Source organism: Chiloscyllium plagiosum, unplaced genomic scaffold, assembly GCF_037043375.1.
Source record: "Chiloscyllium plagiosum isolate Xiang-an unplaced genomic scaffold, Cpla_swu_hap1 HiC_scaffold_18, whole genome shotgun sequence".
NCBI lineage: Eukaryota > Metazoa > Chordata > Chondrichthyes > Orectolobiformes > Hemiscylliidae > Chiloscyllium > Chiloscyllium plagiosum.
The window spans coordinates 109,647,289-109,791,467 of record NW_028270156.1 but is presented as its reverse complement, the minus strand read 5'-3'; positions in this window follow the sequence as shown (position 1 = coordinate 109,791,467).

The window sequence follows — 144,179 nt, the reverse complement described above, 5'->3', positions numbered from 1 at the left end:
CCCGATCAGTTCCTCTCACGATGGTGTCCCCTATTACCACGGCTCTGTGCGATGTCCGACTCTTCCGCTCTGCCTTCAGAGGGACAGTAAAACGGGGCCAAGCTCAGATTAGTCTGGTTTGGTACAGAGATGAAAAGGATTTTCAGAGGCCTTTTGTTTATATGGAAATAAATGAGACTTCAGGCCAAAGTGGTCATGCTTTATAAGTGACCAGTAGAAAGAATGGAGAGTGGTGAACTATTTTAGTTGAACTAGCTGAGCTGAGCTGAGCAGTTTGCAGTTGAGTTTTGAACTGGGAAGTTCACCTGGGAGCTGTGTGGAAACTCTCTCTCTTTTCTGACCTTCAACTTCAACCTGGAAGTATGTGTTCCATTTGTACTGGTTTATATTGGGAGTTTGCTTATTGGGACAGTTGTGTATATTCGGAACAGCATAATTAAGTCGAGCTGAATCGGTTTAATTCTGTCGTGATCCTTTATTCTGTTCTTTGTGTTGCATTGTGTAATTTTATGAATAAAGTTTTTGTCTGTTTTAAAATCTAGTAGTCAACCTAGCTAAATTGCACCGGCTAATTTTCATTGTGCACTTACCGAAGCAAATTGTTAAGGTATGCTCTGGGCTGCCTGCTTAAAAATGTTTTGAGTAGTCTAGCCTAGTCCATAACATCTCGGAGATGGAAGATGCCTCCTTGGTACTTGACACAAACCAATCACTTTCCATCCTCATGGTCAGCAAACCATGTTAAAATAACACGTGTGTACCATTAGCAATGGAACCAGGAGGAACAACATGGAGCAGTCTGTCTGTGCAGTCTATGCCTCATTGATTTGTGGTGTTGCAGCAACAATGACATCCTCCTATTTCACTGTAACAGTTTGGAGGGGCTGAATGGCCTCTTCTGTTCATGTGTCAGTGTCTCGAGGGACTGAATGTCTTCCTCCTGGCCCGAGGGCAGACGTTCAAGGAATTCAGTGGGCAACCCGTGGTTCCTGCCTACCAGCACGTTGTGCTGACTAGACTCTATCTTCCTGAGTTATAAGAGAGAAACAGAAGGCTGGAAGAAAACAGCAAGCCAGGCAGCATCATGAGCTGGAAAAGTCAACATTTCAGTTATAACCGTTCTTCAGAACTGGGGTCGGGGAGGGGGGTAGGGAGAGCTGCAGATAAAGAGGGAACGGAGTATTTGGGCTGGGGAGATCAGGGAGATGGCGAGTTATGGATATGTGGATACAAGTGGTGGGTGCTACATGGTTGGGCGATGGGAGGGATGAAGTCGGTTGGAAGCTGAAAGGTAGGGTCGTTAGTTGGAATTGAAGACCTCCCAGTCAGTTCCTATTTCAATTCACTTTCCCAATCCCTTTCCAACATGGCCATCCTTGGCCTCCTCCATTGCCACAATGAACCAAACCATAATTTGGAGGAACAAGATCTCATCTGGCACCTGTGCAACCGACACCCCGGGGACTCAACATTGAATTCTCCCATTTCAAATAACCTCCCTTCCAATCCCCCCGACTCCCTTCGCAAGCCCTCCCCTTCCTTCCATTCCTCTGAGCAACCTTTTGTCCTGCTACCAACTGGATTCAGCCCTCCCATCACCAACCCGCTAATACCCTTTATCTGTGCTCACTTATCCCCACGTCGGCACTCTGCCTCCTCCTCTCCCACCCACCCCTTTTTATTTAGACCTCCTTATTCCCATCCACAGTCCTAACGAAGAGTTATATCCAAGTCATTCACTTCTCAAAGTCTTGATGCTGCCTTGCTTATTCTGGTCTTCCAGCTTCCTGCGTGTGTATTTTGGATTCCAACACCTGCTGTATTTTTTAAAATTGTATTCAGCAGGAGTGAGTGAACGCATTGTGTCTCTTGTTATCCAATAGATCTAGTGGGCTGAATGGCTTTCTTATATTACTGTGAAACCAGCTAGAGATGCTGTTGGGGTTTCTCTTTCTTTTAACCGTGGAAATGTTTAGTGCCCAGCCGTACTTTTGATTCATGTTACCTATACATTAACAGCACAAGCTTCAATGTTGTCCAGATTTGATACTTTAGTACCTTAGGAGGTGACTCAGTGTTCTGAACATTGTATAATCTTCACAGAACATCAATAATCTCTGATAGTTCCACACATACTTGTCCACATTGGTCTTCAAGGCGTCCTATTTTCTCCCCAGTTAGTGCTTTGTTTCTATTAATATATTTAAAGTACCTTTTTGGATTCATCCTAATTTTCTCAGCCAAGGCTCTTTCTTGCCCCCTTTTCACCCTACTGCTTTCCTTCTTCCATGACTCCTGTATCTCTTATATATCTCCAGGGATCCCCTTGATCCCAGCTGCCTGTACCTGAGTCACGCCCCAAGTTCGAACATGAACCTGAGGAACAGTTTTGTCCTTCTCTATAACTATTTGAAAATTAATAGAACTATGGTTACTAGTCCCAAAGTGCTCCCCCACTATTAACTCAGTCACCTGTCATGCCCTATTTACTAAGAAAATCTCGAATTTTGCCCCTTCCCGAGCAGGACACTCTATATACTGCTTGAGGAAACTTTCCTGACGCATTTAACAGATTCTACCTCATCAAATCAGTTAACACTGTTGCTGTTCCAGTCTGTGTTAGAAAAAAAAAACCTATTGTGATAACCCTATTGCTCCTACAGGTCGCCCCTCTCTCCCTGCATATTTTTTACTCTCATTCCTGCTGACTATTTGGGGGCATATATTACAACCCCAATCACCTCACCATTCTCTTCCTATTTCTAAACTCCACCCACAAAGCCTCACTGGGTGATCCATCAGTTATTTTCTCTCTGATTAATGCTGTGGTTCTCCCCTTAATCAGAAATGCAACTCTCCCTCCCCTCCTTCCACCATCTCTGTCTCGCCTAAAACACCTGCTCCCTAGCACATTAAGCTGTAAATCCTATCCATCACTTAGCCATATCTCTGTAATGGCTATAATATCCCAGACCCACCTACCTATCCACGTCCTGAGTTCATCGGCCTTACCTGTCAGCCCTCTTGCATTGAAACAGATGCAATTTAATCCAAAAGCATTACTTTCTCTCTGTTGTTTTCCAGCCTAACCTTACTATTTCTGATTACTGTATCTCCTTCCATTTTCCTCCCTGCTCTTGAGGATACCAGGACCTGCTAATCTAGTTTAAACCCTCCCTTGTAACCCTAGCAAAACTGGCCGGCAAGATATTGGTGTCCCCTCCAGTGCATGTCTGAGACGGTAATCTCCCTCTCAGGAGATAACCACTGTCAAGGTTTTCTTTAAAATGTTTCTCCTAGCTCTCTGTAATCACGCTGCAGAACCTCGTCCCTATTTCTACGGGTATCATTTGTGCCAACGTGCACAATGATTTCCGGTGCTCCCCTTCCCCCTTGAGAATGTTCTGCAGCCACTTGGAGACATCCTGGACCCTAGCACCCGGGAGGTAACGCACCATCCTGGATTCCCGTTTGTGACCACAGAATCTCTGATCTGTCCCACTAACAATCGACCCTCCTATCTTTAACGTCCTGTTGACCTTTACCCTTTCCCGCTGTGCCCCAGTGGTAGTAACACTAACCTGGCTCCTGCTGTTTTCCCCTGAACTGTCATCGCCCTCAACAATCCAAAATGGTCTACTTGTTTTCGAGGGGAATGGCCACATGGGATTCCTGCACTCCCTGCCTACTCCCTTTGCCATTCCTGGTGGTCGCCCATCTACTGTCTGCCTGGAACATGACAGGAAGCAAGGAACGCCTGTTGGATTAAATTATGTTTATTTAAATACAACAGGACTGACAAGTAAACTCAGGGCGATGAACGTTGGACTGGAATATTACAGTCATTATCTCGGTCAGTATCTCGGATTACCCTGAATGCATTCTAGATTAGTTTACCTACAGTGTGTAAACAGGCCCTTTGACCCAACAAGTCCGCACCAACCCACTGAAGAGGAGCCCACCCAGACCCACTCCCCTACACGCAAAACTGCAGGTAATTTAGCATGACCAATTCACCTAACCTGCACATCTTTGGACTGTGGATGGAAACTGCAGCACCCAGAGGAAACCCATGCAGACACGGCGAGAATGTGGAAACTCCATACAGAACCCTCGTCCCTGGTGCTGAGGCAGCAGTGCTAACTACTGAGCCACCATGCTGCCCAGCTTCATCTCCCTAACATGGTCTCCCAGGAGCTGAAGCTGGGCGCAGTGCCCACACGTGTAGCCATCAGGGCCGGTGGAAATCTCCCTGAGCTTCCACATCCCACAAGAGGAGCGTGCGACTGCCCTAAATGCCATCTCGAATGCTGTAACAATAAAGTTAAAAGAACTTTATTTGAGTTTCCCTGTACATTTTGCTGAACTGGAGCTGTCCGAAGCCTCTCGTGTAAAAGCCTGACTGCTTACTCTGCTACCAACGGCATGTCTCTCTATACCTCCACATTTAATTTTGGTCAGGAAAAGGAGAGAAGACAGTGATGTAGTGTTTAGGCCTTGAGCACTCCTTGATACCTGGCCCCTGACTACCTGCTCCCCAGCGCAGGTCGCTGCTTGGCCTTGGAGGGTGTCTTGCTGAGGTCTTCCTTCTGGTAGTGGTGACTGTGTCGATGCAAATCCTCACCCCAACAGGCAATCCATGTTATCACAGTCCTCTTGTACTTTATGTCGATTAGTATCGCATTTATGAATTCCTCGAATCCCTCGATTGCATTCCAAACCATGTCTCACTCCATAGTAAGTGAGGTTGATGTTCTTGTGAATACAGGGCTATTGGAAAAGAACACCATTAGACTTCGGGGCAACAAAATTTCTATCCGCTCACTGAGTCTGCTTTTCCTTCGATTAGGTTATATTGATTTTGTTAATCCCCCATTCCACTTTCCTGTGGTTTCCCCGTAACACTTGTATAAAAATCTGTCTGTCTCAGCCTTGAAGATATTTAATGATCCAGCCTCAACAGCCCTCCGAATTTTCTACAATTGTTTCCCTCTCACTGATGTGAGACTTGGCCTTTAATCTGGTGATTTGCCCACTCAATCTTACATAACATTCCAATTCTTCCTCAAATCCTGTATCAATTTGCTCATGGGTCTAACGGTCACTCTTCCTGAATCCAGGAACTGCTTCTCCAAACTGAAGACCGACTCGTAGGATGTGTTGAATATATACTGTGGCTCTGTGAACAGGCTGTCCCCTTAGTCCCTAATACTCCCATTCTTTCCTGCGATACCCTCTTCCCCTTAATAAACTAAAAAAAGACTATTGATTCTTGCTAATCTTACCCGCTAATGTTTTATCACCCCTCCTTCTGCTCTTCCACTGATATTTTAAGTTTAGCCCTATGCTTTCTATATTCTTTTATGACCTTCATTGACCTGCTCATTGGTACCAGATTTAAGCTTCACTTTCCTTTTTCATCCTGTTCGGAATTTGTGTCGACATCTGAAGTTCTCAGAGCTTGTTTTCCTAATATTTTCTGCGGTGTAACATGCTGGGCCGACACTGTCATCAATTCCATTTTAATCAAATGATCCCCCAACCCCCGCCCCACCTTGTTCTGCTACAGTTTCACCCAGAAGCAACTGCTTCTGTCATTTTTTCCCATAAAACCTGTCTCCCCAATGCAAAAAGCTCTTATTTTTCTAACATGTTTAGGGTCTTTTCCTTAGCAAAGTCAAAATGTGTGATATCACTGTCACTGGTCCTATAAAGCTCTCCCACTTCTGCCTGGAACAGCTGACTGGCTTCGTTCCCCACAGTGAGGCCCAGCACTGCACTGCCCTTTGTTGTATCTGCTCTATGTTTATATAAGAAGCTCTCGGAAATAAATGTCAAAACACCTGCCCCCTCTTAAAAAGTTATCACTGACCTACTGAATATTTGGAATAGACATGCCTGAATATAATGATCCTATTATTGTTTTTACACATCTCAGTAACTTGGTTATATACCTGCTCCCCTAATTTCCTTTGTCCGGGGGTCTATAATATATCCCTAGCAGTCTTTCTGTCATGGTTTTGTTCCTGAGCTCTAACCACCACGCCTCATTAGAAGATCCTTTCAAGATATCGTCCCTTCTTACGCCAGTAACTGACTCCATCATTAATAAGGCAACACCATCTCCTTTTTTACCCTCTCTCCTGTCCTGACTATTGTTCTGGTACCACAGAATATTGAGTTGTCAGCCCCGACATCCCTCAAACACATCTCTGTAATGGGAAAAATGTCACACTTCCACATGTCACCTCGTTTCCATATCATATCTGTCTGTCTGATAATATTACCAGCAACCTGGAATATATCACCTGGAATACTCTGTACCTCGGAATTCTTCAATCGTTCCTGTTCGTTATCAACCTGTCCAATTCATGAATCAAAATTGTAACACTGGGACTGAATGAATATTTTTTGAATTTGAATTTCGTTTTTAGTAAATGTATTCATCAAATGCAACTTTCCAGAATTAAACAGTCAGCTCCAGAAACAACGAGTTTCTGTTGATTAGTTCCCTGCTCAGTGTGTAGAAGGGGCAGCCCTCAGTAATGGAGAAAGTGAGGACTGCAGATCCTGGTGATCAGAGTCGAAAATTGTGGCGCTGGAAAAGCACAGCCAGTCAGGCTGCATCTGAGGAGTAGCAGAGTCAAAGCTTTGGGCATCTGCACTTCCCATGTTTTCCATTCCATAATACACAGGATATTGGGAACCATACTTGCTCAGGAAGGCAGCACTGTACAGAACCCTGAAATGGAAAGCAGTCAATCAGTTGGTTGGACAGGGAGTAAACAAGTTGAGGTGAAATACAGACTGATTGAAGTACAAACATAAGGATAGATAAATCCCACGGCCAGACGGGAAACACGTAGGTCACTACAGGAAGAGAGGCAAGAGATTTCTGTGCCTTTGGCGATTGTCTTTGCGTCTTCATTCACCATTGGAGTAGCGTCAGTTGATTGGAGGGTAGCAAATGTTACTCCCTTGGTCAGGCAAGGAAACAGGGATTGTCCTGAGAATGACAGACCAGTCAGTCTTACATCAGTATTGGGCAAAGTATTGGAGAGGATTATGAAAAATCATAGTTCGATTAGAAATAGTCAGCATGGCTTTGTGAGGGGCAGGTCATACCTCACAACTCTTATTGGACTCTTTGAGGATGGGATTAACACACTGAAGAAGGTAGAGCAGTGAATGCGGAGTGCATGGATTTTAACAAGGTGTTTGATTAGATTACATTACAGTGTGGAAACAGGCCCTTCGGCCCAACAAGTCCACATCGACCCGCAACCCACCCATACATTTACCCCTGACCTAACACTACGGTCTATTTAGCATGGCAATTCACCTGACCTGCGCATCTTTGGACTGTGGGAAGAAACCGGAGCAAACCCACGCAGACACGGGGAGAACGTGCAAACTCCACACAGTCATTACCCTGAGGCGGGAATTGAACTCGGTACTCTGGCGCTGTGAGAGAGCAGTACTAACCACTGTGCCACCGTGCCTCCCACAGTTTGATCAGCTTCCCCGTGGTAGTTTAATTCAGAAAGTAAGGAGGCATGACATACAGGGAGACCTATCTGTCTGGATACAGAATTGGCTAGCCCATAGATTATAGAGGGTGGTGGTAAATGGGAAGTATTCAGTGTGGAACTAGGTGAGGAGTGGTGTTCCATAAGGATCCATTCTGGGAACTCTGCTGTTTGTGATTTTGATAAATGACTTGGATGACGAAGTGGAAGGGTAGGTTGGTAAGTCTGATGATGATGTTGGTGGAATTGTGGATAATGTGGAGGGCTGTTGTAGTTTGCAACAGGACATTGACAAGATACAGGACTCAGCTGTTAAGTGGCAGATGGTGTTCAATATGGAAAAGTGGGATACGATTCATTTTAGAAGGTCGAAGTTGAATGCAGAATACAGGGTTAAAGGCAGGATTCTTACATTGTGGAGGAACGGGGGATCATATGGTCCATGGCATAGCTCCCACAAAGTTGCTACCCAGGTTTATAAGGTTGTTACGAAGGTGTTTGATGTGTTCATTAGCCGAGGGATCGAGTTTAACAGCTGCGAGGTTATGCTGCTACACTATGGATCCCTGGTGAGTCCACACTTAGAATATTGTGATCAGTTCTGGTTGCCTCGTTATAGGAAAGATGTGGAAGCTTTAGTGAGGGTGCAGAGGAGAATTATCAAGATGCTGCCTGGACTGTAGGGCATGTCTTACAAAGAAAATTCGAGGGAGCTCGGGTGTTTACCTCATTGGAACGAAGAAGAATGGAAAGTTACTTGCAGGGGTGTTCAAGGTAATAAGAGGCATAGATAGAGTGGATAGCCAGAGACTTTCTCCCAGGGTGGAAATGTCTCTCGAGGGGGAAAGATTTTAAGGTAATTGGAGGAAGATTGAGGGGAGATGTCAGAGGGAGCTTCTTTACACAAAGAGTGGTGGGTGTGTGCAATGAACAGCCAGCAGTTGTAGTAAAGTAAGCTATATTAGGGATATTTAATTGGATAGGCAAATGAATGTTAGTATAATGAAAGGTAAGTAGGTTAGTCTGATCTTAGAGTAGGATAGAAGGATGACAGAATGTCAAAGGCCGAAGGGCCTGTACAGTGCTGCACTGTTCTATGTTTCCAGTTTCACCCAGCTTGAGGATTCTCATTAATTGTTGAATGTGTGAGGGAGTGATGTGTGTGAGATCAGGAAGCTTTGGAGGGGTGTAAGGCAAAAACCTCCAGCTATGGTGTGCATTGTTACAGTCACTTGAAAGCCAGTATAATATGTGTGGTTACTTAAACCAGACAGAATCTGCCAAGTTCAGTTATTAATGTGATTTTTGGATTGCTGCTTGGTGCTGGTTACTTCACATAAATTCTACTGTGTGATCCATGTAGTAATCTCTGACCATTCACAAAGATGTACAATTTTATTTTGATACTGGAGAATGCGAAGGTGACATTTATTGGATATGGATTTACAGGTTTCTTTGTGAGACACAAGGCACCACAATAGATTGTCAACTTGTTAATGTCTACACCCGTGTCTGATCCGGGGTGCAGATGCATGGAGTCTGGGAGGCAGGTCAGGTTTCATCACCATAGGTAACTTGTATGGTGTGATTCTGGCTCTCCATGTCAACACGTCTGGTCTCTGGGCCAGGCTCTGACTGAAGATGAATTTTAAAATTTGGTTGATGGTCAGCCATTAATATCTAACCTGGACAACATTTGTACCTACACTGAGACCAGTGATAGTCTGTTGATGTGTTCTCCCCCTGCCCAAGGTGGATTCCAAATTATTTGTTTTGAAGTAATGTTTGACTGACTGACCTGAACCAGGTTAGAAGCTCTATGCACAGATTTTGGAACAGGCCACTGAGTCTCTCTGTATCACAGGCAGCTGTGAGGTCCAAGAACACTGTAAATGATGTCAGATAAATTGGAAGTAATTTTCAGCATAGCTCATTGCAAGGTGTTGACTTTACTGACCAGAACAATAATCGGATATATTTCATGAATTGGGCAAAACTAAGCTGTGAATGATAATCATTCAACTGAACTATAATCTCTTAAATCAATTATGCTGATTCTATATTTATGGAACTGAAATATAAACTCCTGTCAAGATTTTCTAATACAGAAATAAAGTATGTACATTTTATTTTATCGAAGAAAGAACATAACACTTGTGGTGATCAGAATTAGATATTCAATGTCAGGATTCAAAGCAATGATTTGCCACTCCAATATTTTTAAAGTGGTTGACTTCTGAATGATTACATGTTCAGAGTGAGCAAACGATTGAACATACAAATAGAATTAGCGTTCTTATACATTTTAAATAAATAATCAGTTTAATTTCTCACTGAAATGTGCGATCTTCAGCTATTTGCCAGCAATATAAAAATAGCAATAATTCAACATGGACTGTGAATATTAAACTAAATAAATTATTTGTGTTATTAAATTTTAGTGAATAATAATTTGAAAACTTCCAATTTTCAGAATGAATGATGTTTAATACGAAATGTGGAGAGTGAAAAATAATAACGAACATAATATAGTGACAGTGAAAAGTCAGACCTTTCCAAACGGTTTTGTGACAAACAATGATATATTTGTTTTAGTAATTGGAAAACAACATGTAAAATATTCATGTTCTGAATAATAATTAGACTTCATAATGAAGCTGACCTTGTAATACTTGCATTTTAAATGCTTATGCTGCACCAAATAATCAGATATTTGCGAGCATTTACAAAGTGAAATAATTGGATACTGACTTTTATTCACAGCTGGCATATAATAGAGTACAAAACTTCAAAGTACAGGAGGAGGCCATTGACCATTATGTATAAATCAGCTCCAAACATGTCTCCCAAGCACACCACATTTGCCAGCCCTCTCGCTGTTGCCCGTTACATGAATAATTTCCAAATATATATCCAGTTCTCTTTTGAATTTTCATCCACAACTTTCCCAGCCAGACAATTCCAATTCGTAACAACATTCTAAATAAAGATGTTTTTCCTTATTTCACTTCGAGCTGTTTTGCTGACAACATTGTAATTAGAATCCCTTGATGCTGTAATGCCAACTAATAGAGTATTCTTTTAGTACTCTGCAACTTTTTTCATACTTTTGAGCTCCACAATAAATTCTCATCTTTGTCTGTTTCTGCTCCAGGAACAATAAGCCTTGCAAAAACTGTAACATACACTACACGGAAAACAAGCAGAAAACTAGTCACCAGGATATATGAACATCAACTAGCTACAAAAGACATGATCCCAACACTAATTTCTTACGTACTGATGAGGAAGTACGCCACTTTGACTAGTTCTCCGTATACATCTTAGGACAGGCCAAACGGAGACAAGCACAAGAATTCCTAGAAACATGGAATTCCAACCGGAACTACATCAACATACACATTAATTTTGACTCCATCTACCATCCTCTGAGAAAAAGGGTCAGAAATGACATCATAGACACAGGAAATTACATCACCAACCCAAGGAAACTGAAACATTTAAATAAAAAGTGGGAGATAACACCAGCACTTCACTGGAGGCTCACTTACTGAGTACAGTCAATGGAACAAACTAGGAACTGCCATTAGCTATTGTTTCAGAATATATCTGCGTGTTCGTGGCTGCCACCGCATAGAATAATTGAATGAAAATGCGAGCCTGCACCACCAAGTGCATATCCAAAGGCTTTTTAAAAGTTTGTGAGATTACCTGATCAATCACCCGCCTAGGAAATGCATTCCAGACACATATCACCAGGGGCAGAATGGCAGCTTAGTGGTTAGCACTCCTGCCTTAGAGCGCTGGGGACCCAGGTTTGATTCCAGCCTCGGGTGACTGCCTATATGGATTTTGCACATTCTCCCCGTGTCCGCGTGGGTTTCCTCTAGGGACTCTGGTTTCCTCCCACCATCCAAAGATGTGCAGGTTAAGTGAATTGGCCATGCTAACTTGCCCAAAGTGTTCAGGGATGTGTAGGTTAGGTGCATTAGTCAGGGGTAAATATAGGAGAAACGTGTTTGGGTGGGTTACTCTTTGGAGGTTCATTGTGGACTTGTTGGGCCGAAGGGCCTATTTCAACACTGTAGGAACTTTATATTCTATGTCTGTGCCACCCTCTCAGTTCAATACAGATGCCACAAACCCTCTCTCAATCCCCTGCCTTTTACTTTAAGAATGTTTCCCTTTGTTTTTGACAATTCTAGTAAGGTAAACAGCTGTTGTATGTTCATCCTCTCCATACCCCTTATGTTCTTGTATTCCTGGAACAGGTTTCCTCCTCAACTTCCCTGCTGCAAAGAAAAAAGGAGCAAGTTTAGCCCTCGCCCTTCAAAGTTTGAGTGCTCGTCTTGTTAATTCAGATGTGCATCATCTTACATTTATCAGTGTTAAACTTCATCTGCCATTAATCTGGACATAGAAATCATCAGTTTATATCGTCCTGAGGCTAACCCTTTCCTCCTCACTGTGAAGAACCCAGCTAATCTTTGTGTCATCCCCAACATTAGTTATCATTCCACTGCCATCCATCTTCCACATTCTCACCATCATCATTTATGAATATCACAAACAAACCTTGATTTCCTTCCTATTCTCCACATGTTATTCACAAAGGAATAATTAAGAATTCCAGTCTCTTGTTGTTCTTATTTTGGGGGAATTTACAGAGTGACGTAGTTAACACCTATTATGAGTGTGCTGCAAATACCATTTTCGACACGAAGTTGAATTCACCTTTTACACTCTGTCCCTCAGCATGTCTTATTCATAAAGTTTGTAACTAATTTAGGATGAACTGCGGTTTGGTACCTTGCACTGGAACATTAGCCTTTTGTGTGGCACTGTCCTTTGTAACAATAGTCAGAACTGAAGAAATGTTTCATCTGCAGCATGTACACAGATTCATTGCTCGTATCAGTTAATGTGATGAGGATAAATATTCAATTAAATTCTATATTATGGACAAACTGAAGGAGATCAATCATATTCTCACGTCTACCTTGAATTGGAAGCAAATGCATCCTGTTAAAAAAAATTAAAATGTTGAGACACAACACCAGGGGAGAAAAAAAAAACACGTAACCTGCATTTGATGGAGATACAAAACTATAGAGTGAATGTACAATCTGATAAAGAATCAAGTGATAGAAAAAGAAGTACATCAAATCTTAATTTTCAATGGAATCAGAGCCCAATTTTCCTGAACAGTGGTGGTTTGCACCCAACCTCACTTTTCCAAAAACAAGCTTTACCCAGTCACTAAAACTTCATTCGCCATTCTTCCTCCCCTTCCTACTCTTTCTTTACACTCCTACTTCCCTTGAACTACCCCTTCTGCTGCCACACACTCTTCCACTGATGATATCTCTTCAGACCATTCTTCTGCCACTCCCACTGTAAGTTACACCAGTTCCCTAGTTAATCCCACTTCCACTGGCCATCCCTTACCCATTTTTGCTTTCCAACTGGGGTGATGAGAGCTCCTGGCTTCTGTGCTGCTATTGGTCATCAGTGAATGATGAGATTGAGATGATCAATGTCCAATGTCTAATAGTGTATGTCTGTCATTGTCCAATGCACCGTGAAAAGGGTGTTTTTGTTTCCCCCAAACAGCGTGGAACGTTTTTTTCTGTCTCTCTGTCACAGCGCTGAACCAAACAGCCTCATCCCAAAGACGAAACACCTCTCCTTAGAATCAGACGTCCATGCATCTGTTTGTCATTTAATGTTGCGAGGACAGTGACCACATTGTTCAATAAGCCGTGTTCTATCCTTTTTCTCTTTAGTATTTTAACTGATTTTCCAATGTCAGTTGAGGTGAGATCAGAGTAACTTCCCTTGCCATCAAAGTAGCATTTGACTCATGTAGCATCATTGATCCTCAGGAAACTGCGGTCAACGGGAATCGTAGGAAATTCTGCGCTGGTAATTTCCTCAATGACACCTTCCCCAGAACTGACAAATAAACTCTGCCTTTGCTCGTGCCATCCAAAACCATGGATGGATTTGTCTTATTAATAACATAAAGATACATTCAGGTTTCACAGTTTGGTCTAACGTCTCAGAAAAGTAAGACCCTGCTGGTTGAGTGTCACCCCAATGAAATCAGAGCATTACAATAAGATAACGATTCTGATTATTTTCAATCACTTACTTTCTGATCGTGCAACGTCAGTGCCACTGAGATCAATATTTTCTCTTCCCAACAGCATCACATCACATTTGCTCAAGGCTGCACTATTCCCCAATTTTACTTCATTCTCTAGCTCATAACTTAGAGATGCCTATGAGCCTCTGGAACCTGCCACCCCACCCATGCCCTCTAATCTGAGTCCATCCCCTCCCCCAAGCCCACCTCCTGTCGTGTATTCACCATCCCTCCTAACCTTCCACGCTCTAATGCTGAATGTTCTGTACTCAACAAAGGTCTCAGCTTTATCCTTCTGTGCCCCACTTTAATGAATTTCAGGAACGACATAATGTTGAACTCCTCTTCTAACATCTTCTGCCCGGTGTCCATTTCTTTGGGCAAGAGTCCACTCCCCATCCCATAGAACCTTCGCCCAGCTCCAACACTCTCCCTCCACCTGGATCCATTCCTCTGGCGTTTACTTGAACTCAATCTGTTCATTGAGAACGCTCTATGGGAGTTTGGTTGTCTTAAATTTTCTGTATCCCCCTCACCCTAATCAACCTTTCACCCTCTGAACAGACTGTAAGCTGTATGCTTCGATCCAACACTGACTATGTTATTCAGCCTGTGCCGATAAGGTTGGTGTTGCTGTAGTCTGGTGGACTCACCTTTACATTTCAGAGGCTGAGTGCCAGCTCTCAGATACCTCCACATATCACCTGCTGGTCCATAACCATACCATGGCACATCAGGCTATTTTATTAACTAATTCTGACCACATTTCATCTGGAGATTCCCACTCACTCGCCCATCCCCCATTCACCCCCACCTAACAGTCCCGAAGCTCATGGTCCTCTGCTAGCAGAGTTCGCTTTTATCTCCTCCTGAAAATCCACAAACAGAACTGCCTGGGCAGACCCATTGCTTCAGCCTGCTCCTGCCATTCAGATGGGTTGCATGGATATACACGTGGACCAAGTTATACCTGTTCCTTCATGGGGTACGAAGACCATTCCCTGTTCCAGTTCTATTCCAGCCCCCAACCACAACTCTTTCTCCGATACGTAGATGATATCATCACTGCTGCTCCTCTCTTTCTTGTCCAGAATTGGAAAAGTTCATCGTTTTCAATTTGCACCCCTCTCACATTTTCATCTGGTCTACCTCTGACTCCTCCCTTCCTTTCCTCGACATCTCTGCTTCTATTTCTGGGGATAGACCGGTCACTGATATCCAGTATAAACCCACCAACTCCCACAGCTACCTGGAGTATACATCCTCACATCCTGTTTCCTGCAAAGACTCCATTCGATTCTCCCAGTTCCTTCGTCTCCACCGCATTGCTTCTGATGATGTCAACTACAAAAATGTGGCCTCTGAAATGTCCACCTTCTTCCTCAACCGAGAATTCCCCAGCACTGTTATTGACAGGGCCCTCAACCAGTTCTGACCCACCTCCTGCACTTCTACCCTCACCCTCTCTCCTCCCTCCTGCAACATCGTTAGAGTTCTCCCTGTCATTACCTACCATCCCACCAGCATTCACATGCATAAGATCATCAGTCTGCATTTCCCCCACCTCCAGCGAGATGCCACCATCAGACACATAATTGCCTCCTCTCCCTTTTCCACCTTCTGAAGTGACCATTTCCTCCAGGACACCCTGGTCCGCTCGTTATTCACTGCCCACACCTCTCCCCTGCCACCATCTCCCCTACCCCCCCCATCACAGGTACATTTCATTTTCCCCTTCTGGAGGTGTTACACTTTCCCATTTACCTCCTCCCTCGTCACTAACCAAGGGCCCAAACATACCTTCCAGGTGAAGCAGCATCCTATCAACGTTTCTCACAATCCGATCTACTACAGTATCTGCTCACATTGTATTCTGCTCTGCATTGGCGAAACTAAAGGTAGACTGGGTGACCACTTCACAGAATATCAAAGCTTACCTATGGAAAAAACCCTGAGTTTTCAGTTGAATGCCAGTTTTCTGCCCCATCCTGTTCCTTGGCCAATATCCCTGTGTCAGGCTTGTTGCAGTGTTCCAGGACATTTCAACGCAAGCTGGAAGAACAACACCTCATTTTCCGCGGGCGGACTCTGCAGCCATTCAGACTCAAAATAATTTTCAAAGTTTTAGGGACTGAGATCCTTAATGCCCCTACCCATACATCAGGCCCAGTTCTCACGTGGTCTTCCATTACTCACCCCCTATTGTTAGCTACTAACAGTCTTCATTAACAGCTATTCAGTATATGCTGTATATTAATCAACGTTTTCAGGGCTACCATCTGTTGTGATGAAGGGCCACTGAACTAGAAACGTTATCTCTGATTTCTCTGCACAGATGCTGCAGACCTTTTGCAGCAAATTCGGTTTTTGTTTCAACAATGTCTCACATTGTCTTTATATCACACCGCAATACGTCATGGATATTTGGAGCTCTGTCAAATATAGGAACTTTGTAATTTCTCGTTTAATGTCCAGAAACAAATATTCGAGATTCGACTAAAATGGCAACTTTGCTTATATCGTTCAGATCAGTCAATTTGTCACAGTTCAGAAAGAAAAATAATTCGATAGAGGGAAACTCAGCAGGTCTGGCACCCTCCGAGCAGAGATACACAGAATTAACCTTTGATTTCAGTATGACTTTTTCAGAACAGTCTCACATCGTATTCGATATGTTAACTCTGTTTCTCTCTGCAGATACTTCCTCATCTGTTGCGCTTCTACCATCATTTTCTGTTTGTATTTCATGTTTCCGGATCACTAGATTTCATGTTTCTTGATAGGGTTACATGCTGAATTTGGTTACATACGGACAATGTAGTCCTTTCCTGTTCCTATTACAGGTGGTGTGTCTGTGACACCTGTGTTACGGCCGATATCTGTTTCTTCTTTAAGATGCAAAAGAGAAAAGAATATTTTTCTGATTATCCTGTAAATCTCAGGAACTCCACTTTGTTTGAAAATACATTTTAGAGGCAGCTGAAATTTCATAAGATAATAGGAATAGATTTTTGATGGTGGAGCACTCTGTATCCTACGTTGAACGAGCTTGTCTACCCGCTCTCCAAAGGCTTTGATTACATATCACAGAATTATTTACAGCAAAAGTGGGGGAAACTCAACCCATTGTCTCTTCCAGCTTGGAATGACTATATCTCTACTGTTAGTCTCCTGTATTGTCCCCATTGCCCTTCACATTTTTTTACGAGTGTCTGCTTTTAATTGTAAGTATCCTGCCAGATATGAACAATACGATAAATCTCAAACAAAAAGAAAAACAGAATGTAGAAGGCAGTATCTGTGAAGAGAAATCAAAGTTAATGTTTCAGGTCCGGTGAATTTACTCAATCTGTATTCCCAATGATTAAATGGTATGTATATAAAATATAGTTCACTTTATCACATGTAATATTATCCTTTTAGTTCACATTGTCATTCAGCATTGCATCTCCCAAATATTGATTGTTTCCTTGCTATGCATGAGGTTTAATTCTGTCTGTCAGAAAGAGGGATGATGACCGGGGAATATCATTACACTCCCTATGCAGCCTCCACAGCCACTGCTCCCATTCCGCCCTATCTCCCAGCCAATAACATGTTCATTCGCACCTGACTCATTAATTCATAAGTCGAAATGAATAAGTTCATTGTAAGTATCACTTTTAGTGTTGGACTAAGGCCAAAATGTGAAAACAAAATACGGTTTACAGCAAATGAAACTGCATTTAGAAGTCTGTAAATTTATATAAATAAATTACTGAAGCATATTCCCTTTGGAAGTTCCAAAGTTGCCTTATTAGAGCAGTGAGAGGAACATTCGGAGAAGTCCACACTTCCTGTCCATGTTCAGGGCGACTGTTCCCAATGACAGTCTGTTCGCTAGCGTTTGTTCCCGTGGAGGAGAGATCAGCACAGTAACGACATCCTGACTGTGATTCTTTTTTTTGGGGGTGGGGGGGAGGTGTGATGGAAGGATTTTTGGAGAGATGGTTACAGCATAGTAAATGGAAAACAGAGCAGAATCATATAGCCTACCAAATGAAAATATTCTTATTCTCCCTCACAACTGACTTCACTAGAGCGATTGGTGATGGGAGATGTGACCAATAGCCAGCAATGTCAACATTTCGTCCAGTCCAGATATATTGTGAACTGAATGTGCTATATTGAAAGCTGTATTGCTCTGACTATGGTTGATGTCAGTCTCCATGCAATGCAACTGTGTCACTGGAGGGTTTCACTCTCCTATTACTAAGAGGCTTCATTCAGTGCGCTATCCCACTGTAGTAACAGATGCATCAGCTCCAACAGTAACAGAGATCAACAGCTGCATAGATCTGAATCTGAGAATAGCGGACTGGAACATTACAACAATGGAGAGGAGGTTTTCCTTGAGTCATTTCAAGATTTCCCCCTCTTGGAGAGTTCTACCATATCGGATATCAGCAGTGCTGATGATTATTCTGGGCGGGTGGAGGGTGTGCTACTCATCTATTCTCGCTATTGTTGGTGTTCTCTACCTCTGTCCATTCATTAATCCCATAACCAAGTTTGAACTTCGTTGCACTTTCTGTTACCTATATTTGTCAGAGAAAGTAACTATTGTCTTCAGTTTCAATTGCAGTCTCCATTTATTACCCATGAATTGCAGACCACTCCCTTACAAACATCTGCAAACAAAACTGTGCACAACCTCGAGATCCCTTTTTGCCCTGAACTGATTTATGTCTCCTGTTCTCTCTGTCACCAAACCTGTCCACTCCTAGCTCCTAATATCCCCAATCTTCATCTCTGTGTCAGTATTGTTGCTGAACAAACCATTGGCTGCAAGTTGGTAAAATTCAGACATAATGTTTCAAGCTCTCTTCTGACCACTTTTCCGATTACAAATATTTCAATCATAAAATTGTTCTTGTCTCGGAAGTTACTTCATGATTAGGACAATTTATGAATGTAGGAATGTCGCTGGATGTAATTCAGAAGCTAAGCGTATTAAACGAAAGATATTGTTTCAAGTGATTTGTTTCAAGTCCACCACAGCTGATGACAGAACTTAAATAAAAATGATAAGAATTCGAATAAAAGTGAATTTCACGAAAAACAATATTAAAAGCAACATTTTGTCTGTAAACCTTCATCTTTCACTGATCACCTTCGGTAAAGAAATCTAATGTTATTACCCGGTCTGGGTTAATTGTGACTTGAGACCCATGACAATGTGCTTTGCTTTATATTGGCTTGTGGAATGGCCTCATAATCAAAGCAATTAGTGATGGTCACCAAAAGCTGTCCTTCTCACGAATGCCAACATCCCACGAATTAACAAAATTGAAGGCGAAATCAAATAAATGGAGTAGCTGAAAATCTGAAATTATAGAAAGAAATGCAAAGAAACGAACAGAAAGTGCTGAGGAACTTTCCTGAACTGAAAGCAGCTGGAAAGGAATGTGATTAATACCGTTGATGGGAAGTCTGCTTTGAAGGGGAGGAGGAATCAATAGAGAAAGAGGGATATAGAAGAAAAAGAGGAAACAAAGAGAATGATGATCAGCTGGGCTGGAAATAAAATGTGAGATTCACCTCATTTATTTTTCGCCTTTCCCATCTTCCTGAATATCATGCCCTTGAAATACAGGTATCCCCGCTTTTCAAAAGTTCGCTTTTCGCCACTTTCCTTTTCGAATGACTTACATTGGGACATTGTTTCGCTAACCAAAAGAAATCCGAACATGATTTTCACTTTTACGAAGAAAGCCGAAAATGTTCCCATATAAATCCGCTTGTGAACGGTTTGTAGGAAGACTCTACTTACAAATAGTGAGGGAAAACTGTATAAATCTATGATCATGTTTGAAGCGATTTGATTCCCTCTGTCTGTCCTCCCTGAGTGTGGTCATCTTCTTATATTCATTACTTAGATGTGGGTATCTCTGACTGGGGCAGCATCAGTTCATTTTTCCAGTTGCCCTTGAGCAGACCTTGAGCCACTGCAGTCCACGTGTTTGATCTGATTTGGTTTCGTTTATTTTAGTCATAGGTACAATGGAAAAGTGTTTTTATATTGTAGTGCAGGCACATGACCCTAAACAACAACAAAAAAACAGAGATCACGGGGTCCTTGGACAGAGTGAAGTATACAAGGTTACAGCTTCACAGGAGGTGTGCAAAGTAAGATCGACATTAGTAAGATTAATATTATTTGAAAAGTGAGAGATGTCAATTTGTCAGTCTAATAATGGTAGGGAAGGAAGTGTTCCTGAGCATGCTGGTCCATGTTTTCAAGTCTCTGTGTCTCCTCCCTGTTGGAAGAGGTTGTAGGAGATCATTACTGTTTTGGGAGAGATCTTTGATGTTGCCAGCCTTACTGCGACAATGACAAGTATAAATGGATGGAAGGTTGTCTTCTGTGATGGTCTGGACTGTGCACACAGCCGTCTGTAGTTTCTTATGGTCCTAAGCAGAGCAGTTACCATGTCAGGTCATTGTGCACCCAAATATAATGCATTGAGATGCCAGTGTACGGACCATTGGGAGATGGGCGGTTTCAAAATAGTTAGATGTAACAATTGGGTGTTAAATGGATACCCACGTTCTAGTTGCTGTTGCTGTTTTGACAACAATTGAAATTTAACTGATAATTTTAAATTATGTCCTCCATATCAAAACCTTGTTGAGTGTATTGTATTGCCAACAACGAACCAATGAGCCATCACATGCTTCAAACAAATAGAGAAGCCAACACCATCACAACGAAGGAGAAAGAGACAGAAACAAAGGGAAGGAGAGAGAGAACACAGCAAGGGAAACAGATGGACAGTCAGTCAAAGAGAGAATTGAAACAAAACAAGGAAACAAGCAGTCACATGTGCAGGGAGAAGGGAAGATAATAGGTTCAGGGAAAGAATCAGAATACAGGGAAAAGGAAAACACAGGGAAACATACAGTGTGAGAGAATCAGGGAGAGACAAAGGTCACAGGGAGCTGGGGATAGGGTCAAGGGGAGCTGGGGGAAAGGGAGGAGCTGGGGTGAGGACCAGAGAGACATGGGCGTGAGCACTGGAGAGAGGTGAGGATTTATTTTGTCCTAGGAAGATCATGGTAAGAATGGATATACTGAACGATGGTTGTAAAACATGTCTGAGAGGCATATAGGTTATGCTGCACAGGGCGTGCGCTAGGCGAGATCAATATGAACAAAATCAGCATTATCTGAGATTAGAGAGTCCATTCATCAGTCGAATAACAGCTAGGAATAAGCTGTACATGAACTTGCTGCTCTGTGTGTTCAAGCGTCTTTTTCATTTAGCCTGATGGAAGAGGTTGTGGGAGATCTTTACAGGCATATGATGGGTCTTTGGCAATGTTAGAACAAAGAACATTCCAGTACAGGAACAGGCCATTCGGTGGTCCAAGCCTGCGCCGATCCAAATCCTCTATCTCAACCTGTCTCCTATTTTCTAAAGGTATGTATCCCTATGCTCCCGGCCCATTCATGTATATTTCCGGAAACATCTTAAACGGACCACCACTGGTCACAGTTCTCCATTTTGAGAAACTCCCTTCCCCTGCTACGCTCTGTACCCTGTTGCCAAGCCAGTTCTTTATCCATGTAGCTAGCACACCCTGGACACCCGGTGACTTCACTTTCCCCATAACCCGACCATGGGAAATCTTTTCAAACGTCTTCCTGAAGTTCATGTACATGACATTTACAGTCCCTCTCTCATCAATCAACTTTGTCACTTTCTCAAATAATTCTATTAAATTGGTAAGACATGACCTTCCCTGCACAAACCATGTTGCCTCTCACTGATAATACCATTGTCATTCAAATGAGAATAGATCCGATCCCTCAGTATCTTCTCTCGCAGCTTCCCTACCCCAAACGTCAGGCTCAATGGTTTATAATTAACTGGGTTATTCATGCTACCCTTCTTAAACAAAGGGATTAGAAATTTTCCAGTCGTCTGGGACCTCAGTGGTGTTCAAGGATGGTACAAAGATATCTGTCAAGGCCCTAGCTATTTCTTCTCTCCCTTCTCTCAGTAATCTTGAATAGATGTTGGCAGCCTTTCTGTGGCAACGAGCCGTGTAAATAGAGTCAATGGTTGGGAGATTGGAGTCCGTCATTGTCTGGGCTGTGAACACAATCTTCTGTAGGTTCTGGGCAGAGTGTGACCGTATCAGGCCATTACGCACCCGGACAGTGCGTTCACAATAGTGCAACTGTAGAAATAGTACATGCTAAATATCCTGAGCCAAGTGAGGAAGGAGAGACGTTTTTGAACCATCTTGACTGTCACACCTATGTGAGAAGTCCAGGGTCGGTTGCCAGTTATCATCACTCCGAGGGACTTGACGCTCTGCACTGTCTCGACCGTTGATGTATATAGGGTCTTGTTCCCCTCCCTTCGTTCTAAAGTCAATGATCAGTTCTTTACTTTTGGCGAATTTGAGAGGGATGTTATTATCATTCCACCATGCCACCAAACCCACTATCTCCTTTCTGTGTTCAGGCTCATCGTTGTTTGATATCCCTCCTGCTTTGGTGATGTCATCAGCAAACTTACAGTTGGCATTGTTTGGAATTTGGCAACACAGCCACGTGTGTACCGGAGTACAGTAGGAGGCTGAGGACACAGCTGTGTGTGCACCAGAGTACAGTAGGGGGCTGAGGACACAGCCGTGTGTGTACAGGGAGTACAGTAGGGGCATGAGGACACAGCCATGTGTGTACCAGAGTACAGTAGGGGACTCAGGACACAGCCACGTGTGTACCGGGAGTGCAGTAGAGGGCTGAGGACACAGCTGTGTGTACGGGAGTACAGTAGGGGCTGAGGACACAGCCACGTGTGTACAGGGAGTACAGTAGGGGGCTGAGGGACACAGCCGTGTGTGTACAGGGAGTACAGTAGGGAGCTGAGGGCACATCCTCCAGGAGCTCCAGTGTTGAGTGTTATTGTGGCGGAGGTGCAGATACCTATCTTCACTAATTGTGGTCTGTGGGTCAGAAACCGGGGCATCCAGTTGCAGAGGGTGGAGCCGCGACTAAGGTCACGGAATTTTGAGATCAGTCTGGAGGGGATAATGATGTTTAAGGTGGAGCTGTCGTCAATGAGCAGGAGTCTGGTGTAGGTGTCTTTATTGTCCAGATGTCCGAGGGATGAGTGCAGGGCTTGCGATATGGCATCTGTTGTGGACCCTTTACAACAGTTGGCATATTATAGGGGATCAAGTCAGGCTGGGAGATTGGAGGTGATGTGGGCCATAACCAGCCTTTCAAATCACTCCAAGTTTATTAGGTTAGAGCCATTGGGCGGTAATCATTAAGTCATTAAAGCATGAGCTTTCTCACTTACAAGGTGGATGTTGGTCTTCCTGAAGCAGGTTGGGACTTCAGCTTATGGGAGGGAAAGGCTGAAATTGTATGTGAATACGTCTGTCAGTTGGTCCTCCCAGGGTCTGAGAGCTCAGCCGGGAACACTATCCAGGCCCAGCGCTTTCCTTGATTTGACCTGCAGTAAGACTGATCTTGCCTGCAGCGGTGACAGCGGGCACAAGTACATCCGAGGCTGTCGGGGCAGGTTTCAGCCTGGCAATCACACAGTTATTCATCATAGACATCCCCTTGCCGACCTCCCTCCAACGTCATCAATACACAGTGACTTGGGTGGTGTGAGCACCACTCAGTTAGTGTTGAGACGGAGTGACATCAATAGACTGGGGTTGTGCGCCATAATGAAGTAAACTCACAACAAAAGGGGGTAGGGTGTGCTTCTACTGAGAGTCAGTGGTGCAGGGAGTGAAGACTCTTCAGGTGTAATTCAAATCAAGCCACTGCTTCAACCTGAATGGAGTCAAGCACCTTAACTGTTGTGCCTTGTAGATGGTGGACGGTCCTTAGGGAGCCAGGAAATGTATTATATATGAATAAACTGAACAAAGGACTTGAGGGCAGTTTTGCTAAGTTTGCAGATGATATTGAGGACGTGGGGAAGCTGCAGAAAGGCTTTAACAGTTTAAGACTGTGGGAAAACACGTGGCTGATGGAACACAATATGGGAACGTGTGAGAATATACATTTTGGTAGGCGGAATAGAGGAGACACTATGTTCTAATAGGATCCATTAAATCTGAAGCCCAAAGGGATTATGAAGCACTCGTCCTCTCTTATGTTTAACGTGCATGTTCAGTTGGCAGTTAGGAAAGCAAAAGCAATGCTCGCATTCATTTCAAGACAGCAAGAATGCAAGACGGGAGACATACTGCTGAGAATGTAATTGGCTATGGACAGACAGCATTTGGCCAATTGTGAGCTGTTGAGGATACTATCTCTGGAGAAAGATCTGCTGGTGTTGGAGTGATCCATCCTGGGGATGACGACTTGTCATATGAGCGGCAGTGTGTGTACGCGATGGAATTTAGAAGACTTGTGGGGCGTGGGGGGGGCGGTCTGATTGAAACTAATGGATTACTGCAAAGATTGATACAGTCAGTGTGTAGAAGATATTTCCACTTTTAATAGCGACAATGACAAAATGGCACAGTATCAGAGTGAAAGAATGGGCTGAATGGCCTAAATCTATTGCTATACCTCATGCCGTTTAGGTCATAGGTTCTATTATTCAGTATAGACTTGTAAGTCTCTGACCTGCTCTTGTAACCCTTGTATTTGTATGTTGATTTGACTTCACGTTCTGTTCAATGGTATCCCCTGTGATATGGACGGTGGGAAGATTCAGTGTCAGCCAGTATTCCATCAATATTTCCGAAATGGATCATCCACTCAAAACTTCTGACTGAAGATTGCAACGAAGCTTCAGCCTTCTATTTTGCACTGATGTGCTGGGCTCTTCCATCATTGAGCTTGGGGATATTTGTGGAGACTCCTACTCCGGTGAGTTGTTTAATCGTCCGCCACCATTTACGATCGGATTAGCAGGACTGCAGAGCTTAATTCAGATGCATTGATTCTGTGATCGCTAAGCTCTGTTTGTCCCTTGCTGTTTATGCTATCTGGCACGCAAGTATTTCTGTTTGGAAGCTTCAGCAGATGAACATTTTATCTTTATATATTCCTGGTTTTGCTCCTGGCATGCCCTCCTGCATTCTCCATTGAACCAGGGTTAATCCTCTGGATTGATGGTAATGATTGAGTGGGGGACATGCTGGGCTGTGACGTTACAGATTGTGTTGGAGTATAGTTCTGCTGCTATTAATGGTCCACAGTGTCTTATGGACGGACAGTCTTGAGTTGCTAGATCTTCTAAAAGTCTGTGCCATTTAGATCGATGATAGTGCCACACAACACAATAGAGTTTATGGATACAATAGACGTCGTCTCCACAAGGACAGTGTTACCGATACTGTCATGGACATATACAACTGCAGTTGGTAGATTGGTAAGGATGAGGTCAGGTATGCTTTTTTACCCTCTCGTTCATTCCGTCACCACCTTCTGCTGACCCAATCTAGTAGCTATATCCTTAAGAGCCGACCAGCATGATCAGTAGTACTGCTGCCAAACCACTCTTGACAGTCGACTTTGAAATCCCCCAGCCAGAATACACTTTGTGCCCTTGCCACATTCAATGCTTTCTCCAAGTGTTGTTTAACATGGAGGAGGGCTGATTCAGCTGAGGAACGACGTTACATGGTAATCAGTAAGAGACTCCTTTGTCCATGTTTAATTTCTGTGATTTCTGTAAGTATGATTCCGTGAGTATGGCTATGTCAGGCTGTTGCTTGACGAGTCTGTAAGGCAGTTGTTCCAATGTTGGCACTAGACCTCAGATGTTAGTAAGGAAGACTTTGCAGGATTTACAGTGATGTTTCTAATGATGACTTTTCCGGTGCATATTTCGATGCCAGGTGGTCCATCCGGTTTCATTTGTTTGTAACTTTGTAGCGATTGGTACAACTGAATGACTCATTAGACGATTTCAGGGGGCGATTGAGAGTCAATGACATTTCTTTGGGTCTGGAGTTGCATGTCAGCCAGACCAGGTGAGATGGAAGATTCCTTCATTGCAGGATATTGGTGAAACAGATGGATTTTTCTGACAATCGACAATGATTTCATTCTCATCAGTAGATTCTTAATTCCAGGGATATTTTTTACATTATTGAATTGAATTTTCATTCTGCCGTGGCGGGATTCAACCTGGATCCACAGAACAGGAGCTGATGTTTCTGGATTGATAATCTATCGGTAATACCATGAGACCTACTTGGAACCACATGTTGTACTCAGCTGCCACTTCTTATGTTACCATGTTTTTCATTCATTGCTTATGTTATTCTGGAATCTCATCCTTCATTAAATCCTGATTGAAATACACAGTCAGGAACGCCTTCTCGACTGCTCGAATTTGATTCAGTCTGTTTTATTTGAACAGACATTTCAAGGCAGCTGTACCCCAGAGAAGAGCAGGAAAAGATAATGGGTGATTGTGCACTGTACCTGTCACCGGACCAGCATGTCTGTCCAGGAAGTATTTATTGTGGGTCAGAGAACCTCAATTATTATGGCAGGGATGGAGGCCATTCAGCCCATCATGGAGTCACAAGCTCTCCAACTGCACAATTGGAGATAGAGAGAGTGTGTGAAGAGAGATCGTGTGAGAGAGAAATAAACAGAGAGAAAGCAAGTGAAGGGAGATAAACTGAGAGTGAATTGAAAGGGTAGCGACCGACTGAGTGCGAGGGGAAGAGTTGTTAGATGAGGGTGAAGTCAGATAGATTCGAAGACTGCATTATGGTAGACAAATATGGACAGACAGAAGTTAGAAGCTTTATTTATAAATTCCTCTGGACGGCAAACCCTTTGTCTGGGCGCCATACACTGTGAGCACTGTGCTGATACTGGCTGTCATCCCAAATTATTTATTTCCAACAATATCACAGAGCTGGGTTACTGACAGCTAAACAGAACCCATTAGGCAAATAGACTGATTCCATGCAGAAAGCATAGTTTTTAAATAGACTGTGCCAAGAGCAGCAGGAAATGATAACCACCACCCCGCCTCCACGACCCCCACCCCTCCTGCCCACATCGATACTGTATGAGAGACTAGGCCATAGAATCTCAGTGAGGGGACTCACTGACAGAGGTGAAATCACGATCTTAGCTGTGGGTCAAATAATGATTGAAAAAGTTTGCGTACCATTTTTCTAGTTATGTAATTCACATTTCAATTTATATAGCTCAATATCAGTAGTGTATTTTAATAATCTTATCTATTTGTACTTTGCATATATTGGTGGGTGCAGAAAATCATTTTGTTTCTGCATTTTATATTGCATAAACGCATTTCATTAATATTGTCTCTGCTAATTCGTCATTGTAGATGTATTTTTGATTCTGTTCTTCATATGAGTTATAAAGAGTAACATTCAAATTCTGCTAAATAGGGAACATCACTGTCCCTCCACTCAGTCGAATCAGCCATGTCCCCCAGTCCTCTCCGTCTTCTGTCTTTTCCCCAATATCATAATCACAATGTAATTGAAGTCCATTAAATGTCACTTCATGACAGTTCCTTAACATCGATAACATCAACAGCATGACCCACAGCTGCCCTCTCTGATCCTGGAATAACAATCTGCACTGTGTTGGCCATGTGCCATTCTCTGCTAACGTATCCATGCCGTTTGTTTGTTGTAACCCACGTTTGTTTTGACACATTTTGCTATCACATCATGGATGATAGTTGTTTTCTCAATGTTTTACAGATATTGCAATGACTGATCAGTAGTTACGGGATTTATTTCTGTATTTATGAACAGAGAAGCATGTTTATTTTACGTTGAACTTCTGGCATTACTTTCATATCCAAGGCTGACTGAATGATTACACACAATCCATCTGCCATCTTCAACATTCCTTCCTTCAGTCACACTCGCATATCACACCCAGAATGCATAAATGTTCAACGTTATTTTGAATTTTAATAAAGTAGCATTGAATTCAAAGGAGTTAACTGGAGCTATATGATCAGCGATTGTAATTATGTCAGTCTCCATGGATCGTATGCGTCCCGAGAGGGTTTCTCTCTTCTATCAATAAGGGAATGCTTTCAGTGTTTTATCCCATAGTATGAGCGGGAGCATGTCCAACATTAATAAGAGGGACTAGCAGCTTCAGAGAGAAGGGCAGGAGAGAAGGAAATCTGGGAACATTAGACTGGAATGTTCCAACAATGGATAGGAGTTTATCCTATGGTCTTTACTGGCTTTCCTAACCTTGGATTTTATTAGCATCGCGGATTCAAGATTTGCTGATGGTTATTCAAGCTGGTTACTATCCTATCCTTGCTTTAGTTGGTGTTCCTGGCAAGTCACTCTGTCTGTTTAGTAAAATGGTCTGAACTGAATCGATGCTCATGATATGCAGATTTTGGAAAGTTGCATGCCAACGTTTTCAGCTCCAATCAAAGATTCCATTCCTTAAGAATTATAACTAGCGAACTATTATTTACAAATTACTCACCAATACGCGAGGGTAAAACACACTGTTCTCAATCTCTTTGATTCATTTTCTCCTGAAAAGTGTACATCCGCATATCCTCCCCACATACCAATCCTGTCCAGTACCACCATTAAGACGTCACAGTCTCCTCCTCAGCCTCAGTTCAATTCCTGAATAAACCATCGTTTGTGCCTTTGTTAATTACAGATACATCTGTTTCATGTCCCTTCTAACCACGTGTCCATTGCAAAATAATTGCACTTGAGATGTTTAACTTGTTCTCTGCACAAAATCTGAAAGATGGGCAGACAGTGTATGGTGGGTCACTTCATTAGCTCGTATTCTAGAGCCACAGATTAATAATCTGTTGATATCGGCTTGCCTTATGCCCATTAGAGAAGGCAGTGGGTCATCGTCCTCTGGTCAAGTCTCTGTTTAACTACAAACCCACAGCAATTTGTTTTACTATTTATTGTCCTATGGAACAGCTGAAACAGCCACCCATTTCAAGATCGGCATAACATGCTAGCCTGACCATGGCTGCACACATCCCGTGAGGGCAGAACAAAAGGAAAGGTAGCTCCCTTCTTCTGCCTGCATCCCATATTCCAACGGCTCACTTCCATTCAGGTAGGTAGCCGTTCACTGTTTTAGATGTATTCTTTGTGATTGAGTCTCTTCCAAGAGTGATGTCCATCTCCATGGTGCTGGCTTCATTGATGCTGACCTACAGATGTAAGGATGTTTTTAAATTCTACATCAGTGGCACTGCATTGTAAATGAATGGTTTCCTGTTTCACACGAAAGAAATGGAGTTGCTAAGCGAGGAAAAGGAATTATTGTGATCAAACCTGAGAGTGTTGTTGAGGCAGTATTTGGGGGATTGTGGACAGATTTTCTTTCCTTTATATGGAGTCATCTCCTTACCACAGACAGAGTGAAGAGGAGTTCCACCAGATTAATCCCTGGGATGATGGTACCATGAGGAGTGAGTGAAGGTTGATCTGCAGTGCTGTGAGAAAATAAGAGATGATTGTATTGAACCCTGAGAAGGATGGACAGTCACTCCTTATATTCTAAACAGACAATGTGATAAATTCCATGACTGCTATTTCACTCAGGATGCATGATTAAGGATAGTTGAAGTGCTTGGGCGGAAGTTATGCCCACCCACCGAAACCCCTACTCCCCATTGAGAGAGACGGAGCGGTCCAAGTTTTGAATAAACTCTCCCCACATTAATACAGTGCAGTTGGTGTGTGATCCTGCACTGAATGTCATATTATCCATCACCCCGACAGTAGCCGCAGTATCTTCATTCTAAAACAGTTAACTATTCCCAATAGCTTCTGATCTTCATGAAGAACATGAATCCGTTTTCTCAGAGATGCTAGGTGCCTCCTTAAGGTTTAGACGAGAAGATTATAAGACGTTGGAGCATAAATTAGGACAGTTAGCCCATCGGGTCTGCTCCGTCATTCAATCATCGCTGATTGGTTTCTTTAACCCATTCTCCGACCTTCTCACCGTAACCCTTCATCCCCTGGATAATCAAAAACTATCTATCTCCATCTCAAATATACTCAATGATCTGCCCCCACAGCCTTCTGTGGCAATAAATTTCAAAGATTCACCATTCTATGGTTCAATAACTTTCTTCTTCTCACTGTTCTAAACGTTGATCGCTTTCATCTCAGGCTGTGACCTCGGATCCTAGTCCAATGCAAACATCTTATCAACATCCACTCTCTCCAGGTCATTCAGTATTCTGTCTATTTCAATTACATTCTCTCTCATCCTTTCAAAATTCGTCAAGTACAGACCTAGAGTACTCAAACATTCCTCATGCAATGAGCTTTTTCATTCCTATGACCATTCTCGTGAAAATCTTCTGAAAACGCTCCAGGACCAGTATATCCTTCCTGAGTTATGGAACTCAGAAATGAGCACAATACTCCAAATGTGGTCTGACCAGAGTCGTATACACTCAGTTCTTATATTCAATTCTTCTCGTAGTAAATGCTCCCAATCATGATTGCAATTGCCCTCCTAACTACTGCCTCAACCTGAAAGCTGACCTTGAGAGAACCCTGTACTAGAACTCCCAAGTCCCTTTGCACTTCAGATTTCTGAATTTTCTCGCCATTTAGAAAATAGACCATGCCTCTATTCTTCGTGCCAACGTGCATGTCTTCACACTTTCCAACGTTGGAATGCATCTGACGATCTCTTTATCTATCCAAATCCTTGGTCAGCCTCTCTGCTTCATCAGTACGACCTGTCCATCTGCCTATCTTTGTATCGTCTGAAAACCTAGCCAGAATGCCCTCAATTCCCTCATCTAGATTGTTAATGTAACAAGTAAAAAGCTATGATTCCAACACTGAGCATTCTGGATCACCACTTGTCACCGGCTGCCATCCTGAGAAATATACTTTTATCCCCACTCTCTGCTTTCTGCCAGACAGACAAGCTTCTATTCATGTCACTACCTTGCCTCTAACACTGCGGACCCTTATTACCCTCAGTAATCTCCTCTATGATACCTTGCCAAAGGCCTTCTTGAATTCCAGGTGGATAACATCCAATGGCTGTGCTTGGTCGAGCCTGCTCATTTCCTCTTCAAAGAATTCCATTAGATTTGTCAGGCATTAACTTCCCTTGATGAAATCATGCTGACTTTTCCCTATTTTACCAAACACTTTCAAGTATTCAGAAATCTCATCCTTCGTAATGGATTCCAGGATCTTACCCACGACAAAGGTTAAACTATTCATGGTGGTTGTTTTTTTTTTTTGTCCTTTTCCTTACTCCCTTGTCAAAAAAGAGCTGTCACGTTACTGGGTTTCCTGTGCTCTGGGATGGTTCCTTACTCTAGTGATATCTGAAAGATCACCACGATCGTCTCCACTCCTTCTTCAGCTATCTCCCTTATAATACTGGGATGTAGTCCATCTGGTCAAGGTTATTTAACCACCTTCGGACCATTACATTTTTTTCTAGCATGTTCTCCATGGTGGCGGCCATATACTCAGCTCTGGCCCCTCAATCTCTTGAATGTTTAGGGTATTACTCGTGCCTTCTGCCATGAAAGTTGATGCAAAGTAATTATTCAGTTCCTTGACCATTTTCTCGTTCCCCACTACCATTTCTCCAGTATCATTTTCCAGCAGTCCAATGTTCACTTTTTCCGCTCTTTTGTTCTTTATATATCGAAAAAAACTGTTCCAGTCTTCCTTTATCTTACTGGCTAGCTTACCCCCATATTTAATAATCTCCATCCTTATTTTATTTTGTTTGCCCTCTGTTTTGTCTTTGTAAACTTTCCAATCCTCAGGTTTCCCACTGCACTTTGCCACATCATACCATTTCTCTTTTGCTTTTATGCGACACCTACCTGACTTCCCTAGTCAGCTATGGTTGTTCCATCCTCCCTATACAAGTCTCTTTTTCCGCAGGATAAATCTCTGCTGCATCCTGAATTACTCCAAACATCTCCTGCCATTGCTGTTGTACTGTCTTTCCTGCTGGGCCCGTCTCCCAGTCAATTCTACCGAGCTCCTCACTCATTCCTGTGCAATTGCCTTTATTCAGCGGTAATACCGTTACTTCTGATTCTAACGTCTCCATCTGAAATTGCAGAGTAAATTCAATTATATTATGACAACTGTCACCTTAAGCTCCCCTCATCTAGTCTGCCTGCACAAGCTGCTCCAAAAAGCCATCTCGTAGACATTCCACAAATTCCTTTTCCTGCCAACCACTATCAATCTGAAATCCCAGTCCATCTGTAAAATAAAATTCCACATGATCACTGTAACTTTGCCTTTCCTACAGATCTTTCTAGCTCCTGGTGTATCTTACACCCCAGCTCCCTGTATATAACTCCAACTGCATTTTTTCACCTTTTCGATTCCTCAATTCTCCCGACAAAGATTCTACACCATCTGACCTTATTTCATTTCTTATTATTGATTATTGATTCAATTCCATTCTTAATACTGAAACAACTGTATCTCTCGGCCCACCTGCCTATCCTTTCGACGGGATGAATATCTTTGAATATTCAGCTCCCAATCCTGATCCTCTTACAGCGATGTCACTGTAATGCCCACTATATCATACCTGCCAATTTATAGATGAGTCACAAGCGTATTTACCTTTTTCCTAATACTGCATGCATTCAGATATAATAGTTCAGTCCTGTATTACCCGTTGCTCTTCTCATTGTCATTTGTTTGTCCAGCTGTTGGTGGCTACACGGACCCTGACCACTGGATCATTCCCCTCCCGCTCCAAGTTCTGCAACCCAGATGATATATCCCAAAGCCGATCACCATGTAGGCAACACAACCTTGAGGACTCTTAATCCCGATCACGGAGAACAGTATCTATGCTTTTAACTATACTATCCCCAATTACCCATCTTTGGCAGCATGGTGAAACAGTAATGCTGCCTCACAGTGCTAGGGACTTGGGTTAATTTCCAATCTCTGGACCCTGTCTGTGTGGACTTTGTACATTCACCCGTGTCTGCATTGGGAGCATTAACTTATTTCTCTCTCCACAGTACGTCTCTGTGTTTGCTTCAGATTTTGTACCATCTACAGTATTTTTGCTTTTGTTCGATGGAGAAATGCAGCAAATGTGACAGGTTTTTGTAAAAGCAGCCGTGGTTCGCGGGTTCCTCTAGGTGTTTAGGCATCTTTCCCGGCCACTTGTCTGAGTGCAGTGTCCCTAGATGCCCATACCATCTCTCTCAGTTCCCTCAGTCCATCGTCACTACATGCAGCCTTTCCTTGTGCCACCCCTGGGACTCCCCACACCCCATTGCCTGGCACTGGATACTCCCTTCGCCACACTGTGCATACAACGACACTGGGAACTTTCTGACCCGCTGGGGATGCTGGGTAAAGACCCTTCCATTGAAAGGAACAGAATAACTAGAATCCAATTGAATAGCAAAGCTGAGTAAACAGGCTGAATTACATCCATCTGCTCTGATATTTTCTAATCTTTTGTTTATCCTCGTCCATCTGCAAATAGATGGTTCATATGTATGCCTTGTCAAATAGGTTTGGTGGCGGGGATAGATATCAGATCCGGTGGTCATTGGACTGATTCAGTGATCTCACTTTCCTGACGTCACATTTAAGTTTTTATTATCAAGTCTATCCAGTTTAAAGAAAAGGCCTTGCTGGAGTTGTGCTGAAAGAATATTTGAATTTTGGAGACATTAGAATATGTCACGTGCGAGTAAGGTGAGGAGTTGTAAGGTAGCACAGTTAAATACACGATCAAAGTGCTGGTCGGGCAGGCAGCACTTCCGATATGTGGATCATTGGGATTCCCGGGTCGGTAGGATATACACATAAAGGACGGTATGAACCTGAACTGGCAGCAACTTACGATATGTGGATTGTTGGGATTCACGGGTCAGTAGGATACACACAAGAAGGACGGGATGCACATGAACTGATAACAATCTCCGATATATGGATCATTGGGATTCCCGGGTTGGTAGGATATACACAAGATGGACGGGATGGACTTGAACTGGCAGCACTCTCCTGGCAGGCAGGTTTGCTATTGTCCTTAACGAGGGCTTAAACTAATGTGTGGCGACGGTGGGGGAGGGGTGTATGGAACCACAGCAGTAGGTCCACAGGTTCAGTGACTGAGGAGGAGTTGGAGACTAATCCCAGTACAGCTAAGACCAACAAAAAAAAACACAGAGGGCACTGAACACAGCGGCCTGCCAGTCTGAAGTGTGCCGATTTTAATATGAGGAATCTGTTTGTTTGAACAGATATTTCGATGTCGCTGCATGTCAGAAAATAGGAAGAGATAATGGTTAATTGTCCAGTGTGCCCTTCACTGGACCAGCTTGTCTCTCCAGGCACCAAAACTTGTTACTGTGGGTCAGAGAACTTCAGAATTAATACAATACAGAAGGAGGCCATTCAGCCCACCATGCGTCCATGAGCTCTCCAACTTGACAACGTGAAAATAGAGGGAATGATCGGAGCTAGACTGACGCGGAGAGGAATAAACAGAGAGAAAGACAGTGAAGTGAGATAAACAGAGTGAAAAAAAGAGCTACAGAGTGAGTAAGAGCAAGGGGTGTCAGATGAATGTGAAGTTAGGTCAGGAGACAGCATGAGGAGAAATACACAGAAACCTTTCTTAGAAACTCTCACAGACTCTAAGCCCTTTGTCTGGTGCCATACCCTGTGAGCACCATGCTGATACTGGCTGTCATCCCAGATCATTTATCGCCAATAACATCCCAGGACTGAGTTGCTGACTGCTAAACACAACCCAATAGACCAATAGATTGGTTCCAGGGAGAAGGTGGATTAATTTAAATATTCTGGGCCATCAGGAACTTGTAGCCCCTCTAGACACTGCATGAGAGGCAGGGTGGAGTCTCAGTGAAGGGAATCACTGGCAGAGGGGAAATCAGGATCTCATCTCTGGGTCAAATAATGATTGATAAAGTATGCACACCACTTCCATGGTTTTGTAATTCACATTACAATTTATATTGCTCCACATAGAAAGTGTATTTTAACTATATTGTCTTTCTGTAATTTTCATGTTTTGTTATGTACAGAAAAGCCTTTTTATCCTTGTATTTTGTGTTGAATAAACACATTTCATTACTGAGGAAGAAAGGAACTGTTCCGATGGGGCAGTCGTCATCTGAATCGCGCTGGGACCAGAATCCGAGTGAATTCTAACCAGGGCTGGAGACAGAGCTTTAAAATGTTCAGGTGTGTGTGTGTGTGTGTGTGTGTGTGTCTGTGTGTGAGAGTGTGCGTGTGTCTGTGTGTGTGTGTGTGTCTGTGTGTGTGTGTCTGTGTGTGTGTATGTGTGTGCGTTGTGTGTGTGTGTGTGAGTGTGTGTATATGTGTGTGTGCATGTCTGTGTTTGTGTATATGAGTGTATGTCTGAGTGTGTGTATGTGTGTGTGTGTCTGTGTGTGTGTCTGTCTGTGTGTGTGTATGTGTGTGTGTCTGTGTATGTGTGTGTGTGAGTGTGTGTATTTGTGTGTGTATGTCTGTGTGTGTGTCTGTGTGTGTGTATGTCTGTGTGTGTGTATGTGTGTGTGTATGTCTGTGTGTGTGTCTGTGTCTGTGTGTGTGTCTGTATGTATGTCTGTGTGTGTGTATGTGTGTGAGTCTGTGTGTGTGTGTCTGTGTGTGTGTGTGAGACTGTGTATGTGTGTGTGTATGTCTGTGTGTGTATGTGTGTGTATGTGTGAGTGTGTGGGTGTGTCTATGTGTGTGTGTCTGTGTGTGTGCCTGTGTGTGTGTTAGTGTGTGTGTATGTGTGTGTGTCTGTGTATGTGTGCGTGTGTCTGACTGTGTGTGGGTGTGTATGTGTGCGTGTGTATGTGTGTGTGTGTATGTGTGTTTGTGTGAGTGTCTATGTGTGTGTCTGTGTGTGTGTGTGTGTGCGTAGGTATGTGTGAGTGTATGTGTGTGTCTCTGTGTGTGGGTGTATGTCTGTGTGTGTATGTGTGTGTATGTGTGTGTCTGTTTATGTGTATGCGTGTGTGTGTATGACTGTGTATGTGTGTGTTTGTGTGTGTGTCTGTGTGTGTATGTGTGTGTGTCTATGTGTGTGTCTCTGTGTGCGTGTGAGTGTGTGTATGTGTGTGTGTGTGTCTGTGCGTGTGTGTGTGTGACTGTGTGTGTGTGTCTGCGTGTGCGTCTGTGTGTGTGTATGTGTGTGTATGTGTGTGAGTATGTCTGTATGTGTGTATGGCTGTGTGTGTATATGTGTGTGTGTCTCTCTGTGTGTGTGTATGTCTCTGTGTATGAGTGTGTGCGTGTGTGTGTCTGTGTGCGTGTATGTCTGTGTGTATGTGTGTGTGTGTCTGTGTGTGTGTGAGTGTGTGTATGTGTGTGTATGTCTGCGTGTGTGTGTGTCTGTGTGTGTGCGTGTGTGCCTGTGTTTGTATGTCTGTGTGTGTGTCTGTGAGTCTTTGTGTGTGAGTGTGTGTATGTGTGTGTATGTCTGTGTGTGTGTATGTGTGTGTGTGTCTGTGTGTGTGTGAGTGCGTGTATGTGTGTGTGTTTATGTCTGTGTGTGTGTATGTGTGTGTGTGTGTTTCTGTGTGTGTATCTATGGGTGTATGTCTGTGTGTGTATGTGTGTGTGTCTGTGTGTGGGTATATATGTGTGTGCGTGCCTGTGTGTGCGTGTGTGTCTGTGTGTGTGTGACTGTGTGTGTGTCTGTGTGTGTGAGTGTGTGTATGTGTGTGTATGTCTGTGTGTGTATGTGTGTTTCTGTGTGTGTGTGAGTGCGTGTATGTGTGTGTGTTTATGTCTGTGTGTATGTGTGTGTCTGTTTATGTGTATGCGTGTGTGTGTATGACTGTGTATGTGTGTGTTTGTGTGTGTGTCTGTGTGTGTATGTGTGTGTGTCTATGTGTGTGTCTCTGTGTGTGTGTGAGTGTGTGTATGTGTGTGTGTGTGTCTGTGCGTGTGTGTGTGTGACTGTGTGTGTGTGTCTGCGTGTGCGTCTGTGTGTGTGTATGTGTGTGTATGTGTGTATGTGTGTGAGTATGTCTGTATGTGTGTATGGCTGTGTGTGTATATGTGTGTGTGTCTCTGTGTGTGTGTGTATGTCTCTGTGTATGTGTGTGTGCGTGTGTGTGTCTGTGTGCGTGTATGTCTGTGTGTATGTGTGTGTGTGTCTGTGTGTGTGTGAGTGTGTGTATGTGTGTGTATGTCTGCGTGTGTGTGTGTCTGTGTGTGTGCGTGTGTGTCTGTGTGTGTATGTCTGTGTGTGTGTCTGTGAGTCTTTGTGTGTGAGTGTGTGTATGTGTGTGTATGTCTGTGTGTGTGTATGTGTGTGTGTGTCTGTGTGTGTGTGAGTGCGTGTATGTGTGTGTGTTTATGTCTGTGTGTGTGTATGTGTGTGTGTGTGTTTCTGTGTGTGTATCTGTGGGTGTATGTCTGTGTGTGTATGTGTGTGTGTCTGTGTGTGGGTATATATGTGTGTGCGTGTTTGTGTGTGCGTGTGTGTCTGTGTGTGTGAGTGTGTGTATGTGTGTGTATGTCTGTGTGTGTATGTGTGTTTCTGTGTGTGTGTGAGTGCGTGTATGTGTGTGTGTTTATGTCTGTGTGTGTATGTGTGTGTGTGTCTGTGGGTGTATGTCTGTGTGTGTATGTGTGTGTGTCTGTGTGTGTGGGTGAGTGTGTATGTGTGTGTGTGTCTCTGTGTGTGTATATGTCTTTTGTGTGTGTGTGTGTGTGTGTAGGTCTGTGTGTGTGTATGTGTGAGTGTGTGTGTGTGTGAGTGTGTGTCTGTGTGTGTGTCTGTGTGTGTGTATGTCTGTGTGTGTATGTGTGTGTGTGTCTGTGTGTGTGCGTGTGTCTGTGTGTGCGTGTGTCTGTGTGTGTATATCTGTGTGTGTATGTGTGTGTGTGAGTGTGTATGTGTGTGTGTATGTGTGAGTGTGTGTGTCTGTGTGTGTGTGTGTGTGTCTGCCTGTGTGTATGTATGTGTGCGTGTGTGTGTCTGTGTGGGTGTATGTCTGTGTGTGTGTATGTGTGTGTGTCTGTGTGTGCGTATATGTGTGTGTATGTGTGTATGTCTGTGTGTATGTGTGTGTGTCTGTGTGTGTGTATGTGTGTGTGTATGTCTGTGTGTGTATGTGTGTGTGTATGTCTGTGTGTGTGTATGTGTGTGTGTATGTGTGTATGTTTATGTCTGTGTGTGTGTCTGTGAGTCTTTGTGTGTGAGTGTGTGTATGTGTGTGTATGTCTGTGTGTGTGTATGTGTGTGTGTGTCTGTGTGTGTGTGAGTGCGTGTATGTGTGTGTGTTTATGTCTGTGTGTGTGTATGTGTGTGTGTGCGTGTTTCTGTGTGTGTATCTGTGGGTGTATGTCTGTGTGTGTATGTGTGTGTGTCTGTGTGTGGGTATATATGTGTGTGCGTGTCTGTGTGTGCGTGTGTGTCTGTGTGTGTGTGACTGTGTGTGTGTCTGTGTGTGTGAGTGTGTGTATGTGTGTGTATGTCTGTGTGTGTATGTGTGTTTCTGTGTGTGTGTGAGTGCGTGTATGTGTGTGTGTTTATGTCTGTGTGTGTATGTGTGTGTGTGTCTGTGGGTGTATGACTGTGTGTATGTGTGTGTGTCTGTGTGTGTGGGTGAGTGTGTATGTGTGTGTGTGTGTCTCTGTGTGTGTATATGTCTTTTGTGTGTGTGTGTGTGTGTGTAGGTCTGTGTGTGTGTATGTGTGAGTGTGTGTGTGTGTGAGTGTGTGTCTGTGTGTGTGTCTGTGTGTGTGTATGTCTGTGTGTGTATGTGTGTGTGTGTCTGTGTGTGCGTGTGTCTGTGTGTGCGTGTGTCTGTGTGTGTATGTCTGTGTGTGTATGTGTGTGTGTGAGTGTGTATGTGTGTGTGTATGTGTGAGTGTGTGTGTCTGTGTGTGTGTGTGTGTGTGTCTGCCTGTGTGTATGTATGTGTGCGTGTGTGTGTCTGTGTGGGTGTATGTCTGTGTGTGTGTATGTGTGTGTGTCTGTGTGTGCGTATGTGTGTGTGTATGTGTGTATGTGTGTGTGTCTGTGTGTGTGTATGTGTGTGTGTATGTCTGTGTGTGTATGTGTGTGTGTATGTCTGTGTGTGTGTATGTGTGTGTGTATGTGTGTATGTTTGTCTGCGTGTGTATGTGTGTGTGTGTCTGTGTGTATGTCTGTGTGTGTATGTGTGTGTGCGTGTGTGTATGTGTGTGTGTCTGTGTGCGTGTGTCTGTGTGTTTGTGTGTGTGCGTGTATGTCTGTGTGTGTATGTGTGTGTGTATGTGCGTGTGTGTGTGTGCGCGCGCGTGGTTGTCTGTATGTATTAGTGTATGTGTGTGTGTGTGAGTGTCTGAGTGTGTGTGTGTATGTGTGTATGTGTATGTGTGTGTGTGTGAGTGTGTGTGTGTATGTGTGTGTGTGAGTGTGTGTGTGTATGTGTGTGTGTGCGCGTGGGGTGTGTGTGTGTATGTGTGTATGTGTATATGTGAGTGAGTGTGTATGTATGTGTAAGTGTGTGTGTGTGTATGAGTGTATGTGTGTGCGTATGTGTGAGTGCGTGTGTGTGTGTATGTGTGTGTGTGTGAGTGTGTGTGTGTATAAGTGTATGTGTGTGTGTATGTGTGAGTGTGTGTGTATGTGTGTGTGTTTGTGTGTCTGTGTGTGAGTGTGTGTGTATGTGTGAGTGTGTGTGAGAGAGTGTGTGTATATGTGTGTGTCTGTGTGTGTGTGTGGGGTTGTCGGTGTGTGTGTGTGTATGTGTCTCTGTGTGTGTGACTGTGTGTGTGTGTCTGCCTGTGTGTGTGTGTGTGTGTATGTATGTGTCTGGATCTGTGTGTGTGTGTGTGTGTGTGTGGGTGTCTGTGTGTGTGTGCATGTGTGTGTGTGGGTGTCTGTGTGTGCGTGTGTCTGTGTCTGTGTGTGCGTATGTGTGTGTGGGTGTCTGTGTGTGTGTGTGTGTGTATGTCTGTGTGTGTGTCTGCCTGTCTGTGTGTGCGCGCGGGTGGCGGTGCAGTTATACGGTTTAATTAGAAAAGCTGAATTAAAAGAGGAGGTAAGAGTACAGAACTCAGGAGAGGTTATTAAAACCTCCAGCCTAGACGCAAACAGGATAGAGCATCTGTAAATGTTCAACATATCAAACTTCAAGCGCACTGCACAAATGAATTTCAATGAGAAGATGGACGGTTAATGCAGGACTGAAGGGGTTACAACTGAATGCAGGTTATATAAGGAATAAGGTAAATGAGCTTGTGGTGCAGAATTAAATCGGCAGGTATGAAGTGATGGGCATCACGGAGATGTGTCTGCAAGGGGATCTGAATATTTAAGGATATTTATCCTATCGAAAAGAGAGGCAGGTGGGCAGAGTGAGTGGATTTGCATTATTAGTAATACATGAAATTAAAATAATAGTAAGAAAGGAAGTAAGGTCAGATGGTGGAGAATCTGCGTGGGTAGAATTGAGGAACCACAAAGGTAAGACAATCACAGTTGAAGTCTTGTACAGGGCTCCAAAGAGTAGTCAGGAGCTGGGGCCAAGATACACCAGGAGATAGAAAAGATGTGTAGGAAATGCAAAGTACAGTAATCATGGGTCCTTTCAGTATGCAGAGGCATGCTACAGGGAGAATGAGACAGCCAGGGCTGACGACGGAAGTCAGGGATTGCATACAAGCAAAAGAGCAAGTGGTTAGAGGAAGTGGGAAACTAGAGAATTGAGAAACTTACAAAGACTAAAAGAGGGCATAAAAGGACAGAGAAGATTAGATATGGAGGTAAGCTAACCAGTAATAGAAAGGAGACTGTAAGAGGTTCTTTCGATATATAAAATGCAAAAGAGAGGCAAAAGTGAATATGGACCACTGGAAAATGATGCTGAAGAAACAGTAGCAGAAATCAAAGAAATGAATGAGGAACTTTGCATCAATGTTCATGATGCAAGACACGAGTAATTTCCCAAAAAAATGAAGAGAGTGAGAGGGCAGAGCTGAGTATGGTGGTCATCACCAAGGAGAACATGCTAGAAAACTGAATGGCCTGAATTTGGATAAATCACCTGAACCATATGGACTACCCCAGCATTGTAAAGGAGATAGCTGAAGAGGTAGTGAAAGTGAAAGTGGTGATCTTTCAGGAATGACTAAAATCAGGAAAGGCTGGAAAATTGCGAACGTGACAGTCCATTTAATAAGGGATTTAGGCAGAAGATGGAAAATTACAGATTGATTAGCCTAACCTTGTTTGTGGGTAACATCCTGGAATCCATCGTGAAGGATGGGATTTCTGAATACTTGGAAGTATTTAGTAAAATAGTGCAAAGTCAGCATTGTTTCATCAATGGGAGGTCATGCCTGACAAACCTGCTGGAATACTTTGAGGGAGTAACGAGCAGATTTGACCAAGTAGAACCAGTAGATGTTATCCATCTGCTTCTTTAAATTCCTTTGGTAAGGTGCCATGCAGGAGGCTGTTGAGATACATTAGTGCCTCTGGTGTTACAGGCAAGGTGCTAGCTTGGATAGACACAAGGCTTCATGACAGAAAGCAGAGAGTGGGGTAAAAGTGTCCTTCTCAGGATGGCATCCAGTGGCAAGTGGAATTCCTCAAGATTCAGTGTTGGTACCACAAAATTCGCTTTGAGCATTAATCGTCTACATGAAGGAACTGAGGGCATTCTGGCTAAGTTTTCAAACAGTGCAAAGATGGAATAGAGGGATAGGCAGCATCGAAGAGGTGGTTCGGCTGTAGGAGGGTGCAGTAGCACCCTCTAGCACCCCTCTGATGCTCGCCTTCCAGACCATCAACCTCAGGATACAACGCATCATCCTCCGCCATTTCTGTCACCAACAGTCAGACAACACCACCAGAGATATACTTCCTTCCCCACCCCAATCAGCATTCTGCAGAGACCAATCTCTTCACGACTCCATCATTAGGTACACGCACCCCCCCTCCCACATCCCAACAAGCTACCTTCCACTCCTGGCACCTTCGCTTGCCATTACAAGAGGTATGAAACCTGTGCCAACAACTTCCTCCTCACCTCCATCCAAGGGCCCAAAAGGTCCTTCCACATCAGGCAGAGAATATCCTGTGCATCCAAACACCTCATCTACTCTGTCCATTGCTCCTGGTCTCCTCTACACTGGGGAAACAGGACGTCAACTTGCAGAACGGTTCAGGGAACACTCTCCGTCACACATCCAACAACCCCACTTCCCTGTGGCGGAATACTTCTCTTCCTCCTATCACTCCTCCAAGGACATGTAAGTTATTGGCCTCCTCCACTGCCACATTGTAGCACCAGACGTCTGGAGGAAGAGCGCATCGTCTTCCACCTTGGGACCCTTCAACCACACGGTATCCAGCGCAATGTCATCAGTTTCCTCATCTCCCCTCCCTCCACCTTATCTCAGATCGAACCCTCCAACTGAGCACTGCCTGTTGAACTGTCTACCTGTCTATCTTCCTTCCCAACTATCCACTCCACCTTTCACTCTCACCACTCACCTTCATTTAGCCATCGCCTTCCAAGCTATGTTCCTCAAAGCCACTCCCATTCATCTCTCAACCACTTTCCGCCCACCAACTTCATTCGCCATAAAGGATTTATGTCTGAAACGTCGAATATGGTGCTCCTCAGAATCAGCCTGACTGGCTGTGCTTTTCTAGCACCACATCTTTTTGACTCTGTTCTCCAGCATCTGCGGTCCTCACTTTCTACTGCTGAAGGATTTGCACAGGTTAGGGGAGTGAGCAAAGGCGTGGCAGGTGGAGTATGACGTGGGCAAGTGTGAGGTCATGCGGTTTGCCAGGTAAAATAATGGCATGGACCATTTCCTAAATAGCGAGCAAGTTCAGAAGACTCGTTTGGGGGGAGGGAGGGGGGCGGTGCTAGTCCAAGGATCTTGAAAGGTAAACCTGCAGGTTGTCAGCAGTTGGGAAGGCAAATAAAATGATTCCATTTATTTCAAGAAGGCTTGAATATAAATGCAGGAATGTACTACTGAGGCTCTATAAGATTTTGGTCAGGCTACAGCTGGATTATTGTGCACAGTTTTCGGTCACAAATCTCAGGAAGGATGTACTAGCCCTGGAGCATTTTCCGATAAGATTCACGAAAGTGGTCCCAGGAATGAAAGGCTTAACATATGAAGAACATCTGAGTGCTCTGAGTCTATATTTCATAGAGTTCACAAGAATATTAGGAGGTCTAATTGAAACTTACAGAATATTGAATGACTTGAACAGGGTGGATTTTGGGAAGATATTTCCAATGGAAGGGAGATTAGGACACGAGGGGACAGAGTAAAGAGAAGACCTTTTCAAACACAGATAAAGATGAACCTCTTCAGCCAGAGAGTGGTGAATCTCGGGAATTCACTGCTACAGAAGGCTGTCGAGGCCAGGTAATTGAGTATATTTAAGAGTAAGACAGATAGGTTCTTGGTTGTAAAGGCGATGAAGGGTTACAGATAGAAAGCGGAAGAATGGGGTTGAGAAGCTTAACAGCCATCATTGAATGGCGGAGCAGGCTCAATGGGCCTCATGGCAAAATTTCTGCTCCAATGTCTTCTGGTCGTATGGTTAATATTGGCTCTCCTCACTCCCCATTGGAGATGTCTCCTGGAATTTGATTTCCTTATGATTTATAAAGAGTAACATCCCAGTACTGATGACTGGGAAATATCATGTTCCCTCCCTCCAGTCTCTGCAACCATGTCCCCAGTAACATAAACACACTCAAATTGAAAACCAGTGCATGGTACTTAATCACAGTTGATTGACATCGACAACATTAACAGCATGACACTCAAATGCCCTCTCTGATCCTCGACTAACCATCTGAATTGTGTGTCATATCATATTCTCTGTTAACATATCCATGCCATTTGTCTGTTATAGCTCCTATTGTCGAAGGCACGTGTGCCTGTCAGATTATGGACTAGAAAAGTTCTCTCCATATTTTACTGACAATATAATCACTGATCAGTAATTACAGACTGTGTGTTTCTATTTATAAACGGCGAAACTTGTTTATGTTCTGACAATCCTTTGACATTATTCCCATATCCAAGGCAGATTGAATGATTTCACGCAATCAATCTACCATCTCCAATATTCCCTCTCTCAGCCACACCCACATATCCCAACCTAAATGAGTAAATTTTAAACGTTCTTTTGAATTTTAATAAAATCAATATTGAACTCAAAGAGGTTAAATTGAGCTATTTGCTCAGTGACTGTGATTAATGTAAATCTCCGTGGATCCCAATTATTCCAGTGAAGAGTTTCCATCGTTGAAAGATAAATGGACTCTGTTCAATGTGCTATCCCATAGTGTGAGTAGGAGCATCACTTACAGCACTAACAGAGATCAGCAGCTCGAGAGAGAGGGGGATGAGAAATCAGAATCTGAGAACATTAGACAGAAACGTTACAATAATGGTTCATAATCTGAGGACCATAGATTAGAATGTTCCAACAATGGATCCAAATCAGAGAACATTAGACTGGAATGTTCCAACAATGGACAAGAGTTTATCCTCGGGTCTTTACTATCTTTGCTGAAAATGTGTTGCTGGAAAAGCGCAGCAGGACAGGCAGCATCCAGGGAACAGGAGAATCGACGTTTCGGGCATAAGCCCTTCTTCATTCCCTGGATGCTACCTGACCTGCTGCGCTTTTCCAGTAACACATTTTCAGCTCTGATCTCCAGCATCTGCAGACCTCACTTTCTCCTCTTTACTATCTTTCTCATCCTTGGATATCATTAGCATATCGGATCCAGGATATCCTTTGGATTATTCAATTTGGTTACTATCCCATCCTCACGATAGTTGGTGTTCCTGGTAAGTCATTATATTTGTCTACTAAACTGGGTTGAACTGAATTTCGGCTCATGATATGTATATTTTGGAAAGTGCAAGTCAATATCTTCAGTTCCAAACAAAAATTCCTTTCCTTATATATTATAGCTAACAAACTATTATTTATAAATTACTCACTGATATGCGAGAAGGAACCAGACTGTTCTCAAACTCCATAATCCATTTTGTCCTTCACAGATTTACATCTCCATGTCCTCCCCACTCACCAATCCTGTCCAATACCACCATCATGATATCCCAGTCTCGTCCTCAGTCTCAGTGCAATATCTGAATTAACCATGTGTGCCTTTGTTCAATCCGGATGCAAACGTTTCACGTTCTTAGTAACATGTCTGTTACTAAATAATTGCTATTGAGAACTTTTAACTTGTTCTCTGCACATAAGGGAAGACAGTTTATGGTGGTCAAGCCATTGACTCATAATCTAGAGCCACAGAATAATGGTCTGTTGATATCTCATGAAGGAAATTGGGGAGTTTAAAAGCAACCATTATCATTTGTTATAAAAACCAATCTGCTTACCTCAAGACCTTTAGGGAAGTCAATGTATCATGATTCACTCCGCAGGTTTCCGTGTGACTTCTGTGAAGAACACGTGGGTGTACTGTACCTTTTAGAGAATTAAAAGCCAACAATCACAACCTGACAGCACAAAGAGTTCTGAAAAATAGATATAATGTAACATTTGGTCGAACAACCCCATTAGCTCATTGTCTCGAAACAAATTCAGCAAAACATTTTAAATTATACCCCAAAATACCCACCACCAACCAAGTTTCAATTTATTATATTGACAATCTTAACAACAAATGATACAATCGAATAGTTTGGCGGTACAAGACCATGGAAAATTGAAAAATTGAGAGAAGAACTGCCGAGCTACCAGCGTGCAAAGACTGCCTGAAAAATAGCTCTCCTATAGATACCTTTATTGATTCGTAGCTGGTGAAGCAGAGTCCCCAAGAAGAAAAGAAGACAGGAATATGGAGAAGAACCAAAAGCTTCCTGGTTTTTATTTAAGAAGTTTTGTTTTGTAAATCTTAATGAGGAGTCTTATCGAACTAGTATTGTGGAGGAGGAAGGTAAAAGACAGGTTAGAGGAAGAAGTTGTAAATAGTCGTTCGTTTATTATTCTCTGTTATACTTTAAGAAATAAAGTTGTTATTTTTTACTTTAAATAGATTTGGACTCTAGAATTATCATAGATTACTGCATGGGATAAATATTTTCTCTGTTGCTGGTTTTAATTAAACAGGAAGATTTATCCTGTGTTGGAACACTACAAACCCATAGCTATGCATTTTACTCTTAATAGTACTGTGGAACAGCTGAACCAGCCTGTCAGTTCAAGATCTGCATAACATGCTGCCCTGACCAGGCCTTCATACATCCTGTGAGAGAAGAACAAATGTAAAGATAGCTCCCTTTCTCTGCCTGTTTTCTATATTGCTGCATCTCATTTCCATTCAGGTACGAGATGATCCCCTATTTTAGGTGTATTCAATCTCATTCAAATTCTCCCCGAGAGTGATGCACATCTCCATAGGTATCACTGACGTACAGATGTAAGGGACATATAAATTCCATGTCAGTCGTAGTCCATAGAGAAGGAATGGCTTTTTGTGGCACATGAAATAAATAGAGATGTCTACATGAGAGAAAATATGTTTTTTGACAATCCCTGAGAGTGTTGTTGAGGCAGTATTTGGGGTACTGTGGATAGACTTTCTCTCAAGTTTCACCAGACTAATCCCTGGGATGATGGCACCATGAGCAGTAAGTGAAGCTCAGTGAGAGAATAAGAGGTGATTGCATTGAACCTTAAGGGGGATGGACAATCATTCATGATGTTCTAAACAGACACTGAAACGGTGATAAGTTCCATGGCTTTTTTTCCACTCAGATTACATGCTTCTCGATAGTTTAAGTGCCTCTGAAAACGTTCCACCCAATCACCCCCAATCCCTATTTCAACTGAGAGAGAGAGAGAGAGAGAGAGAGAGAGAGAGAGAGAGAGAGAGAGAGAGAGAGAGAGAGATTCAGGCTTTTGAATAAACTCTCCCAACATTAATACAGTTCAGTTGGTGCGTGATCCTGCCATGAACGTCATGTTATCCATAATCCCGACAGCAGCAACAATACCGTCATTATAGAAGTGTTAACTCTTTCCAGCAGTGTAGAGAGAAGGAAAGTCTTTTTATGCCACAGGAAAGAAACGGAGATGTCTAAGAGGAAAAAGAGTTATTGTGATCATCGCTGAGAGTGTTGTTGAGGCAATATTTGGAATATTGTGGACAGACTTTCTCTCCTTTTTCAGGAATGATCGCCTTGCCACAGAGAGAGTGCAATGGGGTTTCACCAGACTAATCCCTGTGATGTTGGTACCAAAAGGAGACAGTGAAGATTAATCTCTGGCGTTGTGAGAGAATGAGAGGCGATTGCATTGAACCTTGGGGGGAGGGACAGCCACTCACGATGTTCTAAATAGGCACTGATACGGTGAAAAATTCCATGGCTTCGTTTTTACTCGGGTTGCATAATTGTCGATAGTTTACGAGCCTCTGAGAATACTCCCCTCACTCCACACCAAATTCCAATGACGCATGAGACAGAGGACCAGCCTTTGAATAAACTCTCCCCGCATTAATACAGTGCATTTGGTGCATGGTCCTGCACTGAAAGTCTCGTTAACTGCAATCCCTACAGCAGCCACAATACATTCATGCTAAAACAGTTAACTATTACCACCAGATTTTGACTTCCATGGAGAATATGTCTGTAACTTCTCGGCGATGGAAAATACCTCCTTGAAACTTGGCACAAATTGTTTAGCTTCCCTCCTCATTGCCAGCAAACTATATTAAGATTAGATTAGATTACATTACAGTGTAGAAACAGGCCCTTCGGCCCAACAAGTCCACACCGACCCGCCGAAGCGAAACCCACCCATACCCCTACATTTACCCCTTACCTAACACTACGGGCAATTTAGCATGGCCAATTCACCTGACCCTGCACATCTTTTGGACTGTGGGAGGAAACCGGAGCACCCGGAGGAAACCCACGCAGACACGGGGAGAATGTGCAAACTCCACACAGTCAGTCGCCTGAGGCGGGAATTGAACCCGGGTCTCAGGCGCTGTGAGGCAGCAGTGCTAACCACTGTGCCACCGTGCCGCCCATTAAAGCAGCACACGTTCTACAAACAATGGAACCATGATTAACATCATGGAGTCCTCTATCAGTGTAGTCTCAATTTCATTGGTTTGCCATATTGCAATATCAATGACCCCCTCTTATTCCTGTGTAACTGCCTCGTGGGGGTGAATAGCCTCCTCCTGGTCTTATGGAACAGGTTTAAATGTCTGATTGGTTCTGTATGCTCCTATTTAAGAGCTCGACTCACTGAACAGACCACTCTTCTTCCTGTGTATCGGCAGAAGTATTGAACGTGCTGTCACTCTTCCTGTTCCTGAAGCTAGCTCATATCCGTGTGCAATCCGTGTGAAATGCTGAATGATCTCCTCTTTTAACTGCGGAAATGGGTAGTGTCTGGCCGTGCTGTTACAAAAATGTTACCGACACTTTAACAGAACAAACCGGAATGCTGTCCGGGTCATGCTGCACATGGACACAGAATGGTTCAGGAGCTGATGGGGTCAAAATGTTCTGAACATTCTGTGATCTTCAGTCATCATACCCACTTCCGATCTTATGATGGGGAAATACATTGATGGAGCAACTGAAGATGTTTGTGCTGAGGATGTTAACGTGGGGATCTCCTGAAGTGATGTCCTGGGACTGAGGGGATTGTTGGCGACTGACCCCAAAACTCTTTATTTTTGTTCTGAAAGACCCTGTCCAGTGGGAAGGTTACACCTGATCCACATTCAGCTCAAATAAGTAGGTGGTCCCGATGCCATCCTCAGTCAAATACTGCTTTGGTATCAAAGCCATTCGCTCTTTCCTCAGCCCCTGTGTTCGCCTCTTGTTCATATCAGTAGGTGACGGTGTATGTGTAGGGAGTGCTTTCCTCTCACAGAAGGTAATCACTGTCAGGAATGATCTGGGCTGGAGACCTAGGGGAGCTATATCACTGAAAGCATTTCAAGAGGACGTAGATGGATTTTTGACCTGTCAGAGAGCTAAGGGGTGAAGTATTTGGGCATTAAAGAGGAGTTAATGACAACTGTAGATCAGCCATGATGTTATGCAATGGCTTGATCATCAGAATTACCTGATCCTGTTTCTTGTGTCCGCATATTCAGCAATTGCAAAGTTAATGGCTGTAATTTTCCTGAATGTTCTTTTATTGAACGTTGCAATCAGAGAGAGTAAAGTATTTTGTGAGTCATCTCTTGTTGAGGTATGGGGACTGTATTCACAGGGAATCTGGGTCTATAATATCACCAACAAATGAACCACAGGTTGCAGAGAGGAAACAATCTGTAATGAGACCAGAGGCGTCTTTTGAACCGAATAACATTTTCCAACCTACACCAAACCATGTGTGACAGTCTTGAGGACTGGATGAGATCCTGTATTACTGTTGACCAGGTATTTGGAGCAAGTGGCCTCCATCTTCTCCTTGCAGGAGCTGTGAGGGGTTGAAGAGAACATAGCAACATAGGACTGAGCATCAGGAGTGGGCCATTAGATACTTTATCACCGCTCCATGTGCTTTTGGTCTCAGCAGCACGTTTCTGTCTGGATACCATTTTACTACATACAAAAACAACTTTGAATAAATGCAAACATCTAGGCACCACAATCCTCTGGGGAAGGGAATTTCCACTTGAACAGCCCTTTGATAATTTCTCATTTGTGTTCCAACAAATGTTGAAGGGTCACTATGTTCTTTTCCAGTCCCACTCCTCCATTGGTTACACCCATCTTAAATACAGCCAGTTAAGTGAGGTGGCCAATGATTTAGATCTTAGACTAGGCCATTTTCTAGAAAAATGTGAGACACAGAAAGTTGAATTCATAACAAATGGTAAAATGATAGAGTGCCCCAAATGTTATTCTGCCTTTGAAGTCATTCTGCTCACACAAGCTACTGGTAGTGGGATTTCTTTCTGGAACAGTGGGATTTGGCAGAATTTCCTTCGTTTCAGGCAGTGAAGAGATTCGAATGAGTCCTCACCAGGAATCCTTCACAAGTGGTAAAGATGACGCAAGGATTTTATGATCTCACACTTTTCTATCTGGCGGAACAAAGTAAGAGAGAGGAATCAATCGGCTGCTCCTTCTCAGACAGGGAACATTTTTCTCCCTCTCTGTGTTGGAACGTACAATTTTGTCAACTGAACATCAAAGTGGACCATTCTCTGGAAAACCTGATTATGGATTATATGCAGGTGCGTCATTGCTCTTGTTGTACACAATTCCTTCCAATCGCAAAAATGTCCCCACTTTATAATTTGATGACATGCTTACATGTGTCTGTGTAATTTGTAAATATTGGTAGGTGTCTTCATAGTATGTGTGTTAATATCAATGCAAAACGTTTTCTTAAAGTTTTTTCTCCAGCTTTAGTCTCCTTGACATGAGATAATATGCATCCAGCTGATACACTTTTCAGAAAGTCATGGATGGTTCAATACTATTTCTCAGCTAAGATCAAAACTGATAATCCCCTATAACAAAAGACCTGCATTCCAGGAATGAGTAAAGGGAAACCTCTTTGAAAATCTTCGAAAATAATTATATCTTTTTAATTAAGTTTAGGGGATCAATCCTGCACACAGTGCATCAGGTGTGGTCTCAGCAATGCCCTGTACAGATGCAGTAAAACATTCCTGCGATTAATCCTGATACCTTTTGACAAAACAACATCATTCCACTTACCTTCCAAATCACTTGCTGCATCTGCAGACTGACGTCATACGATTCATGTCGCAAGAACATGGAAACCTCCTGTATCACAGAGTTCGGCAATCTCTCTCCATTTAAATTGTTTACCATTATTTCATCCTTCATGCCAAAATAAACAACTTACCTTATGTTATTTCTGCTGAAGGTTTGCTCACTAACCTTCCCTGCCTGTATCACATTGCAGACTCACTACCTCCCTTTGTCGACACGTTGAATGACCATCTTGGTGTACGAGCTAATTGAACTCAAGCCACTCGCTCCCCTTCCTACAGATCTTTGATACAGATTATTGATCATTGATGACCCCACAGGGATCTCTGAGACACTCCATCAGTTACAGCCTGAAAATAACCATTTACCTCCACTCTCTATTTCCTGTGAGTGACAATTTCCCTGTTCTTGTGCAGCGGCTCTGGTGGGTTGAATGGCCATCTCCTGGACTGTGTAGTGTACTGCACGAGCTGAATTATTTCATTCTATATTCCTGTGTAATTCCTTCGAGGGGCGGAATGGTCTCCTCCTGTGTCATTGTAACGATCCTGTCTGACTGAATGGTGTGTTCCCCAACCCTGTTGGATTGAGGGAACAACACATGGGATGGGCAGAAGGTGCCCATTCGGCTGCACCATTCAGAATGTTCATGGCTGCTCCGAGTGTGTCTGCCCATCCATTTCCTGTCTGTTCCCAATAGACACTGACACTTCTGCCCAGTAAAGATGAGTCGTGCTCAGCCTTGAATATCTTCAATAACTGAGTCTTCACTGCTCCTTGAGGATGAGGACACCACAGGTAGCACAACACTAAAGTGAAAGGGACATCCTTATTTCATTGTGGGACTGTTGTTCTAAAACTGTGTTATCTGAACAGCAAATCACTACCTCTTTTCAGACATAAGAACAGAATAATTTGGAATAATTAGGAACATAATCCATTCCAGACTCCAAACCTATCCCACATTCCCACTGTCCCTTTCCAATCAAATATGTATCGTACCCAGCCTCTGCTGCTGTCTCAGGAAGAGAATGCCTGATAGCAGAAGACCGCAGGAGCATGAAGGAAATGAGCAGATTGAGGCCATTCAGCCTATCGAGTCGAAAATTCCGGACAATAATTTCTTATATGTACCTCGACCTCATTCTTCTGCCTTCTCCCTAGTATCTTTGATCCCCTTACAAATCAAAACACATCGATTTATGTCTTAATGACACTAGTGTCTGTGCCTCTGTGTATCTGTATGTAAGTGTTTGTGCATGTGTCTGTGTGTATGTGTGTCTATGTCTCTGTTTGTGTGTGTCTGTATGTGTGTGTGTGCCTGTGTGTGTGTGTGTGTGGGTCCATGTGCTTGTAATCTGTGTGTTTGCGTGTCTACACCTGTCTGTCTGTCTTTCAGCTTGTGTTTCTATCTGTATTTATGTCGATTTGTATGTGACTGTATATGTATTTGTGTGTTTATACGTTTATATATACCTATCTCCTTGTAAGTATTGTGTGTGTTCGTCTGTGTATTTCTGTGTCTGCGTCTCTGTGCAGTGAGGTATCTGTGTTTTTATTTTTGGAAGTGAAAGGAGTGTTGTTGGAACTGCCAATGGGGTTAAACTGAGAATTGTATTTCATTGAACATTGCTCCGTAACTGGTCAGTAAGACATGGATGTTTCAGATTCTCCACACGAGGCGTCCTGGTCCTCTCCAGCTCTTTAAGAGTCCTTCCCACATGACGGGGGGACTCCACTACCCAGATTGGCCCTTTCTATCCTCTTCCAGGCTGTTTCTCCTGGAATGGGCAAAAGGGATGGAGGGCGAGTGGGAATGGGTGACGCTGCTATTTGTCCTGGTGTCGGTGGGGGGAGTTGTGAGGTGTCTGGAATGAGTAGTCGACAGTTTTTAATCCGTATGGTATTATTAGTTTCTGAATTCAATAGTGAGAGTGGTAATGCCTGAGCCTTATTTGGAGACAGAGCGTGAACCTTGTTCTGGGTTAGGTGCTACAACAAATATACAGTGAGTGTGAGGGAGCAGAGAGTATATGGGAACTCATATCCTAACAGAGCGAGGAGGATATTGTTGCTTGTCCAGTATTGTGGGACATTTCTTCAGATCATCTCAGCTTCGAGGTGAGCCTTCCTGAATGTCTTGTCCAAGTCTGTCACTCATAACGACACAGATGTGTCCCTCAGGTTCCACAGTATCAGTTGAGGTAGAGTTTACAGATAGCAAGGAGAAGCAAATATTGGTGTATTATATATCGACACCAAAACGGTAGCAGAAAATCTGAGCATCATATGCTCTGGAAATTAGATAGGCAGGTATTGTGGATACCGCTGTCTTATTGAATGGTCTCAAGTTGTATCTAAACTGCGTTAAGTAAGTGACTGCTGAAGCTGTGAAAAATACGTTCTGTAAGTTTATATGAGATGGGTTGAAAACTAGAGAGCAGGTTATTTCGGATTTGATGTTGTGCGTTCAGAAGGACGAATTATTAACCTTGGTCTGAAGCAGCTTTTGAGGAATAATGGCATTTAAAAGCTCCATTTTACAAGGTGTCTGCATACAATATAGAATGCTTGAATAGTCCAGCCAAACATCATTGAAGATTGGAGGCTAGAGTTCAAGATATCTACAGTGAATTTGGAAAGTACAATATAACATTCAGTGGGAGACAAGCAATGGTTGTTAGAGTCATAGAGTCCGACATCACGGAGACAGGCCCTTCAGCCCAGTTTGGTCCATTCCGACCGAAATGCCCATCCACGCTAAAGCCATTTCCCTGCCATTGTCCCGTATCTTTCTAATCTTTTCCTATTCATGTATTTGTTCAAATGCCTTTAAAATATTGTCAATGTATCTGCCTCAACCACTTCTCATTCCATATGCATAACAGCCCCTGAGTTAAAAAATTGTTCCTCAGATTCCCTTTTATTGTGTCCCCTCTGACCTTAAACTGATGCTCTCTAGTCTGTGATTGCCCAACCCTGGGAAAAAAGACTGTGTGCATTCACTCTATCCATGGCAGACATGATCTTATAAACTACAATATGATCCTCATCATCCTGATGCACACAAAAGCAAAAAGTCCTAGCTTGTCCAACCTCTTTCTATAATTCAGACCATTCAGACCTTGGCAAAATCATTGTATTTTTTTTTCTGCACTCTTTCCAGTTTAATAACATCCTTCCTATAGCAAAGTGAACAAAACTGAACATAACTCTACCAATATGGCCTCACCAGCATCCTGTATAACTGCAACATAACTCCCTAATTTCGATACTCAGTGATATAAACCGATTAAGGCCACTGTACCAGAAGCTTTCTTCAATGTGTACCTGTGAATCAACTTTCAGAGAACCATGCACCTGAATTCCAAGGTCCCTCTGTTCCACTACACTCCTTAGGACCCAACCATTCACGATTAAACTCCAAACTTGACTTTCTAAAATGCAAGAACTTATACTGATCTATATTAAAATCCATTTGCTATTTCTCAGCCCACTTCTCCAGCTGATCAAGATACTGCTGTCATTTCTGAAATTTCTGATAACCTTCCTCAGTCTCCACGATGCCGCCTGTTTTAGTGCCGTATTCAAACTTATAAATCATGCCTGTACATTCTCATCTAAATCATAGGTATATGTAATATGTAGTGGTCCCAGCATCAACTCCTGAGGCATTCCACTATTCCAGTCTGACCAGCATGTTTCCAGTATTACTCTCTGCTTCCTACCCTCAAGGCAATTGTGTACCTAATTTTCCAGTTCCCCCTCAATTCCATGCGACCAAACCTTCCAGAGCGGCGTACCACGTGGAATCTTATTGAAGGCCTTACTGGAATCCATCCAGACTACGTATACCACCCGGATCTCCTCAATGTTGCTGGTTACTTTATCAAAGAACTCCAACAAAATTGTGAGTCATGATCTCCCTTGCACAAACTCCTGTGCTGAATTTCATGAAGCGCTTTTGCCCGAAACATCGATTTTCCTGCTCCTCGGATGGTGCCTGACCTGCTCTGCTTTTCCAGCACCATTAAATCTTAGTCTGAACCACACCCTGTCTTTCCAAGTGCATGTATATCCAATCTCTCCGAATCTTCTAAAGTAACCTACCCACTAGATTTTAGGATTACTGGTCTTTAGTTCCCAGGTTTATCTTAGTAGCATTTCTTGAACACGGGCTCAGCATTCGCTATGCTCCAGTCGTCCGGGACCTCACTCGTTGGCCAGCGATGATAGAAAACAGCCAAGTAGTGCACCCGCATTTTCTTCTCTATCCTTCAACGGTGTTCCTGAATATAACTGGTCAGGACCAGGAGTTTTTAGAAATACTGTAAAGTCTGCAACATACATCTATTTATTTCAGGTACAAACACAAAGAGTGAGCAAGTGACTCAATGATGGTTAACATAACAAATTAGAAAATATGTTAATCAGAGGAAGTGACTTCGGAAGAATTCCAGCTATTGTGGAAACCTGAGAATTCTCAGAAATTAACGATCCAAAAAAGGAAGGCCATGAAACTGAAAAGGAAATCAAAAAGCGAACATACATGCTAACAAACAGGAACACAAAGACTGCATTAATCTGCGATCTATATTTCAAATGAAACAAAATAAAAGCAAGGTCAAATGTGGAAATTTGTAATTGACAGAGGAGAGGTCATTGTTGAGAACAGGGAAATGGTCGAGAAATAACCAGTTACTTTGCATCTGTCTTCATGGTGGAAGAGCCAGAAAATCACCCAGTCATACCAAGTGATCATATCGGACTTTTGGAGCTAAAGACATAAAGTCAATTCATATCAGAAACAAGGTAGTACTTGACCATAGAGCTGGATTGAGCATTGCTAAGTCTGACGAAACAGATGTACGTCCTATCAAAATGTCGGAAATAAATCACCAATAGTAGTATTAATTGCGCTGTCGATGACTGTGTTTTATTTTCCTGTACATTCTGCAGAGACCGGAAACTGTTGTGGATAAACGTGATCCAAGAACGACCGACGAATGGAAGGGATTAAAACAGCTAGAACGGGAAAAAGACATTGTGTGGCTAACTGCACACCAGTTAACTTGACATTTGTAGGGAAACTGTTGGAATCTATTACACAGGATGACATTTTTGCTATTTAGAAATTAACAGCAACAATGGAGAGAATCAGCATGCATTTCTAATAGAGAAATCATACTTGATAAACTTCGGAATTGTTCGAAGTTGTTCCTTACAGCATACATAATGGGGAATCAATAGAAGTGGCATAGATTGGATTTTCCGAAGGGTTTCTATGAGAACTCAAAAAATGAGGTTGTAAATGCAATGAATGTGAAGGGTATTTGGAGGAATATATGTAAGTGGAAAGTTAAAGTCTGGTTCGCCTTCATATAAGAGAGTCAGAACATCGATGCAAAGACATTTTGAAGCAGTTTCACAGCGTGTTGATGGGACTGTATCTGGAGTATTGTGTAAAGTTTTTGTGACCGAATCTCAGGAAGGATATACTGACCACAGAGGAAGTGCAATGGACATTCTCCAGATTAATCTCTCAGATGGTGAGATTGCCTGATGAGGAAACTCGGCCTGCGTTCTCGAGAGTTTCAAAGAATGAGAGGTGGGTCACAGTGAAATTTAGAAAATTCACAAAACATATGACAAGTTGAAAATCAACAGAACGCTTCCCTCGCTATCTATTCCACATTCAAGGCAAATAATGGCAGAATCTGGGACAGGCCAGTTAAGATTGCAATAAGGAGGAAATTCTTCGCTTGGAGGTGACTAACTAACACAGGGGCATGGAAACCTACTGGAAGGCAAGATTATGGAGAATGTCCTGATATTCTACAAGTGTCTCCAGCAGAACAGAATAACCAGGGAACAGGTAGGACTCATTAGTGACTTGACAAGTTGCATCCAAATCAACTTTAGTGATAGGAGACAGAGGCTAGTAGTAGAAGGCTGTTTGTGTGATTGGAGGCTAGTGTCCAATGGTGTACCACAGGGATCAGTGCTGTGTCACTTATTATTTCTGATTCAGAGGTGTTGGTGTTGGAATGGGATGGACAAAGCTAAAAATTGCATAACACCAGGTTATACCCCAAAAGGTTTATTCGGTGGCACTAGCTTTTGAAGCGCTTTATCAAAGCGCACAACCACCTGATGAAGATGCAGCACTTTGAAAGCTCGTACCTCCAAATAAACCTGTTGGACTATAAGCTGATGTTTTCTGATTTTAAACCTTATCCTAAAGGATGCAGCTGTGAATATGGACGAGGGGTGGGGATTGTCATAAGTAAGTTTGTTATTGATACGAAGATTGGCCGGGTGGTTGACAGTGAAGAGGAAGGCCTTATGTTTCAGGAAGATACAGATGGAATGGTCAGATGGTCACATCAATGCAGAGAAAATGGTCATAAGGGTGGATCAATGGCAGATGGAATATAACCCTGATAAATATGAAGTGATGCACTTTGCAAGAAGGAACCACACAGGGGAGGACTCAATGAATGACAGCACACTAGAAAGCTCAGAGGGTGCTTCTCCACACATCCCTGAATGTGACTGGACAGGTTTTGCACAACTTGGGAACGCATAGGGGAGCGTAAACACAGCCTTTATACATCGAAGCATAGATTATAAGAGCTATGCGGAACTTTGGTTAGGCCAAGATGGAATACTGTGTGTAGTTATGGGGGCCACATTACAGGAGGATGTGATTGTACTGGAGGGAGTGCAGAGGAGATTCGCCAGGATGTTCCCTGGGATGGAGATTATCAGCTATGGAGAGAGCCTGGATAAGCTCGGGTTGGTTATTTTGGAGCAGAAAAGGCTGAGAGGGATGTGAATCAGAAGGATAAGATTCAGGGTGGATAGACAGCAGCTGTTCCTTTTCGTCAAATGGCCACATTTTTAAAGTGAAGGGTTTGAGGTTTAGTGAGGATTTGAGGACTGTTTTTTACCCAGAGTTTGTGGGGTCTGGAATGCACTGATTGAGAGGGGAGTTGCCATGGTAACCTCTAATTCTTTAGAAAATACATGGTTGTGCAGTTGAAATGCCATAAGATTCACAGGTATGGGTCTTGTTCGGAAAGTGGGCCAAATGTAGACCGTACTGTATTTCTGATGGAACAGAGACTGTGCTTCTGTTATTGTATGGATGTGGGAGGTCAATCATTGAGTAGCTTAAGATAAGAATTGATGGGTTTCTGAAGAATATCTTACCAAAGTATGTAAGAGGGAACTTGTAATATCTTCTGAAAATATGTCAATGGCAAAATTAACAGAAAAAGTTGCAGCTTTCTTACAGTCTGATACCAGAGAATTGAGGACAGGGAAATAGCAGATCAGTGGAGCAAATACTTCAGTTATGCCTTCACAGAAGATAAAAAACACAAAAAAATCTTCCTAGAAATACGAGAGAACTTTAGTCGGGTGAGAAAAAGGGAATAGCATCTAAATTAGCAACTAAACAGTTTTATAGAAAAATATTGGAGTGAAATTAATGGGCATAGACAAAGTCAACAGAGATTTATGAAATGGGAATCATATTTGAGAAAGTAGCTTTTAACAAAATTATGAGAAGGTATCAATGCAATACGATTGGAATCTCAGAAAGATTTTTGATAAAGCCCCAAGCCTATTTTGCAAATTCTAATTCTGTGGGACTGGGGCAAATATATGGTCATGGTTTTAGAATGGGAGAGCTGGCAGGAAAGAATGAGTAAGAATAGAACCATGTTTTTTTTTTTCTGAATGGAACACTTTGAGGATATAACAAGGATATATCGAGATTTGACATCCACCTATTCCCAATACACATCATATCTTTGGTTGAGGGGCTCATATGCTATATTCCCCAGTCTGCTGACAATACTAAACGATGTCAGCTTGTGAGTGGATGAGGAGGATGTAAAAAAGATTCCAAGGTGATTGAGATATGTGGAGAGACTGGGCAAGTCCGTGGTAGATGGAGAGCAATGGGAGAGATGAGATGTTGTACATTTTGATGAGAACAATAGAGTGGCATTCTATCATTTGCAAAGGGAGTGGTTGAAAAATGTTGCTCTATAAATGAACTTAAGCTGCATTTTTATTTTATTTCTGCGCAGCCCTCCGAGTCCATGTAAGGCAGTGAGTTCTGAAGCCAGAAGTCAATACTAGGAATAGCATTGGTACGTTGACCAGTGTATATATACCCAACAAGTGGGGAGATGTAACGTTGAAAACGATCTGTATGTCCCTGTCCACCAATCAGAGAAAGTAATATTGTAGGAGCAGAAAGCAGGTAGGCAGATAAATGGTGTATTCACCTTCATTTCACGGAGATTTGAATACAGGAGTAAGGGTGATTTAATGCAGCTGTATGGAGCCTTAGTGGGGCCCCATCTCGAACATTGTGCAATATTGTTCGCAGTTTTGGGCTCCTTGCCTAGTAAAGGACATTGAGGGAGTGCAGTGGAGGATGACCAAACTGATCTCTGGGATGACAGGCTTGTTGAGGGACCAGCGATTTGGGGTGACTGGGCCTGTATTTTATGGGGTTTAGGAAAATGAGTGGAGATATCATTAGACAATAGACAACAGACAATAGGAGCAGGAGTAGGCCATTCTGCCTTTCGAGCCTGCACCACCATTCATTATGATCATGGCCGATCATCCTCAGTCAGTATCCTATTCCTGCTTTATCTCCATAACCCTTGATTCCACTATCCTTGAGAGCTCTATCCAACTCTTTCTTAAATGAATCCAGAGACTGGGCTTCCACTGCCCTCTGGGGTAGAGCATTCCACACAGACACCACTCTCTGGGTGAAGAACTTTCTCCTCATCTCTATCCTAAATGGTCTACCTGGTATTTCTAAGCTGTGTTCTCTGGTTTGGCACTCACCCATCAGCGGAAACATGTTTCCTGCCTCCGGAGTGTCCAATCATTTTATAAATAATTTTATATGTCTCAATCAGATCCCCTCTCAGTCTTCTAAACTCAAGGGTATACAAGCCCGGTCGCTCTAGTCTTTCCGCACAAGGTAGTCCCGCCATTCCAGGAATTGACCCCGTGAACCGACGCTGCACTCCCTCAATAGCCAGAATGTCTTTTCAAAAATTTGGAGACCAGAACTGCACACAATACTCCAGGTGTGGTCTCACCAGGACCCTGTACAGCTGCAGAGGGATCTCTTTGCTTCTATACTCAATCCCTCTTGTTATGGAGGCCATCATGCTATTAGTTTTCTTCACTACCTGCTGTACCTGCATTGACTGGTGTACAAGAACACCCAGATCTCTCTGTACTGTCCCTTTACCTAAATTGATTCCATTTAGGTAGTAATCTGACTTCCTGTTCTTGCCACCAAAGTGGGTAACCATACATTTTTCCACATTAAACTGCATCTGCCATGCATCTGACCACTCACCTAACCTGTTCAGGTCACCCTGTAATCTCCTAACACCCTCCTCACATATCACCTTGCCACCCAGCTTAGTATCTAAGCAAATTTGCTAATGTTATTACTCAAACCATCTTCTATATCATTAATATATATTGTAAAAAGCTGCGGTCCCAGCACTGATCCCTGCAGTACTCCACTGGTCACTGCCTGCCATACTGAAATGGAGCTGTTTATCACTACTCTTTGTTTCCTGTCAGCCAACCAACTTTCAATCCAAGTTAGTACTTTGCCACCAATACCATGCGCCCTAACTTTGCTGACTAACCTCCTATGTGGGTCTTTCTCAAAAGCTTTCTGAAAGTCCAGGTACACTACATCTACTGGATCTCCCTCGTCGATCTTCAGAGTTACATCCTCAAAAAAATCCAGAAAATTAGATTTCCCCTTCATAAATCTATGCTGACTCTGACCTGTCCAGATGTGTCGTAATTTCGTCCTTTATAATAGACTCCAGCACCTTTCCCACCATTGAGGTCAGACTAACTGGTCTATAATTTCCTGTTTTCTCTCTCCCACCTTTCTTAAAAAGTGGTACAACATTAGGCACCCTCCAATCCGCAGGAACTGGTCCCGAATCTATGAATTTCTAGAAAATAATCACCAACGCATCCTCGATTTCTCGAGGCACCTCCTTCAGTACCCTGGGATGTAGACCCTCAGGCCCCGGGGACTTATCAACCTTCAGACCGAACAGTCTCTCCAACACCAATTCCTGGCAAATATAAATTCGCTTAAATTCAAGTCCTTCAGCCACTGTTATCTCAAGGAGATTGATTGTGTCTTGCCCAGTGAACAGGGATCTGAAGTAACAATTTAATACTTCTGCCATTTCTTTGTTCCCTGTAATATATTCCCCTGTTTCTGTCTTCAAGGGCCCACTTTGAGTCTTAATTATTTTTTGCCTTGCACATACGTAAAAAAACTTTTACTACCCTCCTTTATATTTTTGGCCAGTTTACCTTCGTACCTCATTTTTTCTCTCCGTATTTCCTTCTTAGTAATCCTCTGTTGATCTTTAAAACCTTCCCAGTCCTCCGTTTTCCCACTTATCTTTGCTACCTTATACTTTTTCTCTTTTAACTTTATATGTTTCTTAACTTTCCTCGTCAGCCACGGCCACCCATGCCTCCTCCTCGGATCTTTCTTCCTTTTTTGGAATGAACTGATCCTGCAACTTCTGCATTATACACAGAAATATCCGCCATTGCTACTCCACTGTCATCCCTACTAAAGTATTGCACCATTGAACTTTGGCCAGCTCCTCCATCCTAGCTCCATAGTTCCCTTTATTCAACTGAAATATTGTCACTTCCGATTGTACCCTCTCCCTTTCAAATTGCAGATTGAAGCTTATGTTCACTACTTCCTAATGGCTCCTTCACTTGGTCCCTTCAAGAGGTCCCTGATCAGTTCTGGTTTGTTGCATAATACCAGATCTAGAATTACCTTCTCCCTGGTAGGCTCCAGCACCTGCTGTTCTAAGAATCCATCTTGGAATCACTCCACAAAGTCTCTTTCTTGAGATCCAATACCATCCTGATTCTCCCTGTCTACCTGCATATTGAAATCCCCCATAACATCTGTAGTAACATCTTTGCGACAGGCCAATTTCAGCTCCTGATTCAACCTACATCCGATATCCAGACTACTGTTTGGGGGCCTGTAGATAATTCCCAAGAGGGTCTTTTTACCCTTAGAATTTCTCAGCTCTATCCATACTGACTCTCCATCCCCTGATTCTAGGGCACCGCACGCAAGGGACTGAATATCCTCCCTTACCAGCATGGCCACCCCACCCCCTCTGCCCGTCAGTCTGTCCATATGATAGCACGTGTAGCCTTGAATATTCATTTCCCAGGCCCTGTCCACTTGAAGCCACGTCTCAGTTACCCCCATAATATCGTATCTGCCAACTTCCAAAAGAGCCTCAAGGTCATCCATCTTATTTCTAATGCTTCGTGCATTCATACATAGTATTTTTAATTTGTTACTATCCTTACCCTTCCCAAAAACTCCTATTTCACTCAACCTTACAGCATGATCCCTTTTTGAGTTTTCTGCATCATTGATACAGTTGTGTTTCTTGACTTCCCTTTTTCTAACTTTCCCTTCAATTTCCTTCTTAAACATCCAGTTAGTCCCCTCCCCCTCGCTACTTAGTTTAAATGCAGCTCTGTTGCAGTAGCAAACCTGCCTGCCAGAATGCTGGTTCCCAACCTATCAAGGTGCAAACCGTCTCTCTTGTATAATTTATGCTTACACAAAACATACCTCAGTGATCCAAGAATTTAAATCCTTGCTTCCTGTGCCAGTTCCCCAGCCACACGGTCAAGTCCATTATCGCCCTGTTTCTGGCCTCACCAGCCCGAGGAAATATATCAAACACTGACAGTGTGAGACAGATTGGAAGCAGGGATGATAGTTCACTTTAAAGAAAACAGCCAAATCGTATTTAATACACAAGCATTATCAAAGAACCGCGTGTATATTGAATAGAGAAGCAAACTTGATGGGCCGAAAGCACTACATCAGTTCTCGGCTTATATTTCACAATGTGAAAACATATTATGGGATATGAACATTGTATGGGGAAAATTGCATTGAGGAGATGTTCGGTCATGAACTAGCATGAGAAAATCTCAACATATTGAATGACCTCCTCCTTTCCCAATGTTTGTGTGCAGTCTGTGAGAATGCTCTATAAATGTTGTCACAAGATCTCAGATGTTAGGTAGGGTGCCTCTGCAGGATCGATAGGATTGTGTTTCCCGTTCCATTTTCTGATAACGAGGCTGGTGCCAGGTGTTCAGTCCGGTTTTATCTTTTAAGACCTCAGAGCACTTTGATACAATTGAGTATCTTACTTGGCCGATTCAGAGACCATTGAAGAGTTGATCACATGTCTGTACGTCTGGAGTCACTTTTAGGCCAGACGAGGAAAGCACGGGAGATTCACTTCCAGAAAATATATTGGGGAAGGAGATCAATGTTTAAAATCAACATTGGACACGAGATCACTATTACTGACACCAGATTTTCGGACTCGATATTTTATTAATTACTTTTAACTTCCACCAGCTGCCAGAGCATTATCCTGGTCTGGATTCGTAATACAATGATATTTCCACAACAACATCATCTCCACATGGAGACCTATCGGAAACCATACTGACCGGATTATTTCGGTGCTACTTGACAGCTCTGTCAAAAGTAATACCCACCAATTTGACTGTCGTAATGGGAGTTCGAGGTGGCAATTGGTCAGATTGTAATTATTCTCCTCTTCGGGGACTGGACATAGCTGAGTAATTTTCCACATTGCCAGGGAGATGTCAGAGTTGGAGCTGGAATGAAACAGCTTCCCTAGGGACACGGCTTGTTGTGCAGCACGTGTCTTCAGTCCCATTGCAGAAATGGTTTCATGGCCCATTGCCTTTATCGTATCTACTGTGACCAGCTGTTATTTCATGTCACGTAGAGCAAATCGAATTGCTTGAATACTGGCATCTGTGAGTCTGTGGGCATCATGATGAGTGTGAGTTGGATCATCCAGTCAACACCTCTGGCTGAGGGTAGTGCAGACACCATATCCTTGACTTTTTCTTCACTGATTTAGAGTTGTTCCGATATTTAGGATGAGGATATTTGTGGCGTCCTCTGCTCCAGTAAATTGTTTAATAATCCATCGACATTTATGATTGGATTTAGCAGGATGACAGAGCTTAGATCCGATCTGTTAGTCTTGGGATCATTTCCCCTTCTCCATCAGAAGTTATTTCTGCTGTTTGGAATGCAACTAGTCATGTGTGTTTTGTCGACAGGTTTAGGTGCACGTGATTCCGACCTTGGCATCAGCCCTGCATTCAATGACCTAACCTGGTTTCTGATGCCGTAACACTTCTACTTTCATATTCTCATTCTGCTGAGGGCATCTCCCTGGTGTCACGCTTCCAATTTGTTACTTTATCTCAATCCATTTAAGGTAATAATCTAAATTGTTTCTTTTCCACAATGTCAACTTCGGCATTTGAAGTGAATGTGTTCCCGCTGCTTTTCTCCGTGACATGATTAAAAGCTCTGTAGTTTCAGTGATGTCAGTCTCATGCAGTTTCAGAATCTAGGAACTTGTGCACCATGCACTATCGTTCAGTCCCCAGTGTACGGCGCTCCAGGTTGGACAGGATGTTTGACCATCATTGACATCCTTCTTTGGAAATTGTCCAAAAACAGAAAATGGTGAAGAAATTACTGAAAATGTTGCAGCATCTTCTGGAATGAATGCAGAGTTAAACTTTCATGTCCAGTGATCCTTTTCAAAGCTCCCAGTTTATCCAGCAATTTTTGTATTTTTATTTCCAGTATCCATAGTTATTTGTTTTAGTGAAAATTTGTTCTGTGCCTATTCATTTCTGGAGAAACTCACCGGGTCTGTCACCATCTGCAGAGACAGAAACAGCATTAGAGTTTCAAGCCCAGTGTGGCACTTCTTCAGAACTGAAAAGGATTGGAACCTGGGACTTTTAATCCCTTATAAGAGGTGGGGGGATGGATGACAGGGAAAAGTGGGTGGGGTAAAGATAAACGGGCTTTTAGCACTGCTGAACGAGTGGATGATGTAAAATGTGTTTAAATTAAGGTGTGAATGGGGGAAAGGGGTTCTCTCAATTGAGTGCAAGATTAAGAAGACACAATCACACAAGGTCATAGGGAGGCCAGGAGGGAGAATGTTGAATCTGTGGCATTATATAGATCTGACCATGGATACGTTTTCACTGTCGAGATAATCGCCCCCTTTAGACAAAGGAATCCCTGTGTTTGACTTCTTATTGGCACTAGTAAGCATTTCATGCTGCCTTAGTATTGTAATGTGGAGAAAAACAAATCACCATATGAAGTTGAACTGAGTATTGTTTACCTGTCATGTTTAATATTGTTTAAATTTGCAGTGCCTATCTTTAAATGCTTGTTCTTAAAATTAGAATCAGATGGAGTGTAGGAGGTTGGGTGGTGACATTGTAAAAGCTTCAAAAATCATGAGAGACATGGATAGGGTGAAAAGCCAAGATCTTTACAACGGTATGGGGGAGTTCAGCCATAGAAGGCATAGGTTTAAGGTGAAAGAGGAAAGATTTAAAAGGAACGAAGGGGCAACTTGTTTATACAGAGGGTGTTGTGGTTATGGAATAAGCTGTCAGATGAAGAGTGGTAGATGCCAGTACAGGTACAACATTTAAAACTCATTTGGACAAACATATGAATGGGAAAGATTTCAAGGCATATGGGCCAAATAAAAGCAGGTGGGACGAGCTTAATTTGGAAAACTTGGCCAGCATGGACATTTAGAAAAGCTTCACGCAGGGTCCGAGTGTTTTGTGAAAGAGAAATTATACTTTGCCTTGTAAAATTATGCAAAGTATTTCTGGAGATGCCTGAGAATGTAACAATCAGATTTGATAAAGGAGATCTGGTAGACACCAAGCTTTCCAGAGATTTTCCACAAGGTATTACAAAATAAAAGTTCTTACACATGACAGAAGGTCGTAGGATGATGGATAATGTATTAACATGGGATGATGATTGGTTCGCACATAGAAATCGGAGAGTCAGGATGTATGAATCTTCATGATAAAAGTGTATCTGCTGGAGTACCACAGCTATGAGTCCGATGGCATCGGATATTTACAATCTATACTGATAGCCTGAAAGAGGGAGTTGAGTGCAACATACATCCGAATTTGTGGATGACACTGAGAACCATGTTATTTAATGGAGAGGACTTCCAGAAAAGGAGCAGTACAAAGGGATTGGAGTCTTCCTGTGTATGAAACATAAAGTCAGCATGCTGGTGCAGGAAGTAACTGGGTTGTTTCAAAAGATGGGTTCCTGGGACGAAAGTTTTGTGTTAATGAGAATCTCTAAAATGATGAGGCGATTATTAATTGGGGTTTAAATGAATGAGGAGTGGTACTGCTGAAAAATACAAGACAAAGAGGGGTTGACACTGCAGATGTTGAGAAGTTGTTACCATTCCTGGGTGGAGTCCCGAACTTGAGGACATAGATACCGAATAGGGAACATCGATTTCAGTCTGAGATGCAAAGTGATGTCTTCTCTCAGAATGTCTGGAATTCCCTAACCCGGAAAGGTGTGGAGGGACAACAAATTTGGACTACACAAACACCCAGCGGGTATATATAACTCATTCACTCTCCTCAAGGAGTCGGCAAGAAAGTGGAGTCGAGTCCTGGAGTAGATCAGCCATGTCCGTATTAAATGACAGGGCAAGCTTGAGGGGCCGAATAGCCTACTGTTCCTACTGTTATTAATTTCACATGTTATGCTTTTGGAAAGTAACTGGTCATTTTCCTGGAAGTTGTGTTCTGTAATGCTACATTCGGATGAGCAGAGGATTTGTTTGAGTTTACCATGGGTGGGGTATGGGGGCTATAATATAAAGATTCAGCCATCCCAAACTTCTGGGAAAGAGGATTTCCACTCGACTGAATTCCCACTTTGTGAATTTCTTCTCACTCCATTTGTGACTGAGGATGAAGGGTGTCACTATTTCCTTTTCTATTCCCACTCCTCCACTGCTCACAACAAATTTTAAAGGTAACCAGGTTGGTGATATGGCCGATAATAAAGGTCTCAGACTGGGTTAGGTTCAGTGATAAGAAGTCAGGCCGATTTCTTTAGTCAGCCACAAGTTACTAACAGAGCTAACAGAGGTGTATGGTGGATCTGTGGGTGGCACTGCTTCCTCACATCACCAAGGAGCTGGGTTCAATTCCAACCTCGGGCGACCCTCTATGTGGAATTTGAACATTCTCCCCGTGACTGTGTGGGTTTCCTCCCAGTGCTCCAGTTTCCTGCCACAGTCCAAAGATGTGTATTTTAAAGTGGTTTCCCATAGTGCCCAGGGATGTGTAGGTTAGGTGGATTAGTTATGGGAAATGTAGGGTTACATGGATAAGGTAGGGGGCCACGTCCAGGTAGGATGCTGTTTGGTGCATCAGTGCAGACTTAATGGACGGAATGTCCTGCCTCCACACTGCAGAGGTTCTATGACAATTACAACAAATTTGGCCTATACAAACAGCCAGCGGGTATATACCTAATCCACACTTATCAAGGTCTTGTACGTTTCATTCTCATTCCAAGAGTACCCTGTTAAAGCCTTCATAATATAAGCCCTTCACCCCAGGAATACGTGAAATGAAACATCTCTGAACTGCTTTCAATGTAATTATATCCTTTCTCAGATAAGGAGACAGAAACAAAATTAATCTCACACTCAGATCATAAAGTTTATATTTGATTTCTCAAAGTGCTGTGAGTCTTTGGAACACTCTTCCCCACAGACGATCGGAGGCAGAAATATTGAATATTTTTGAGGCACCGACAGAAGGTTCATGAATAACAACAGAATCAAGGATTTTCGAGGAATGGGCAACAATTTGCAGCGTAGGGGGAAATGTAGACAGTGGTATCAAATGTCACGGGTCCGGAACATGCAGGAATATAATGCAAAATGAAATGATACTATCAATAAAACATTAAGGGGGAATCCAAGATACCGGAGATCCGGAAGATCTGCTTTTCTGGGCTCTGCATCACAGCATGGGCAAAGTGGTTCTCTAACCCATCCCATCCCAGCCATTTATGTAAAATTCAACACTAAAAGAGCGATAGAATCTTTACTAATCCCGTTTTGTCAAGTGGAAATGACAAAACATGGGAAAGGATCGAGTAAGTCCCAACACACGGTGCACCCGTCAGAAGCATCGAGCCTGCCTGAGGCTGTAGCTGCAACCCACTCTGCTCGTTCCATGGACCCAGTGCCTCACCAGGCCTTAGTCACTGAGTTCACCAAGTTTTGTGAAATGATTGAAGCCATGATTGAAGAAGGGTTCAGCAGTGGCTAGAACCGCTCTCAGCCGCGCTCCAAAAACATGAGCAGCAACTTGACAGCCTTGGAAAGAGATGGAAATGTGTTGCTGGAGAAGCGCAGCAGGTCAGACAGCATCTAGGGAACAGGAGAATCGACGTTTCGGGCATTAGCCCTTCTTCAGGAATGAGGAAAGTTTGTCCAGCAGGCTAAGATAAAAGATAGGGAGGAGGGACTTGGGGGAGGGGCGTCGGAAATGTGATAGGTGGAAAAAGGACAAGGTGAGGGTGATAGGACAGATTGGGGTGGGGGCGGAGAGGTCGGGAAGAAGCCTTGGAAAGAGAACAGATTATGCCAAGTGCCGAACTGCAGCGACAGAGACCGCGATCAGTTCCTTTCAGGAGAGGATCCTCACCTTTGAAAAGCAGGTCCAATCCTTAACTGAACATGACGGCCACCTCGAGAACAGGGATAGGATGAAAAATGTTCACATCGTCGGTTTGCTGGACCGGACGGAAGGTTGTCAGCGGGTGAGTTTAATGAGAACTGGCTGCAGCGATTCCTTCACTTCAAAACTGAAAAGGGACAGGTGAAGACAGAAACAGTTCATCGGGTTATGGTGCGGAGGTCAGACTCAGACCAACGCCTTCGCCCTGTCCTTTTGTGGTTAAAGAGTTACGGGGATAAACAAAGACTGATGGAATTTCCGGAACACAGGGGACAGATCCGATTGCTTTAATTCACGAGGGCTCCAGTATTATGTTCTTCAGGACTTTTCAACGGTGGGGACTCAGGAAAGAAAATCTTTTGATGATATCAAGAGAAGAGTAAGGGAACTCGGGATTCAGTATTCCTTACGGTACCCAGCGGTGCTCTGTATTGCTTTCAATGGATCCATACACTTGTCTGACTCTCCAGAAAAAGCGAAAACTTTGTGGATATTTTAAAGTCAGATGGATGTTTAGATATTCATGTTTCTCTCTTAAAGAAATTTTCTTGGATTTTTCTGGTATTAACCAGTGTTAAATTATAGTCGGGGCTGGGTAGAGTAATCACTTTTAACTTCTTCATTAGTATTACTACTCTTTTTCTCTTTCCTTGCTTGTGTCTGGGGTGCGACTCAAGCTGGGGCGGGTTACAAAGGTAGTTGTGATGACTAAATACCGACTAAAGAGCAGTTGAAGTCCGATTTTTGTCGTTAATTGCCCTGGATGTCATATTGGTAGCAGGCAGAAGATGAAGTTTTGGGGTATGTAATCGTCCCCACTGGACCGGCGTGGTGGGGGAGGGGGGCAAATTCCCTATGGAGTGTCATTGGCACTTTGGATTTTGTTTCATTTTTTGTTTTTTTGTGTGTGTTTTGTTTTGGAAAGTTTTGAGAGCTTGTTAGATGCAGTAGTCTTAGTTCGTGTTGTTTTTAAGCTCTATGAGTCTTTTTTCATTTATGATCAGTGATGTATCATTCGAGTTCTTCCTCTCTAGAGCTCAAATGTTGCTACAGTGTGTGATGGTTAATGATGTTCTTAAATGGTGTACCTGGAACAATAAGCGAAGCCATCGTCCAGTCAAGAGGAAAAATGTACTTTCTAGTCTTAGAAAGGAGAGGGTGGATGTTGTCCTATTGCAGGAGATGCACCTTGATGACAAGGAACATTTGATATTGCAGCAGGGCGGATTTGATCGGGTTTATTTCTCGTTTTATTAATAGTAGGAGTAGGTGAGAAGCCATATTGGATAGGAAGAATCTTCCAGTTAAATTACTAGATTACGTTCGACATTCACAGGAGGATCATAATCCCCAAACCCTTGAACTATGGGAAAGAATACTGTATTTTGAATGGTTATTGCCTCCCGGTGCACCCTCTTAAAACCGTGGTAGATACATTTTCCAAATTAAGTTATCTTGTCTCATGGTGCATTAGTGTAGATGATTTCAACTGTCTTATGGACCCCACAGTGGACAGAATGTCCAAAGGTCCCCCAATACCCTCGTCATAATGTAAGCAATTAGTTGATTCTTGTGCAGAACTAGAGCTGTTGGATGTCTGGAGGCAGATCCACATCACAAGTAGGGATTTTTTCTCTCTCTTATAACCCGCATAAATGCTACACGAATGTTGATCTCTTCTCCATCCCTGTAACAATCTTAGATTCGGTGGCATCCTGCACAATTGGGAAAATTACCATTTCTGACCATGAAGCAGTATAAGAATTTCGAGACGCTGGCGAATGGATCCTTTTTTTCTTAAGGCTAGTTAGCTCATAGAGTATTTCTGTAAAGATTTCAGATCTTTCTTAGCCATTAATGCAGATTCAACCAGTAACACATCCATTCTATGGGAAACTGCTAACGCTCATGCCAAGGGAATAGTTATTCATCAGGAAGCGGCAGAAGGGGGAGCAGGAACGCTGGCTTGAGGCACAGCTGAGGGCAGCCGAGAGTGCATACTGTGATAGCCCCTTGGTGCCTAATCTGCAGAGGATCACAACGCTTCTGGCTACAGTGAATTCGTCGCTCACACAGCCAGCCAGGAAGAAACTTACTATTGAAAAACAATGGCTGTTTGAACATGGTGATAAGCCAGGCAAGTATTTAGCCTAACGTGCCAGGAAAATGAGTGCCCCCTCAAGCCATTACTTCAATTAGGGAAGGTACTGGGATCCTTCCCTCCGATTGCAAGAAGATTAATGCAGCCTGTCCGAGATTTTTCTCCGAATTATTTCAGATTGAACATTTTGAGGATAGATGTATTAAGATGAAGTCATTTTTCAAGAACCTGTGTCTTCCAGGAGTAACCCCTGAATAGGTGTTGTGCCTTAATGCACCTTTGTCAGCGCAGGAGGGTGTGAAGCAGCTTCAGAATGTAAAGGTGCACTTTCCTGACGGACTTCTGAGTGAATTTTATAAATAATTTATAAACTTAATGTAGGGCTGATGTTTAACATGTTCTGTCACTCATACAGTAACGAACCCCTCCCTCCATCCTTAAGAGAGGCTCATATCTCTCTGATGTTGAAGAAAGGAAGACCCTGGAGGATTGTGCTTCTTATACGCCAATCTCATATTTAAATGTTGGTCTCAAAATCCTGTCTGAGATCCGTGCATTAAGGCTGGAAACTTTGCTTCCTTCCGTTGCCAAAGAGAACCAAACAGGCTTTATAAAGGGATGCAGATCGTCCTACAATGTTAAGAGGTTACTCAATATGATCCAAGAGTGTCAACAACAATCTGTCCAGGGATTATTGATCCCTTTCGATGAGAGAAGGCATTTGATTGGGTTGAGTGGCCGGATCTCTTCTGTACATTAGAATGGTTTGGTAAAGCAAAGTTTTTATCAAGTGGGTGAGGGTCCGTTACCGTGATCCTCTGGCTGCGGTTCTCACTAATGGTGCGCCAACCAGTAATATTAATATTTCTCCAGGCAGCCGCCAAGGCTGACACCTTTCGCCATTGTTGTTTACGTTGGTGATTAATGCCGAGGACTCGGCATTAATATGACAAAGTGAACCTTATTGGTCTGTTGTTCTTAGATAAAATGACAACATTTATGAAGTATTGTCATATACTAATTATTATCAATACTGTTAAAACTTGAAGGACAATGCGTCAGATCGAGGGCAATACCGCCCTCATGTTTCTTACCCCTATAATTGATACACCGGGCTGTCAACTGGGGATAATGGATTCCAGGTTTAATCTATGGGTAGCCAGGGGTGCGCCTTGCTTGGGTGATTTAGAATTAGTAGAATCCCTACAGTGTGGATACAAGCCCTTGGGCCCAGCAAGTCCACTTCGACCCTCTGAAGGGTAACACACCGAGGCCCATTCCCCTACCATCCCATATTTACCCTGACTAATGCCCAAACCTACACATCCCTGAACACTATTAATGATTTATCAATGGCCAATTCATCTCACCTACACATCTTTGGACTGGAGGAGGAAGCCCACACAGACACAGTTAAGAATATACTAACTCCACACAGCCAATTACCCAGAGCTGGAACCAAACCCGTCACACTGGTGCAGTGAGTCAGCAGTGCAAACCACTGAGCCACCATGTGTTACTTGAGGGAGAAACAATGATATCATTTGATCAAATGACTCATAAGTATGTACTGCCTAACAGAGACCTCTTCTGTTTTTGTTCTAGATTAGAGATTTGATTAAAAAACACAATTTTAACAGACACTTATGGATCCAATACAGAGAATCAGGTGATTATTGTAAAGAATACCCTCTCTGTCAGTTCCCTGTGTCATTTGTTGGTGAGTGTCCCCTCAGACAAGACTGTGCAGCTTCGGGACGTCTGTGCGAGGAAGTTGGGGGTTTAGATTTTTTCGGAGACATGGGAGGATATTTGTGAAAATGCTCAAAGGATTTTGATCTATAATAGGATCCATTCCATGCAGTTGAAAATTCATCATATGTTCTATCTGACCCAAGATTTTCTCTCAAAATTCAAAGTGGGATTATCCTACAGCATGTCTTAAATGCAGAATGACTACAGGCACTCTTACTCATTGCATGTGGTCCTGCTGCAGGCTTTGTACATATTGGAGCACTGCGTTAGGTGTGGTAGAGTGGGTCTTGGGGACCGAATTGGAAATCGACCTGGTTTCTCTTTTCCTGGGCTTACCCAGAGTATCTTACGCAGACACACATGGGGAAAAAAAATATGTCCTTACTTTCTGTGCTAGGAAAACTATTCTGTGGTGTTGGATGTCTGAAAACTCCACGGGTCTGTTGGGTCTTTGTAAGCTCCTCATGGAGAATATCCCTTTGGACTTTCTCATCAGCATGGTGCACCAAAAAAAAGAGATTAATCCAAGTCATAGAGTCATAGAGGTGTACAGCATGGAAACAGACCCTTCGGTCCAACCTGTCTATGCCGACCACATATCCCAAACCAATCTAGTACCACCTGCCAGCACCTGGCCCATAACACTCCAAAGCCTTCTTATTCATATACTCATCCAAATGCCTCTTAAATGTTGCACTTGTATCAGCCTCCCCGACATCACCGAGCAGCTCATTCCATACAGGTACCACCCTATGTGTGAAATAGTTGCTCCGTAGTTCGCTGTTGTATCTTTCCCCTCTCACCCTCAACCTGTACCCTCTCGTTCTGACTCCCCGACACCAGGGAAAAGACTTTACCTATTAACCCTATCCATGCCCTTCATAATTTTGTAAACACCTATAATGTCAGCCCTCAGCCTCTGACACTCCAGGGAAAACAGCCCCAGTCTGTTCAGCCTCTCTCTATAGCTCAAATTCTCTAACGCTGGCAACATCCTTGAAATATTTTCTGAACCCTTTCAAGTTTCACAATATATTTCCGATAGGAAGGAGACTAGAACTGGACGCAATATTCCAACAGTGGCCTAACCAGTGTCCTGTACAGCTGCAACATGATCTTCCACCTCCTGTACTCAATACTCTGCCCAATAAAGGAAGCCATACAAAAAGCCTTCTTCACTATCCCATCTACCTGCGACATCACTTTCACGGAGCTATAAATCTGCATGCAAGGTCTCTTTGTTCAGCAACACTCCCTGCGACCTTACCATTAAGTGTATAAGTCCTGCTAAGATTTTCTTTCCCAAAATGCAACACCTTGCATTTATCTGAATTAAACTCCATCTGCCACTTCTCAGCCCATTGACCATTTGGACAATCTGAGGCGACCATCTTCGCTCTCCACTACATCTCCAATTTTGTTGTCATCTGCAAACTTACTAACTGTACCTCTTATGCTTGCATCCAAATCATTTATGTCAATGACAACAAGTATTGAATCCAGCACCGATCCTGGTCACAGGCCTCCAGTCTGAAAAACAACCCTCCACCATCACCCTCTGTCTTCTACCTTTGAGCCAGTTCTGTATCCAAATGGCTAGTTCCCCCTGTATTCCATGAGATCTAACCATGGGGAACCTTATCAAAACCCTTGCTGAAGTCCCTATAGATCACATCTACCCCTCTGCCCTCATCAATCCTCTTTGTTACTTCCTCAAAAATCTCAATCAAGTTTGTGAGACATGATATATCATGCAAAAATCCATGTTGACTATCCCGAATCAATCCTTGCCTTTCCATAGATATGCACATCCTGTACCTCAAGATTCCCTCCAACAACTTGCCCACCACCAACGTTCGGCTCACTGGTCTATAGTTCCCTGGCTTGTCCTTAACACCCTTCTTAAACAATGGCACAACGTTAGCCAAACTCTAGTCTTCCGGCACCTCACCTGTGACTATCCATATTGCAAATATCTCAACGAGAGGCCCAGCAATCACTTCTCCAGCTTCCCACAGAGTTCTAGGGTACACCTGATCAGGTACTGGGGATTTATCCACCCTTACCCGTTTCAAGGCATCCAGCACTTCCTCCTCTGTAATATGGACATTTTGTAAGGTATCACCATCTATTTCCCTACATTTTATATCTTCCATATCCTCTTCCACAGTAAATACTGATGCACAATACTCGTTTAATATCTCCCCCATACTTCCTGTGCGAGGAAGAATGTTCTGTTGTGTTGGATGTCTGAAAAACCTCCCGACCTGTTGGGTGGTTGTAAGCTCGTCATGGAGAATATACCTTTGGAATTTCTCACCAGTATGGAAACAAAAGCAGAGGTTTATATAAGATATGGCAACCCTTCTTGGATTACCGCGATATAGGCTTATCTGCCACTCTAAAAAGGGCTCTTATATAGCCATGACGATATTGTCTAATGAATCACATATTATGAATTATGAACGTATGAATGTGTGTCAGTTAATGCTCTCGAAGAACGAGAGCTATCACTTTGTTATGCTGAGCCGTATTATTTATTTATTATTTATTGTTTATTTTTGTTTTTCTTCTGTCTGTTTAGAGATTTTAACTTATTTTTATATACATGCACATGGGTGTAATTTTGTTCAGTTATTAGAGTTGTTTTGTTATTGGTTTAATATAATAATAAAAATATATTTTTCAACAAAAAATTGTTTAAAAATTAAAATGCTAACATTGATAGATTAGAGTCCCAAATAACTCATTGGAGAGACCACTCATGGTGGTTTATGTTGAAGGTCCCCACACGGGTGATGGGGTGAGGTTGAGAGAGCATCCCCTTCATGGTAACCTCAGTCAGTGTGGGGAATTGAACCTGCGCTGGTGGCCTCCCTCCATCACACACCAACTATCCAGCCAACTGAGTGGGAGACTGTGCAACTGTTACACACAGAATCAGTCACAGACAAAGGGTAAGAAAAAATTTAATGGCAAGTAAAAAGGTATATTTGAGATCAAAATGTTCTCTGCTAGAATTTGTATTTTATAATGAGACAAGTGTTTGGAATCTGTCTTTGGCTGAATACAATAAGGTGAGACAAGTGAAATAACCAGAATGACTAATTGTGATTGGATATCAATAACCAAAACAGCCAGAAACCCTAACCACCTAACCATACATCAAAGAAGTTTCAGAAATGACAGCCAGACTACTGAGACCCCTCGGATTCCTCGTAGCACACAAACCCACCAACACTCCCAAACAAAAACTAACAAACTTTGAAGACCCAGTACAACCCATGGACAAAACCAACGTCATCTACAAAATTCCATGCAAGGACTGCTACAAACACTACGAAGGACAAACAGGAAGAAAGTTAGCTACCAGGATACACGAACACCAGCTAGCCACAAAAAGACACGACCCTCTCTCCCTCGTAGACCTACACATGGATGGAAAAAAAACACCATTTCGACTGGGACAACACATCTATCCTGGGACAGGCTATGCAAAGACATGCCAGAGAATTCCTAGAGGCCTGGCACTCCAACCACAACGCTATAAACAAGCACATAGATCAAGATACCATCTATCAACCCGTCAGAAAACGAACAGAAATGACACCACCACAAACCCCATGAACCCCATCCAGGAGAAAGATATAAATAGAAAGCAGGAGACAACAGCTTCGCTTCACTTGGAGGTCGCCAATGATGATGTTACCTAGCCAGGTAATGGAACGTCTGGATATCAAACCTACAGCTCAGCGAGCAAACCTACACCATAAATCTCAACCTGAGCTACAAACCTTCGCAAACCTTTCATAACCATAAAATAAGTGCATGTTTTTGATTGGTTTGTGGAAAAAAATGCTGACTGTTACAAGAATTTATAAATGAAATGAAATATATAGTAAGGAGAGTCCGTCCCCATGGGAAATGCCTTCTGAACACGTGCTAGAAGACACCCGGGATGAAAAAGTGTCTGAGAACCATCTGCTCAGTAACAGGAACCTGGGGGTTGAATGACTGAAAGTTCCTGTAACATGGAGCTGAGAAAACCATCTGATCACCCCCGAACGGATTGAATGTTGGAGCATATTTGAAGTACTGAATGGTCTCATGATGGATTTTAATTGTGTGTGATTTGAAAAACGTACATCTCTACTCTATCCTCTTACATGTTACACACTTGGGCACAGCCGTTATCCTGAATTGCGAATAAGTTGGAACATTATTTGGAACATTCCATAATTGGCATTCTCCAGAATATTCTATAACTACGTGGGGGGGGGGGGGGGGGGATTAGAAAGGCAGGAGAGGAAGAGAGGGAAGGTGCTGCATGCAGTAGTGAGAGTGGTGGAGCATGAGCCTTGTTCGGGGGTCGGTGCTATAACAGATATACAGTGAGTGTGAGGGAGCAGAGAGAATATGGTGACCCTTATCCTGACAGAGTGGGGAAGGTTATTGATGCTTGTCCTGTTTTGCTATCATTTCTTCAGACCGCAGATACTGCACTGAGGTAGTGGCGAGCTCAGACCAGGCTCGGTGGGTCTGGTAGTGTGATCCCTCTATGAAGAGAATGGTCCACTTTTGTACTAGCCCATCCACCAGGACCTCCATGCTGCTGTCGACAAGCCGTGGTGTAATTTCCCCTGAGCTGCCATGCTCGGGGTAAACTGTGCAGGGCAGCTCCAAACTGAGAAAGCTCAACCGTGTGCCCATTGGCCTTTTACAGATGGCCCCAGGGTCAGGAATCACGGAATATCTAGGGGCATCCGGGCGATGGTGAGTACTTCCAGTCATGATGGGTGGGAGAATCGGACTGGCAATGTATGAGAGGGACACTATGGAGTGGGCTGGGTAGTTAATGAGATGAGTTTCATTAGATAGCACCAGGAAACTAGCTCGGCCACGTGCAGACAACCCCTCTGTCACACTTAATGAAAATGTCACTGAGACAGTTTTTTGTTAGGTTCAGCCCAGTGAGCCGAAGACTCTACTGTCCTCACTCCCAGTTACAAAGCTGCAGAACAAATGCTCATCCAAAACTCTCCATCGCCTGAACTCACAGCAGTATTCCTTTCACTAATTCTTCATAATACTGACCCGTGTTGCATGATACTATTGAAAAGTCTTCATTTCAGCATTCTGAAACCTGTGAACGTATCCATCAATTACATTTTTCTCACTCTGCCTCCACTCCAGAACACACTCATTGACAGTCATACTGCACGAGACTGCCAGTATGGCTGGCCATTTGGCCCAGCTGGTCCATGCCAACTAAAATGTCCATTCCACACTCACCTCATTTCCCTGCCCTTGCTCTGTACCCCTCTAATCCTTACCTATCTGTGTATTTGTCCAAATGCCTTTTCAATGTTGTTATTGTACCCACCTCAAACACTTCCCTTGGCAGCTCAGTCCATATGTGTACCACACTCTGTGTAAAAACGTTGCCCCTCGGGTTCCTTTTTACATATTTTTTTCCTTTCCAAATATTAATGGATGCCATCTAGTCCTCGATTCCCCTACCTTAGGAAAAAAAATTGAAGTATTCACCCCATGCACTCCTCTCATGATTTTATAAGAGTTACACTTCAATAAGAACCCTCTCAGTTTCCGACGCTGTAAAGAAGTAAGTTCTAACTTGTCCAATCTCTGCCTATAACTTAAGGCCTTCAGCCCAGGAAACATCTTTGTAAATTTATTCTACACTCTTTCTAGTTCAATAATATCTTTTCTAGAGCAAGCTGAACAAAACTGAACACAATACTCCAACTGCAGCCTTACCAACATCCTGTACAACTGCAACGTAACGTCGCAACGTCTATACTCAATGTGCTGATGAAGGCCAATGTGCCAACAGCCTTCTTCACTGCCCTGTGTATCTGTGACTCAAATTTCAGATAACCGTGCACCTGATCTCAAAAGTCCTTTTGTTCCACTACTCGCCTTAAGACCCTCTCATTCATCATTAAACTCCTACCTGGATTTGACTTTTCAAATTGCAAAACATCACACTTATCTATATTAAACTCCATTTGCTATTTCTCAGCCCACTTCCTCAGCTGACCAAGGTACTGCTGCAATTTCTGATAATGTTCATCATTTAAATGATGTCTCCTAATTTAGTGTCATCTGCAAACTTACTAACCTTGCGTTGTGCACTCTGGTCCAAATCATAGATAACAAACAGCTATGGGCCCAGGAACGACCACTGAGGCACTCCACTAGTCACAGGCCTCCAGTCCGACAAGCATCCCTCCACCATAGCCATTTGCTTCATTACGTCAAGCCAATTGTGTCGCCAATTTGCCAGTTTACAGTGGAGTCCATGCGATCTACCTTCCAGAGCAGCCTACCATGTGGAACCTTATCAAAGGCCTTACTGCAATCTACATAAGATATGTCCACCACCCTGCCCTTGTTAACCTTCCTGGTCACTTTCTCAAAAACTCGAACAAAAATTCTAAGGCATGATCTGCCACGCACAAAGCTATGCTGACTGCTCCAAGTCAAACTCTGTTTTTCCAAATGCTTGCATATCTTATATCTCAAAACCTTCTCAAGTGGTTTACCGAAACCAGATGTGAAGCTTACTGGTCTATCTTTCACAGGCTTTTCTTTGCAGCCCTTCTTGAATAAGGGCACGTTTGTTTCGCCCAGTCTTCCGGGTCCTTGGCCCCTGAACTGTCTTCTCTCGCCTTTTCTGTGTTCTTGGATGTATCTGGTCAGGATCAAGAGATTTATCTGACTTTATGCATTCTAATATGTCCATCATCACCTCTACTGTGATATTGACTGTACCAAGATATGACAACTAACCTCCCAAAGGTCACAGGTCTTCATATCTTTCTTTATGGTAAACACAGAAGGGGAATTGAGGACCTCACCCATCTCTTGAGGTTTTACACATGCATGCCTATTTTGGATTTTAAGACGTCCTATTCTCTCTCTGGTTGTTCTTTTTCTTTCCTATACCGATTTTGGATTCACATTAATCTGCTCAGCCAAGGCTATCTCATACCCCACTTTCGCCTTGCTGATTTCCTTCTTCAGTAAACTCCTCTATCCCCTGTGTACCTCCAGAGATTCCCTTGGTCCCACCTGCCTGGATACGTGAGCCACGCCTCCTTTTTTTACTGGTCAGAGACTCAATATCTCTTGTCATCCAGGGTTCTCTCTTCCAGCCTCACTTTCCCTTCATCCTCACAGGAACATATAGACCTTGACCTTGAGCTATCTCACTTTTGAAGCCCTCCCACCTGCCCCGGATCATTTTACCTCGAAACAAACTACTCCAAACATCTCCTGCAAACCCCTGTCTAATTCCAACAAAATACGCCTTGCCCCTATTTAGAACTTGATTCTGTGGACCAATTTTGTCCCTACCATTACTATTTTAAAACTAATACAGCTCTAGTAACTATTCCCAAAATGATCGCCCACTTTACCTCCGTCACCGATCCGACCTTATTTCCCAACAGTAGGTCGGGTTTGTCCCTTCCCCAATAGGAACCTCTCTATATTGCTTGTGGAAGCCTTCCTGAACACACTTAGCAAGTTACGTTCCATCTAAGTTCTAAACAATCTGGACGTACCAGTCTATGTTAGGAAAATTAAAATCGCCTATTATGTCAACCCTATTGCTCCTGCAAGTCTCGCCAGTCCCATTAATTATTTGGAGGCTTATAGTGCAACCACGATAACATCACCATCCCCCTCTTACTTCTTTGCACCGTTCACAAAACCTCATTGGATATTATCTCAGTTATTTCAACTTTAAATGCTAGAGTGATATGCGCCTTAATCAGAACTATTGGTATTTAAATTGTTTCCATTTATATCTCTTCCTCACATTGATTTTCACATTCGCAGCACCCCTTGTCAATGTACAGTGCAGATATGGAGCTGAAAATGGATGGGAACTGCACATCCTGTCACTTCCAGCATTGGTTGCATTTTTCACCACACTGGGCAGTGATCTAACAGTGTTACCAAACAACGCAACAGCCTGGGTTCATATATGAATGAACCAGTGCGGACTGCACAGCTTCCCATGCTGAACATTTAGCCCAGGATTATAGATCAAGCATTGGTGTGGGCTGCACAGAGTTTCACTCTGGACATTGCTGGGTTGCATACAGCTGTACACTAGCCGTATCTACACAGTGCTTCATCATGAATATGTAATGGATGGGCTGGTTATGTGAGTAGGATTGCGAATGTGAGAGTACGAATCACCTGGCAATACCTTTATTTTGTGTTTTCATTCTGGTCATTGGACCCCTCAAATCCTGACTTATCCTGTTGGACCATCCTTCTGGATGAGTGATGGTGAGTGCTGTTGCAGCATCTGAGTCTGCAACATAACCAAGAAACGGAGCAGAGGCTGCAGAGAGGGGAGTCTCCGTATAATGGAATGAGGGAATCACAATCAGATCAGCCGTGGTCTTAGTGAATGCTGGGGCAAGATTGTGTGGACCACTAATGCAACCTATTCATATATTTCTGTTTGTTCCAAGCAAACTCCCCTTCTCTCCCAGTGTCCCATACTGGTGGGGAGTGAGTCACCTCCTCCTGTCCTTGCATACAGGATGCTGGGACATCACTAACCTCCAGATTTCCCTGTGCCCCAGTTTCGAGCTCTGAGTGACTCCCTCCTGTCCCTGTCTCACAGTCTCAAGCAGTTGAATGACTGCGTCCTGTTCCTGTGTCCCAATCTTGGGCAGCTGAGTGACTGCCTCCTGATCCAAGGTTTGCGACAGTAGATGTCCTCCTCTTACTACTGACTAACAGGTTCCAATAGCTTTGTGCTCACCTGCTGCTCCTGTGGAATGGAGTCGAGGGCCTGAATGGCCTCTTCACATTCCTTAGAGCTTCACTTGGCTAAAGGCCTTTCTCCTGTTTTTGTAAAACACCAACAAAATCTGAATGATGTATTTTTGTATTTTACTCTCAGCAATTTAACAAACAAGTTTGCCTGACAGAATTCAGAAGCTGAATAGCCTCCTCCTGTTGCTGTGTTATACACTCAAGAGGCAATAGAGTTTCAGAGATGTACAGCGCGGAAAAATACCTTTCGGTCTGATCGCCTATACCGACCAAATATCCTAAATAAATCTCGTCCCCCTTGCCAACACTTGGCCGATATCCCTCTAAACAGTTCCCATGCGTCTATCCATCGATATGCCTTTTAAATGGTGTACCTCTACCTGCCTCCACCACCTCCTTTGGCTGTTCAAATCCATACACACAGCAGTCTCTGTGTGAAAATGTTGTCTCTCATGTTCCTTTTTAAATCTTTCCACTCTCACCTTAAACCTTTGTCTTCTAATTTTGGACTCGCGTATCCTGGGTAAAAGACGTTGACTGTTTACCTTATCTATGCCCCTCATGATTTCATAAAACTCTTTAACGTCACCCCTCAGCCTCAACACTTGAAAATAGCCCCTGCCTATCCAAATTCTCCCTGTAACTCTAACCATCCAACACCTGCAACATTATTTTAAGTCTCTTCTGCACCCTTTAAAGTTTGACAACATCTTTCCGACAGCAGGGACACCAGGATTAAAGGCAATATTACAAAAGTGGCCAAACCAATGTCCTGTACAGATGCAACACATCATGAAAATGTTTAGACTCAAAGCACGGACCAATAAAGGGAAGTTCACCAAGTGCCTTCTTCACTGCACAGTCTACCTGTGACGGCACTTTCAAGGAACGGAGAACCTGCACCACAAGGTGACACAGGAGCTCAGTGACTAGCATTGCTGCTTCAGAGCGCCATTCAATATGATCATGGCTGATCATCCTTAATCAGTATCCTGTTCCTGCTTTATCTCCATAATCCTTGATTCCACTATTCAGAGCGCGGCGAACGGGTTTAATTCCATCCTTGAATGACTGTCTGTGTGGAGTTTGCACATTCTCCCCGTGTCTGCATGAGTTTCCTCCGGATGTTATGTTTTCCTCCGACAGTATAAAGACATACAGATAAGGGCAGATTGGCCATGCTAAATTGCGTAAAGTACCCAGGGATGTGTAGGCGAGGTGGATTAGCCATGGATAATGCAGGCTCAGAGGGTTAGGGTAGGGGTTTGTCCAATGGGATAGTTTTTAGAGGGTCGGTGTGGCCTCGATGGGCCGAATAGCCTGTTTCCTCACTGTAGGGATTCGATAATTTCGATGGAGTTCTCCTTGATACCTACCTACCTACATGTCTTGCATTGATTTGCCTTGCCAAAATGCAACACCTCACATTTAAGTAAAATAAACTCCATCTGCCACTCCTCGGTCCACCTGAGCAAAGTCTCATCATAGTCTGAGAGATAATTCTTCACTGCACCAACAAATTTGGTATTATCTACAAACTTACTGACCATACTTCATATACTCAAATGCAAATGATTTGTATAAGTGACAAAAGGCAGTGGACCCACTACTGATCTTTGCGGCACGCCACTGGTCACAGGTCTCCAAGTTTAAAGAACAAATGTCCACTGTCACGCCCTGTCTCCAATTTTCAAGAAAATTTTGGATCTAAGAGGCGAGCTCGCCCTGTATTCCAGGCAGTCTGACCTTGTTAACCAGTCTACCATGTAGAACATTTTGGTTTTCATATTGAATTCCACAAAGACAACATCCACTGTCCTGCCTTCAACAATCATCTTCATCGCTTCCTCAAAAAATTCCACCGAGTCAGTGAGACGTGATCTCCAATGTACAAAGCCCTCTTCAGTCCTTGTCTTTCCAAATGCGTATACATCCTTTTCCTCAAAATCCCCTCCAACAATTTAGTCACCATTGACGTCAGGCTCACCAATCTATAGTTACCTGGTTTTTCCTGACTTTCTTAAAAAATGACACTATGTTAGCAGCCATCCAGTCTTTTGACACCTCACTTGTGGAAATCAATGAACAAACATATCAGCAAAAGGCTGAGCAATCTTTTTCCTAGCCTCCCACAAACTTCTGGGATTCAACTCATCAGTCCCAGGAATTTGCTCACCTTCGTATGTTTTAAAATGCCCTACATCCCCTTGTAATATAGATACTTTTCAAGATATCACGATATATTTTTTCATTCTCTCGCTCTTGTAACCCCCTCCACATTAAATACAGTAGAGAAATACTTGCTTCGTATCCCTCCCATCTCATGTGGTTCCACACATAGGTAACGTTACTGATCTATAAGGGGACCTATTCTCTCCCCAGTTAATCTCTTGCCATTAAAGGATTTGTAGAATTTCTTCACTGCCTCGTTAACCCTATTTCTAAAGCCATCTCATGTCCACATTTTTCTGGCACGATTTCCCCATTGACTATGCAGTTTCTGCCCTTATACACCTCTCGGGATTTACTTGATCTCAGCTCTGTTTACCTGACATATGCCTCCTTCCTTACCATGACCAGAGCATCAATATATCTAGCCATCCAGCACTCCCTGAACCCACCAGCCTTGCCCATCTCACAAAAAGGAACACGTTGGCTCTGGACTCTCTGAATCCAAGTTTTGATGGCCTTGCATTTTCCAACAGTCCCTTTACCTGTGAATAGGATATCCCAACCAGCCTTTCACAGGGCTCGCCTAACACTTTCAAAATTGGCCTTATTCAAAGTTAGAAATTTACATCAGGTCTTTCCCATTCTTCAACTAGCGTAAAACTAATATTTATGCGTAACAGACTTGAAAGTTAAATAGACACTTCCTGCCCCTCTGTAATAGGCTTCAGAGGCTGAATGGCCTCCTCCTGCCCCTCTGTAACAGGCTTGAGAGGCTGAATAGGCTCCTCCTGTCCCTCTGTAATAGACCCAAGAAGCTTAATGGCCTCCTTCTGTTCTTCTATAACACATTCGAGAGGCTTCATGGCCTCCTCCTGTCCCTGTGTAACAGGCCCGAGACATTAAATGACACAGCAACCTGTGGATTACGAGCAGTGGTTAAACTGTATCTGACGGAGGTCCATCCCTTCTCAGTTACAGAAATACAGACAACAGAATGTACTCCAGGTGCCCTCTCAGTAACACCTCATACAGCTGCAGCGACACATCTCTTTGTTTTGAATGATTCTGTTGGCAACATGTGCCAATATTCCAGCTTTCCACCTTTCAAGTAGCAACAGGCTAATATGGGCTGAATGGTCTTCTCTTATCCCTCTGTAATAGGTCCATAGGGACAGAATTGCTTCGACCTGTTCCTGAGCAGCATTCTCAATGCGCTGACTCAAGGTTATGAAAGGATTTGATAACAGGGCATTAAAACCAGGAGTAGCCTCACACTGGTCATTAAGTACCGTACTTTGTGTTAAGGTATGGATAAACTTGTCCACCCGACTTTTTCTTTATGCAGGTAAAAACAATGACTGCAGATACAGGAAACCAGATTCTGGATCAGGAATACTTGATGAAGGGCTTTTGACCGAAACATCAATTTCGCTGCTCGTTGGACTCTGCCTGAACTGCTGTGCTCTTCCAGCACCACTGATCCAGAATTTTTTTTATGCCGCCGATCTGTTATTCTATAACTGCCTCCTTCCATAAACAGAGTGGAACATATATAGACCCCTGCAGTGTTCTGTTAATACTCTCATATACAAGGCAAAAAAGATTAAAAACATTGAAAGATTTATGGTCCATCCCTCAGCAACCCTCATCCATTCCATCCAAACCCAGTAAATGTTCCCTTTTATAATGTTATGAAAAGTGATGCATGTAACTGGTTAACTGAGCCTATTTGTTCAGTGACTGTGATTAATGCCAGTCTCCATGGATTCTAATTATCCCAGTGGAGGGTTTCCATCTTTTAATGATAAATGGGCGCCATTCAATGTGTTATCCCATAACATGAGCGGGAATATCACCGACAGCACTGACAGGGATCAGCAGTTCCAGAGAAAAGGGGAGGAGAGATCAGAATCTGAGAACATGAGACTGGAATGTTCCAACAATGGATCAGAAAATGCGAACATTAGACTGGAATGTTTCAACAATGGACAGGAGCTTATCCGATTATGTTTGGTATCTTTCTGCATTTGATTGGTTGTCATTATCATTGCGGATCTATTACGCACTTCTCATTATTCAATACTTTTATTATCCCTTCCTGGCTATCGTTGGTGTTCCTGGTAAGCGTCACTGTCCAGATTTTCTTTTCTATAAACCAATTATGACTGTATTATTATTCTTTTATATAGTCCACACTTCTTGTCACTATTATTGTTCCTGTTGTAACTCTGAATCCAGATATTCACTCTCCAGACCACTACTAACTACATTAATGAAGGTGTTCAATTATTGTTTCCCTCTCTGCTCTGGCAGTGTTATTCACGGGTCTCTATGTTGACCTACACAGTTTCAGCGGAGAACCATAATGCATTGTATCATTGCCTTCGTTATTTAAATATTAAGAGCATGGAGGTCACTGTCTACTGTTCTGGTTACAAATTCCACTTCCTTCCACTGTTTCCATCCCATTCCCTGGCCAATATCTGCGGCTGAAGCACACAAGTCCCAACTGTGGGCATCCCTTTGACCATGAGCTGAATCTTGACACCATTCCCTGACCATTCCTAACATGAAATACTCACCACTCCAGAATATATCTCACTGGTTTATTCCATCTCCCGTTTGAACCTTGAGCTATGAAGTACAGTCTGAATGAAGCCAGTAATCTGCTGCTGATGCTCCCGGCTTCAATCCTGATGCGACCTCACACCAAATTCCCATCCATCTGTCATTCATGTGTATGCCGATGTATATTGCTGTTATGTCTGGAAATGACTTTATTTAAACATTATCAAACACTTTACCGTATCTGTCCATGAAACTTCTCTCGTTCTCTCTGTTGATTAACAAAAAGCCTGCCAGTTGTTCGTATCTAAAATAGTTTCCTCCATGTGCGTTCCTTCTCAAACAATGAGTTTCGCATTCAACCACGCCTATCGCGCACGCACACGCACTCTCTCCCTCAGTCTCTGATGAACACACACACACGCAGAGAGAGCAAACCTTCCCATTGTAGGCAGTAATCTGATGCGAGTATAGTTAGCATATGGTAGTAAAGTTTGCAATACTCTTTATACTGGGCAGATAGTGCAGTTTACTGAGCAACACACGAGCATGTTCTGCACAGCTCTCCATGCTGGGCTGTCATCTTGTCCCAGTTTATGTTGTTTGTGGTGTTCTGTCAAGCAGATTCAGAATTTGATGTAACAAACCATTTCAGCTGATCTGACAATGCCTTTATTCGATGTTCTCATTCTTATCATTTTACTCTCGAAGATCTCACTTCTCCAGTTACTCCCACTGCCCTGTCTTTTTCCACAGATTTCTACAACATCTTCTCAATTAATTAACTGTCTGTTTCTGTCTTTACTGTGAATCTCTCTGTCCCTCTGTATATTTCCCTGGCCTTGGGTTTTGGCTCCCTAGTGTATCGAGTGCTGGAATTGTGTAGCTCAGAAATAATGAAATGGGATGTGTCAAGCTGTTGTTCCCTTCCCAATATATCCGATGTGATAATCCATGAACAGGCGTTTTTCAGAAGTCATGAGACACATTCCTGTAACTTGGTCTGTACCTGTGTTTGCCCTTCTCAGGTGATCTTGCTCTCAGTAACACGAGGAAGCCCCTTCAGTAAAGGACCAGGCATCTAAATTGTATGACAATACTGTCACTTTTTTGTTAAAAAGGTTATTTTCTCCTTTTTTTTGTAGAAAGCGATCTTAAAGGCCAAACTGCCCACTTAAAACGGCTGAAGTAAACAACTTATGAGGCTCATAGTGTTTTTAATAACTAGTAGTGACAATGGCCCAGCTCGCACAGACAGGTTTTCCAGATTTTTTCTTGTAGATGTAAAAGTTACCAAGTGCTGCGGGTCCTAGAAGGGTTGGGAGTTTTAATAAATTATCCCTCTATGCTATTCTCTCTGAAACCTCACTTGATACTGTTTCCTCCTGGATTGGAGAACTGTGTGCAAGAATGCATGTCTGAATGGATTGGATTACTTACAGTGTGGAAACAGGCCCTTCGGCTTAACAAGTCAACACCGACCCGCCGAACAGCAACCCACCCATACCCCTACATTTACCACTTCACCTAACACTACGGGCAATTTAGCATGGCCAATTCACCTAACCTGCACATTTTTGGACTGTGGGAGGAAACCAGAGCACCCAGAGGAACCCCACGCGGACACGGGGAGAATGTGCAAACTCCACACAGTCAGCCACCTGAGGTGGGAATTGAACGTGGGTCTCTGGTGCTGGGAGGCAAGAGTGCTAACCACTGTGCCACCATGCCACCCACGGTGCCGCTCTGTGATGTTAATAAATTGGAACAGTTCATTTGTAGAAGGTACTGTATCCATCATTCAGTTAAGGTTTCCAATAGTTAAGTTATTCTAAATTCCTCTTCATTTTTTATGGATTTTCATTAGAGTGTTTAAATATATTGTGTTTTGCATAATGGTCAGTGATTTGACTAGTAGAATCACATCTGGAACACCCACTTCCCATCTACCTTTAAAATAAGAACGGTTTGGGATCCAAGCTACCCTCTTAAACTAGTTTGAGGCAGTCCAGTTAGTCTATAGCAAACTGGGGACTCTTGTCTGGTTCTAAATCGATAATACCAAATTGGGTTTAGAATTACAATCCCTACAGTGTGCGAACAGGCCATTCGACCCAACACGTCCACACCGACCCTCCGAGGAGTAACCTACCGAGACCCATTCCTCTACCCTATTATTACACATTTACCCCAAGGCAACTAACCCACACATCCCTGAAAACTACGAACAATTTAGCATGACCAATTCACCTGACATGCACATCTTTGAGTTGTGGGAGGAAACCAGACAATCCAGAATAAGCTCATGCAGACACTGGAGAGTATGCACCAGGAGGCTATTAGATTTAAAGAACGTGTATGGCAGTTGTTCGTGTCTTGGGTTCTGGATATTGAATTCAGTTGGTTTAAGCAGTGTTTTTGTGTATAAAAATTCTTTCAGTCACTAAGAGTTCTCTGGGTGTGGAAGAAGTGAAGTTGGGGGTTTTACAAAAGGTAATGAAGACAAGGCTGTAGGAATTGACAGACAAGCTGGTGTTGGGGTTGCGTTTGTCTGTGAGGAAATGACAGATAATTGCAGCTATAGTCCCGGAATTACATTTGGTGGAAACGCCATCAGAATCGTTGGAAATGGCAAGAATTCAATTTCAAAGGAGGGACTTTGAACATGAGAAGGAATTGAAACAGTTTGAATTATGATGAAAAGTAGAAACAAAAGAAAAGGAAATGAAGAAGAAAGAGAGAAAGGGAGAGAAGAAAAGCAGAGAGTTTCAACTTAAACAATTAGCAATTAGAGAGGAAAGTTGACATAGAAGGCGGAGATGAAGGTAGACGGTCGGCGGCATGAGGAGGTTAGTGAGGTTGAGCAACCCTATAGTAGCCAATGGCTTGATGGGGATCCGTTTAAATACATCCAGGCATTATCTAAATTTGATGAGAAGGATGTGGAAGCCTTTTGAATTTCATTTGAGAAAGTGGCTAAACCAATGCAGTGGCCAGTAGCCATGTGGATTTAGTTGATCCAAACAAAGCTGGTAGGTATTTGCATCCCTATCGGAGGAGGTATCTGGTCAGTATGGGGTGGTGAAGAAAGCCATCTGAAGTGCATATGAGCTTGGGCCAGAAGCTGACAGACAGTGTTTCAGGAATCTAAAAAAAGGGTCCCTGGTTAAACGCACATTGAGTTTGAAAGGATCAAACAAAGTAATTTTGAAAGGTGGGTAAGGGTATTAAAACAGAGCAAACCTATGACCCTCTTAAAGAGATTCTTATTTTGTAGAAGTTCAACAATTCATTTCCTGCAGTCGTGAGAACTCGTGTGGAAGAGCAGAGAGAAACAATGGCAAGATTAGAAGCTGAAATGGTTGATGATGATGATTGAGTTCAGAAATCAAAGTTTGGTTGCTGTGAGAGATTGAGAAGAATGTGCGAGATCTTATTGTTTGTGTCAGTGTTCCAACATATAAGCTATCCCAAAATGTTCTTTTCTTTGATTGTATTTTAACTAAAGCATTTGAATAGATTATATTTTGCTTAATGTCGATTGGTTTGACCAGTCACAAAATATCTGGAATGCACACTTCACATTTATATTCAAAATAAGGAAAGGTTTGGTTCTAAACGGCCTTCTTAAAACATTCTGGGGGGATCTGGTCTGGTCCACAACACTTGTACCGAGGGGCTTCTGACTGACTCCTTTAATTGAAAATTTAGTGGAGAGGTTGGAGATGGTTTGCTGGAGGTTTTGCTGTGAGCTCCCTCAGACATTCAGGGAGACCTGAGGATTTGGTGACCCAACACTGGATGGAGCATGGGGACTGTAGTTACAGCATCTGGGTGTGTAACATAAACACCAAATGGAGCAGAGGCTGCAGAGAGGGGAAGCTCTGTAACCACGCAGTGAGTGTGTGTGGTGAAAGGGATCTGCTGTATCCACATCGGGTTCTCCAGGAACAGCTTCCCAAGCTTCACTTAACCCAGGAGCAGAGTGTGAGGGGACCTTGACTTAACAAGGAGCTGGTCACTGAGCGGTGTCACCTCCTTCAACACGACCTGCAGCTTCACACCCGGGGGAGGGTGTTAGGGTCACTGTTTCATTCAGCTTCTATAATCCAGAACTTTCCATGCAGGACTAGGTAACATATCCATCATTTCCCAGTATCTCAACATCAATGTCACCATTCAGTGATGGAGGATATATATGGTGCATGAGGTAAATACATTGTTTCTCCCACAGCAGGGAGCTGCCGGGTGTATCCAGTATAATGGGATTGCCGATGGTGTACATTGCATCTGCAGGGTATCCATGTCAATGGGGAGAGGTAGAGGAACTGAAGGAGCTCTCTCTCTCTATTAATGTTACAGTGTGTCCATGCACAGTACATCATGTTGGTGAATACCCACTGTCCTGGCAGCAGTCACGGCCTCTTCATTCAGAAGCAGTCAGCCATTCCCATCGTCATCGAGTCTTCACGTAGAAAGAAATGAATATATCTTGGATCAAGGCCGTCCCCTTGATGCACGTTTCAAAACACCATCCCCACCACCAATCAACCACATCAAAGTATTCCATGTGTACGGAAAGCAATGGGGTCACTTGTAGTGTCTGGGAGCTGACGATCAGGGATGGAGCAATACCTCCTATGTCTGAACGGATCTGAGTGAACCCCCCAGTACACAGTATCATAAAGTCCTGTAATCCCTCTACATTTCAGTAACATTCCATTATTCCTGTAAATTAGATTAGATTACTTACAGTGTGGAAACAGGCCCTTCGGCCCAACAAGTCCACACCGACCCGCCGAAGCGTAACCCAACTATACCCCTACATTTACCCCTTACCTAATACTACGGGCAATTTAGCATTGCCAATTCACCTGACCTGCACATCTTTGGACTGTGGGAGGAAACCGGAGCACCCGGTGGAATCCCACGCAGACACGGGGAGAACGTGCAAACTCCACACAGTAAGTTGCCTGAGGCAGGAACTGAACCCGGGTCTCTGTGGAATGACAGGTTATATCATGTTAAATTCCACCTGCCCAAACTATTATCTATTGTCTTTACCTCTCTGAATCTATTTGCAGACTCTCCACCCTCTCTTAATAATTTATCACAGCGTCATAGCAATTATTTGAAGAGGTGACAAGTAGGTTAGACCAGGGAAACCCAGTGGATGTGGTCAATCTAGACTTCCAAAAGGCCTTTGATAAGGTGCCACACGGGAGGCTGCTGTGTAAGGTGAGGGCCCATGGTATTCGAGGTGAGCTACTGGTATGGATTGAGGATTGGCTGTCTGACAGAAGGCACAGAGTTGGGATAAAAGGTTCTTTTGCAGAATGGCAGCCGGTGACAAATAATGTCCCGCAGGGTTCAGTGTTGGGGCCGCAGCTGTTCACTTTTTCTATTAATGATCTGGATGAAGGGACTGGGGGCATTCCAGCGAAGGTTGCCGATGATACGAAGTTGGGTGAACAGGCAGGCAGTACTGAGGAAGTGGGAAGGCCGTAGAAGGATCTAGACAGTTTGGGAGAGTGGTCCAGGAAATGGCTGATGGAATTCAATGTGAGCAAATGCGAGGTCTCGCACTTTGGAAAAAAGAATACAAGCATGGTCTACTTTCTAAACGGTGAGAAAATTCATAAAGCCAAAGTACAAAGGGATCTAGGAGTGCTAGTCGAGGATTCTCTAAAGGTAAACATGCAGGTTGAGTCCGTGATTAAGAAAGAGAATGCAATGTTGTCATTTATCTCAAGAGGGTTGGAATATAAAAGCACCGTTGTGCTACTGAGACTTTATATAGCTCTGGTTAGGCCCCATTTAGAGTACTGTGTCCAGTTTTGGGCCCCACACCTCATGAAGGACATATTGGCACTGGAGCGTGTCCAGCAGAGATTCACACGGATGATTCCTGGAATGGTAGGTCTAACATACGAGGAACGGCTGAGGATCCTGGGATTGTATTTGAAATGGCGGACGCTAGGAAGTTGTTTCCGTTAGACGAGGAGACTAGGACCCATGGGCACAGCCATAGAATTAGAGCAGATCAATTCAGATCAGAAATGCAAAGACATTTCTTCAGCCAGAGAGTGGTGGGCCTGTGGAATTCATTGCCGCGGAGTGGAGTGGAGGCCAGGACGCTTAATGTCTTCAAGGCAGAGATTGACAAATTCTTGATGTCACAAGGAATTAAGGGCTACGGGGAGAATGCGGGTAAGTGGATTTGAATTGCCCACCAGCCATGATTAACTGGCAGAGTGGACTCGATGGGCCAAATGGTCTTGCTTCCACTCCAATGTCTTATGGTCTTCTGGTCTTATGGACATCACTAAACTCAGCATCTGTATATCTGCTCCATCCTCCTGATCATTAATATAGACTGTAAATAGTTGAGAACCTAGCGCTGGTCACTGTGTGACACTACTGGTTACGTTCTCTCTTACTGATTTATCCTGAGTGCCTGCTTCCTGTGTGATACCCAGTCCTCCCCCATTCCTGGGCAACACAGTCGAAGAGTTGAATAAGAACAAGGAGCATCTGTGAGGTACCCAACCCCTCGATGAGGCTGATGTCAACGCGGCCTCTGTTCCACTTTCCGGCCATCTCTCCATCCTAAAACTCTCGTCTCTTGTTGTAGATTGTGCCACATGAAAAAAATCCACTCCACATCTACACTTTCAATTACTTTTAGCATTTCACAGACCTCAATGAGATCTCCTTTCATTCTTATAAACTCCACACTATAGGCCTAATTTGCTCAATTAATCTTCATAAGACAAACACTTCAAATATGGAATCAATCTACTGAACTTCTTCTAATTGCCTCCAATGGAAATACCTCATTCTGCAGGACACCCAAACTGTACTCCAGTTGCAGCCTCACTAATGCCTTGCATAGCTACACCAACACTCCCTACCTTTCTACTCTATCCTTTTATAAATAAACACTGAAATTATGCTTGCATTTCTCATTACTTGCAGTACCCGCAGGCAGGTTTTCTGTGATATGCAAGCAGACACCCAGATTCCTCTGCACCTAAGCACTTTGAACTTTCTCTCCATTTAGATAATAATTTGTCTTTCTATTATACTGACCAACTTGAATAGCCCCATATTTATTCACTTTAATTTTCCTTGCTAAATGTTGGCTATTCTCCCAACCTATTCATATAGTTTTAAAATCTCTTGCATTATCATTCCGAAGTAATTTCCCACAGATGTTAGTGTCATCTGAAAACGTGGCATTGTATTTTCTCTCCCGTCAATCGAGTACAGTAATACCATCGATTGCAAATGGTTGAGGCATGAGTTCTGAAATCAATGGCACAAACTGCATTTGCCAATAGAAAATGACACATTTATTCCATCTGACGACATTTTGTTGGTTAACCAAGCCTCCATCCAAGTTAATAAATTACTCCTAAACCCATGTTTTCTGATCTTACCACGTACTCTTTGGAGAAGGAACATATCCGATGCCTTCAGGAAGGCCAGATATGTTCCATCTCCAGGATTCCCACTATCCACCTTGTTTGTGGCATCTTCAAATACCTCAAGCAAACAATTCAAACACGATTTAGCCTTCGTAAACCATGTTGACTCTGACGAATTGTGGTTTGAGTTTGCAAATGTCATGAACAATGGACTCTAACAATTTGCCTTAAATTACAATAGTTTATTGTTGCACTTTAGTCCCTAATGTATAACATTATTACAAGTTCTTCCCTTTCGAAGACCTTCACGTTTTCTTTGAATTCCTGTTTAATGGGCAGAAGGCTTTAAGAAGTCTGCTCCAATTGCTGAGTAAGAGCCATGTGTGGCTGAATGGACTCATCATTCTGCTGGTGTACAAACTCGATAGGTTGACGTCTTTCTGGTATTCCCACGTTGCCATCTCCAAGGCCAGAATGACGTCCTCCTGTTGATGCTTGAGAGGATTGGGAGATTATGGGATCTTCCTGTTGCTGTGTAACATTTTGAGGGGCTGATGGGTCTTCTCATACTTCTCCATAACAGGTGGATATACTGAACGGTCTCCTCATGTATCCTGGAGATGGGACCGAGGGATTGATTGGTCTTCTCTTGTTCCAATACAACAGACACGTGTCTAAATTACCTCTTCCTTTCTCATGAAAGAAGTCTCAGATAGTTTTTTCCTTATCCAATTCCCTTGCAATAGGTTCGGTGGGTCAGAATGGGCTCCTGTTATCCCAGTGTAACAATCTCCAGTCACTGTGTGACCTGTTCTAGTTCCTATGTTACAGACTTGAGGAGGCTGAATGGACTGATCATGTTGCTGTTTAACAGGACACTTGTGCAGCACGGCCTGCTATTATAGGCTCGATGGCTGATTGGCCTCCTTCTGCAAATATATGTCAGACTCCAGGGGCTGAATAGCCTCGTCCTGTTTAGGTGTAACAGGGTCGAAGGCCTGAATATCATCCTGTTGTTCCTGTGTAACAGGCTGGAGAACGGAATGGATTCCTCCACGATCTGTGTAATTCACTTCACTTGTTAACTCCTTCTGTCAGCTATGTTCAAATAAGATCATCTTTAATTTTTATAAACTCCAATGGCTACTGGGTCAACCTGATCATGCTTTCGTTATAAGCTAACACCTTCATTGCAGGAATCAGTTGAGGGAACCATCTCTGAGCTACTTCCAATATAACAACATCATTTCTTCATAGAAGAGGCTAAATCTGTACACACTACTCCAGATGTGAACTCTCTGTACAACAGCAACAATACTTTACCAGCCTGCTGTAAAGTTCCCACCCAGCTTAGAGCTGTCTCAGCTCTCTGGGGGAATACAGAGCATTGTTGGAAGATCATTGTTCTTCTCTACTCCATCAGCATAACGGGAGTTGTGGAGAAATTAAAGTTTGAGAAGATCATAAATGATGTGGCGAGATGATCTCTGTCATTAACCTCCCCAGAGCCCACGTCGCTCAGATTGCACAGAATCTAGTAAGGTGGAGCGCAAAAACAGCAAGGAGAAGCAAACATTGATGGGAGTTATATATCAAAGTGAAAGCTGCAGTACAAATGCTGGACATGTTATAAAACAGGAAATGAGATATACACATTTGTGGCTACTGCAGTAATAATGTACTGTGTAAATTATATCGAAACTGAGTTAACCCAATTGAATGCTAATGCTGGGAAAAATGGATTTCATGACCACGTGTGAGATGGTTTGCGTTAACATTATGTCGAGCACTGACATCGAGATCAGGTTATTTAGGAATTGGTGTTGAGTGATCAGAAGAGCTAATTGACAATTTTGCTGTAAAGGACCTTTTGGGAACAGTGACCACAATGTATTGGTTTTCTTTTATGCTGTTTGAGGACACGACAATTTTAGTTGTATTTGAAGTAACCGTGATAAATCTGAGTCATGCAAGCCATGAAGGTGTGAGGAGAAAGTGGGGACTACAGATGCTGAAGATCAGAGTCGAAGAGTGCGGTGCTGGAAAAGCACAGTCAGGCAGCATACTAAGAGCAGATAAATCGATGTTTTGGGCATAAGCCCTTTATCAGGAATGAAGCTTATGGGCCAAGGGGGCTGACAGATAAATGACAAGTGGGTGCGGCAATGGGGAGGTAGCTGGGATTGTGATAGGTAGATGAAGGTGGGGTTGAAAGTGATAGGTGATGAAGGGAGACAGAACGCCTCATCTACTGCATCCATTAAACCCAATGTAGTCTTCTCTATATTGGTGAGGCAGGAGGTCAACTTGTGGATCATTTCAGAGAACATCTCTGGAACAATCACATTGAACAACTCCATCGCCTTGTGGCTGAGCACTTTAACTCCCCTTCCCACTCTGCCAAGGACATGAGGGTCCTAGACCTGCTCCATCGCCAAACCCGAGCCACACGAAGCCTGGAGGAAGAAAGCCTCATCTTCTGCCTTGGGACCCTCCAACCACAGGGGATCATAGTGGATTTCCCCATTTCCCCATTTCCCCAAATCCCACCTTATCTCGCTCCAACCTTCCAAGTCAGCACCGTCCTTTTGAATGTTCCTATGTGTTCACCTTCCTTCCGATCAATGTGGGCCACCCTCCTCTCCGACTATTCCTTTCAACCCCACCTTCATCTACCTATTAGATGAAAGGAGGCAGCTTAGAAAAATGCCAAATATTGCAGTATGCCAGTGGATTCAGAGAAATGTAGGAAACAGCAAGAAACTAAGAAAATCAAAAAGAGAAATAAAACGTGCAAACGAAAGAAAAACATAAAGACTGCTAAAAAGTGTCTATCAATGTATGAAAAAGAAACAATAACAAGGTCAAATGCGATACAGTTGGTGCGCGTTCAGGATAATTTATTGCAGAGAACACAGAAATCGCAGGGAAAAGAAACAGTTTCTTTGTGTCTATCTTCATGGAAGAATGTCCAGAAATTCTTCCAGAAATACCAAGTGACCCTGGGACTTGTGTAAGTAACTAAGATCATTGTTATCAGTGTTGAACGTATCTTTGAAAAGAAGGCTGGATTGAGTATTTATAAATCTGAGAGACGAGATGTACTTCACACAAGTATTTCAGAGGAAGCAGCAAGAGACATGTTGAGTGCATCGCGGATTGTCACTTTATTTTCCGACACATTCCGGAAAGTCATTTAGCCAATCTGGATAAGGCAAAGGTTATAAATGTTATCCAACAGTTGAAGAAAGGATGAATTTGAAGAATGGTGAACTACAGACCAGTTATCTTGTCATCCGCAGCCAGGTGTCTGTTGGACTCCATTACAAAGAACATGCTACTAGATATTTAGAAGGTAATAACATAACTGGGGAGTGTGAGAATGCACCGATGAAAGAAAAACCAGAAGTGGCAAACATTTTTTTGGAATGGTTTGAAGATGATTCTTGTGGACATAGGCAATGAAGAACCAATGTATAACGGATAGTTGGATATTCATGAGATCTTTAAAAAAAACTCACACAGTAAGCTCATAAGAAAAGTTAAAGCGAGAGGTATTAGGAAGAACATGTGCAAATGGGAAAGTAAAAATGAGGTTTATATTCTTGTGAATGTAATTGGAAGATAGAGGATGTCGTGTACCAGTTGCATTTAGTCATGAGACTTAACTTAGAGTATTGTGTATCGTTCGGAGTCTCAATCTAAGAACGAATATATTGACAACAGATGAATTGCAAAAGATATTATCCAGATTAATCCCTAAAATGGCAAGACTGTCTGATGTGGAAACTCAGACTGTGATCTCGACTGTCAAAACATGAGAGGTGATTGCAGTGAAACATAGAAACATAGAGAGGACTGAATAACAGAAGGACATGGAGAAGTACAAGTAGGCGAGAGCAGGAAGAATCCCACGATATTCTACACGGACAAGTCGAACAGAATAATCAGCAATCAGTTAGTGTCCATTAGAAACCAAAGGGGCAATCTGTGTGTCAAGCTGGAGAACATTGATGGATTGTTACATGAGACCTTCGCATCTATTTTACTTGGGAGAAGGAGGAGGCAGGTACAGAATTCAAGAAGATGGAATAGGAAGCTCTTGAACACATTGATGTAAAATACTAGAAGGGATTTGAGGCTTTGTTCTGTATAAATTTGGACCAATCTCCATGTCTGAGTGAGTTGTATCACAGGCGGCTGTTGGGGTCAAGGGAGGAAAGACCCTGACTGAATATTTTAATTATAATCTGACCGGAGGGAAGGTACCAAAGAACTGGAGAACTGCTAATACGATTTCACTTCACAGTAAGGGTAGGAGAGATAAACCAGGGAACTATAGACGAGCGAGTATGAGATCACTGTTAAGGAAACTACTGGAGAAAATAGGGAAGGAGAATATCGAACTCCAATTAGAGTCGCAATGTTTGATCAGGGATAATCATCATGACTTTATCAGAAGGACGTCGCATCCAATGGATTTGATTGAATTAGTTTGAGGAGCTCGATTGTTTAGTTTTGTTGGAAGGCCTTTGAAAAATATTCCACCTGGGAAACTGAAAAATAAAGTAAAATCTCACAATATGAAGGATAACTTGACAAGTTACAACGAAAATTGTCTTAGTAGCAGGAGACAGAGGGTGGTGGGAGAAGGCTGTTTGCGTGACTGGAGACCAGTGTCCCCTGGTGTACCACAGGGATCAGTGCTGTGTCCCTTATTGTTGTGTTATTCATAACAAAAAAAAGATGTGAATGTGGATGGGTCTAGGTGGTGAGTGGGGAGGTGTGATAAGTAAGTGTATGTTTGACATAAAGATTGACCTTTTGGTTCGCAGTGAGGAGGAAGGCCTTAAGTTACAGGAAGATGCAGACGAATGGTCAGATGGGCAGATCAATGGCAGATGGAATGTAACCCTGATAAATATGAGGTAATGCACTTTGGGAGATGGAACCAGACAAGGGAGGATTCAATGAATGGCAGCACACTAGGAAGCTCAGATTGTGCTTCTCCATACATCCCTGAATGTGACTGGACAGGTTAATGGACTCGTGAAGAATTGGACCTTGGGTGTAGCGTTTCCTAATCAGGGCGGAGATTATGAGAGCTATACAGGGCTTTTGTTCTACAAAATGGAATACTGTATGTTGCTCTGGGTGCCACATTCCAGGAAGGATGTGATTGCACTGGAGAGGGTGCACAGGTGATTCACCAGGATGTTCCCTGGAATGGAGCATATCAGCTATGGAGAAAGGCTGGATAAGCTCGGGTTGTTTACTTTGGAGCAGAGTAAGCTGAGGAGTCAGTGATTCAGAAGAATAAGATTATAAGCGACACGGACAGGGGGGATAGACAGCAGCTGTTCCTTTTAATCAGAGGGTCAAGAACAAGCGAGCACACTTTTAAAGTGAAGAGTTTGAGGTACAGAGAGGATTAAACTTTTTTTTTTACCTCGAGGGTGTTGGGTTCCTGGATTATTTCCTGAGAGGGGAATGATCACGGGTAACGTCAAAATCGTTCAAAAGTACTTGGACGAGCACTTGGAAGTGTCATAACATTCCAGGCTATGGGCCTGATGGAGGAAAGTGGGACTAATATAGATCCTGCTGTGCGTCTGTTGGCACAGAGTCTATGTTCCTGTGAGTGTATGGTGTAGAAGGTCAATTATTGAGCGGATTAAGGCAGGAATTGATGAGTTTCTGAAGAGTATATTTACAAGGGTTATAAGCGTGAACTGTAGTAACTTGTTAAATCATGTCAATGTGAGAAATATGAGAAAACAAGTGCAGTTTCCTTACAGTTTGAAACCAGAGAATGGAGAATGGGGAACAGGGAAATGGCAGAACTATGAAGACACTACTTCAGTTCTATCTCCATAGAACTTTCAAACAATACTAGGAAAACCAAGTCTGGTGTAGGAAAATGATAGAGTGCATGGAACATAGAACATTGTAAGTAAATGTTTTAGGAGAAATTATTGGGGCTGAAAGTAATGGTCATAGACAACACTAACATAGGTTTATGAAATGGGAATTATGTTTGAGAAACAGACTGGGAGAAAAATGAAAGAGAAGCAATGGATGTGAAACATTTTGATTTTTAGAAAAAAAATGGTAAAGCTCCAAGCCTAGTTTGCAAAATCAAATCTGAGTGAATTGGGTCTAATACATGGACATGTTTCGAGAATGGGAGAGCTGGCAGGAAACAGTGAATTGAAATAAACAGACTCGTTAAGCAACAACCTGACATTGTCTGTAAGGTATGATTCTGTGAGCATGACTATGCCCCAGACACCCTGGATATCTCCTGTCTCACCAATAGGAGAGACACAGCAGAAGTAGCGGCACAGTGGGATAACAGTTGTAAGGGAATTGCTCTTGGAGTCCCCAACAGTGACTCCGTATCCCATGAAGTCTCATGGCGTTAGTTTGCACATGCCAAAAGAAACCTCTCTCAACTGATGAATCAGTACTCCTCAATGCTGACCAACACTGGGAGGAAGGACTGAGGGTAGCACTTACGCAAGATGTACTCTGGGTAGCGGATTTCAATGTCCACCTCCAAGAGCATCTCAGCTACAGCATTACTGATCGAGCTGGCCGGGTCCTAATGGATATAACTGCTAGACTGGCAAGTGGTGAAGGAACCAACAAGAGGGAAATACATACTGACCACAGATTTACTAATCTGCCAGTTGCAGAAGTATCTGTCCATGACAGTATCGGTAAGAGTGGCCACCGCATAGTCATTGTGGAGACAAAATCACACCTGCATATTGAGAATAACCTCCACCATTTAGGGTGGTACTATCATAGTGCTAAATAGGACAGACTTCGAACAGATCTAGCAGCTCAAATCTGGATGTCCATGAGGTGTTGTGGGTCATCAAAGCAGTGGAATTGTACTCCCACATAACCTCATGGCCTGGCATATCCCCTTCGCAACAATTACCATCAATCCAGAGGATCAAGCTTGGTTCCATGGAGTGTGCAGGATGGCAGGAGCAGCACCAGGCATACCTGACAATGAGGTATCAGCCTGGTGAAGCCACCAAAAAGGACTACTTGTGCGCCAACAGCATAAGCTGGAAGTGATAGACAGAGCTAAGTGATCCCACAAGCAACAGTTCAGATCGAAGCTCTGCAGTCCTTCCACATCGAGTCGAGAAATATTGGGGATAATTAAACAATTCGCTAGAGGAAGAGATTTCACAAATAACCCCTTCCTCCATGGTGGAAGAGATTTCACAAATAACCCCTTCCTCCATGGTGGAAGAGCCCAGCACTTCATAGTATAAGATAAGGCTGGTCCATTCACAACAATCTTCAGTCAGATGTGCTGAGTGGATGATCCAGCTCAGCCCCCTCCAGTGGTCCTCAGCGATTCAGTTACCAGTCATCAACCAATTCGATTCAGTCCACGCGATATCCAGAAACGGTTGGAGATACTGGATACCCCATAGGGTCCATAATCTGACAACATTCTGACAATAGTACTGAAAACTTGTGCTCCATAACTTGCCACTGCCCTAGCCAAACTGTTTCAATACAGTTACAACAATGGCTTTTCCTGATTATGTGGAAAATTACCCCAAGTATCTCCTGTATATAAAAAGCAGAACAAATCTATTCCGGCCAACTACCACCACAACAGTCTACTCTCGATCATCAGTAAAGTGGTGGAAGGTCTCAGTGCTTTTAAGCAGCACTTGCTCAGCAATACCCTGGTCAATGACACCCAGTTTGGGCTCCACCAGGGCCACTCAGCTCCTGACCTCATTACTGTGGTTCAAACATGGACAAAAGAGCTGGATTCCAGAGGTAGGATGAGAGCGATAGCCCTTTAAATCAAGGCTTCCTTCAACCAAGTGTGATTTCAAGGGGCTTTAGCAACACTGGAATCAATGGGTATCCGGGGCAAACTCCCTGCTGGTTAGAATCATACCTGACACGTAGGAAGATGGTCATGGTTGATGAAGTTCAGTCAACTCAGCTCCAAGTCTAGGAGTCCCTCGAGCAGTGGCCGAAAACTTCTTCAGGGCTGCATCATCAATGACCTTCCCTCTATTTTAAGGTCAGAAGTGGGGATGTTCGCCAATGATTGTACAATGTTCTGTAACATTTGTGGCTCCTCAGATACTGAAGCAGTCCATTTTCAAATGCGACAAGATTTGGACAAGATCCAGGCTAACAAGTGGCAAGTAATATTCAAGCCACACAAATGCCAGACCATGACCATCACCAATAAAATACAATCTAGCCTGCCCCTTGGCATTCAATGTTGTTATTATCACTGAATCCCTCAGTATCAAAGTCCTAGTGGGTAATCATTGCTCAGACACTCACTGGTCTCGCCACATGAATACAGTAACTATAAGAGCAAGTCTGAAGCTAGGAATACTGCGGCGAGTAACTCACATCTTGACTTCCAAAAGTCTGTCCATCATCTACAATGCATAAGTCTGAAGTGTGATAGAAGACTCCCAATTTGCCTGGATGAGTGCAGCCCCAACAACACTCAAGAAGCTTTATACCATCCAATACAAAGCAGCCAGTCTGACTGCCCCTTCATCCACAATGCTCCACCATCAACGCTCAGTAGCAGCAGCAGTTGTTTTTTACTATCTACATGCTGCAATGAAATTATTCACCAAATATCGTCAGAGACCATCTTCCCAACTCACAACCACATCTATCTAGAAGGACAAGGGCTACAGATGTTTGGGAATACCATCATCTTCAGGTTCCCTCCAAGCCATTCACCATCCTGACTTGGAAATATATCACCGCTCCTTCACAGTCACTGGGTCAGAATCCTAGGATTCCCTTCCTAATTGCATTGGAGGTCAACCACAGCAGGTGGACTGAAAGTAGGGACAGACAATAATTGCTGTCCCAGCCAGTGACACCCAGATTCACGAAATAAATAAATAGCAATTAACAGAGGACGGTTGCTGAGGTGTCATAGGGACCGGTGCTTGGGGCCCAGCTATTCACAATGCCCTTTAAACATTTGGTTGCTGGAATCAGATACAATATATCCCATCCTGCTAACGGATTTGGGATTGTGAGTGGGTGAGGAGGATGTAAAAAAGCACTGAAAAGACTAAGACAAGTGGAGTGAATGTGTAAATACGTGACAGATGGAGAACAATGTGAATAGAGGTGACGGTGTGCCTTTTGATGGAAATGATAAATTAGCAGCCTAACATTGGAAAGGGATTGGTGGAAACATGTTGATCTACAAAGGGACGTATGTTCCTTTTTGTTGTTTCCTTCTGCATAAACCTCTGAGCTTCCTGCAGCGCAGTGAGTCCTGTAACCAGAAGTCAGTTCTAGGCATGGCGTTGGCACGCTGCCCCGTGTACACAGACTCACCAAGTGGGGAGCTGGAACACTGAAAAGGATCTCCATCTTGTACACCAGTCGCTGAAAGTAATATTTCAGAAACAGAAAGCAGTGAGGAAGATAAATGGTGTGTTGACGTTAATTTCAGGGGGATGTGAGTCCAGGAGAAAGGGTGTCTTACTGCAGCTCTATGTACCCTTGGTGAGATATCATTTCGAGCATTGTGCAGTATTGTGGGCAGTTTTGGTCTCCTTACTTAATAAAGGACAAACCTGAAATTGTTGGAGAGCAGTGAAGGATGACTAGACTGATCTCTGGGATGACGGGCTTGTGGGAGCAGAGTTTGGGGCGACTTGGCCTGTATTCCATTGGGTTTAGGAAAATGAGTGGGATCTCAGTGAAATATACAAAACTCTGACAGGGTGAGACAGATTGGAAGCAGGGATGATAATTCCCTGGCTGGGACGTCTAAAACAAAGGGCCACAGTCTTCGGTACAGGCAGTCACTATGCATTGAGTTGAGAATAAATGTCTGCACTCACTGACTGGGGAACCTGGGGAATTCACTCGCACCTGGAAACCGAGACACTGATTATCAATAATGATTTAGAGACAGTAAAGTGATGGTGGGAGAGCAGGAGTACGGTATGGAAATAAAGAGCCAACCATCATTATATTGAATTGGTTAGCAAACTCGATGGACCAAACGTACTACTGCACTGCCTATTTTATAGCTTCCCAAGGATACTAACATTAACGGATGTTTATATCATGTGGGGTAAGTGCATTGAGGATATTTTTTCCATGAACTAGAATGGGGAGGCTAAATGTGTTTTCCATTCCCGCTGTTTCTGTGCAGTCTGTGGGAAAGCTGTGTAAATGCTGTCACAAGCTCTCAGATGTTAGGAAGGAGGTTTCTGCAGGGTCGTCAGGGCTGTGTTCCCATTATCTTTTCCGACACTGATGCTGAGGCCGGGTGTTCTGTCCGGTTTCATCCTTTCAGACCTCGGAGTAGTTTGATACAAATGAGTGCCCTTGCTTGGCAATTTCAGAGACCATTGAAATGTTTATCGCATGTCAGCGTCTTTGGAGTCACTTTTCGGCCAGCCCAGGAAATCATGGGAGATTCACTTCCTAAAAGTACATTGGAGAAGGAAATTCTCTTTACAATCCATATTGGCTTCAAGGTCACTGTTACTGACCCCAGATTTTAGATCTCGATATTTTATTAATTGTCTTTAACTTCCACCCGCTGCCAGATCATTAGCCTGGTCTGGATTAATAATCCAGTGACATTTCCACAGCACCATATCCACATGGGGATCTATCGGAAACCATACTGAACAGGTTATTTCTGTGCTGCCAAAAAGAACTCCCACCAATTTGGCTGTCATGATGGGACTGAGGTGATAGAAATTGGTCAGTTTGTAATATTTCCGTCTTAGTGGACAGGACACAGCTGAATAATTTTCCACATTGCCAGGGACATGTCAGAGTTGGAGCTGGAATGAAGCAGCTTCCCCAGGGACACGGCTTGTTGTGCAGCACAAGTCTTCAGTCCCATTGCAGGAATGGGGTCAGGGCCCATTGTCTGTGTCGTATCCATTTGTTCACCTATTTCTTCATGTCACGTGCAGCGAATCAAATTAGTTGAAGACTGGCATCTATGATTTTGTTGGCATCATGATGAGGGTGAGGTGTACCATTGACTCAACACCTCTGACAGAAGATGGTGCAGATAAAACATCCTTCCCTTTTACACTGATGTGCAGGTCTGTTCCAGTATTTAGAATGGGGATGTTTGTGGAGCCCTCGCCTCCACTCATTTGTTTAATCGTCCATCACCATTTATGACTGACTGTGGCAGAACTGCAGGGCTTCGATCAGATCTCTTGGTCAAGTCTGGTAGCTTTAATGAGTTAGCATCAGGTTAAGGTTCATGTGATTCTGACTCTGACATGTTCACCCACACTCGTCACTGAGCCATAGATGGTGTTGATGGTAATGACAGACTGAGGTGTTATCCTGGCAAAAGGTTACAGGTTGTGGTTGAATGCAGGTCTGCTTCTCCTGCTGCTGTGGTCGACAGCACTACATAAATACCAAGTTTCGAGCTGCAATATCTGCAATGCAACTCTGCTGTCTGTTCCCCAATTCACAGAGACCCATTCACCCATCAGCCCTGCACTCAGTGACCTAACCTGGTTTCTGATGTGGAAATACTTCCATTTTCAAACTCTCATTCTGCTGAGGGTCTGTCTCCCCAGGTCTTGCTTCCAATCTGACACATTCCACAAAAGCATTTAACTGATCTTAATTCAAATGTTTATTTCAAATGTTTAATTCACCTGAATCTTTTTCCTTGAGAAATGCCATCTTCTCTGTTTAAGTGAATGTGTTTCCTCCGTTTCTCTCCCTGACCATGATTAAGAGCTCTGTAGACAATAGACAATAGGTGCAGGAGTAGGCCATTCTGCCCTTCGAGCCTGCACCACCATTCAATATGATCATGGCTGATCATCCTTAATCAGTATCCTGTTCCTGCCTTATTTCCATAACCATTGATTCCACTAGCCCTAAGAGCTCTATCCAACTCTTTCTTCTATGAATCTGGAGACTGGGCCGCCACTGCCCTCTGGAGCAGAGCATTTCACACAGCAACCACTCTCTGGGTGAAGAAGTTTCTCGTCATCTCTGTCCTAAATGGTCCACCCCGTATTTCTAAGCTGTGTCCTCTGGTTCGGCACTCTACCATCAGCGGAAACATGTTTCCTGCCTCCAGAGTGTCCAATCCTTTCATAATCTTACATGTCTCAATCAGATCCCCTCTCAGTCTTCTAAACTCAAGAATATACAAGCCCAGTCACTCCAGTCTTTCAGCGTAAGGTAGTCCCGCATTCCAGGAATTGTGAACCTTGTGAACCTACGCTGCATTCCCTCAATAGCCAGAATGTATTTCCTCAAATTTGGAGACCAGAACTGCACACAATACTCCAGGTGTGGTCTCACCAGGGCCCTGTACAGCTGCAGAAGAAGCTCTTTGCTTTTATACTCAATTCCTCTTGTTATGAAGGTCAGCATGATATTAGCCTTCTTCACTACCTGCTGTACCTGCATGATTACCTTCATTGACTGGTGTACATGAACACCCAGGTCTCTTTGTACGGCCCCTTTACCTAAATTGATTCAATTTTGGTAGCAATCTGCCTTCCTGTTCTTGCCACCAAAGTGGATAACCATACATTTATCCAAATTAAACTGCATCTGCCATGCATCTGACCACTCACCTAACCTGTTCAGGTCACACTGTAATCTCCCAACATCCTCCGCACATTTCACCCTGCCACCCAGCTTAGTATCATCAGCAAATTTGCTAATGTTATTACGAATACCATCTACTGTATCATTAATATATATTGTAAAAAGCTGCGGTCCCAGCACTGATCCCTGCGGTACCCCACTGGTCACTGCCTGCCATTCCAAAATAGAGCTGTTTATCACGACTCTTTGTTTCCTGTCAGCCAACCAACTTTCAATCCAGGTTAGTACTTTGCCCCCAATACCATGCGCCCTAATTTTGCTCACTAACCTCCTATGTGGAACTTTATCAAAAGCTTTCTGAAAGTCCAGGTACACTACATTTACTGGATCTCCCACGTCCATCTTCAGAGTTACATCCTCAAAAGATTCCAGAAGATTAGTCAAGCATGATTTCCCGTCTACTAATCCATGCTGACCCTGACATATCCTGTTACTACTATCCAGATGTGTCGTAATTTCATCCTTTATAATAGACTCCAGCATCTTTCCCACCACTGAGGTCAGACTAACTGGTCTACAATTTCCTGCTTTCTCTCTCCCACCTTTCTTACAAAGAGGTACAACATTAGCCACCCTTCAATCCGCAGGAACTGATCCCGAATCTATCGAATTCTGGAAAACAATTACCAACGCATCCACGATTTCTCGAGCCACCTCCTTCAGTACCCTGGGACGTAGACCATCAGGCCCCGGGGACTTATCAACCTTCAGACCTAACAGTGTCTCCAACACCAATTCCTGGCAAATATAAATTCCCTTCAGTTCAGGTCCATCAGCCACTGTTACCACAGGGAGATTGTTTGTGTCTTGCCCAGTGAACACAGATCTGAAGTACCAATTCAATTCTTCTGCCATTTCTTTGTTCCCCGTAATATATTCCCCTGTTCCTGTCTTCAATGGCCCAATTTTAGTCTTAACCATCTTGTTTTTTGCCTTTCACATACCTAAAAAGACTTTTACTATCCTCCTTTATATTTTTGGCCAGTTAACTTCGTTCCTCTTTTTTTTTCTCTGCATATTTCCTTCTTTGTAATCCTCTGTTGTTCTTTAAAAGCTTCCCAGTCCTCCGTTTTCCCACTTATCTTTGCTGTGTTATACTTTTCCCCTTTTAACTTTATATGTTTCTTAACTTACCTCGTCAGCCACAGCCACCCATGCCTCCTCCTAGGATCTTTCTTCCTTTTTGGAATGAACTGATTCTGCATTTTCTGCATTATACACTGACGTATCTGCCATTGTTCTTCCACTGTCATCCCTGCTAAGGTAATGCACCATTGAACTTTGGCCAGCTCCTCCCTCATAGCTCCATTATTCCCTTTATTCAACAGAAATATTGTCACTTCCGATTGTACCCTCTCCCTCTCAAATTGCAGATTGAAGCTTATTGTATTATGGTCACTACTTCCCAATGATTCCTTCACTTCGAGGTCCCTGATCAATTCGGGTTCATTGCACAATGCCAGATCCAGAATTGCCTTCTCCCTGGTCGGCTCCAGCACCAGCTGTTCTAAGAATCCATCTCGTAGGCACTCCACAAAGTCTTTTTCTTGAGGTCAAATACAATCCTGATTCTCCCAGTCTACCTGCATGTTGAAATCCCCAATAATAATTGTAGTAATATCTTTGCGACAGGCCAATTTCAGCTCCTGATTTCACTTACATCCGACATCCAGACTACTGTTTGGGGGCCTGTAGATAATTCCCAAGAGGGTCTTTTTACGCTTAGAATTTCTCAGCTCTATCCACACTGACTCTACATCCCCTGACTCTAGTTTTCCCCCCGCACAAGGGACTGAATATCATCCCTTACCAACAAGGCCACCCCACCCCCCTGCCCGTCAATCTGTCCTTACGATAGCACGTGTAGCCTTGAATATTCATTTCGTAAGCACTGTCCACTTGAAGCCACGTCTCAGTTATCACCAGAATATGGTATCTGACAATTTTCAAAAGAGCCTCAAGCTCGTCCATCGTACTTATCATGCTTCGTGCATTCATATTTAAAGTATTTTTTAATTTGTTACTGCCCTCACTCTTCTCATCAACTCCTATTTCACGCAACCTTACAGTATGATCCCTTTTTTCGTTTTCTGCATCATTGATACACTTGTCTTTCTTGACTTCCCTTGTTCTAACTTTCCTTGCAATTTCCTTCCTAAACATCCAGTTTGTCCCCTCCACCCTCCCCACCCCCTACTTAGTTTAAATGCAGCTGTGTTGCAGTAGCAAACCTGCCTGTCAAAATGCTGGTCTCCAACCTATTCAGGTGCAAACCGACTCTCTTGTATAATTTATGCTTACCACAAAACATACGCCAGTGATCCAAGAATTTAAATCCTTGCTTCTTGTACCAGTTCCCCAGCCACATGTTCAAGTCCATTATCTCACTGTTTCTGGCCTCTCCAGCCCGAGGAAATAGAAACAAACCGGAGATAACCACCGTGGACGTCCTGCTTTTCAGCCTTCTTCCTAGTTCTCCGAAGTCCCGCTGTAGTATGTTTCTCCTCTTCTTCCCGACATCATTTGTGCCGACATGTACCACCACGTTTGGCTCTTCACCTTCGTCCTTGAGGATTTCCTGCACTCTGTCTGTGATGTCTTTAACCCTGGCACCAGGAAGGCAACACACCATCCTTAAGTCCCGCCTGCTGCCACAAAACCCCGTCAGTTCCTCTCACTGTGGAGTCCCCTATTACCACGGCTCTGTGCGATGTCCGACTCTATCACTCTGTCTCCACGCCAACTTTTGATTGACAGACCTGGCCGCCTGGCCGACTGGCAGTGTCCTCTGTCTCTACTGTTTCCAAAAGATTCAACTTGTTCCTGACAGGTACTTCCCCCGCAGTCTCTTGCACCTGTCTCCTCTCTGCCTTCCACAAGGTCTGCTCTCTTCTGCTCTCTTCTGGTTTGGTCGGTGTAATAACCTCACTGAAGATCTTGCCCAGAAAGATATCGTTCTCTCGGAAGAGCCTAAGGTCCTCGAGTTCTTTCATCAGCGCTGCAACATGCTCGGTCAGTAGCTGAACGTGCACACACTTTCCACACTTAAATGAGCCAGACAGACCAGAGTCGTTGACCTCCCACATCAAGCAAGCAGCGCACTGAACCAGCTGGGCAGTCATGTCTTCACCCTCTTCAACTGTGGTGCAATCATTTCACTCAAACTCCTTGTCAACGACTTCTGAGCAAAAGCCTCACTCTTCACTCCACAGGAACTTCCTTGGACCCTGTAGTGTCAGTGATGCCAGCCTTATGTCGTTTCAGAGCCATTGAATTCTCTGGATTCCCAATCATCTTCACCACATTGTATGTTTTCTCTTTTGGTCTGAGGCCTTATCACTCACACTGCCTTGTGCTCCCATGAGTATGCTTCATCTTCTTGGGGTTGCATTTCTGGTATTATCTTCCGACGTATCCCCAGAAACTCCTGCCATTGCTGCTCCATGGTCTTTCCTGCTCAGCTCCACTTCCAATTAACTCGGGGCAGCTCCTCCCGCATGTCTTTGTAGTTACATTGCTTAATTATAACCGCATTACATCTTGAAGAGAACATTAGATATAAACTGAAAGGAGGGGTTTTGAGAGATGGGCCACGAAGAATAATTGATGGATTTCTTACCGAGATGCAAAGGGAGAACGAGAGAGAGGATGTAGATATGGAGATGTGGAAAATGAGAAAACTACATTATCGAAAGAAGTGGATGTATATCCCTCAATGTTTGGCAATTCCTGTGTGCTGTGGTCCTTTGTACAGTGCACATACAATATGTTCAAATGCTGGGTCTGATGCCAGAACTTTTCTTTCCAATAACATGATAGACACTAACTTTGGAAATAACCCAGCAGGCCAATATATTGAATTCCCGGAAGAAAGGGGATTAACTAAAATAAGTTGGGACACGAGAAGCAAGAATTTATAACACACATCCTGATAAGAATGAGACTAGAGTTGGGAATATCAGAAAAGGGGGAACGTTGAGAGAAACGGAAGGTATCACATCAGATGAGGATCAAATAATGTTTTAATGCTTTATAAATGTTATACATCGTGTGCGTCATTTTTCGTTAACTGTGTCTCCGTTGTTCATTCAGAATGTGTTGTACACAAATGAAGAATTTTATTTATCTGAACACACACTGATTAAACAGTGTATATAAAATCATTTTTCCTCCATTTCAAACTGTCCTGTTGTCGTGCTAGCAGGACATATGAACACCAACTGGCCATCAAAAGACATGACCCACTATCATAAAGAAGGACACCACATTGACTGTGACAACACACACTTCCTAGGACAAAGCCACGCACGAAACTTCTGAGAGGCATGACATTCTAGCCAGAAGTACATCAATAAACATATCAATTTAGATCCTATCTATCTTCCCTTGAAAAAACTGGAAATAACTTCATGCGCCTTAAGTAATCAAGACCTATAAATAGAAAGACAGGACATACCAACAGTGCGTCACCAGAGAATCTCCCTGATGATGTTACCTAGTCATGGTGACGAAACATCTGAAAACAAACCTTCAAGCTCGGCGAACTCACTTACATACTTGTAAATGGCTATCTTTCTCTTAATAGTGGAATTTGAGACTTCTCTGTCATTCATCTTTTAACAGATTATGAGGCGAGGTGAGCTTTTCTGGGTGTGTGGTTTCAATTAACAGAGGGGTTAGGCATCGACATCATAACGGTTTGAGGGCTTGTCGTATGGGATTTGAACAGATTTGGGATACAAAAGATCCCAGCAGATTCAATCACTTGGCAGTTAGTGACCTAGATCTTCAAATAAAACAGGTGACAAAATTCATTTAATTTTGCTTCCTTGTGGTTGGTTAAATTAAAAGAAATGGCTTTTAACATTACTGAAGAGGTTCTGAGATTTGAAGATGATTCATAAGTTTGCCGACAAAGTTTAGAAAGACAAAGGAAGGGCATCCTTTTAGAATTAACATGTAGATTAGAATTGGGTTTCACCAGGGACAAAAGGAAAGCTGTCACAAGAATGGAGTTGGTCAAGCACTTTGGTGTATCAGAGAAGCAGGCAACTGCAGTCGAGTTGGAAAAAAACTTAAATTGCAAGTGGGGCAACTGGAGTTAGAAGATAAAGAGAGAGACTGAAAGAGGTAGGTAAGTAACAGGTAGTAATAAAACCAGAATCTTTCTTGCCAATTCCTGTATTCGTAGAACCTTTCACGCGGCTTATGATTAATTGTGGAGCTCCCCTTTCTAAAGTAAAAGTGGAAACCAATATTTGCTGATCATAATGGATGTGTCTACCAGATTTCCATGGATAATTCCATTATGGGGTGTTAAGGCAAAAAGGGAGGTAGAGGAGTTGTTGGTACCTTTACTCACTGTGAGCTACGCAGTGTGATTCAGACAGACCAAGGGTCTCATTTTACCGCTCAGCTGTTTACGGACGTCATGGATAGCTTCGGCACGCAGCAGTTTAAATCAAGTGCATCGCATCCCGAATCCCAGGGGGCCTTGGAAAGTTGGCATCAGAAGCTGAAGACAATATTAACAGCGTACTGTCAGAATTACCCAAATGATTGGAATAAAGGCGTCTCATTATCTTGTTTGCCATTGGAGATGCTCCAAATAAATCTGCTCACTTTACATCCTTTGAGTTAATATTCATATATGAAGTGAGAGGTCCTTTGAAATTAATTAAATTTAAATTGACAGGACCGAAGTCGGAGATCTCACACTTGGATGATGTATCTGAGGTAAGGGAGAAATTAGATGGAGTAGGTGAGTTAGCTAAACAACACCTGAAGAGGGCACAGCATGGAATGAAGCAGGTGACAGATAAAAACGCTGAAACTTTGACGATTTCCCGTGGGATGACATATTAGTATTGCCAGCAGTGGTAGGAAATCCCTTCAAAGCCAGGTTTAGTGGCCCCTTTCCAATTAAAAAAATGTTCAGTCAGTTAAACTATCTGGTAAAGGTACTGGATATGACAAAAAATGCTAGAGAATGTCATGTGAACGAATAATGCTCCAGATACATTGAAGACTGAGGAACAGAGTTGTGGCCAGCTGAATAAATTGTGCAGTTTATCTGTATGATGTAGTGATCTTTAGCAAGTGATTGAAAGTTCACATGTTACAGTTGGCAGAGCATGTTGAATGATTGCAAGAAGCAAACTTGGTAATAAACTTAAAGAAAACAGAATTCGCGAAGGCAGAGGTGATGTTCTTGGGACATTACATTGGACATGGAAGGTTGACCCCACGGAACACAAAGACGAGGGGCTTTGAGGAATTTCCACGACCATCCTCGAAGAAAGAGGTGCTTCGATTTTTGGAACTGAGTGGATTCTATCGGAAGTTTGTTGCAAACTTCAGCAGCGTATTGGCACCCCTGATGGATTTATTAAAGAAGAACACAGAATTTTGGTGGACAGAACAATGCCAGGAGGCATTAGAGAATTTTAAAGCCGGATTAATCATCGCACCAGTTTTAGCTGCACCAAATATTTTGAAAAATTTGAAAATTGTATTTGATGCTAGGGGTATAGGTGTCGGAGAAGTATTGATACAGCAAGATGATGTTGGAATTGAATGGCCAATTAGCTACTTGTCGAAAAAAACAATATCCACCAGAAAAAAAATACAAAATATCCCTTATTGTAAAAGAATGATTAGGTTTCGCACGGGACTGACAATGTTTTGATGTTTGGATTAGTGGTGCTGGAAGAGCACAGCAATTCAGGCAGTCCGAGGATTTTGCCTGTCCTCGGATGCTGCCTGAATTGCTGTGCTCTTCCAGCACCACTAATCCAGAATCTGGTTTCCAGCATCTGCAGTCATTGTTTTTACCTCAATATTTTGATGTTTATATGACAAACAAATTGTCAGAGATGGTTGTGGACAACGACAACCCTCTCGCATTTTTTTTAATATTTAAAGAACAGAATATGAGACTATTTCATTGGACTCTTATGTTACCGACTTTAACCTTACAAAACGTACATGCAGTGGGTCCTAAAATGCAATAGCAGATGTGTTATCCTAGATTTAAAGGAAAAAGTTTCGATAAGATTTGACTTATTGCAGTGTTATATATGTGTGCAGAATTAATACGTATGCTGAGATTAACGCTTTTGGAATTCATAATAATGGGATTAAGAATTAGAGGAAAAGAAATGAAACCATTTTTTCATTCTGCTGGTTCATGTTTTTTTTTCTGAAGCGGGGAGGTCTTATGAAGCCGAAGGCATGTCCGGTCACTTTCAGACAGAACGGGTTTTGCTGAATAGAAAGTACAGCCACAGATGCCAGCTAAAGTTCACTCTGTTCCACATGTCACCATTAGCTGGGAAATGGATACCTGAGTTTTGGTTTCTGTTTTGACAACAATTCAAATAAAACCAAAGAGTTCAAATAACGCTCAGGATACCAGAAGCCAACGGAATTTGAATATTATTGTTTGGACACCTGGAAAGCAATCAAATTATGAGAATTATTGTATCATGGGGAGTATATAATCCCAGCATTTTGAACTCTAGAGGGAGAGCCACTGCCATCCAACAGCAGTGTAACTGCTGTAGAGCAGGAGTGTTAACTGGTCATCTCAAACACTTTCTATCAAATATACATGTCCATTTAAAAGCTACTTGCAATACATAAAAAAAACATGATCCAGGGAGATCAGCAGCTGGAAGAGTGAACACAGCGGAGAAGATGGATTCTGTGTGGTCTTGAGATTGTAATGTTTAATATGTGGGTTGTTGGAACAGCATATTTTTACAGAGTTGGAGTCAGATAGTAAGTAGCTAAGAAAAGAGGGGCGTGTATTTGTGAATAGTTGTTGTTTAGTATTCACTATTAAAGATAAGAAACTAACTTGTTATTTTTTGTTTAAATAGTGGAATGTAGGAGATCTGTGTTGCTCATATTTTAAAAGATTACGAGCTTTTCTGGGTGTTTGGCTTTAATTAACAGAGGGGTTCAACTCTACTTTGTAAATGTCCACCCACGCTCACCCCATTTCCCTGCAGTTGGCCCATATCCTTCCAGTCCTTTCCTATCCACATATTTATCCAAATGCTTTTGAAATATTGTTAATGTTCCCCCTCAGCCCCATCTGCTGGCAGCTCAACCACGTACCATCTCTGGGTAAAGAAGTGACCCCCCAGGTTCCCTTTTATTCCTTCCACTTTAACCTTAAACTGATCCCATCCAGTCCTCGATTCTCTACACCTTGGAAGAAGACTGAGAGCATTGACCCTATTCATATCCCTCGTGATCTTATATAGCTCTATTAGGACACCCTACACGCTAAGGAAAATGTCCTAGCTCGTCCAACATCTCCCTATAACTCAGACCATCAGGTCCTGGCAACGTCTTTGTGAATTTCTTCTGCACTATTTCTAGTTTAATAACATCCTCCTGATAACAAAGGTGACAAAACTGAACACAATACTCCAAGTGCGGCCTTACTAAAGTCCTGTGTAACTGCAACATAAATTCCCAACTTCTATACTCAATATCCTGCCTGATGAAGGCCAGTGTGCCAACAGCCTTCTTCACTGCCCTCTCTACATGTGACTCCACTCTGAGAGAACAGTGCACCTGAACACCAAGGTCTCTCTGCCCACTACACCCTTTAAGGCCCTCTCATTCACCGTGAAACTCCTACCTTGATTTGAGTTTCCATAATGCAAGACCTCACACTTCTATATTCAATTCCATTTGGAATTTCTCGGCCCACTTCCCCACCTGATTACGGTCCTGCTGCAATTTCTGATAAACTTCCTCACTGAACATGCTCCCACTCACTTTAGTGTCATCTGCAAACTTACTAATCATATCTTGTACATTCTCAACCAAATCATAGATAACAAACAGCAATGGACCAAGTCTCCAGTCTGACAAGCATCCTTCCACTGAACCCTCTGCTTCCTACCATCAAGCCAACTGTGTATCCAATTGGCCAGTTCCTCCAGCATTCCATGTGATGTTACCTTCCTGAGCAGCCTGCCATGTGGAAACTTATCAAAGGTCTTACTGAAATCCATAGAGACCATGGCTGCTGCTCTGCCTTCGTCAACTTTCTTGGTCACTTCATCAAAGAACTCTAACAAATTTGGGAAGCATGATCTCCCACTCACAGGTCTATGTTGACTGCTCCGAATCAAACCCTGTGTATGTAATGGGTGCAGACAATGGTGTGCTGTCCTTCATTGCACGATGATTCGAGTACATAAGTAAAGCCATCTTCCTGCTGTTGTAGAGCCTTGCTGAGAGAGCATTAGGGACACTCTCTACAGAGTTGATCTCCTTTGTAAGGAATTATCTCCTTATCACAGACACGGATGATGGTAACATGAGGATAGAGTGAAGAAGCTGAGTGTTAAATCTGTAGAGCTGTGAGAGACGAAGAAATGGTGATGCTGAAACACGAGGAGTGGCAGTGATCACTTATTTCCAAAAGAGACATTGATAGGGTGAGAAATACCATACTTTACCTAGGATTGATTGGTTTGATTTATTGTCACGTGTACCTCAGTACAGGGAAACACTTTATTTATGAGCAGCGGAGGCAGGTCATAGTAAGGATGAACTGGCAGATCATAGGGTGGAAATGGGCTTGGACAGAATAAGGCGTTCAGGTTACACTGAACAGGACGTGCACTAGACAAGATCAACATGAATAATGCCATCATTATTTGAACTTAGAGAGTCCATTCATCAGTCTAACGTGACTTTCCTAATAGTTTATATGTCTTAATTAACTCTCCCTACGTTATTGTGCAGTCGGTGTGTGAACCTGTACTGAACGCCATGTTGCTCACAATCCCTAACAGCAGCCACAATACATTCCATCTGAAACAGGTAGCCATTCCCACCAGCATCCGCCCTACATAGAAACACCAGGCTGTCTTCTCGGAGATGAAAGATGCCTTCTTGAGACTTCACACAAGACATATGGCTTCCCTCCTCACCACTAGAAAACCACGTTAAGTGTATATCATGAGCGACGGCGCCACGAGGAACAACGTGGAGCAATCTGTCTGTGCAGCCTCTGCTCCACTTGGTCATCATATTAGAGCATCATTAGGAGATAGTGAGGACTGTCGGTGCTGGAGATCAGAGTAGACAGTGGTTTGCTGGAAAAGCACAGCAGGAGAGTCGACGTTTTGGGCATAAGCCATTCATCAGGATCAGCATCAATTATCTCATTCTGTCCCCATGTAAGTGCATTGAGGTGGGAATGGCCTCCTGCTGTTCCTGTGTAAGTGACTCAAGGGATTGAATGGCTTCTTCATTGTCTGATTGGACAGGGCCAAGAGGCTGATTGGGTTACTCCTGGTTCCAGTTTGACAGCTCGATGTGCTGATAAGTGTGATGATGTTGCAGCTTTAAGAGGTTATTTTGTCCTGGTTTCTTTTAAGAGAGAGATTGAATGATCGTTACCAAGCTGGCAAGTTAAGACCACTTGAGTAAACAACGAGGGAGGCCTTGGGTTTATTTTAATGAAGACTGAATGGGTGTGGCCAACTCTCATAGATTAGGATCTCTGGGTTTTGCTTTCTCAGTAATAACAGAAACTATTGGGGTCTCCACAGAGTTGGAAGCTTCAGTGGATGTCTCCTGGCTGCTACACTCTCTTAATTTTCTCTTGATGCTGTTTTTAATTCCTGGATTGGAGAAATAATTGTGACATTCTGTGTCTGAATAATTCTTTATGTCAAGGGCTGTGTTTATGCGATTTTCCTGTATTGGAACAGTTTATTAGTAATATCCCCACGATCTATTATTCTGTTAACTTGGCCAATAGAATTAAGTTATTCTAAATTTCCCTTTCCTTGGTTTCATTTTATCTTCCGTGTTTAAATAAATGGTGTTTTGCTTCACAACGAGTAGTTTGACCAGTCACATTGCATCTGGAACAGACAGTTTACATTTCATTTAAAATATGAAAATATTAGAGTCTAGGTTACCGCCTCAAATATTTTTGAGGGGCTCTGGCGTGGTCCATCACACTAGACTCCTTCTCTTCCTGAGTTATATGCTGGAGGCACTGAATGGGCTGTCCCTGTTCTTCTCCAATACTGTCAATGGGCTGAATGATTTCCTCATATTCCTGTGAAACCAGAGTGAGCTGCTGAATGAACTCTTGTTTTACTGCGGCAATGTGCAGTGTCAGGCAGTGCTGTTACATGAATGTTACAGACACTTTAACAGAAAAAACCTGATTGGTGTCTGGGTCTTGCTGCACATGGACAGAGACCAGTTCAGGAGCTGACGAGGGACAAAATGTTCTGAACATTGTGGAATCTTCAGTGACCATCCCCACTTCTGATCTTATGGTGGGGAGGGTGGGGGCGGGGAGACATTGATGAAGAAGCTGAAGATGTTTGTGAAGAGGAAGCTACTCTGAGGATCTCGCACAGAGGTGACCCAGGACTGAGATGATGAACATCTTCCTTTGTGCCATGTTTGATCCCAAACACTGGAGAGTTTACTCTGATTCCCATTAAGTCCAGTTTTGTTAAGTTCCTTGATGCTTCAGAAGTTAACCACTGCCTTGATATCAGGGCCAGTCATTTTTGTCTGAACCCTTGTGTCAGCCTCTTTTGTTCATATCAATTGATCATGATATAGGAGCAGCGAGTGCTTTCTTCAAACAGGTGGGATTGAATGTCAGGATTTCTGTTCTCAACACTGTTCGGGGAGCTAGATGACTGAAAGTGTTTCAAGACAAGGTCGATGGATATTGACCTGTCAGAGAATTGAGGGCTATGAAGAATTGGGAATGAAAGAGGATTTGAGACCAAGAGCATATCAGCCACGATCTTAGGGAAGGACAAGGCAAGCTTGGGGAGTGAACGACCTCCCCTGTTTCTGATGTACTCACATTCTGTTATTGGAAAGTTAGTGGGTGTTATTTTCATGAATGTGCAATTACTGAATATTGCAGCCAGGGAGACCAGAGGATTTTGTGAGTCATCTGTGGGTGAGGTAAGTTGTCTGTATTCTCAGTGAATTTGGGTCTACAACATGACCAACAAATGAAGCACAAGTTGCAGAGAGGGGAAATTTTGTAAAGCGAGATGAGGGGCCTCTTTCATACCCAGCCTGGGTTTTCCAATTACATTTCCCAAATCACCTCAAAGCATGTGGGACTGTCTTGAAGGGCTGAATGGTCTTCTCTGTTTCTGTGCATCAGGTTATAGATGTAAGTAGCCTCCAACCGCTCCTGTCTAGCAGGTATGAGGGGCTGAATGGAACACAGGAACATGGGACTGAGGAGCAGGAGTGGGGCATTAGATACTTTGAGCCTTCTCCACCAGGCAGTAAGATTGTGGCTGATCAGGTTGTGGTCTCAGCTCCACTTTCCCATTATCCGTTACTCACTTCCCTGTCAAATATTTAACTAACGCAGTTTTCAGTCCATGTGAACATCGAGGCACAATAAAAACTTCTAGTGAAGAGATTTCCCACTTGAAAGGTCCTTTACGAATTTTTCGTCATTCTTCTTATTGAATCCTGCAGAGAGCCCTGCAGAACGGAAACAGACCCGTTAGTCCATCTGTTCACTCCGGTCAGATATCAAATCTGATTTAGTCCATTTGCCAGCATTTGGTCAATATTCCTCCTGTGGTTGTACCCAACTTGACCACTTCCTCTGACAGCAATTTCTGTACACACAACACTCTGTGTGAAACATTTATCTTCAGGTCCTTTCTAAATCATTCGCCCTCTCGCCTTCAACCTATGCTCTCTTGTTCTGGACTCCCCTATACTGGGATCAGAACATGGCTATTCAGAATATCCATGCCCCTGATGATTTTATACACCTCTATAATGTCACCCCTCAGCCTCTTACACTCCAGGGGGAAACACCTCAACCTAATCAACCTCTCCTCGAAGCTCAAACCTCCAGTCCTAGGTCATCTGTATAAATCTTTTCTGCAGACAACCGAGTTGTACGCAGTATTCTTAAAGTGGCCTCACCAACATCCTGGGAGAGTTGGTTTTGGCTGAATTCCCTTTGCTTTAGGCAGTGAGGAGATTCCAGTGAATTCTGGTCAGGGATCACCCAAAGGGTAGCACGGTGGTTAGCACTGTTGCCTCACAGCACCAGGGAATTGGGTTTGATTCCAGCCTTGGGTGACTGTCTATGTGGAGTTTGCACATTCGCCCCTTGTCTGTGTGAACTTCTAATGGGTGATCCAGTTTCCTACCACAAACTGTGTAGGTTCGGTAGATTGGTCATGCTAAATTATCTGTAGTGTTCAGGGATATCTAGGTTACGTACATTCGTCAGAGGTAAATATAGGGAAATGGATTGGGAAGGTGGATATGGACTTGTTGGCCCGAAAGGCCTGTTTCCACACTGCAGGGATTCCATTAAAATAAGAATGGTAACGATGACTTTAGAGTTTTTTTTTTAGCTCGCACACATTGCTGTGATGAGGAACAATGAAGGAGTGAGAGTGCAAGAGGCCGTTCCTTCTCAGGCAGATTACATTTTCTCCCTCTCTGTGCTGAATCACACAGGAATGTCATCCTCTCCCAAACTGTAGGGGATAGTGTAATTTTTAAATGGTTAGCTGCATTTTAGTCTTTTCTACCTTATAGTAAACACAAGCAGACACTCGAAACTGTTGCCGGACCTCCCCCATGTTTTTAATGAATGAAACAATTGTAACAGCTTTCCTCGATAGTTGAGAGACCGCCCTTAACCACAGTTGTACAACATCATCCATATAAGGAAAGAACGGGGAGCTCGAACACTGATTTGCCAAGTGAATAACAAAATAATCGCAGGGACCAGAACCCAAATAAGGAAAACGGTGGGGAACCCTAGCACTCATTGGTCAAGACAGCAGTAGGAGACCCAGCCCACATATACGTGTATATAATGCGTGGAGATTACTATGCTTGTGTGTGTACCCACGGGAACAACACCCGACTTTGCAAAGTTGAATGAAAATGTTTTGGACAGACTCCTCCGTGTCTTTGTTCCTGGGAAGGGAAATAAAAGTGCCGGAGATGGGGCCGGACAGCCACATATCTCGCACAAAACTGTACCATGTGAGGTCTCCTTGTACATTGTCCAAACTATGTCCCCATCACATTCCCTGTTCCATGTAGGTGCACCATTGCTGCTGTCATACATACACAGAGCCATACGCTTAGCAGAAAATGGTCTCGGTCAATTTGAAATATGTTTACATGTCCCTGCGTCATTAAAAAAATAAATTGTTTAATTTATTCAGAAAACCTGTGTTAAAATGAACGCATTTTTTAAACAAATACAGAAATTTCTGGAAAAGCTCTTTTTACATGCTATATTTGTACCAGCCTCCACCACTTCCTTTGGCAGCTCATTCCATACACACACCACTCTCTGTGTGAAAAGGTGCCCTTTAGTCCTCATCAAAACCTTTCCCCTCTCACTTTCAAACAATGCCCTCTCGTATTGGACGCCCCTAACCTGGGGAAAAACCCTGACTACTCACCCTATCCATGACCATTTTGATTTTATAAACCTTTACTGCTGCGAAATGTGACTCCAATCAACACGAATGGCTGGACTTTCAGTCATCCTGGGCCTAAATTCTGAAATGCAATGCTGACACCTCTTCCTTCTCCATCAAGTCACAATTCTAAATCCATTTTAATCAGTTTGTTCAGATGTATTATGAGACACTTCTGTGGGATTTGCCCCTAGACCTTTGTGCCCGGAGGTAGGGACACTAGACTCACTCAGCAATACCCATAAAGCTGTAACATTATTCTCCTGTGTGTTTGTTCATCAGCCTGTTCTGACATGCTGTGACATACCTCTGCAATAGGCAGGACTTGAATCCAGACCTTCTAGTCCAGAGCTTGGAGCACTACCACACAAGTTCAGGAATTGGAATCAAATCCAGAGATGTGGCTCAGAGGCAGGGACACTACCCACCACACTACCATACCCAGATTTTGGGTCAAATTTTAGTGGCCACTTTCAGCTTGGTGTCGATTTATTATAATCAGGTTACCATTACTGAATTACATAAAACAATTTGTATTATTAATCAAATGCAAGATATTTGTCTCAACTGTAGGATATTGAGAGTACGTGCTGTGCCATCGAAATTAACTATGACCATCTTTAATCGCTATTATCTGTAGTCTGCAATATTAGGGAAAGAAACCCTGCAGACACACTCTGCCCAATGAAGGGTCTCAAATAGATATTTATTACTGTACACCAGAGACGAAGGAAGTGCTTAATTTCTGGTCCCAAAACACCGATCACTCTTAACCAACTCTAACGTGCAACTGCCTTCTTCCTAAAACAATGAAATGATACCAGGCCGGTTATTACTGTCCAGCCTCTCCTCCTCACTGACTGTGTCTTCGATCTGCCCCCCACCCCCCACCTATCCACACAAGGCAACCCAAGCTCGGGGTCTTTGTGAAAATCAAGGCCGGAGTGTGCAGGCCTCCTGGAGAGGGGGATGGGCATTTTAAAACTGAAGGGGGTGGGTGAGATGGCAATAATATCACACACTGGACTGAGGGGTGGCAGATGGAGTTTAGTTTGTATTAATGCGAAGTATTGGATTTGGTAAATCAAACAAGAGCAGGATCTATACAATTAAAAGCAGGGCCTTTGGTAGTGTTGCAGAACAGAGACCTAGGCCATCAGGCATAGTCCTTTAAAATTTGCATCTCATACAGATAGTGTGGTTAAGAAGGTGTTTAACACACTTGGCTTCATTGGTCAGACCTTTGAGTATCGGAATTGGGACGTCATGTTGTGGTTGTACAGGACATTGGTGAGACCTCTTCTGGAATACTGTGTCCAGCCTGGTCATCCTGCCCGCTCATTCCATAGGCACACCACCCTCTGGGTGAAAAAGCTGCCCCTTAGGTCACTTTTAAATGTTTCCCCTCTCACCTTAAACCTATGTCCTCTAGCTTTGGTCTCCCTGCACCCTTCGAAAACACCTTGACTGTTCACTTTGATATTATTGACCTAGATATAATTAAGATGGAGAGGGTTGAGAACAGATTAACCTGGATGTTTCTGGGAATGGAAGGGAGTGAGCTATAAGTAGAGGCTGGTAGGCTGGGACTTTTTTCACTGCAGAGTATGAGATTAAGGGGTAGCTTTACAGAGGTTTATAAAATCATGAGGGGTACAGATAAGCTGAAGGGCTGATGTCTTTTCCCTCAAGGTGGGGATTCAAAACTGAGGGATATTTTAAGGTGCGAGGAAAAAGATTTGCATAAGTCATGAGAGGTAATTATTTGAAATAGAATGTGGCTTGTGTGTGGAATGAACTTCCAGAGGAAGTGGTGAAAGCAGGGACAGTTACAATGTTTAAAGGACATTTAGATCAGTCCATGGATAAGACATCAGTTTGGATGGTGCTGTGAGCAGCTGCCCTCTCCCTCCCCCTCTCTGAATGAATCCCTGTTGGTTTTCACCCTCCGCCAATGCCTGTGCAGTGGCATGTGGAGGCCAGCAGAGGGTGGCATTGCATCACTTTAAGCACCACAGAGACTACCAGACCTGCCCTACACAGAGACACACAGATACACACACGGGGATGGTTAGGGCACTACGTGAAGCTCATCTGGTAACTTAAATGAAGCATAAAGAAATGCTCAATTCGCCTCGTAAACTGTTAAAATATGAGTGTCAGATCTACCAAATCCCACTGTTTAAATAAAAACATCAATTTATTTTTTAACTCTGAAAGTGAATATTTTACATGGACTATTCACAACTCTGGGATCCCCTTTCTCTTAACTGCTTATTTCCCGACTCCAGCTCTATAGCAATATATTGTTTCTGGGTCTGCCATCCTCTCGTATCACAGGTGCTTGTAAGCTTTCATTTCAGAACAGAATTCACCCTCGCTTAAAGGTACAGTACACGCTTTCAACTTCATCACATTATACCCTGATGAATATAGATAAGTGGAACCTATCCAGATTTCTCTTGCTCTGTGGTTTGTCAATATTTCATTTGCCCCGTCTGGTGTGTGTCAGGACTTTTGTTGCTCCATTGACAGCATGTCATTATTCGACTTTGTCCATAGGAATATATCAGTATTTCACTTGATCTCACTCTCGTGTATGTGGGGCAGGATTTCAGTTGTTTCATGGGGACTGTGACACTGTAACAATCTCAATGTTTGTAGATGGCACCGAACCTGGAAGAAGTCTGCAGTCTATGGAGGACAGTGTGGAACTCTAACAGGACAGTCACACGTTGGTGTAGTGTTCAGGTGTATGGCAGATGGGGATTAATGCAGAGCAGTTTGAGGTGATACACTTTGGTAGGAAAGACAATGAAAGACAGTTTAAAACAGGCTGTGACATTATAAAGGGGGTGCGGGAGCAGAGAGTCCTGTGTGTATATGAGCACAGATTGTTGAAGATGTCAGGACAAGTGGGGAGAGCAGTAACTATCACAGATTAGTTTCAGTATCTGAGCTGTTTACAGGGGGAGGTGTAGGAGGGAGTCTCCATGCTCCCTTCCTGGAAGGTGGTGGTGACGATGTGTAGGTGGGGACATGGTCATGGTGAGGTGCCGGAGGGAGTCAGTCCACAGTGTTGTATCCATGCAGTGTTATTAATGGGGGGGGGGGTTGGGTAAAGTGGAGGGAGAGAGAGAGAGAGAGAGAGAGAGAGAGAGACAGAGACAGAGACAGAGAGAGACAGAGACAGAGAGAGAAGGTGCTGCATGCGGCAGTGAGGGTGGTGGACCATGAGCCTTGTTCGGGGGTTGGTGCTGTAACAGATATACAGTGAGTGTGAGGGAGCAGAGACAATACGGTGACCCTTATCCTGACAGAGCGGGGAAGGTTATTGATGCTTGTCCTGTATTGCTGAACATTTCTTCAGACCACAGATACTGCACTGAGCTGGGTGGGGAGGTCAGACCATGCTCGGTGGTTCTGGTCGTGTGGCCCACTCTGGGAAGGGAATGGTCCCCCTCTGTACTAGCCCATTCACCAGGACCTCCGTGCTCCTGTTGCCAAACGGTGGTGTAATTACCCCTGTTCTGCCAGGCTCGGGGTAAACTGTGCAGGGCAGCTCCAAACAGAGAAAGCTCAACCGTGAGCTCAGTGGCCTTATAAAGATGGCGCCAGAGTCATGGATCATGGAATATCCAGGGACACCCGGGCGATGGTGAGTACCTCCAGCCATGTTGGGTTGGAGAATCGGGCTGGTATTGAATGAGAGGGACACCTCTCATTCAATGGTTAATGAGGTGAGTTCGATAAGATAGCACCAGAAAACTAGCTCGGCCTAGTGTAGATGATCCCTCCGTCACAGTCAATGGAAATGGCACTGAGACAAATTCTTGTAAGATTTAGCTCAATGAGCCAAAGACTCTGCTGACCCTACACCCAGATACAAAGCTGCAGAACAAATACTCATCTAAAACTCTGCATCATCTGAACTCCCACCAATATCATGTTCACCTACAATTCCTGGAAACACTTATGTTACAGGATGCTGTTAAAATGTTTTCATTTCTGCATTCTGAAACCTGGGAACACATCCTTCCATAACATTTTCTCTCAGTCTCCCCCTCTCTGTCTATTTCCCATACCCCTCCCATTTGTTATTGTTTAAACTGATTACCCCTCCATCTCTGTGGCAGGGATGTTCACACCCACAGCATCCCCTTGTCAGGGCACAATGGAGAGATGGAGTTGTAAATGGATGAGAGCTGCACATCCTGTCACTTCCAGCATGGGCTGCAAGATTCCCCACACTGGGCAGTGATCTAGCACACTGTTACTGAGCAATGCACTGGGGTGGTGTACACAGTCCTACATGCTGGGAGGGTAACTGCTCCTGGTTTACAGATCAATGCCCTGGTTTGGTGTTCACAGTCCTACATGCTGGGAGGGTAACTGCTCCTGGGTAACAGATCAATACCCTGGTTTGGTGTACACAGCCCTACATGCTGGGAGGGTAACTGCTCCTAGGTTAAATATTGATGCACTGGGGTGGTGTTCACAGTCCTACATGCTGGGAGGGTAACTGCTCCTGGGTTACAGATCAATACCCTGGTTTGGTGTACACAGCCCTACATGCTGGGAGGGTAACTGCTCCTTGTTTACAGATCAATGCACTGGGGTGGTGTACACAGTCCTACATACTGGGAGGGTAACTGCTCCTGGGTTACAGATCAATGCCCTGGTTTGGTGTACACAGTCCTACATGCTGGGAGGGTAACTGCTCCTGGGTTACAGATGAATGCCCTGGTTTGGGGTACACAGCCCTACATGCTGGGAGGGTGACTGCTCCTAGGTTACAGATCAATGCCCTGGTTTGGTGTACACAGTCCTACATGCTGGGAGGGTAACTGCTCCTGGGTTACAGATCAATGCCCTGGTTTGGTGTACGCAGTCCTACATGCTGGGAGGGTAACTGTTCCTGGTTTACAGATGAATGCCCTGGTTTGGTGTACACAGCCCTACATGCTGAGAGGGTGACTGCTCCTGGTTTACAGATGAATGCCCTGGTTTGGTGTACGCAGTCCTACATGCTGGGAGTGTAACTGCTCCTGGGTTACAGATTAATACCCTGGTTTGGTGTACACAGTCCTACATGCTGGGAGGGTAACTGCTCCTGGGTTAAAAATCGATGCACTGGGGTGGTGTTCACAGTCCTACATGCTGGGAGGGTAACTGCTCCTGGGTTACAGATCAATACCCTGGTTTGGTGTACACAGCCCGACATGCTGGGAGGGTAACTGCTCCTGGGTTACAGATCAATGCCCTGGTTTGGTGTACACAGTCCTACATGCCGGGAGGGTAACTGCTCCTGGGTTACAGATCAATGCACTGGGGTGGGGTACACAGTCCTACATGTTGGGAGGGTAACTGCTCCTGGTTTACAGATTAATTCACGGGTGACCACTGCACAGGTCACTGTGCTGGTCAGACTATCTGGTTGAGGTTTATAGATAATGCCCTGCTGTGGTCTGCACTTCTCCCGCTGCTGGACAGATATCTACTCCGGGGTTATAGATCAATGCACTGCTGTGGTCTGCACAACTCCCCGTGTTGGACAGATATCTAGTCCGGGGTTATAGATCAATGCACTGCTGTGGTCTGCACAACTCCCCGTGTTGGACAGATCTCTACTCCGGGGTTATAGGTCAATGCACTGCTGTGGTCTGCACTTCTCACTGCGCTGGACAGATAAGTGGTCTGGGATTATAGGTCAATGCCCTGATCTGATCTGTGCAGTGCTCCACTCTGGACAGATTGCTGGGTTGTACTGAGCAGGACACTGGCCTGGTCTGCACAGTGTTCCACGGTGAACAGATATCTCCTCTGGGTTTATGGTGTCTGGGCTGGTTCTGTGAGGTGGATTGAGAATGTGGTATATCTAACCATTTCAGATGATCTGGCAATGCCTTTAGTTCCCATCCCTGTGATTGGACCCTCCGTCTGTCACCCCATTAATGATAGTGTGTCCAGGTACAGTACATCATGTTGGTGGGGTGGGTAGGGGGGAAAGGTGATGGACAGGTCAAAGAGTTCCCCGGAACGTTCTGTCCCCAACATTCTATAACTGACATTCCCCGGAACGTTCTGTCCCCGACATTCTATAACTGACGTTCCCCGGAACGTTCTGTCCCAGACATTCAATAACTGACATTCCCCGGAACATTCTGACCCTGACATTCTATAACTGCCATTCCCCGGAACGTTCTGTCCCTGACATTGTTTGTGAACGGCCGGACGTCAGTGAATTGAACAAACGATAAGATCCCGAGGGAAGAGATTCCATTCCAGGGAGAAGGAGATACTGATCCGAAGGCCCCTCAGGCAGTTAAAGGGGGAAATACGTTTTCCCTGCGTTTACATTTCTCCACGACACAGGATCGACCACAATTTAGACCAAAATACAGGAATTCCCAAACTCAGTTTGCCTTCAGGAAACTGGGAGAGAATCCTTCAGGACAGCAACGTCCCCACCCTCCGTATTAGGAACAGGGAATGAGTGACCTGTGTCTGCTCTCGAGTGATCGAGTGTGTGGGAATGTTCTAGAAACCATCTGTCCTTATGGATGTGTCTCTGTGTGATTGGGGAGGGAGGGTTTCTTGTGGTTTATGTCACTTTTTTGTCTGTAATTCAGATCTTCCCATTTGTTATTCCAGCTCCGATTATTTTAATAAATCCCTGAATACAGGGACACATTTGAAAATCTCACCGTGTCCCTGATCAAATGGGCCCCTTTGCCTCCAGGCTGGTGGATAATGGGTTTGTTTTCCTTCCTCACAGTTAACGCAGTGACCATCTACGTCCTGCTTTATAAAGATTGTGGATTGTCTCCATGTGTCAGACGTTACCTGGGTGCCATGGCAGCGGCGGATCTCCTGGTCATTATCCTCGACCTGATCCTGAGACACATTCCCATTATTTATGAGGAACAGTTTTATTTCCTGAAGGACTCCGTCCCTGTGTGTAATATCCACGCCGTCCTGCTTTATGCAGCCACTGACTGCTCTGTCTGGTTCACCGTCACTTTCACCTTTGACCGGTTTGTGGCCATTTGTTGCCAGAAGCTGAAAAGTAAATATTGCAGTGAGAAAACGGCGGCTGTGATTCTGGGAGCAGTGACTGTGCTGAGCTGTTTAAAGAACATTTCCTGGTATTTTATGTTCACGACTTGGTATCGGCTGGTGAACGCCCCTGGTTTTGTGAGGTAACACTCGCTGTTCTATTCTCCATTGTCTGGGTCACAATCGAGTCCCTCCACCACATTCTAACCCCGTGTGTCCCATTTCTCCTGATTCTGCTGCTCAATGTTCTCACGGTCAGACACATTGTCGTGACCAGCAGAGCCCGCAGGAGACTCCGCGCTCACACCAATGGGGACGCTCAGTATGACACAGAAATGAGAAACCGAAAAAAATCCATCCTTTTACTGTTTGTGATCTCGGCCAATTTCATCCTGTTATGGTCAACGTTCATGCTGTATTCTATATGGCACCGGATGTGGTGGATTGGGTTTCGGTCTGTGTATCTCCATCGCTTTGTGCAGGAATTGGGCTTCATGCTGCAGCTCCTCAGTTGCTGCACAAACACCACGATTTATGCCGTGACCCAGACTAAGTTCAGGCAGCAGCTGAAGAATGTGCTGAAATATCCCTTCACCCAGATCCATCCATCCATCCAATTCCCTCATGAATCACACCATCCAGGATTTTCTCATTTCAGTTCAGTGTTTCAGCGAAGGAGCAGCCTGTCGCGATGGTAACAGACTGAGGGTAGCGCTGGGTTGTCCATCCTCATCCCCACAGGGGGGTTACAGGGAAACATTTCAATGTTTCTCACAACTCAGGGGCCAGTGAGAAAAGGCACCATCCCACTGACTGTATCCATCACTTCCATTTGTAAACAATAAAAATGTTGATTAAAGCGTGCCGAGCAGCAGAGTGACCGATGTTGTTGTGTGTCTTTGTGTTGGAGAAGCTGAGCTGGTGAGAGACAGACTCAGCCCCAAGTCCTGGTCCTCAGGGAAGGGGAGGGCACCTGAGCCCTGAGCTCAGGAGCTGGGTTTAACTCCCTCTGACACCCCCCTACTCCAACCTGGTCTCCCCATTTCCTCTCCCCCACTCTTCCTCCTCAATTCTCTCCCTCTCTCTCTCTTTCTGCACACTGTCTCTCTCTCACCTCCTCTCCCTTTCACTCTCTCTGGTCCCCTCTCAGACAACCCCCCCCCAACCCCGGTTTCTCCACCTCCCTCCACTATTCTTTCTGCCTCACTCTCCCTCTCTCTCTCTCACAACCCTAACATGAGTTTCTCCACCTGCCTCCATTCTTCTCTCTCGCCCTCACCCTCACTCTCTCTCTCCTGCCGTCTCTGTCTCCCTCCCGCAATTCTGTCTCTACCCCAATTTCCCCACTTCCCACATCTCTCAATCATCTCACCCCCACCCCCCACACACAGCTTCACCACAAACACCCAGTCTCTAGGTTAGAGGGAGAGGGAAGGACCAGGGAGACAGAGTGTGCCAGAGAGAGAGGAAAGGCAGGACAGGAGGGAGAGAAATTGAGTCAGAGAGAAACGGAGGGAGGTGGGGAGAGAGAGACACACCGAGGGAGGGGGATCGAGAGTGGGAGAAGATGGAGAGAGAGCGAAGGAGCAGGGAGAGACAGAGGGAGAGAGAGAGGGAAGGGAGAGATAAGGTGAGGGAGGGAGAGAGAGAAATAGGGGAAGAGATAATGAGATAGGGGTCCGAGAGAAGGGGGACAGAGAGAGGGGGACAGAGAGAGGGGGGACAGAAAAGGGGGGAGATAGAGAGGGCGACAGAGAGAGGGACACCGAGAGTGGGGGAGATAGAGGGGGGTCAGGGAGAGAGGGGGTCAGAGAGAGGGGGGCAGACAGAGAGGGGGACAGAGAGAGAGGGGGACAGAGAGAGGGGGGCAGAGAGAGAGAGAGGGGGTCAGAGGGGGCAGACAGAGAGATTGGGGGACAGAGAGAGGGGCAGAGAGAGAGAGAGGGGGCGGAGGGGGGAACAGAGAGAGAGGGGGACAGAGAAAGAGGGGGCAGCAAGAGGCAACAGAGAGAGGGGGACAGAGAGCGAGGGGGACAGAGAGAGGGGGACAGAGAGGAGGGGGAACAGAGATAGGAGGAACAGAGAGAAGGAGGGATAGAGAGACGGTGACAGAGAGGGGGCAGAGAGAGGGGGACAGAGAGAGAGAGGGGACAGAGAGAGGGAGACAGAGAAAGAGGGGGACAGAGAGAGGGCGACAGAGAGAGGGGTCGGGGGGCAGAGAGGGTGGGGGCAGAGAACGGGCAACAGAGAGGGGGTCAGAGAGCGGGGGAGAGAGAGAGAGGGGACAGAGAGAGGGGACAGAGAGAGTGGGGGAGAGGGACGGGGTCAGAGAGAGGGGAACAGAGAGTGGGGGGGCAGAGAGAGTGGGGGCAGAGAGAGAGGGAGCAGAGAGAAAGGGTGACAGAGAGGGGGTCAGAGAGCGGGAGAGAGAGAGAGGGGGCAGTGAGAGGGAGATAGAGAGAGGGGGCAGTGAGAGGGGGATAGAGAGAGGGGGACAGAGAGAGGGGGGACAGAGAGAGAGGGGGACAGAGAGAGGGGTCGGGGGGCAGAGAGAGAGGGGGCAGAGAGAGGGCAACAGAGAGGGGGTCAGAGAGCGGGGGAGAGAGAGAGGGGACAGAGAGAGGGGGACAGAGAGAGTGGGGGAGAGGGAGGGGGTCAGAGAGAGGGGAACAGAGAGTGGGGGGGCAGAGAGAGTGGGGGCAGAGAGACAGGGGGCAGAGAGAAAGGGTGACAGAGAGGGGGTCAGAGAGCGGGAGAGAGAGAGGGGGGGCAGTGAGAGGGGAATAGAGAGAGGGGGACAGAGAGAGGGGGGCAGTGAGAGAGGGGGCAGTGAGAGAACGCGACAGAGAGGGGGTCAAAGAGCGGGGGTCAAAGAGGGGACAGAGTAAGGGGGCAGCAGTGAGGGGGGCAGAGAGAGGGGGACAGAGAGAGGAGAACAGAGAGAGGAGAACAGAGAGAGGGAAACAGAGAGAGGGGTCGGGGGCAGAGAGAGCGGGGGCCGAGAGAGGGCAACAGAGAGGGGGTTAGAGAGCGGGGGAGAGAGGGGGTCAGAGAGCGTGGGAGAGAGGGGACAGAGAGAGAGGGGAACAGAGAGTGGGGGACATAGAGGGGGTCAGAGAGAGAGGGGGTTAGTGAGAGAGAGGGGGACAGAGAGAGAAGGGGCAGAAAGAGGAGACAGAGAGAAGGGTTCAGAGAGAGGGGGGGACAGAGAGAGGGGGACAGAGAGGGGGGGCAAAGAGAGGGGGAACAGAGAAAGGTGGGACAGAGAGAAGGGGGATACATAGACGGTGACATCGACAGGAGGCAGAGGGAGAGAGAGAGAGGGGTACAGTGTGGGGGAGAGAGGGGGGGATAGAGATTGGGCGGATGGAGAGAGTGGGGGATAGAGAGAGAGGGGGACAGAGAGAGGGCGACAGAGAGAGAGGGGGCAGAGAGATGGGGGGCAGAGAGAGAGGGGGCAGAGAGAGGGGGCAGAGAGAGAGAGGGGGCAGAGAGAGGGGGACAGAGAAACGGCGACAGAGAAAGGGGCGACAGAGAGCGTGGGCGACAGAGAGGGGGTCAGAGAGTGGGGAGAGAGAGAGTACACAGAGAGAGGGGGACAGAGAGAGGGGGGGACAGAGAGAGAGGGGGACAGAGAGAGGGGGACAGAGAGAGGGGGACAGAGAGGGGGGCAGAGAGATGGGGACAGAGTGGGGGGAACAGAGAGAGGGGGGGACAGAGAGAGGGGGGACAGAGAGAGGGGGAACAGAGAGAGGGGGGAACAGAGAGAGGGGGGACAGAGAGAGGGGGTACAGAGAGAGGAGGACAGAGAGAGAGAGGGGGACAGAGAGCGGGAGAGAGGGGACAGTGAGAAGGGTATAGAGAGAGGGGGACAGAGAGAGAGAGGGGGATAGAGAGAGGGGGACAGAGAGGGGGGCAGAGAGAGAGGGGGACAGAGAGAGGGGGGACAGAGAGAGGGGGACAGAGAGAGGGGGACAGAGAGAGGGGGACAGAGAGAGAGGGAGATAGAGGGGGACAGAGAGAGAGTGGGGAAAGAGAGGGGGGGCAGAGAGAGGGCAACAGAGAGCGGGGGACAGAGAGTGAGGGAGATAGAGGGGGTCAGAGAGAGAGGGTGGACAGAGAGAGGGGGACAGAAAGAGGGGGACAGAGAGAGGGGGGACAGAGAGAGGGGGACAGAGAGAGAGGGAGATAGAGGGGGTCAGAGAGAGAGTGGGAAAGAGGGGGGGGCAGAGAGAGGGGAAGATAGAGGGGGTCAGAGAGAGAGTGGGGAAAGAGAGGGGGGGACAGAGAGAGGGTGGACAGAAAGAGGGGGGACAGAGAGAGAGGGACAGAGAGAGGGGGAACAGAGAAAGGGGGAACAGAGAGAAGGGGGGATAGAAAGACGGTGACAGGGAGGGGGGCAGAGAGAGGGAGACAGAGAGAGGGGTACAGAGTGGGGGAGAGAGGGGGGGTCAAAGAGAGGGGGACAGAGAGTGGGGGGCAGAGAGGGGGGCAGAGAGAGTGGGGGCAGAGAGAGAGGGGGCAGAGAGAAAGGGTGACAGAGAGGGGGTCAGAGAGTGGGGGAGAGAGAGAGGGGGCAGAGAGTGGGGGATAGAGAGAGGGGGACAGAGAGGGGGTCAAAGAGCGGGTGAGAGAGAGAGGGGAGAGAGTGACGGGACAGGAGTGAGAGGGACAGAGAGAGAAGGGGTCAGAGAGGGGGGACAGAGAGAGAGGGGACAGAGAGAGGGGGGGACAGAGAGAGGGGGACAGAGAGAGGGGGAACAGAGAAAGGGGGAACAGACAGAAGGGGGGATAGAAAGACGGTGACAGAGAGGGGGGGCAGAGAGAGGGAAACAGAGAAAGGGGTACAGAGTGGGGGAGAGAGAGGGGGTCAGAGAGAGGGTGACAGAGAGTTGGGGGGGCAGAGAGGGGGGCAGAGAGAGTGGGGGCAGAGAGAGAGGGGGCAGAGAGAAAGGGTGACAGAGAGGGGGTCAGAGAGCGCGCGAGAGAGAGAGGGGGCAGAGAGAGGGGGATAGAGAGAGGGGGACAGAGAGGGGGTCAAAGAGCAAGGGATAGAGAGAGGGGAGAGAGTGAGGGGGACAGGAGTGAGGGGGACAGAGAGAGGGGGACAGAGAGAGGAGAACAGAGAGAGGGAAACAGAGAGAGGGGGACAGAGAGAGGGGTCGGGGGGCAGAGAGCGGGGGGGCAGAGAGAGGGCAACAGAGAGGGGGTCAGAGAGCGGGGGAGAGAGGAGGTCAGAGAGCGTGGGAGAGAGAGGGGACAGATAGAGGGGGACAGAGAGAGAGGGGAGAGAGAGAGAGGGGACAGAGAGACGGCGACAGAGAGAGGGGGACAGAGAGAGGGGGAGATAGAGGGGGTCAGAAAGAGAGGGGGTCAGAGAGAAGAGTGGGACAGAGAGAGAAGGGGGCAGAGAGACGGTGACAGACAGAGGGGGACAGAGAGAGAGGAGGACAGAGAGAGAAGGGGTCAGAGAGGGGGGACAGCGAGAGGGGGGGCAAAGAGAGGGGGAACAGAGAAAGGTGGGACAGAGTGAAGGGGGGATAGAGAGACGGTGACAGAGAGAGGGGGCAGAGGGAGAGAGTGAGGGGGGTACAGTGTGGGGGAGAGAGGGGGGTCAGAGAGAGGTGGACAGAGAGTGGGCGGATGGAGAGAGAGAGGGGGAGAGAGAGAGAGAGAGAGGGGGCAGAGAGATGGGCGGCAGAGAGCGGGGGAGAGAGAGAAGGGGCAGTGAGAGAGAGGGGGCAGAGAGAGGGGGACAGAGAGACGGCAACAGAGAGAGGGGCGACAGAGAGGGGGTCATAGAGCGGGGAGAGAGAGAGTACACAGAGAGAGGGGGGACAGAGACGGGGGGACAGAGATTAGGGGCAGAGAGAGGGGGGACAGAGAGTGGGGGAACAGAGAGAGGGGGGCAGAGAGAGGGGGGACAGAGAGAGGGGGAACAGAGAGAGGAGGACAGAGAGAGGGGGACAGAGTGCGGGAGAGAGAGAGGGGACAGTGAGAAGGGAATAGAGAGAGGGGGACAGAGAGAGAGAGGGGGACAGAGAAAGGGGGGAAGAGAGGGGGCAGAGAGATAGGGGGCAGAAAGAGGGCAACAGAGGGGGGTCAGAGAGCGTGGGAGAGAGAGAGAGAGGGGACAGAGAGAGGGGGACAGAGAGAGGGGGGCAGAGAGAGAGGGGACAGAGAGAGGGGGTGACAGAGAGGTGGTCAGAAAGCGGGAGAGAGAGGGGACTGTGAGAGGGGGACAGAGAGAGGGGGCAGTGAGAGAGGGGGCAGAGAGAGAGGGCGACAGAGAGGGTGTCAAAGAGCGGGGGAGAAAGAGAGGGGACAGAGAGAGGGGGATAGAGAGAGGGGTGGAAATGTGTTGCTGGAAAAGCGCAGCAGGTCAGGCAGCATCTAGGGAACAGGAGAATCGACGTTTCGGGCATTAGCCCTTCTTCAGGGCAGGGAGAGAGGGTGACAGAGAGGGGGTCAAAGAGCGGCGGAGAGAGAAAGGGGATAGAGAGAGGGGGATAGAGAGAGGGGAACAGAGAGAGAGAGAGAAGGGATAGAGAGAGGGGTCGGGGGGGCAGAGAGAGTGGGACAGAGAGAGGGGCGACAGCGAGAGAGGGGGACAGAGAGAGGGGAATAGACAGAGGGGGGACAGAGAGAGGGGGACAGAGAGAGAGGGGGACAGAGAGAGGGGGGACAGAGAGAGGGGGACAGAGAGAGAGGGGGACACAGACGGGGACGGGGTTCAGACAGGGGGGGCAGAGAGAGGGGGCAGAGAGAGAGGGGGCAGAGAGAGGGGGCAGAAAGAGAGGATGACAGAGAAGGGGTTAGAGAGCGGGAGACAGAGAGAGGGTCAATGAGATGGGGATAGAGAGAGGGGGACAGAGAGTTAGGGGGCAGGGAGAGAGGGTGACAGAGAGGGGGTCAAAGAGCGGCGGAGAGAGAAAGGGGACAGAGAGAGGGGGATAGAGAGAGGGGAACAGAGAGAGAGAGAAGGGATAGAGAAAGGGGTCGGGGGGCAGAGAGAGTGGGACAGAGAGAGGGGCGACAGCGAGAGAGGGGGACAGTGAGGTGGTACAGGGAGAGGCGGGTGTGAGAGAGGGGGTCAGAGAGAGGGCGACAGAGAGAAGGCGACAGCGAGAGAGGGCAACAGAGAGAGGGGGGACAGAGAGAGTGAGGGTCAGAGAGAGGGCGACAGAGAGCAGGGGACAGAGAGTGGGGGAGATAGAAGGGGTCAGAGAGAGAGGGGGTCAGAGAGAGAGAGGGGGACAGAGAGAGTGGGGGTCAGAGAGAGGGCGACAGAGAGCAGGGGACAGAGAGTGGGGGAGATAGAGGGGGTCAGAGAGAGGGGGGTCAGAGAGCGGGGATAGAGAGGGGATCAGAGAGCGTGGGAGAGAGAGGGGACAGATAGAGGGTGACAGAGAGAGAGGGGACAGAGAGAGAGGGGGACAGAGAGACGGCGACAGAGAGAGGGGGACAGAGAGTGGGCGAGATAGAGGTGGTCAAAAAGAGAGGGGGTCAGTGAGAGAGAGGGGGACAGAGAGAGAAGGGGGCAGAGAGGGGTGGGACAGAGAGAGAGGAGGACAGAGAGAGAAGGGGTCAGGGGGGGGAACAGTGAAAGGTGGGACAGAGAGAAGGGGGCAGGGGGAGAGAGAGAGAGGGGTACAGTGTGGGGAGAGAGGGGGGTCAGAGAGAGGCGGACAGAGAGAGGAGGACAGAGAGGGGGACAGAGAGCGGGAGAGAGAGAGGGGACAGTGAGAAGGGGATAGAGAGAAGGGGACAGAGAGAGAGAGGTGGACAGAGAGGGGGCGGGACAGAGAGGGGGGCAGAGAGATAGGGGCAGAAAGAGGGCAATAGAGAGGGGGTCAGAGAGCGGGGGAGAGAGAGAGGGGACAGAGAGAGGGGGACAGATAGACAGGGCAGAGAGAGAGGCGGCAGAGAGAGAGGGTGACAGAGAGGTGGTCGGAGAGCGGGACAGAGAGGGGACTGTGAGAGGGGGACAGAGAGAGGGGGCAGTGAGAGAGGGGGCAGAGAGAGAGGGCGACAGAGAGGGGGTCAAAGATCCGGGGAAAAAGAGAGGGGACAGAGAGAGGGAGACAGAGAGAAGGGGACAGAGAGAGGGCGACAGAGTGAGGGGGGAACAGAGTGAGGGGAACAGAGAGAGGGTAACAGAGAGAGGGGGACAGAGAGAGAGGGGGACAGAGACGGGGACGGGGTTCAGACAGAGGGGGGCAGAGAGAGAGGGCAGACAGAGAGGGGGCAGTGAGATGGGGACAGAGAGAGGGGGGCAGAGAGAGAGGGGGCAGGGAGAGCGGGGGCAGAGAGAGGTGGCAGAAAGAGAGGATGACAGAGAAGGGGTTAGAGAGCGGGAGATAGAGAGAGGGGGCAGTAAGATGGGGATAGAGAGAGGGGGACAGAGAGTTAGGGGGCAGGGAGAGAGGGTGACAGAGAGGGGGTCAAAGAGCGGCGGAGAGAGAGAGGGGACAGAAAGAGGGGGATAGAGAGAGGCTAACAGAGAGAGAGAAGGGACAGAGAGAGGTGTCGGGGGGGCAGAGAGAGTGGGTCAGAGAGACTGGGACAGAGAGAGGGGCGACAGCGAGAGAGGGGGACAGTGAGGTGGTACAGGGAGAGGCGGGTGTGAGAGAGGGGGTCAGAGAGAGGGCGACAGAGAGAGGGCGACAGCGAGAGAGGGCAACAGAGAGAGGGGGACAGGGAGTGGGGGAGATAGAGGGGGTCAGAGAGAGAGGGGGTCAGAGAGAGAGAGGGTACAGAGAGAGTGGGGGTCAGAGAGAGGGCGACAGAGAGCAGGGGACAGAGAGTGGGGGAGATAGAGGGGGTCAGAGAGAGAGGGGGGACAGAGAGGGGGGGACAGAGAGAGGGGGACAGAGAGAGGGGGGACAGAGAGAGGGGGACAGAGAGAGGGGGAACAGAGAAAGGGGGAACAGAGAGAAGGGGGGATAAAAAGACGGTGAAAGAGAGGGGATGCAGAGAGAGGGAGACAGAGAGAGGGGTACAGAGTGCGGGAGAGAGAGGGGGTCAGAGAGGGGGGACAGAGAATGGGGGGGACAGAGAGGGGGGCAGAGAGAGTGGGGGCAGAGAGAGAGGGGGCAGAGAGAAAGGGTGACAGAGAGGGGGTCAGAGAGCGGGAGAGAGAGAGAGAGGGGTAAAAGCTCCTGGGTTACAGATCAATGCCCTGGTTTGGGGTACACAGCCCTACATGCCGGAGGGTAACTGCTCCTGGGTTACAGATCAATGTACTGGGGTGGTGTACACAGCCCTACATGCTGGGAGGGTAACTGCTCCTGGGTTACAGATCAATGCACTGGGGTGGGGCACACGGTCCTACATGCTGGGAAGGTAACTGCTCCTGGGTTACAGATCAATGCCCTGGTTTGGTGTACACAGCCCTACATGCTGGGAGGGTAACTGCTCCTGGGTTACAGATCAATGACCTGGTTTAGTGTACACAGCCCGACATGCTGGGAGGGTAACTGCTCCTGGGTTACAGATCAATGCACTGGGGTGGGGTACACAGTCCTACATGCTGGGAGGGGGTCAGAGAGAGAGGGGGACAGGTAGAGGGGGACAGAGAGAGGGGGACAGAGAGAGGGGGACACAGAGAGAGGGGGACAGATAGAGGGGGGACAGAGAGAGGGGGATAGAGAGAGAGGTGGTCAGAGAGAGAAGGATCAGAGAGGGATGGACAGAGAGAGGGGGGACAGAGGGAGGGGTACAGAGTGAGGGACAGAGAGGGGGCCAGAGAGAGGGGGACAGAGAGTGGAGGGATGGAAAGAGTGGGGGCAGAGAGAGAGAGGGGGACAGACAGAGAGGGGGCAGAGAGAGGGGGGACAGAGAGGGGGCAGAGAGAGGGCAACAGAGAGGGGGTCAGAGAGAGTGGAGAGAGAGAGGGGACAGAGAGAGGAGGACAGAGAGAGGGGGGCAGAGAGAGAGGGGGCAGAGAGAGGGAGACATAGAGAGGGGGACAGAGAGAGGAGGGCAGAGAGGATAACTGCTCCTGGGTTACAGATCAATGCCCTGGTTTGGTGTACACAGCCCTACATGCTGGGAGGGTTACTGCTCCTGGGTTACAGATGAATGCCCTGGTTTGGTGTACACAGCCCGACATGCTGGGAGGGTTACTGCTCCTGGGTTACAGATGAATGCCCTGGTTTGGTGTACACAGCCCTACATGCTGGGAGGGTAACTGCTCCTGGGTTACAGATCAATGCACTGGGGTGGGGTACACAGTCCTACATGCTGGGAGGGTAACTGCTCCTGGGTTACAGATCAATGCCCTGGTTTGGTGTACACAGACCTACATGCTGGGAGGGTAACTGCTCCTGGGTTACAGATCAATGCCCTGGTTTGGTGTACACAGCCCTACATGCTGGGAGGGTAACTGCTCCTGGGTTACAGATCAATGCACTGCTTTGGTTTACACAGTCCTACATGCTGGGAGGGTAACTGCTCCTGGGTTACAGATCAATGCCCTGTTTTGGTGTACACAGTCCTACATGCTGGGTGGGGCTTCCTCCAGAGTGGGACCCTCTCTCTGTCCCCCTCTCATTCCCCCGCTTTCTGCCCCCTCTCCCTGTGCACCCATTTCTCTGTCACCGCCTTTCTCTGTCCCCAATCTCTCTGTCACCCCTCTCTCTGTCACCCCTCTCTCTCTGTCCTGTCCCCTCTGTCCTGTCCCCTCTGTCCCCCTCTCTCTGTCCCTCCCTCTGCACCGATCGTCCCTCTGTTCCCCACTCTGTACCCCCCTCTCCGACCCCTTCTCTCTGTCCCCCCACTATGTCCCCCACTCTCTGTCCCCAAACTCTCTGACCCCTTCTATCTCCCTGCACTTTCTATCTCCCTGCACTCTCTGTCCCCTCTCTCTGTCCCTCTCGCTTTATCCCCCTCTCTCTACCCCCTCTCTCTATCTCCGTCTCTCTGTCCCCCCTCTCCCTGTCCTCCCTCTCTCTGTCGCCCACTCTTTCCCCGCGCTCTCCCCCTCACCGCAGAGCAGTTGACCAGAGGCCCCCCCTTGAGATGTCTCTGCCCCATCCCCCTCTCTCTGTCCTCCCCTCTCTCTCTGTACGCTCTCTCTCTGTCCCCCTCTCTCTCTGTCCCCCCTCTATCCACTCTCTCGCTCTCTCTGCCCCATCCCCCCTCTCTCTGTCCTCCCCTCTCTCTCTCTGTACCCTCTCTCTCTGTCCCTCCCTCTGCACCGATCTTCCCTCTGTTCCCCACCCTGTCCCCCCTCTCCGACCCCCTCTTTCTGTCTCCCCACTATGTCCCCCACTCTGTGCCCCCCGACTCTCTGACCCCTTCCATCTCCCTGCACTCTCTGTCCCCCGCTCTCTGTCCCCTCTCTCTGTCCCCCCTCGCTTTGTCCCACTCTCTCTGTCCCCCCTCTCTCTGTCCTCCCTCTCTCTCTCCCCCACTCTCTGTCCCCCCACTTCTTGTCCCCCACTCTCTGTCCCCATTTTCTGTACCTCTCTATCTGCCCCCTCTTTCCGTCACCCTCTCTGTCCTCCCTCTCTCTGTCCCCTACTCTCTGACCCCCTCTCTCTGTCCCCGTCTCTGTCCCCCCTCTCTCCCTTCCCTCTCTCTGTCTCCCTCTTTTTCTACCACTCTCTCTGTCCCCGCCTCCCTCTCTGTTCATTCTCGCTCTCCCTCCACTCTCTCTATCCCATCGCTCGCTCTCTCTGCCCCCACTCTCTGTCCCCGTCTCTCTATTCCCCTCTCTGTGTCCCTCACTCTCTCTGTCCCCCTCTCTCTGTCCGCACCGTCTGCCCCCCTTCTCTCTGTCTTCCCTCTCTCTTTTCGCCCCTCTCTTTGTCCCCCCTCTCTGTCACCTCTCTGGCACCCCTCGCTCTGTCTCCCTCTCTCTACCCCCTCTATCTCTGCCCCCCCTTCCCCCTCTCTCTGTCCCCCTCTCTCTGTACCCCCCTCTCTCTCCCCGTCCTGTCTTTACACCCCATCTCTGCCCCCTCTCTCTGTCCCCCATTACTATGTCCCCCCTCTCTCAGCACTCTGACCCCCTTTTCTGTCCCTCTCTGTCGCCCCCTCTATCTCTCCCTCTCTCTCGTTCCCCCTCTCTGTCCCCTACTCTGTCCACTCTCTCTGTCCCCTCTCTCTCTCTTTTCCCACTCTGTCTGTCCTCCCTCTCTCTGTCCCCGTCTATCTGTACCTCTTTCTCTGTACCCCTCTTTCTGCTCCCCTTTCTCTGTACCTATCTCTCTGTCCCCCACCTCTCTGTCCTCCCTCTCTCTGACCACTCTCTCTGTCCCCATCTGTCCGTTCCCCTTTCTCTGTACCCCTCTCTCTGCCCCCTCTTTCCATCCCCCTCTCTCTGTCCGTTCTCTCTCTCCCCCCACTCTATCCCATCTCTCGCTCTATCTGCCCCCACTCTCTGTCCCCGTCTCTCTATTCCCCTCTCTCTGTCCCCCTCTCTCTGTCCTCCCTCTCTTTGTCCTCCCTCGCTCTGTCCCCCATCTCTCTGTCCCTCACTCTCTCTGACCCCCTCTCTCTGGCACCACCCTCTGCCCCCCTTCTCTCTGTCTTCCCTCTCTCTTTTCCTCACTCTTTCCCTCTCTCTGTCCCCTCTCTGCCACCCGTCGCTCTGTCCCCCTCTCTCTACCCCCTCTATCTCTGCCCCCCTCTCTGTCCCCCTCTCTCTGCCTCCTCTCTCTGATGCCCTTCTGCCCACCTCTCTCTGTACCCCCTCTCTCTCCCCTTCTCTCTTAATACGCTATCTCTGCCCCCTCTCTCTGTCGCCCCTCTCTCTCTGTCCCCATCACTATGTCCCCCCTCTCTCTGCCCTCCGGCCCCCTCTTTCTGTCCCCCTCTCTCTGTCCCCTACTCTGTCCACTCTCTCTGTCCTCCTCTCTCTCTCCACCTCTCTGTCCCCCCACTCTCTGACCCCTTCTATCTCCCCACGCTCTCTGCCCCCCACTCTCTGTCCCCTCTCTCTGTTCCCCTCTCTTTGTTAACCTCACTTTGCCCCCTCTCTCTGCCCCCCTCTCTCTATCCTCACTTCTCTGCCCCGTCCCCCTCTCTCTGTCCCCCTCTCTGTCTCCCCTCTCTTTGTACCCCCCTCTCTCTGTCCCACTCTCTCTGTCCTCTCTGCCCCCCCTCTTTCTCCCCCTCTCTTTGTACCCCCTCTCTCTGTCACACTCTCTCCATCTCCCCTCTCTGTCCCCCCATTTTCTGTCCCTCTCTCTCCGTCCCCTCTCGCTCTCTGTCCCCCTCTCTCTGTCCCCCCTCTATCCCCTCTCTCGCTCTCTCTGTCCCCCTCTGTCCCCCCTCTGTCCCCCCTCACTCTGTCCTCCCCTCTCTCTCTGTACCCTCTCTCTCTGTCCCCCCTCTATCCCCTCTCTCGCTCTCTTTGCCCCCATCCTCAATCTCTATGTCCCCCCTCTGTCCCCCCTCACTCTGTCCTCCCCTCTCTCTCTGTACTCTCTCTCTCTGTCCCCCTCTCTGAACCTCCTCACTCTGTCCCCACTCTCTGTCCCTCCTCTGCTCCGCCCTCTCTCTGTCCCCCCTTTCTCTGTCCCCCAACTCTCTGTCCCCACTCTCTGACCTCTTCTCTCTCCCCCCTCTCTGTGTCCCCAATCTCTTTGGCCCCCCTCTCTTTGTCTCCGCTCTCTGTACCCCCTGTATGTCCCCCCTCTCTGTCCTCCCTCTCTCTGTCCTCCCTCTCTATGTCCCCCTCTCTCTGTCCCCTGCTCTCTGTCCACTCTCTCTATCCCCCTCTCTCTGACCCCCTCTCTCTACCCTTCCTCTCTCTGTCCCCCTTCTCTTTCCCCCACTCTCTCTGTCCCCCTCTCTGTACCCCTCTCTCTGTCCCCCGCTCTCTGACCCGCGTCGCCCCTCTCTCTGTCCTGCATCTCTCTGTACTCCCTCTCCCACTGTCCCCCTCTCTCTCTCTCTCTCTCTCTCTCCCCCTCTCTCTGTCCCCGTCTCTCTGTTCCCCTTTGTCTGTAACCCTCTCTCTGTCCCAGTCTCTCTGTCCCGATCTCTCTATTCCCCTTTCTCTGTCCCCCTCTCTCTGTCCCCATCTCTCTGTCCTCCGCTCTCTGTCCGCCTCGCTTTGTCCCCCTTCTCTCTGCCCTCCTCTCTCTGACCCACTCTCTCTGTCCCCACCTCTGTCACCCCTCTCCCTTTCCCCCATCACTCTGTCCCCCCTCTCTCTGTCCCCCGACCCCCTCTTTCTGTCCCGCATCTCTCTGTACTCCCCTTTCTCTCTGTCCCCCTCTCTCTGCCCCTCTCCCACTGTCGCCTCTTCTCTCTGTCCCCCTCTCTCTGTCCTCCGCTCTCTGTCCCCCTCCTCTCTGCCCTCCTTTCTCTGTCCCACTCTCTCTGTCCCCCCCTCTGTCGCCCCTCTCCCTTTCCCCCAACACTCTGTCCCCCCTCTCTCTGCCCCCCGACCCCCTCTTTCTGTCCCGCATCTCTCTGTACTCCCCTTTCTCTCTGTTCCCCTCTCTCTGCCCCTCTCCCACTGTCGCCTCCTCTCTCTGTCCCCCTCTCGCTCTGTCCCCCCTCTCTGTCCCCTACTCTGTCCACACTCTCTGTCCCCTCTCTCTCTCTCTCCACCTCTATCTGTCCCCCCACTCTCTGACCCCTTCTATCTCCCCGCGCTCTCTGCCCCCCTCTCTCTGTCCCCTCACTCTCTATCCACCCTCTCTCTGTTCCCCTCTCTCTGTTCCCCTCTCTCTGTCCCCTCTCTCTGTCACTTCCCTCTCTGTCTGTCCCCCACTCTTTGTCCCCACTCTCTCTTCCTCCCCCACTGTCCAACCCTCTCTCTGTCCCCCTCTCTCTGTCCCCATTGTCCTGCCCGCTCTCTCTCTGGCCCCCTCTCTCTGTCCCCACTCTCTCTGCCCCCCCAGCTGTCCAATCCTCTCTCTGTCCCCCTTCTCTCTCTCTGTCCCCCTCTCTCTGTCCCCATTGTCCTGCCCGCTCTCTCTCTGGCCCCCTCTCTCTGTCCCCACTCTCTCTGCCCCCCCAGCTGTCCAACCCTCTCTCTGTCCCCCCTCTCTCTGTCCCCCTCTCTCTGTCCCCCTCTCTCTGTCCTCCTTCTCTCTGTCCCACCTCTCTCTGTCCCACCTCTCTTTGTCCCCTCTCTATCCTCCCTCTCTCTGTCCCTCTCTCTGTCCCCCTCTCTCTATGTCCACTCTCTATTAACGCTCTCCCTGTACCCCCTCTCTTTACCCCCTGTCTGTACCCTTCCTGTCTGCTCACCCCTTCTCTGCCCCCTCTCTCTGTACCCCCTCTGTCACCCATCTCTCTATGTACCCCCTCTCCCTCTATCCCCTTCTCTCCGTCCCCCCTCTCTGTCTCCCAACTCTCTGTGTCCCCCAACTCTCTGTGTCCCTCTCCCTCTGTCACCCCTCTCTCTGTCCCCCTCTCTCTGTCCCAATCCTCTCTATCCCCACTCTCTCTCTCCCCCTCTCTCTGCACCCCCCTCTCTGTCCCGCCCCTCCTTCTGTCCACTCTCTCTCTGTCCCGCCCCTCTCTTTGTCCCCCACTCACTGTCCCCTCTCTCTGTCCCAATCCTCTCTATCCCCACTCTCTCTGTCCTCCCTCTCTCTGCACCCCACTCTCTGTCCCGCCCCTCCCTCTGTCCACTCTCTCTCTGTCCCCCCCTCACTGTCCCCCTCTCTCTGTCCCCCTCTCCCTGTCCTCCCTCTCTCTGTCCCAATCCTCTCTATCCACACTCTCTCTCTCCCCCTCTCTCTGCACCCCCCTCTCTGTCCCGCCCCTCCCTCTGTCCACTCTCTCTCTGTCCCACCCCTCTCTTTGTCCCCCCCTCACTGTCCCCCTCTCTCTGTCCCCCTCTCTCTGTCCTCCCTCTCTCTGTCCTCCCTCTCTCTGGCCCCCTCGCTCTGGCCCCCCTCTGTACCTTCCACTCTGTCCACCCTCTCTGTCCCCACCTCTGCTCCAGCCCACTCTCAACACACCACGTCCTCCTCTCTCTGTCCCCTTTCTCTGTCCCCCTTTCTCTACCCCCTCTATCTCTGTCCCCTCTTTCTGTCCCCTGTCTCTGTCCCCCTTCTCCCTTTCCCCCCTCTCTCTCTGTCCCCCTCTCTATGGCCCCCCTCTCTCTCTGTCCCCCTCTCTCTGTCCTCACTCTCTCTGCCTCCCCCGCTGTCCAAACCTCTTTCTGTCCCCTTCTCTCTCTGTTCCCCTCTCTCTGTCCCCACTGTCCTGCCCCCTCTCTCTCTGGCCCACTCTCTCTGTCCCCACTCTCTCTGCCCGCCTCCATCTGTCCCCACCGGTCTCTCCCCCTCCTCTCTGTCCACCCCATCTCTATCCCCCCTGTCGCCACTCTCTTTGCCCGATCACTCTGTCCCCTTCTCACTACCCCCCCGACCCCCTCTTTCTGTCTCACGTCTCTCTGTACTCTCTCTCTCACTGTCACCCTCTCTCAGTCCCTCCTCTGTCCCCATCTCTGTCCACTCTCCCTGTCCCCTCTCTTTATCCACCTCTCTCTGTGCACCCCGACCCTCTCTGTCCCTATCTCTCTCGACTTTCTCTCTCAGTCCCCCTCTCTCTGTCACCCTCACATTGTACCCCCTCGCTCTCTGTCCCACTCTTTCTGTCCCCTCTGTTTGTCCCCTGCTCTCTGTCCCCTCTTTCTTTCTCTGTTCTCTCTCTCTCCGTCCCCTCTCTCTCTCTGTGCCCCTCTCTCTCTGGCCCCTCTCTCACTCTCTCTGTCCCCCAGTCCGCCCTCTCTCTGTCCCCATCTCAGTCCCCCTCTTTCTGTCCCTCCCTCTTCTCTGTCCCCCTCTCTCTGTGGCCCCCCTCTCTGAACCCCCTTTCTCTGTCCCCCACTCTGTCTCCCACTCTGTCCCCACACTCCGTACCCCCACTCTCTCTCCGCAACTCTCTGCCCCCCCACTCTCT